At 38.9% G+C, this 144,179-nt stretch overlaps 2 protein-coding genes across 2 annotated transcripts in view; one reads left to right on the top strand and one right to left on the bottom strand.

Annotated features, from left to right (window-relative positions):
* The window catches only part of LOC136872484 (protein O-linked-mannose beta-1,4-N-acetylglucosaminyltransferase 2), a 1,948-nt gene extending 1,466 nt beyond the window's left edge, over positions 1–482 (top strand). Inside the window, exon 1 of the mRNA XM_067146290.2 lies at positions 1–482. This exon is cut by the window's left edge and continues 1,466 nt beyond it. Within this exon, the coding sequence (XP_067002391.2) occupies positions 1–319 (319 nt within the window). The 3' untranslated portion in view covers positions 320–482.
* Positions 483–28,568: 28,086 nt separating this feature from the next.
* Positions 28,569–142,799, bottom strand: LOC136871679 (retinoblastoma-like protein 1). Its single transcript, XM_067145177.2, has 13 exons — positions 142,718–142,799; positions 125,095–125,183; positions 120,764–120,939; positions 117,740–117,956; positions 111,283–111,495; positions 92,791–92,992; positions 92,489–92,680; positions 88,086–88,228; positions 72,017–72,196; positions 69,980–70,094; positions 48,599–48,774; positions 35,325–35,486; positions 28,569–31,375 (listed from the first exon to the last, which is right to left on the bottom strand). The coding sequence occupies exons 2-13, from the start codon at positions 125,143–125,145 to the stop codon at positions 31,211–31,213; spliced, it is 1,992 nt and encodes a 663-aa protein (XP_067001278.2). The 5' UTR covers positions 125,146–125,183; positions 142,718–142,799; the 3' UTR covers positions 28,569–31,210.
* Between the last annotated feature and the right edge of the window lie 1,380 nt (positions 142,800–144,179).

The raw sequence follows: 144,179 nt of genomic DNA, 5'->3' as shown, positions 1-144,179 counted from the left end.
AAATTATTCAAATAGAGAAATAATGCTGCATTATTTTCCAGCTCCAGTAAGTAATATTATTTGCAGTTTTGAAAATAGGAAATTGGTTATCTCATGGCAACCACCAATTAATATAAATATTAACAGCACTTTGTATAAAGTGGCTGTGGTATCAAATAAGGATCTCCAGTTCACGACGGAATCATCTGTGCCTAACATAACAGTTCCTTTGCAAACAACTTTGCTTGGGAATGTTGATTTTGACATATGGATCAAAAGTGTTGCTCAGAAGGAGGAGAGCACTGATGTTTATGCTAAATGTCATATACATATGCCTTGATCTGTTATGATTACACTCTTGTAGAAATAAAAAAAGTGTTACACCATGAACCTCATGATTGAACATTACCAGAGTAGTATGGCATGATTCTCATGCCAGTTGGATATTATTGTTTAAAGCTTGATTTTCTTCACCCATATTTTTGGTACAAATTACAGCTGTTAAAAGGACAGATGAATACAGATAAATGATGGTAGGATAAAGTCTGGCTTATGTTTGGGATGCATGTTACTAGTATATTTCAAGTAGGTAGTGGCGGTGATTATTTTAAGAGGCCCACCATTCCCATCCTTCCATCACCGAAAACCTTTGATGTGTTAGTGAGCGGTTTAAAAAAAAAAAAAAAAAAAAATTATGAGAGGAAGTACAGCTAGGCAACCATCCTCTATAACACTGATCAGAACGAAAATGGAAGAGGTTCGACACTTAGGAAAATTAAGATGGTGGCAAAAGAAACACTAGGGCCACGAAGTGCATGGAAATGAAAGACTCCAAAGGCCTCATAAACCTAATATCCACGAACCTGCTACACCGGCGTAGCAGGGGGAGAGGTGATACTCCCACGTGGCGCGTCCCAGGTGGCGGATAGGGGGGTCCTAACCAGCTTGCCAGCGGACTTGAGGGAAATAAAATACCTCTCGCGGACCGAACACACTACCCCCTGCGGGTGGGGGACGCACATGTAGAATACACCCGCGGTTTCCCCTGCCTGTCGTAAGAGGCGACTACAAGGGGCGACCAAGGGATGACTGAATTAGAACCATGAAACTACTCTTGATTCGTACCATCATGCGGGGAACACCATGGGTTGCATGTCCTTGCGAGTAGTATCACTAAATTGGTACGAAATAGGTTTGTGATTAGTTGCAGTAAAAAGCCTGGCCTGGTGGATTCCAGTACCCGTGCATTGTACCCATGTGAGCAACACCGCGGGTCTGGGCATAGCCTGTGAGTTGTACTGCTATATGAGCGGCACCGTGGGTCAGCGTTGCCTGTGATTGGTACCCACTATGTGAGGAACACCACGGGAATACCGGCGCCCGTGACTAGTACACCTAGGTGAGGAACCTTACCGGTTTGCGTTGGCTATGAGTGGCGCCATTGTGTGAGAAACACCATAGGTCTGCGTTCCCTGTACGAATTGCAATACCTGTGAGTAGTACCATCTTATGTGGACCACCGTGAGTCTTCACTACTTTTGATCAGTACCCCCAAATGACAAATACCATGGTTCTACTTTACTCGCGACATGTACTATTCTGTGGGGCCTTAGACGTGAATTTAACACCCCTTCAGATATCAAGCATAATTGTGCTTTATAAATGGTCCCTTGGTCAGTAATACTCTAAGTACCTTCTTTTTGAGTCTGATCCACTGTGTTTGTTTGTTTGTTTGTCTTTGTTTCTTTTGTAGGGTTCATGTCCATCCATTCATTCTTCATGACATATTTTATTTTAGTCAGTGGATGAATTTGAATTTTTGGTTATTTCATTTCGTACCATTAGGGGCCGATGACCTCGAAATTAGGCTCCTTTAAACAACAAGCATCATCATCAAAACCTAATATCTTCGGGGTCAGTAGAGAACAAGAATTGACCAAGAAAGGTCGGTTAGGATAGATGAAAGAGTGAAGAATACAACATGCTCAGAGGGTGTGTATAAGCAAATTATCACCTTTTTGACAATTAGAAAGGAAGCTGTGTGGACTGATAGACCAAAGCATTCACTTTAATGCAGTCACTTACGAACAAGTTAACAAGGACAACAGTGTTGCAAGAAGACCAGGCACAGGTCCTTTTAGGTAGACAGCAACAGGAGAAAATAGTAGGATTGTCCGAGTGACTACAGCAAATAGGTTCATGACCATGATCACAATCTGGACAGAAGTTACAGGCAGAGTATGGATTCTCAAATTTACCCCCCTGGGACTCGGAAGTTCAAAGTGCGGGATGGCAACCAAGGGTCCCCTAGCTGAGTTTTGTATTGGTTCCCCTTTCTTGTGTGAGGCTTCTATCTTTTCTTTAAAACCTCTCTTGGTCAACTCTTGTTCTCTCCCAACTCCAATAGTATTAAGTTTGCAGGGTGTCTTTCATTTTCATACCTTCCTTTTGCTGATACTCTCATTCTTCAAAGGGTTGGAGTTCTTCCATTTTTCCCTCTGATTAGTGTTAAGAGTGGATATTTGCCTAGTTGTACTTCCTCTTAAAACAATCACTACCACAATCTCAAGTTCCCATATGGTGTGTACCGTTGAAAACAGAGAATTGCATTATGTACAGCCAGGACAAGTGGAATATTTGAATGGCATTCTGTGCATTCAGTAATGAGTCTCCCATATTTTTGAGGCCATCACATCAACACAAACATTTCCTGGTGAAAAGGCACAATAGGCACGATTCTCGAGAGACATACGTCCCCAACCCCTGGAATCATGGTGTGTGGAGCGATTAGATATGATAAGACTTGAGTTGGTTATTGTTCAAGGAACCTTGAATGCTTGCAAATATGTAATGACCAGGTGAGTTGGCCGTGCGGTTAGGGGCTCACATCTGTGAGCTTGCATCCGGGAGATAGTGGGTTAGAACCCCACTGTTGGCAGCCCTGAAGATGGTTTTCCATGGTTTCCCATTTTCACACCAGGAAAAAGGCGACAAAAAGGTACCCCAGGGGCACTTGACGTGGAAGAATGGACCACGGGGCCTTAGCCGACTCCTGGCATTGCTTCCAATTACTTGTGCCAGGCCCCTCACTTTCATTTATTCTATCTGATCTCTTTTGGTCAACTCTTGTTCTTTTTCGAACCCAACAGTATTAGGTTCGCAAGGCCTAGGGAGTCTTTCATTTTCATATCCTTTATGGCCATTGTCTTTCTTTGACCAACCTTAATTAAGGCCATGGCTGCTTCCTTCTCACTCCTATGCCTTTCCTATTCCACAGTCGCCATAAGACCTATCTTTGTCGGTGCAATGTTAAGCAAATTGTAAAAAAAAAAAAAATAATGATAAACCCTATTTTCATACCCTGCATGACCGGGATATTGATAAATGTTCCAGCAAGATAATGCAAATTACATCAGGTGCTCCATGAGGAATGTACAAATCCTAGACTGGGTTCATTAGTCTTCCCTAGAGCATGTTTCCCCCTGTGGGTGGGGGCAGTAGAATAACGTCCACAATATTCCCTATCTGTCGTAGGAGGCGACAAAAAGGTACCCCAGGGGCACTTGACGTGGAAGCATGGACCACAGGGCCTTAGCCGACTCCTGGCATTGCTTCCAATTACTTGTGCCAGGCCCCTCACTTTCATTTATTCTATCTGATCTCTTTTGGTCAACTCTTGTTCTTTTTCGGACCCAACAGTATTAAGTTCGCAAGGCCTAGGGAGTCTTTCATTTTCATATCCTTTATGGCCATTGTCTTTCTTTGACCAACACCTTCATTTTTTGAGGTGTCAGATCTGTTCCATTTTTTTCTTCTGCTGATTATTGTTAATAGAGGTTGGTTGTACTTCCTCTTAAAACAATAATCACCACCTCCACCACAAGGACAAGGTTGTTGATTCATCATACAACCAATATCTGTATTTCTTTGTTGTTAATCATACCACTAGTGCTAGAGAATTGCATCAATACATAAAAAAGACAATGGGAGTCACGACATCTGACTTAGCACATCTACAAAATTTTAGACTCCTACAATAATTACAGCCCATGCTGTGCCGTGCTGAACACCTTTAGTTTAATTGTGAACAGCCGGTACTTTCATGAATGAGATCAATTTTTTTTTGTGTTGTAATGAACTATATACCATCAAGTGAGGGTGACTACAGTAAAAAACTCGCTATCCAAAAGAATTAGTGGAACACGTTTCTGAATGTCTGGTATGTTACAGTAAGTTACTTTATGACAGTTATTGCCAGTGGTCTTATAGCATAGACTGAGACCTTGTACATTCATAGGAGGAAACATCTGAGTCATACTATCTCTATAGTAGGGCTGGCCACAACGAGGCTCGCGAGCCGCATGCGGCTCTTGAGTCAGTCTTGTGCGGCTCTTGACACCAACCTTAGAGTTAAATTAAATGATATAATTAATGGAATCTAACGACATCTCGCGGCTGGCGTCAGTCAGTAGCAGTGATGTGCGGCTTAACGTTATTAGCGCTGTAGGTCAGTGGTAAGACATGGGAGGTGAAGATAGTTCCGGCGCCTTCCATTTGATAGTGCTTTGAGCGGGAGAGTGTGTCAGTGCGCCAGTGTCGTGAGGTGAAGCCAGTCGCGTTCACGTATAGGCAGTCGTGTGCTGTGCTGAAGAAATCAATGGCAGATTTAATGATTTGAGATCATTCCTAGAAAATCCTTTTTCTGTTGATGTTGTGAGCAATGGTAGTCCTGTTTCATCACCAATAATGATGGATACAGTGGCTGTAGAGTTGGAGCTACAACAACTGCAAGAGGACGAAGGATTAAAAGGACTCAAACGAAGTGGCATTTCTACCATAGAATTTTGGAAGAATGTTCCAGAAGAAAAATACACACTAACAAAACAGTGTGCCAAAAGACTAATCCCAATCTTTGGGACTACTTATGTGTGTGAATCACTGTACTCAACGATTAAATTCATTAAATCTACATATCGATCTGAACGAACTGATGAACATTTAAGTGAAATTGTGCGAACTGCGCTTACCAATTATCAGCCAGATTTCAAAAAACTAACAGCAAAAATGAACACTCAGAAAAAGCAATTCTCAAAAGTAAAATCTCATTCCTTGTTGTGTACCTGAAAAATAATGTTCTGTGTAGTGTAGAAAATAAATGTTCCTTCATTTGTTATAAAATGAAAAAAGTGTCTTCATGTTATAAACCATTTTCTGAACATGCTCCCAATTTGTTGTCTCCTAAATTTGCGGCTCCTAGAAGTAACGTTAGTGGCCACCCCTGCTCTACAGTCTTAACCCTGCAGTGTAGTGCCAGGAGATCCCTCAAAACGATGTGAATACCCATATGTCGATGTGTCGTAGTGAGGTAAACAGACTGAAGTTGTCATTTGCAGAGTTTATATACCTTCGAGCACATACAATTATGCATCTTAACGACGTACAAGTTATAAGAGCAGTCACTTTGGTCTGGGAAGTATGGACTTTTCGTTATGTTGTTGAGGTTTTTGATGTCTCCCTGTCTGTCATTTATCGGTTGTAGGCTCGATACAATGAGACAGATCAGGTCAATAGGCAGGTTGGACAAGGTTGTTGACACATCGTATGATCAATATCCAGTATTTCTGTGGGTTTTCGTATCGCTAGTGCTAGAGAACTGCATCAAGATATCAGAAGGGTATCGGGAGGCACGGCATCTGATCTAGAGTGTAAGGAACAAGGTTATGCGAAAGGAACTTACAACCCAAATGACATGTTTGAGTGCCTTGTTTAGGGAAAAACTCTGGGGAACAAAAAGTATTACTTATTTGGTTAAATATCACATCAGTGGGAGCTTGTGATTAGTACACCTAGGCGAGAAGCAGCATGGATCTGTGTTGCTTGTGAGTGGTGCCCTTATGGGTGAAATGCCATGGGTTTGTGCTACCTGCGAGGGGTGCCATTGTGTGCAACATACCATGGGTTTCCATTACCTGTGATTAGTACTATCATGCGAGAAACACCATAACTTAAGTCTATGTTACCTGTGATTAGTACCACTGTAGGAAGAACACCGTAGCTCTGTTTTACTAGTGATTAGTACCATTGTGAGGGGCCGGTGATGTGGATTTTGGACCCCTTTAGATAATAAGAATCATCCCAGTGATTAAGACATTGTGAATTGGATCCAGTAATTGTTTTCGTTTCACGATCATTTTCTCATCACCATTCGTTTTAGATTCTACTCTTTGGATACATTTCAAAGTTTTAATTTTCTTTTTCTTACACCTCGTACCATTAGGGGCCAATGACCTAGCTGTTAGGCCCCTTTAGACAACAAACATCATGATGTCAATGGGAGCTATTGTTTTGGTTTTCACCAAAATCTGAGTCATCGTCGCCATAAGACCTATCTGTGTTGGTGCGATGTAAAGCCAATAGCAAAATAAAACAAAAAAGTAATAAAATAAATAAAAAATGAGTCGGTGCATTGTTTGTTTATGAAATATAGGATGGGAAGTGTTTTTAGCACAGATTATTTAGAATTTTTTTTTTCACCTGGAGTGTGCACTGATAAATATATTTATCACTTTGCTTATATTATAACTTTCTATTGTGTGTAACATGGGTAAAGAAGTGGTGCTCTCTGGTAAACCTATATACCACATTCGGAAATGCAACGATTCAAATGGCCTTCAAGCGCGATTTTAAAAACAGGTGTATATTTTCTTACCAGAAAGCATTACTAGACTAGGAAGCAGGCTGTTAAAGCCACTTAGGGTTGGCCATTACCTTCTGAATATTTTTATCCAATACATCAGCAGCCTGTAGAGGGTTAACGCGACAACATCAAGCAGCTTGCTTTCTATTCACCCATAACCACGTCAATGGGACCTTCACCATCTGAGAGCTGTGTTGTTCACAAATGAGTCTCGATTTCCCCTTATTCAAAGTGATGGCCATGAGCATGTATGGAGAGATCCTGCTGAGCATTACTTGCCAAATGTTGCTTAGCAAGCGGACAGATTTGGACAAGGTTCTGTGATAGTGTAGGATGACATTAGTGTCGACAGCCGAACACGTCTTGTCGTCGTCCATGTTCGCCTTACTGCCAGGGAGTACATCCACCAGATCTAGTTAGTCCATGTGGTGATTGGTGATTACGGTGTGGTCCTGAATTCCTTCTTATGCGCGACAATGCAAGGGCGCATGTACTGGCCGACACCAGAGATATCTTGAGAAAACTTCACATTCAAGCAATGGAATGACCAGCGGTGAGTCCAGACCTGTGGGATATGTTTGACAGATATGTTAGTGATCGTTCTCTCGCACCGTAGGACTCTTCAGGAATTCTCGCAGACTCTCACAGAAGAATAGGAATGGATACCGCAGAATGACCTCTGTACGGAGTATGCCATGCAGGTATCAGGCTGTAATAAATACACAATACTAAAGCTCTCAGACTCAGTAGAAAACCCAGTTGGAGGACTGGCTTTTCCCAGTTTGTTTTTGACACTGTTTGGACATTCAATTTTTTTTTTTTTTTTTAATGAATGAGATGTATTTTTGTGTAATTTATCTGTAAATAATACAGGTATATCTGGTAGCATTGCTAGTTGTCAATTATTGTTCTATGCAGTATGGCATGTGTTCAAAAATGTCCGCTAATTCTTTTGGACAGTTTATTATACAGATTATACTTCCATGAATCAGATCTATTTTTTGTGTGTTGTAATACAGTGGACGCCGCTTATTATGATCACTCTGGGACACAGATAATTTGATAACATTAACCAACTGATAACAGTAGCCAAAAATTAAAAATTGATAGGTAGCCTACTGTATTTATTCATAACTTACATGCACTACAATGAAACAGATACCGGTACACAGCACTGCAATACCGTTAATTGTTTTCAGCTATGTAAAATAGTCTCTAATCATTGTTTGCTTCTAGTTCTCTCTCAAAAGTCTATTAATATCTAGCGCCTGTCGCATTTCAGCATTCGTTGGTGTTTGGGAAGTTTTGGTAACATCATCAGCATCAATATCTTCTACTCCGTTTTCTTCACCTCTCATATCTCAGTGTGCGGAAGTAACTGCCTCACATATATCATCTTTGTTTCGCATCAGTAATGATGCCCTCATCAATGTTCATCCATTCCTGAAATTCATCTTCCGTTAAGCCTGTTGGACAAAGTTCAACATCCTCGTTTACTTCTGGTAACTCTCGCAAAAATCCCCCATACTGAAACGGTTCTTTATTGTATGTGCTGAGACATTATCCCATGACATGGCTAGAAGATGCAGGGCATTGAGAAGGCTCGATATTTTGGCAAGGGCATTGGCACTAGTTTCATGCGAGTCCTGTATGTTTTCTAAGATTCTTGTGCGCATTTTATGGCGAAAATACGCTTTCATGGTGCGAATGATTCCTTGATCGCATGGTTGAATTAATGAAGTTGTATTCGCCGGTAAGAAAACCGCATTGATGCTCTTGAGCTCACATTTCACAATGTGTACTGCACAGTTGTGAACCAGCAAAACTATTTTATGGACCAGCCTATTATCCCACTTCAGTAGCCATTCTTTGAAAATCAGTGCAATCAACCATGCATTAGAGTTGGAATGATAGTCCACTGGAAACTTATTGATGCCTTTAAAGCAACGTGGGTTCTTACTTTTCCCAATCTTTTCACCAGACAAACTTGCACAACATAAAACTCTTACTCGTTCCTTAGAGGTTTTACAGCCTTTCGCACTTTCATATTTGAAGAATTAAGTTTGTTTAGGCAAGGCACGATAATACTCGCATACTTGAGAATGAAATCCTTGAAAACAAATATGATAACATAAACTGAATTCATGATCACAATAAACGGAAGATTTTCAATGTTTTAGTATTTGTCCGTATGGGATCTCATAAAAGTGATTATATAATATGGCTGATAACATTATCCATGATTGCAATAAATGGTGTCCACTGTATATCATCAACTGAGGTAACAACAGTCATAGGGCCTATTTATACAGTACATTTTTAAAACTTGTATTTTGGTAAATCTCAGTTACAGATGTATTTCTCTCTTTTTTATATGACAAACATATCAATCTACTCCTAAATACCTTTTTAATACCTAGTTTTTGACTATAGTTAACCCAGTTGATGGTAATATTAGATGAATGACCACGGGTTTGTTGAAGTGTTACAAGGAGTGGGGATTTTTTAAAATTAGCAAAATTGAAGTTTTGTAAATAAAATGACTGTGTTGAAGTCATAAGCAATTAAACTATTAAATGGAGATGCTGCTTCTCATGCAAAAGGGGAATGTTTGGATCTTGTAAACCTTATTATTACTACAATATTACACTTTTTTTGATTTTCACTTGTATTTAAAAAATGTATGCATCACTTTATTGTAAATATTATCATTTTGCAGTGTAAAAAAAAGAAAAGAAAAATGCATGTAAAAACAAAACAAGATATAAAAACAGAAAAAATTTAAAAAATAAATTTAAAAAATCCTTTGCATACCTCCCTCTCCCTTGCTTCAAATTCCCCTCCTCCTAACACTATTGATCCTTCCCCAACCTGCTGAAACTTCTGGCCAGGGTGAAAGTGAAACCTTTAAGGTTTCCCCTCAGGGAGGGGAATGAAAACTTAGGAAAAAAAGAGAAATGCAAAAGGGTGCATAGATGCAGTACATTGGATCAGTAATTATGATATCAAAATACGTTGAGGCTGGGTGATGAATTTTTACTTCAAGGAAGAATGTCATAGTGGCGGGGAATGTCAAATGATTTAAACATTGGTCATCAGACTGGATGGGAAATCTAGTATAATTGTAAATGTGCCGGGCTGAGTGGCTCAGACGGTTAAGGCGCTGGCCCTCTAACCCCAACTTGGCAGGTTCGATCCTGGCTCAGTCCGGTGGTATTTGAAGGTGCTCAAATACGACAGCCCCGTGTCGGTAGATTTACTGGCACGTAAAATAACTCCTGCGGGACTAAATTCCGGCACCTCGGCGTCCCCGAAGACCTTAAAAAGTAGTTAGTGGGACGTAAAGCAAATAACATTATTATTATTAATTGTAAATGTAACTGTAAGTGTAAAACAGTGTATTGCAATAATAGCTTATGACAGAGAACTTCCACTGTAGTTTTTGTGAAATGTAATACAATACCAAAGGTACATTTTCAGCGAGTGATCCACATTCATAAAGATTGGATGAACATATAGTGTGAACAAGTTTCTGTTTTAATGATGGAAGTATTTTGTGTCTACTTACCTGACAGGAGACACAAAAGAAGTTGCTAGAAACTCTAAAAAACAAAAAAAGTCCAATGGAATTAGATCTGCACTTCAATCCTCTCGAGGACAATGTGTGAAAGCTTTTGTTAGATGATGAGTACACAACTATAGTTCAACAAGTAAGCTTTAGAAACCATTTGTGGAACTTCTTTGCAAACAAGTTTGAAGGTGATTGATAAAAAATTCAAAGAAATAGGAAGACATGAGGCAATGCATTGTAGAGAGGTGTGACTGACAACTGTAGCAGAGATGGCAAAATAGCTTATGAAAGGTAAACCTTTCCATTCTTGCTGATATGCCTACAAAAGGTACAGAGGAACCTCCTTTTTGTGGTTCTCATCGGTCGTGGAGGCGGATGAGTCTGCGGCAGTCCGTTGCAGTTGTGGTTCTAGAACCTGCATGTCGTGTTTCATTTGTGCCGCAGGGTATGGTTCCGAGATCATAGTGTGTGGGTCACTTCCTTGCAAGCTGCGATCCACCTTCAACAAAATGCCACTTGTGGCACTTTTTCCTGCCGTCGCGCCCTTCAACTAAAGTCCAATGCTGATGGGATAAGAATGGTAGAAGCAGGTTTTCGGGTGAAACTGGAAGCTTCAAGTTCGAACCTGCATGTTGGCAGCAGATGTGTGATGCTCATCTTTCTGAAACCCCTTGACTACTCAAGAATTTGGTCCTGCATCTGTGTTTGGGCAGGCCTATTTAGGATCACCGCTGCACACCCTGAATGGTAAAGGCCCTAGAAAATGTGGGCTAAACATTGGTAGTCACACACTCAGCCGGCTGGGTCAAAAAACAAAGATTACCAAAAGTTGGATTATAGGAACCTGGAATGTTCAAAACCTACTTGAGATTAGAGGAACCTGGAATGCTCGAACCCTACTTGATTTGAAAGACAATAACAGACCTGAGAGAAGAACAGCGCTTGTCACCCATGAGCTTGGACGAATGAACATTGATAATGCTGCCTTAACACGTTCCCTGAGGCAGTGAATTTCGATGACTTAATGTTACGTCGTATCGGCCCACCGGTGACCCGATGCTGCCTTTAGTTATTATCGGTTCGGGTCACCGGTGACCTGACGAATTTGACTTTGTTTACTCCCTAGTATTAAATCCTAAACAATGCAAGTGCACTTGTTGTGTGCGTTATTGTTGAGGAGACATTCCAGTGTATTTATCTGTGCGACAGTGTTCCGATTCAACAATTGCGTGAAACAGAAATGACCCTGGAAATAATTGGGTCACCGGTGGGCCGATCAAAACTAGCAGTATGCCACGATCCTTCACTTCAATTGGAACACTATGTTGCCATTAGTTAACAGACATTCGTAACTAGGACGTAGTTACTTACTTCGCAATTATGGGAAATTCGCACCGACGGATAAGAGTAACATGTTTCGGGGCACATGGTGACCCGAACCGCACGGAACATGATATAGGCCCACCCCAATGCTGTCCTAAGCCTCTTTCTTTTCCGTGCCACCGGTGTGTCAGAATGTGAAAGCTCCATACCTGAAAAAGGACTTGAAATTGCTTGTAAATATTATATACGGAAGATAGTAAATATGTCAATAACTATTCCAATAACTCCAATAACCTCTATTGGCTTTCCTAAGAGCAATGTAGAAAGCAGATATCAGAAGGGCGGTACTCCTTAAACAACAATCTACTATCTGCGGGCAGCAACACTCTATTCTTCATTCACCGTAACCGCGCTAAGCGATTCCCACGTAAAAATATAGGTCAGACAACAATCGGGACTCAGGGTGACCCGAAGCGATATGAATGGAAGATGAAAAAAACTTCCTTCGGGTCACCGGTGGGCCGATCAAAACTAGCAGTATGCCTCGATCCTTTGCTTCAATTGGAACACTATGTTGCCATTAGTTAACGGAAATTCGTAACTAGGACGTAGTTACTTACTTTGCAATTCTGGGAAGTTCGCACCGACGGATAAGAGTAACATGTTTCGGGGCACATGGTGACCCGAACCGCACGGAACGTGTTAAGTGAAACCAGACTATACAGTGAAGGTAAACTTACAGTGTTCAGCTCAGGCTACACAATCTTCTGGAAGGTAAAAGAAGAGGGAGAACACAGCATTCATGGTATTGGATTCGCTGTGAAGACCACATTGGTGAATGATTATCAGCTAACTCCAACCGCTGTCACTAAAAGAATTATGACTCTCTGGAGCCAAATCTATGACGCTCATCTCTGCATATGCTTCCACCTTTGATTCTGATGTAGAAGCTAAAGACCAATTCTACAACCTGTTGAGCACTACCATCACCAAAGTACCACTGAGAGACAAACTCTTACTACTTGGCGATTTCAACGCTAGAGTTGGTAAAGATCACCAATTATCGGGCAATGTGTTGGGAAAACATGGACTTGGCAACTGTAATGCCAATGGTCTACTGCTCCTTAGTTTATGTGCTGAACATGAACTCTTTGTTATTAATACTCAGTTCTGCCTGCCTAATTGCTACAAGACCAATTGGATGCATCCTCGCTCAAAGCACTGGCATAACCTGGACTATATCATCACCAGGCAATGTGATTAAAAAAGATGTCCTTGTTACAAGGACCACAAGAAACGTCGATGACTGCTGGACAGATAATAAGCTTCCTTTTTTGCCGGTTGAGAATCTCAATCTGTCACAAACCAAAATGATCCAGCCACATCCTGCCCAGAAAGAAATTCGATACTTCTAAACTTCAAATTGAATCCATTAATACAGATTACAGGAATGCAAACAAACTGGCTGGTCATCCAGTCAGCAGTGATAATACAAATCAGGAATGGGCCATGCTTCAGAAGGTCATCACTGAGTCAGCTGAGGAAACAGTTGGTTTTGTGAGGAAAAAAAAGACAAGACTGGTTTGATGAAAATAATGAAGTAATTAAATGTCTGATCCATGCTAAACAGGAAGCCCGTCTATCCTTAGAGCCCTGCATGGATGCAGATATCCGCTAAGTTAGTGTCTTGGCAGATGCAAACTGTATGGCACTGCGGATAATTTTGCTGATAATTTATAAATAATGACGTTTAGTGATTTTCACTCAGGTATACTCTTATTTTTGCTTGTGGTTAGGCAACCCTTGACGTTGGTATGGGAGAATGGTCATATATAAAGAGCCTTGAGACCTTAAAGCCGTAAATCTGACCTAAGTCTACCTGGCTCCTGCCTGCAATGAATGGAAGGAAGGAACAAAGGTCAATACGTCGGTAGTTATCGCAAAAGAAAATCCCTGATAAACCTGTTACTGTAGAGGTTCTGGTTGTAGGTATTAGGCCTGTAGTATCATGTTAACAGATCTATGCGTTTCAATACCTTGGGTATAATATACTGTAGTTAAATATTTACAATGTTCGTGGATGAAGGAAATGTGGAGCGGATAATATCCGCGCTGGGCTCTATCTACCCTATTTTCAAGATCCATCTTCCAATGTGAAGAAATCACATTTCTTGGAAATTCTTTTAAGGAAAATGTATGGCACAAATGAGGGAATCGAGAATAACTGGTGGCAACAAAAAGCTGAAGAACTGCAAAGACTATCTGATGCCTGTGACCTGCAAAACTTCTATGCTGGCATAAAGGAGATTTATGATCCAATTTGATCTTCATAGGTTCACTATGGGCACTTACTCTCGGAGACATATAACTACACTAATTTGCTTACGATTCAATCATGCGCTTACACCTGAATATAAATATAGATTTCATATCAGTGACACAGATATTTGCGCCTGTCAGCAAGCAATTGGTACGATTCATCACATAGTATTCCAATGTTGTAACTATTCTAACCAACGAAAAATGTTTTTTCAAGCACTAGTAAATCATAATGTTCCTCTACCAACTAGTGTCGCTTGTCTTATTCATACTCCTACGGAACCATTAGTTAATATGCTCACTAATTTCCTTGATGAATGTAAAATCGCCTTATAAGTCACTTTTATTTGCCTACACATGTCACTAATATTCTCACACTTACATTACATAATCTGACTATTCCTTTAATCTGCACATGTTAACAACAGTACAAATCAGCTCACCGATAATAGAACAACTTCCATATCTATCATGGATATCACATATCGGCGAAGCTCAACTTTTTATTACCACCTAATATAGGGTTAAATTAATACTTTAATCATTCTTTACCAGCACAAGCCTACTCCTCTGATTCTTCCTTAACCACGAAAAGCAACTTCCAAAACTTGCATTACCCAAGATTACCAACCTAGAACCTACGGATATTATTTCAACACAAACAAGTGCATTACCAAACGGTGTGGTTATTGGGTACGGAGTTAAAACTAAGCCCAACAACATACAAGAAGAAGAAGAAGAAGAAGAAGAAGAAGAAAATCTTCATCAGTCATACCGGGTGATTTGGCCGTGCGGTTAGAGGCGCGCGACTGTGAGCTTGCATCCAGGAGATAGTGGGTTCGAACCCCACTGTCGGCAGCCCTGAAGATGGTTTTCCATGGTTTCCCATTTTCACACCAGGCAAATGCTGGGGCTGTACCTTAATTAAGGCCACGGCCGCTTCCTAGGCCTTTCCTATCCCGTCGTTGCCATAAGACCTATCTGTGTTGGTGCAACATAAAGCAAATTGCATCAGAGTCATTAAACACTGCTCCATCATTTTAACTGATAATGGAGAAATTTTAGAGCGATGGAAGGAACATTTCTCTGAGCTTCTAAATTGTGTCTCCATTGTCGCTGAGGACTTTCTTCATAATGTCCCTCAGCAGCCCCAACAACCATGGATGGCAGTTCCACCCACATTCAGAGACTTCACCAAAGCACTCAATCAACTAAAACAAAAAAAGGCTCCTGGTCCTGATAACATCCCTCTGGAACTGATACAAAATTGAGTATACCCTTGAAGTCTACACTTTTCACTTTCATCTTCTTTATTTCGGAAACTCGAGAAGTACCTGACGACTTGAAGAATGCTACCATCATCACTTTCTTCAAGAAAGGGAATTGTAGTGTATGTGGGATCTACTGGGTATATCGCTTTTGTCAATTGCAGGTAAAATTCTTGCAAGAATTCTATTAAACTGGCTCCAAGTTATCTCAGAGAGGATTTTGCCTGAGTGTCAATGTGGTTTCCGAACCTCCAGAGGCACAACAGATATGATCTGTGCTAGATAACTCCAGGAAAAATGCAGAGAGCAACAGCAGCCTCTATTTAGTTTTCTATGATTTGGAAAAAGCATTTGAATCAGTACAAAGATCTGCTATGTGGAAAGTATTGAGACATTTTGTATGTCCTGAATGTTCTGTGGAATTGGTTCAAGCTCTTCATGATGGCATGTCTGGACAGGTTCTTCATGGTAACTCAGTATCATATTTGTTCCCAATCACTCATGGATTGACACAAGGTTGTGTGCTTGCTCCTACATTCTTTGCACTGTACATGGCTGCCATGCTGCATGAATCATCTGCAAACATCTTAGGTATGGAGATTAAATTTCGTTTTGATTGAGGCCTTTTCAATCTGGCAATACTTTGCTCACAAAAACGTACTCTGGTTACCCGGGTGACAGAATTGCAGTATGCTGATGACACCGCATCTCCTGTTCTAACACCTGCAGAACTACAAGAGTCAGTCAACGGCTTTAAAACTGCATGTGATCGCTTTGGTCTTGCCATTAATGAGAAAAAAACGAAGGTACTTGCACAGCCTGCCGCAGGATTAACTCTCTCTGAGTTCAGTATCTCCATCTCAGACACAACACTGGAATAGGTTGATCACTTTTCATATCTTGGAAGCATCTTGTCTAAACGGTGTACCTGCAAACAAGACATTGATAAAAGACTTGGGCTGCTCATGCAGCATTCGGATGGTTAATGCACAGAGTTTTCATAAATAACAACCTAAAACTGCATACCAAACTCATGGTATACAAAGCTGTTGTCATTTCCACACTGCTGTATTGCTGTGAAACTTGGACACTATCGCCGTGATATAAAAAAACTTGAGCACTTCCACCAACAGAAAATGAGATACATCTTGAATATTAAGTGGGAGGACTATGTGACCAAACACGGCAGTTCTCAACAAAGCGGAGCTAAATAGCATTGAGGCAACAATCATCGCTCATCAACTGAGATGTTTAGGCCATGTTCACTGCATGGGTGATACCAGGCTTCCCCGCCAAATTCTTTATGGTGAACTTTGCTCCGGCAGTAGACCTCATGGAGCCCCTCTTAAGCGTTTTAAGGACCAGCTGAAACACATCATGAAGACAACTGGTATAAACATACAGACATGGGAAGAATGTGCTCTGGACCGTTCAGTGTGGCGGAACACTACATCCATTGCTGTCAACTTGTTTGAAAGAGAATGCCGCAGACATCAAGAGGCCAAGCGACAAGCAAGAAAACTCCGTCAATTACAACCCCGCCTTCCTGCATCCATTCAGTGCGATTTATGTGGGTGTACATTTTATGCCAGGATGGGTCTCTTTAGTCATCGCAAACACATCCGTAAACTGCATTGAACTGGTCAATGTATACAGGAAGAAGTTATATATACCGGTTTGAGTTATAGCCGACGATGATGATACTTATGTTATTGGTATCTTAGTTAATTTGTAGTTTAAACCCCACTGTTGGCAGCCCTAAAGATGGTTTTCTTTGGTTTCCCATTTTCACACCAGGCAAATGTTGGGGCTGAATCTTAATCAAGGCTACGGTCACTTCCTTCCCAATCCTAGACTTTTCCTGTCCCTTTGTTGGCATAAGACTTATCTGTGTCAATGCGACATAAAGCAAACAGTAGAAATAAATCTGTATTTATTTTTCTTCAGGGGTCATTATCAGCTCCTAATGGGAAGATGCCTTTCTAGAATCTGTACTTGGAACCTCTGTGATAAGGTTACCTGACTGATGAACTGTTCAGGAGAAAACTGATGCAGTAATATTATGCCAGATAACTTCATATGAGTTCCTCAATTTTGTTTTTAAGATATTATAGTATCTTCAATCTTTTTGTAAATACAATTTTTGTGTGTCAGAATTTCGTAGATAAGTTATGTACCCAAATATTTGGCCAAGGTAATATGAAAGAAGCAGAGAGATAGAGATGATGATGTCAGTGAAAATGAAAATCCACAGCCTGTTTCCAGTCGTTTGACCGGGTCAGGGATGGAATGAAAGAAACCCCCATCTAGCGGCGAGGATAGGAACTGTGCCGGCTGCCGAAGCCTGCCGCACTCCTCTGGGGCAATGGCAATGACTGACAGATGAAATTAAATGATATTGGAGAGTGTTGCTGGAATGAAAGATGACAGGGAAAACCGGAGTACCCGGAGAAAAACCTGTCTTACCTCTGCTTTGTCCAGCACAAATCTCACAAAGCTAGTGAAAAAGTATGATGATGTTTGTTGTTTAAAGGGGCCTAACAGCTAGGTTATCGGCCCCTAACAGTAAGAGGTGAACGAAATGAAAATTGAAACTTCAAAATTTATCCACTGACTAGAATCTAAAATGAATGATGATGAAAAAATTATAATGAAACAAAAACAATCAGTGGATCCAATTCACAAAGCCTGAATTACTGGGATGATGCATTATTATCTAAAAAGAGTCCAAAATCTAGGTCGCCGGCCCCTCATAATGGTACTAATCAGTGGGGGGTAGAACCACGGTGTTCCTCCTATAGTGGTACTAATCACAGGAAATGTAGATCTATCGTATGTTGCACACAATGGCATCACTCACAGGTAACATAAACCCATGGTGTTTCGCACATAAGCGTACTACTCACAAGCAATGCAGACCCATGGTGCTCCGCACACAGTGGGACTAATCATGGGTGCCGGTATTCCCGTGGTGTCCCTCACTAAGTGGAACTAATCATAGGCAACGTATACTCTTGGTGTAAGCTCACATAGTGCTACTAATCATAGGCAGTGTAGACACACGGTGCATGACACATTATGGTAACAACCACAGGTAATACAAACCCATGGTATTCGTCACATAATGGAACTACTCTCAGGTAACGCACACCCATGGTTTTCGCACATAGTGGTACTTACCACGGGTGCCAGCCAAACCCATGGCAACGTACACCCATGGTGTTTCTGAACCCAGGGGAACCAACACATTCCAGCACATGGACATTAGTTTGCGCAGCCGAATGCCTGCTCCCCACTTCAGTGGAATGCACACAATCGTAGACCCTACTAACCACAGAACCGTGGTGTTCCTCACATAAAGGCACTAGTCAGTGGTAACGTAGATCCATGGTGTTCCTAACTGCAAGTAACGTCGACCTATGGTGTTCCTCACGTAATGGTACTAAGCACAAGTAGTTTCATGGTTCTAATGTCATCATCCCTTGGTCGCCCCTTACGACAGGCAGGGGATACCGCAGGTATATCCTTCGTCTGCATCCACCACCAACAGAAGGTTGTGTGTTTGGTCTGCGAGAGCTATTTTATTTCGCTCAAGTCCGCCAGCAAGCCGGTTAGGATCCGCCTATCCGCCACCTGTTATGCACCACGTGGGAGTATCACCTACCCCCCTGCTACGCCAATGTAGTAGGTTTGTGGAGTGAAAAAGGAAGATGGAAACTGTTAACACACCCAGAAGAGATAAAGAGAAGGTGGAAGGAGTAATTTGATAAGCTATTGAATGTGAACAACTGTGCAGGCGAGATAGAAGCAATACAGTGTGAGGACTCAACAACAGAGGATGATATAACAATACGGGAGGTGGAGTTAGCAGTACAAAGGATGAAGGAGGGAAAAGCAACAGGGATGGATGAAATCCGTGTGGAAATGATAAAGGTTTCTGGACCTGTTGGTATGCAGTGGTTGTACCGACTACTAAAGTGTATGTGGAAACACAAATGTGTAACAGGAGACTGGAAAAAAGGGATAATAATACCAGTGTTTAAGAAAGGGGACAAGAAAGTTTGTGGTAACTATAGAGGAATCACACTTATATCACAGGTAGTTAAAATACTGGGAAGGATATTAGAAAGTAGAATGAGAAGAAAGATTGAAAGAGAGTTACAAGAGGAACAATATGGCTTCAGGATATAACATAATGGCGTATGGCTTTTAGTGCCGGAAGTGTCAGAGGACAAGTTCGGCTCACCAGATGCAGGTCTTTTGATTTGAAGCCCGTAGGCAACCTGCGCATCGTGACAAGGATGAAATGATGACGAAGAAGACCCACACATCCAGCCCCCGTGCCAGGGGAATTAACCAATTATGGTTGAATTTCCTGACCCTGCCGGGAATTGAACCAGGGACTCCTGTGACCAAATGCCAGCACGCTAACCATTTAGCCATGGCTTCAGGAGTGGAAGACTTACAGTGGACCCAGCATGAGACAGCTGAATGGAAAAGAACTGGGAATATGAAAAGAATCTGGTCATGACTCTCACAGATATAGAAAAAGCATATGATAGTGTCCGAAGAGAGAAGGTTTGGGAAACCATGGTTAAAAAGAGACTTGGAAGAGAAATGTTAGAAATGGTGCAAGCAATGTATTTCAACTGTGTTAGCAGAGTGCTGACCCCAGTTGGAAAGACAGAATGGTTTAGGAATAAGACAGGGGAGTGTGCTGTCACCTCTTTTGTTTATTATGATCATGGACAAATTGTAAAGGAAACAAAGGAAGCTTGTGGGGATATACTGCTATTTGCAGATAATGTTGTGATCTGGGGAAAGCAAGACTATGGTAATGTCAAGAGGGGTAAGGCAAATAAAGGGCACTTTGAAAATTGGAAGTCAGAGTCTGGAAATTGTGGACAGCTTTAAATACCTAGGAAGTGAATTAATGCAGAATTCTAGGGTGGACGTGGAGATTAGCAGGAGGGTTCAGCAGAGTAATGCATTCTACCAGAGTGTAAGAAAACTTGTTTGGAGCAAAGAACTACCAAGGAAAAGTAAAGAGATAATGTACAAAATATACTATGTATCCATACTGACTTATGCAGCTGAGACTTGGACTTTGACTAGCAGGCAAGAGAGTAGAATTCAAGCCAGTGAAATTGAAATTCCTAAGAAGTATAATAGGAAAGAGAAGGAAAGACAGAGTGAGAAATGAAGATGTTGGGATAGGAAAGCTAAATGAGAGAGTTGAAAAGAATAAACTAAGGTAGTTTGGACATGTAAAGAGGATGGAGGAGAATAGAATTCCAAGACAGATGCTGGAGGCAAAGTGTGAGGGCAAGAGAGCAAGAGGAAGACCTAGAACAAGGTAGATTGAATCAGTGAAGAGCGGCATAAGAAGACAAAATTTAGACTGGGACATGGTGGAAGGAAAGAGGAAGATAGAGAAGTGCAGGCAGGAGCTGGTTAAGGGGAAATGATGATGATAATTAAAAGAGTTTACTAAAAACAGCTTTGGCAAATCCGTCTGTCCATTCTACTGGGCCAATTTGCTTCATTTCTGTTTTATTCTCTCCGGAATTACCTGTTGGTGAATCATGAGACATTGATAGGTCTCCAAGTTCAGCCAACTTTGAGCAATCATAAAATCAAATCACTAAATGATCACTCCAATACTTGCAGGTGAAGGCTTACCCTAGCCTGCAATACATTCTGTACTTAGCGGGTTGCTAAGCGACTAACACTTTCATTAATATTTTGATGTATGTGATTTTCATCCTTAGTGATGTCATTGCATGCAGTTATGTTTGATTACTACCTGTCAAGCCATAGAGTATATGCTTCTTCTGATGATAGAAGAATACTATTCTCTGCTAGATACTCTTTGATTCTCTGACCTTCCCAAGCTTCTAAATATAATCAACAGGTGGCAGAACGTTCCTGATTTCTTATATGCTGCTAAGAGAGAAGTCTATGTATGTACAGACGGGAAGGTCTCAAGTCAACTAGCCTTCTGCATGACCATTAATAAAGCGCAGGGACAAACTCTTGAAAAAAAAGTCAGTAGTCTACTTAACCGAACCAGTATTCAGCCACGGCCAATATTGTATGTTGCATTTATCTCAGGCAGGATTGTTTGAAAATGCTAAGAATGGTTGAATGGTCAAAGCACAGAGGATATTGTATGGAAAGAAGCGTTAACTACGTTACTGGGTGAGTTGGCCATGCAGTTAGGGGCGCGCAGCTGTGAGCTTGCATCCGGGAGATAGTGGGTTCGAACCCCACTGTCGGCAGCCCTGAAGATGGTTTTCTGTGGTTTCCCATTTTCACACCAGGGAAATGCTGGGGCTGTAATTTAATTAAGGCCCCGGTCAATTGCTTCCCATTCCTAGGCCTTTCCTATCCCATGGTCGCCATAAGACCTATCTGTGTCGGTGTGACGTTAAGCAAATTGTAAAAAAGGGAACTACATTACGAATGAATCAGTTTTATGTACTGGTATTAAATGTTCATAAAACTATTGAAAAGGGCATCCAAACAATATGACTGCGACACGAGTATCAAGACGAGTTATGTGACCTAATTATAAGGAATGCTGCGGAGCAGCACTGGTCCACTAGTAATTATATAATTGATAAAATAATGTTCGAAGATAAATATGCTGATTGTGGCCGATTTAAAAAAAATAGTCTGTAGTAAAATGTCCAGTGTTTAGTATTGAAGATAATTCTTATGAGCTATGGTTGTAAAATTGGATCAATTTCAAATGAATACAGCAGAAAGTTCCTAGGAATGTTGCTGTAATATTAGTAAACTGTAAAATACAACTTCATTGTCCTACAAGGGCTCTCTTGACCATTTTATCGAGACTTTGCTTCTAAATATTTTAATGGAAAATACTCTCAACATTACAAAATAATTGTGTTTGGACTGAACATTGAATTATGTTATGTGATTTTAACTTGATGCATGTCTTTTGCATTTGGAATTATAATCATATCTTCGAGCAGTGCAACGGCTCTTGCAACTTCTTTTTTTTCTTTTTCTTTGTTATTCCCTTTACGTCGCACCAGCACAGATAGGTCTTATGGCGACGATGGGATAGGAAAGGCCTAGGAATGAAAAGGAAGCGGCTGTGGCCTTCACTAAGGTACAGCCCCAGCATTTGCCTGGTGTGAAAATGGGAAAACATGGAAAACCATCTTCAGGGCTGCCGACAGTGGGGTTCGGACCCACTATCTCCTGGATGCAAGCTCACAGCTGCGCGCCCCTAACCGCATGGCCAACTCGCCCGGTCTAATTGAGGACCATTTTTTCAAAACTCGCTCATTGCAAAAATGGGGTGAATTGAGTTATATACGGGACGCGAATGTTAGGTCACTTGGCTTTCATGTCCTTAAACTGGTTTTAGCAAAAGTTGTTTATTGTCATCACAACAAGCCGTTAAATATGGGTCGTTTTCCCAAAACTCGCTCATTACTACGATATGTGGTATACCAAAACTCGCTCATTACAGCAAACGTCGCTAGACTGCTGGATATTTTGCTGACATGTAAGGAAACTACGGACGCAATTATTCATCACATATTGAAATATAAGTGTAGGCAAAGCCACTATAGTCGCAATAAGTGTACACAAGCGTATTTGCCTCCGGACCTTAATATCAATAAAATGTTCATTCAGTTCTGCAAAGAAAGAGATTTAGAAGGGAAATCAAAATGTTAAATCTCAAAGTACAAGCAAATTTTCTATACGAAATTCAATTTAGGTTTTGGGAATCCACACTCAGATACATGTTCGACGTGTAAAGAACTTTTATTGATAATTAAAGATACGAAAAATGACGTTGTAAGGAACTAGGCTCGAATTGATTATAAATTACACAAAGCATAAGCTAATACATTTTTGCCATACTTAAAGAAAAGGATGATAGTCATGTTGATGTTATATTTGACATGCAACAAAAGCAACCCATTCCTGAAGTATCTATAGGGGAAGCATTTTACTGAGACAAGCATGGTTATATAATCTTTGTGTCATGGCAAATGAAAAACGACTGGACAAAAGTAAAGTTTTCTTTTATACGTGGTTGGAGACAGAAGGGGGTCATGGAGCGAATGAAATAGCTTCGGGTGTAAAAGACTATCTTGAGCACTTAGAAAATAATCTTCTCAAGGAATGGGCTAGATATTAAAAAAACTCGGGCTATATTCAGACTCTTGTGTATCCCAAAATAAGAATAGTATTTTATTAGCATCTGTGGCACGTTTCCTCGAAAAGTCTAAAGTTTTCACATCAGTTGAACATTATTTTCCCATTCGAGGTCATACCTTTTTGCCGCCAGATCTAGTGTTCGGGAACGTAGAGAAAAAATACAGAGAGAAAGAAGAGATTGTATCGCCTATGAAGTATCATAGCCTACTCAGTGGTCACGGACAAGTGAGAATACTACAAAAAGATTGGAACATTTATGATCTGAAGGCAAAATCAAGAAAGATTTTGAAAGGTAAACTACCTTTCAACATCACGAAAACCCGCATCATTCAATACAGGAAACATGAAAACTTCAAGGTACAAGTCGCAGTTCGATACACATACAGTTGTGAATTAACCATTGTAGAAATACTCAATAAAGGAAAGATTTCCTTCAAAGAAATGTACTTGGCTCCAAAAATGGAAATAGTAAGTCACGTTAGTAAGGAAAAGAGCCAAGATATGGCTAAACCAATGAAATTCATACAAATACCTGGGGAAGCTAAGGAGTTCTATGGAGCGGTTCTTAAGGGAAAACCTACCAAGAACAAGCTGAATGTAAGTGATATGCTGGAGGATACAGAAGTTGGGGAAACTGGTTGAGAAATAAAGAGGTCTAGTCAATAAAGACAGAGATTCATTAATTTTATGTCTGTTAAATTTTGAAACACTGGTATCGTATATACTATTACCACTACCATTCGTCATTTATAGTATTGTGATAATGTCCGTGTGTAAATTCTGATATTTTATGTTTTTAAATTTGTTTTATATATGCTGTAGAGGAAATTTTTACTCAATAGGATTATGCAATGAGCGAGTTTTGAAAAAAACGAACATTTTCCCCTACCTTTTTGTAAAAACTTCAAATTTGTGCTTTTGGCTATACTTATACCAGATTGTGACTAACAAATAAACTGTTTAAGATGTACTTTGTCAAATTATCCTTTTTACTCTCTTGTCTAACCAGTTTTTTGTCTCTCCTGAAAAATTATGATTTTGCAAGGAGCGAGTTTTGAAAAAACGGTCCTCAATTCTTCTTAGAGAATCTTCTGATATAGTGTGTAACGTTATCAACAAACCTCAAGCAGCTATGTCAGAAAACTTAAAGGCTTATGAGGGAAGAGTCATAATACTTGGCTGGAGACAAACAACAAACAATAAACAATAAACAATGAAGGCATGATTGTTTTAAGTAGATCTTCCGAAGAGACCAAGGGCCTGTATGACAATCACTGGAGATGTAAATACCGTCAAGACAGAGGGGGGAAATCAAAACCTTGGCCTTTGAGTTGATGAATGGACATTCATGAGTCATAAGGTGACTGAAAATGGACTTTGACTCATTTAATTTGCTGAAATCTAAGCAAAGTAGAGTTAAAACCACCGAAGGATACGGATAAATCTAAATCCATCAGATGAGAGTGCTGCAGGTAAATCTTCAGTATAGGAGGTGTAAGGCTGCCTTAACAGCACTGTGTTTGTTTGATGAGAGGCTGTGATGCGACATCCAGAAACCTTGGGTAGTTAAGGTACAGTTAAGAGGACTAAATGAGGTGGGAGAAGAGCTGATGTACAAGAAAGAGCTGACATACAAAAAGATTTGACCAGACTCCTACAACCTGTATATTAATAAAACAAGGTGAGCAACAATTATGCTCTAGAAACCCCAAGTAGTAAAACTAAAATCATCAAGTTTGGAAGAGCCGAGGGAGATAGTACAGTACGTGGATTAAGTTACCTTCTATACGATTATTCAGCACCCCCACAAACAAAAGAAGTGGAATGACTGGTGGTAGCCAGCTGCAAGGACTGCTTTCATCTCATCACTGGATGTGATGACAACTTCTAGCATCTGGCACAGCATCAATCCAAGAGGTGAGTCACTTTTGGATTTCATTTTGGAGAGTGATATGAACATAATGAATATTGGCAACAAACCTACTTTTGTAACTAACGAGGGAACGGTACAAAGCCGGACGGTGAATTTCGATTTGATTTTTACATATCACGCTTTCTGTGATGAAGAACTCAGAACTGTCCATTCAGAGAGTCAAGAGGAACTGATATTTGATGCAGATGAACCATCCCTTTAAAATAATATTAAAGGAGGTTATATTTTCACTAGCACTGAGAATGATGATCATAGTTGATATAAGCAGACTTATTCTATGTTTGCTCAGCAGGGCATTGAGTAAAAGTGTAGAACAGCTAGTGATGTCTAATGAATTGATATTAACGAGGTGGGAAACAATGAAATAAGGCTTTCATACAGTAGCAAAGGTGAGCAACAATTAGTATTGATATGTAAGAATACAGAAGGATTATTTTGCATGTTGGAATGTATTGTAGCATGCATTATGCCTATTATATTGCATCTCTCTGCACTTCCTGTTATTGAATGTGAAATGACTTGAGTGGTTCTTGGACATAAATGCATTCTTCAAGTGCCATTTAGGCCCTAACCCTAAATCAGACATCCCTATAACTTTTTCCTATTCTTGTGTATCCCAGTACCTACTGCATAAAGTTAAAATACAGCACAATTAAAATATAACAAAAGCAGAATACGTTTTCTGTTCCTCCTGTAAAACTGTTAAAAATGACTTAGGTGGAGTTTGCAAGAAAGCTCCTCAGTTACTCAATATATACTTTCCTGGCTCAGAAATCACAAAAGAACCACTTAGGGGTTGGGACAGTCTTGAACTAGAGTTTACTAAGTGGAGACAACCCAGGGAAAACTGGTTAACTGCCAAGAGGATTGTATCCTAGGGAAAATTGAAATGGGCTACATTCTCATTTAAACATAATCCCCATTATGTTCCAGAAAGGGCTTGATCTGCTTGTAGGGATATTAGTTAAGATGGAGAAAGTCTAGCTTTAGGAAATATACCAATGAAATATTTTGAGTCCTGTCACACTCATTTATTCTTAAAACTTCAGAAAAGTCTTGAATGGCATGTTAGGGACGATGTTCTGGCTAATAGACCATTACATCAGAACCAGCAATGCCTATAGGGTAGAAATGTCAACAAAGACTGTACTTTTCTAGGTAGTACAGAGAATGGAGAAAACTCTAGAATTCAAGGTGACAACATTGGGAGTATTCCTGGATATAGTGTGTGCTTTCGGTAACATATCCTTTCATTTTATGATCACCACTATATGAAACCCCATGTAGATGGATTGAGTCAATGCTCCCAAGCCAAGTGGTACATAGAGAACAGTCTAGTGGCTAGTTTTTCTGGTGGCTGTCTGCAGGAAGGGGTGTTATCGCCTCTGCTGTGGAATCTCATGGTAGACAGTTGTCTGTAGTCTAACTATAATTTCTTTGGCTATGCTGACAATACTTTCATCCTTGCGCAAGGAAAATTCAAAACAAATGCAAAAAGCACTTAACGTTGTTTCCAGACGGACACTAAACTTTAATAAAACTACAATTGTTCCCTTCATCAGGAAAAGGAACTTAGGGAAATCACATTTACTTCTTAATGGCAAAGAAGGCTCTCGTCTGCAAGATGTAAAACATATTTGAGGAATACAAACATCGAATCAAAGGAATTAAATACAGACTCAGTATTGGGACTGTATATTTTAACTACAAAATTGGGTAGTACAATAAACCTATAGGCTGCAGTGCATCCGGAGCAGTGCTGATAAGCCCTTGTTACAAAAAAACCTTTAAATTATTTTAAAATGCATATACCTATCAAGAGACAACTCCTCTAAAAGACCATTCTTTTTGTGGAACCATTGTTGGTTGCGTGAAACAGGTTTCAAGTAATGGAAAAGAACAAACGAGTGCAAATCAAGTGTATATACAGGGTGTATCCATGATGATGTTAACAAAGTTTCAGTGATGATGGAGGATGGCAAATGGATCAATGTGAGATATGGAACCATAGTCTGGAAATGTTCCGAGTAAAATGTTACTAATAAGCCAAGTTGTTTAACGCCCGTCTGTTCTTAACAGACACCGGGGTCTGGCCCGTTCATTCACCTGATCTCACCCCACTTGATTTCTTCTTGTGGGGCCATGTGAAAAGCTTTGTGTACGAGAACACCTTTAGAGACTGAAGAGGATCTCTTGGCAAGAAATGAGTAGAATGTTGCTTAACTTTTGACTCGATCGTTTCCGGAATATGGTTCCTTATCTCAAATTGATACATCTGCCATCCTCCATCATCCCTGAAAGTTAGTAACATCATCACGAATTTACCCTGTAGAACGACAGGAGCACAAAATTAGATCATTACACTGGCAGGTCAGTGTGGGTAGAGGGAGAAATAAAAATAAAATGCAAAAGGACAAAGAGATAGTCTCTCTTCTCATCAATCCCAGAATTCTTCTGCATCTATTTCTTCTCAGTCCCCTGATGAGTTCTTTTTTACTTCCCACCTTCATCAGGAGGGGGGCGGGCTTCAACCTCATTGAGAGGCCATCTTGACAGATCTTCAGTCTCGACTATCTTTAAAATTAGACTAGCTGTTTACCACCTATGTTCGTCTCTCTTCCCATTTTCTGTATTCATCTGGCTTTCTTCTTAACCTAAACTTCCCACATCAAGACTGAAGATCTGCCAAGGTGGTCCCTCAGCAAATGTTGAAACTCACCATCTTGATAAAGCTAGGATGCAGGAAAGAGCTTGTCGAGGGCTGTGAAGAAATGGATGTGGAACAACTGGGATTGATGAGGAGAGTGCCAAACAGTTTGAAGACAGCAATGTACAAACATTTGTATGGAGATTATCTTTGTCCTTCTGTGTTTTCTATTTCTCCCTTTTCCCACACTGACTTGTCACTGTGTTTTTCCTATTATGGGATCCTGTCATTCTATATAAAACTTAATATACGTTTCACTGCATTTGCTTTCATTTTATGTACTAAAATTATGATACCAATTCAGTGGTTAAATGCTTGGCAGGATGCCACTCTTATCACCTGACTCATACCCACCTCCCCTACTGCACATGCACCACTTGAATGTCAAGCCCATCCAGGCGATTAACTCCAGCCAACATATCAGTTCAACGAGTTAATGGCTAACATAAAACTAAGCATCAAAGAGCTAATTATTGGTAAATGTGGGACGTGGTGTTGGATGGCATGGCCCGATTCAACGGTATGCTACTGATGAGAATGTAACTAGGTCTAAATTAAAATGGCCAGTGTGTATTTATATGTCTGTTTATTACATCAAAGTAATATTATATGCACAGTCTGTAAACATGATCCTGAATCATTAATTAACAATTTATCCACATAAATAATATTATTAACATCTAGAATCCATTATTTTGATCCTGAAATTACTCAATTTGGTATAATACAGCAGTCACTGATTCATCATCCAGCTTATACAGCAATCATAAGAACCAGCATAAACATTTAATGCCAAGGAGGCACTTCATTAAAAAATATATGCAAACATTAATACACTATGCATAAACTCAACAAAAAATATACAATAACTGTGAGGCACCATGACCCATTCATTACATTCAGAATTTGCAAGGCATTTCTATAGATTGTTTCTTTTATTGAAATATTCAACATTTTGGTAGAGATGTGATATTATATCACAAAATATACATATTGTATTGCATACTGTTAACAATTCATTAACTGAGATTCAGTAGCTTATTTTTTTTTTTTAATATTCTCTCTTATGCAATGTTAGTGTTCATATACTGAATGAGATGAATGCCAGCTTTTGTGATACAATATTGTTCAGAAGTAATTTATTCCACATCATTGTCAAAAATATAAAATACAATTGAAACCCATTATTATTACCATAATTCTATCAGTTAATATATCTCAACAAAAACTGTGTAAACAGTTCCTAGCAAAAGTGTCATACAAAATTTTAATTTGTTTATCATGATCAAGCCTGTTGTATATTATAGATTTCAGTTATAAGATAATCACTGGTCACTGTATCAACCTTGCTACACAATATTAAATGGCAGTACACACACATATCACAGCATCTTGTCAGCCAATCAGCTGGCTACTCCCCACACAGAGATACCGTGCAAAAACTCTTAAACAAATTGAATCAAACCAGTTCTTCAGCTCATTAAAAAGCAAAAGGCAAAGAAAAGCATGCAGAATGAGGAGGAAGTAAATGTAATCGCAGAAAAATTAGAACATACACCTACAGAATCCCTGCAACGTCTAGGATAAGAAACCGGTGTTTTAAAAAGCTCAGCATGGTGAGCTAAGAAACATATGGAGAGAAATAGCCTCAATTATGGAAGAGAAATTAATGCATGTGGATTTGAGTTTTCTAACACAATCTCAAAAATGAGTGGATGTATGATAACATTTCTTCTAACATTGTTTGTCCCACCAGTCACTCATCACATTGCTTTGTTCTGACTTACTGGCAATTGGTGTTGGTGACAAATCAATCAATCAATCAATCAATCAATCAATCAATCAATCAATCAATCAATCAATCACCCTTGATCTGCATTTAGGGCTGTTGCCCAGGCAGAAATGGTTATGGAAGTAAGGAGAAATTGAAGGAACTTACTAGGAAATTGCATCTAGCAAAGCAGTCAGCTAAGTATAACATGATGGCAAGAATAATTGGTGGTCATACAAATTTTAGTGAAAAATGGAAGGGTATGTATAGGTACTTTAAGGCTATAACAGGTTCAAAGGAGGACATTCCAGGAATCATTAATGAACAAGGAGAGTGTGTATGCGAGGATCTTCAAAAGGCAGAAGTATTCAGTCAGCAGTATGTAAAGATTGTTGGTTACAAGGATAATGTCCAGATAGGGGAGGTGAGTAATACTAAACAACTATTCAAATTTACCTATGATAACAATGACATTTACAGTAAGATACAAAAGTTGAAAACTAGAAAAGCTGCTGAAATTGATAAGATTTCTGGGGATATACTAAAGGCAATGGGTTGGGATATAGTACCATATCTGAAATACTTATTTGATTATTGTTTGGTTGAAGGAACTATACCAAATGAATGGAGAGTTGCTATAGTAGCCACTGTGTATAAAGGAAAGGGTGATAGGTGATGATGATGAAGAATATCATTGTTTATTCAAAATGTGGGGTGAAAAATATAGGATGTGTAATACATGTAATTTACAGTGTGTTGATAACTGTTAATTCTAATTTTGTCTAAATCTTAGCAATCAGTGCTTACTCAGCCCTCTACATCCAGAGTTACAACTGTTAAGCTCTTACCTGAAAAGCTGCTACTTTTGTATGTCTGTCCTCATAATGCATTACAGTCACTCTCTCATAGTTTAATTATTTGTAAGTCATATGTATGAAAATATTCCCCACTCTCTCAGTGACCTTGCTGTAAGCCTAGATCCTATCAATTAATTCACAAAAATAAAATTTAAAAATGACAAATGGAAATTTGTGCAAAATTTATGCACTAATAAATAGTTTTTAGTTTGCTTTCCAGAAATCAAAAACACTTCAGGTTTTAAACCTGTCACAAGTTACAATCAGATTCAATAAATAACAGTCAATAAAATTTAAATTTCTGGAAACAAAACAAGTACAGAGGAGAAACATGAATTATCATGAATTAAAAATTAGCATGGGAAAATAACTCTAAAAGAATGTGACTAATCACAGCACAAAAATAATTTTCTTTCATTGATCAGCTTCTAAAAAGAAGAATTCCTTGCTGAAGAAAGGCACAGTCTCCATAAGTTCACCCAACTCTTGTGTCAGTGTGATCAAAATCAGTTAAAAATTATCATAGCCCATATTAAAAAGCAGCAGGATTTCCAAGGGATTAAGAAAACCTGATGCACAACCACTATTTCTTTCCCTTGCGATCAGCAAATATACCCTCTATTTTCTTGGTTACAACTGATCTTGTTGGTTGCTTGATAGGTGGACTCTCACTATCTGGAATGTCATCCATTGAAAGTCGCTTTCTAATCTTCTCTGTTTGGATCATACTATTGATGTCTTGTAGATTCTGCAAAACACAGAACATCCAAGTTATTAAAACAGAAAAAACAAAAAACTGCAGTATATTACTATTTATTTTTTAAAATACTTCATACAATTGTAGTTATAAGCCTGCCTGGCGGCCATGATTGTTAAAACGTTGAAGTCTAAATGGTCTGACACCGTGGTTAGCCGGTTCGAGTCCCGTTGGTCGAAAACATTTTCACCATCAGAATGTTGGCCACCAGGGTAGGAGAGGTGGTGGTATACAATTTCTAATCACTAAATTGCCTGCCAAAAGCCTGGATTAAATTCCAAACCTCTCCGCAGTGCTCATATGGAGTGAGGGCATATGACGCTGTTGATGGTGATTCGTCCGTCAGATGGAAACGTTAAGCCTTGAGCCGACCCCTTGGTGCTATTCGACAGGAAAAGGCAATGTGCTGGCACCGGGTTTCACCCTCTCCCTTCTTACTATCACATAGGCCTATCACATCATTCACTTCATCTCATTAACTCCTCTAATGAGGTGGATGTGAGAAATTGCATCCGGTTATAAAAACCCGCCCCGACAGATTTATCTGACCTCATGCCTGACCCCCTACGGTTGGACAAACAACAATACAAGTGTGGTTATACATAATGTTTGAAACACGCACCAACATCATTTTTTGATGGAGGAAATGTAATTTGTGGCCTCAACAACAATAACATTACAATTCTGATAGCAGAGGTGGTGGTTCAACTCTTAAGCAGAAATGATTGTTAAAATCAGCTACCAAATAATAGAGTGACCAGACGTCCTGTTCTGAACAGGATTCTCTCTTTCTTCAGCTTCTTTTGTCCTGTCTATATTAAAAAGCAGCAATTTCAACAGGGACACTGGCTATCAATTAAGTAATACCTGGTTGCCAGCCATTAAGGATATACGTAGGTAGTTCCCTTCCCAGTCCATTCACTATTGTTATTTCATCTCGGTGTTTTCCAAATTCGTACGTTCCTCATCGTCAGATGTTTCATTCCAAGCTTGTCTCAATGTCATATACCTGTGTATGTCATATGTCTAATGGTTTTGTAAGAAAATATTTTCCACGTAATCGATACCTTTTTATTTTGCCTTTGGCAATTTATAACATCATTAAAAATAACAGTACATGTTTCGATCGCTTTGCGATCATCATCAGCTGTATACACAAAAGCTTACATAAAAAAGCATTAAAGTAAGCATATAATAATAAAATCCTTGTTGACTTTGATGATGATGATGATGATGATGATGCTTGTTGTTTTAAGGGGCCTAACATCGAAGGTCATCGGCCCCTAATGGTACGAAATGAAAGAACAAAATCACAAAGGCATCCATTGGCCAAAATAAAAATAAAAAATGTCATGAAGAATGAATGGATGGACAGGAACCCAACAAAACACAAAACAAAAAATAAAAAACCAGTGGATCGGATTCAATAGAGAACGAAAAGAACATTATTACCGACCAAGGAACCACTTATAAAGCACAATAATGCTTGGTGTCTAAAGGGGGTACAAAATCCACGTCTAAGGCCCCACAGAATGGTACATGTCGCGAGTAAAATAGAACCATGGTATGTGTCATGTTGGGGTATTAATCAGAAGTAGCGAAGACTCACGGTGTTCCACAAAAGATGGTACTACTCACAAGTATTGTACTTCGTACAGGTAACGTAGACCTATGGTGTTTCGCACACAATGGCGCCACTTACAGCCAACGCAAACCGATGAGTTTCCTCACCTAGGGTACTAGTCACGGGTGCCGGTCCCAAGGGCCCCGTGGTGTTCCGCGCATAGTGAGTACTAATCACAGGCAACGCAGACCCACGGTGTCGCTCATATAGTGGTACAACTCACAGGCTACGCCCAGACCCGCGGTGTTGCCCACATGGGTACAACGCACGGGTACTGGAATCCACCCGGCCAGGCTTTTTACTGCAACGAATCACAAACATATTTCGTACCATGTTAGTGATACTACTCGCAAGTACATGCAACCCATGGTGTTCCCCGCATGATGGTCCGAATCAAGAGTAGTTTCATGGTTCTAATTCATTCATCCCTTGGTCGCCCCTTTTAGTCGCCTCGCACGACAGGCAGGGGATACCGTGGGTGTATTATTCGTCAGCCTCCCCCACCCACAGGGGGTGTGTGTTTGGTCCGCGAGAGGTATTTTATTTCCCTCAAGTCCGTCGGCAAGCCGGTTAGGACCCCCCTATCCGCCACCTGGGACGCGCCACGTGGGAGTATCACCTCTCCCCCTGCTACGCCTGCGTAGCAGGTTCGTGGCCTTGTTGACTTTAAAACTATTGTTAGTAAAGGACGTATGGGTTGGAGGAAGGCGGGGGTGGGTGTTTGCGGGGGGAAGTGTACAGGTGTTACAAGGAAGTTAATTTAAAATGTTAAAAACTTCTGTCTTTTTGAGCTAAAATGTCTCTTAAGTATCTATTTAAGTCCCGAAGGCGTAATTAAAATAACTTTTTGTTTTAATACTAGAAGTGGGTGTTGTAAGCTTGAAGAAATGTTTTTAACTAGAATGTGTTTCTTCTTTCATTGAATTCTAGTCTTCTTCCTAGTTGCATTATACTGTGCTGGAAAATGTATAGAAAAGGTTGATCCACTTGCTTGTTCTTTTCCAAGTTCAAAAGGTGGATTCACTGTTGGTTTAAGTTAGGAGTTGTGTTTACAGACATTTCAGGTTGGATAGCTTGTTACACGATCCCTGTCCGATTCACTTTCTTTACTCCGCGTGTTTACAGGAAGTGGATCAACCTTTTCTATACATTTTCCAGCACAGTACAATGCGACTAGGAAGAAGACTAGAATTCAATGAAAGAAGAAGCACATTCTAGTTAAAAACATTTCTTCAAGATTACAACACCTACTTCTAGTATTAAAAAGTGATTTTAATTACGCCTTCGGGACTTAAATAGATACTAAAGACATTTTAGCTCAATAAGATAGAAGTTTTTAACTTATTTTAAATTAACTTCCTTGTAATACTGATACACTTCCCGCCGCAAACACACACCCCTCCCCCTCCTCCAACCCATACGTCCTTTACGAACAATAGTTTTAAAGTCAACAAGGATTTTATTATGTGCCTACTTTAATGCCTTTTCATCTAAACTTTTGTGTGTACAGCTTGAAACATGTACTGTTATTTTTAATGATATTATAAATTGCCAAAGGCAAAATAAAAAGATATCGATTAGGTGGAAAATATTTTCTTACGAAACCATTAGATTATATCATCTATCAACTATGAAGTGGATAGTTTGTAATGTGTCATATGTTACGTACACATGTTAGGTGACCCTCTTAGACTGATTCTGATGGATCTGTCAGCTTCCGCTTTGAACGCTAGTGCTGTACCGCGTCTGGGGAGCCATCTGGTGACTTCCACTTCTGTTATAACGTCTAAATTCAAAAGCTCATTGTTCAAGAAGCCTTTCTTGTGGACAGTCATTTTCTTCTGATGACACAGAGCACACTTCTCAGTGAAACGTAAAGAACTTCACCTTATTTTCTTGACACGGCATAAGTCCAAAAGCCTATTTCATGTCTATAAGTACGGGCCGTGAAAGCATCAATGGCAACATCATATCTACAGCTCCATGGGTAAATACACATAGTTGTCTCTTACTATTTTTTTTTTTTCAAAGGATCATATACTTCCCAGTCAATTTGAGCTTCCACAAGGGCAAATTTTTTACTTGAAAATTAAATAATCTAAAACTTGAAATCAAACACATCTAAATAACTCTAAAACTACCTAATAGGTCTAAAATGTCAATCAAATCTCAAAATGGAATTCTATAATAATTCACTTCACACATAACTGGTAATACATATCTTAAAGGTAAACATTCAAAAACTATCCATGCAATGTTGGGTACTACAGCTAGTATTTTATAATACTGTAATGAGCTGTATATTGCTGTACTTACCTTTGATGGACTTCTACTAAAACAAAAACTGTGCAGTCGTGTAGAAGTAGGTATTTCTTCCCTCTTCAGAGCTTCAATGCTAACTTTCTTAGAAATTTTTCTGCATGGTGATAAAGGACTATTTATTCTACGAGGCAAGGGTGATAGAGTCAAATTTTCAGACTAGAAAAAGAAAAAGGAGAAACATATTTAGATCTACACTGCAGGTAAAATAAATACAAATTTAACTGTTGTAGAGGGTACTATTTATACGTGCTTATGAATAAGCCACAGATCATCAGTTGAAATGATTAGTGCAGAGAGCCATAATGGTTAAACCCCTCCACTACTTTACAAAGGAAATGTGATACATCCTCCTTTTCAATACATACACATATCCTCTTTAGATGAAGTAATATTAGTCATACATGTTTCAGCTCATCTGAGCCATCTTCAGTGACAAAAGGTTAAAATTTACTTAATTGATGCTAAAAGAATATGTTAAAACACAATGAAGAATAGAATGAAAAACAAATGAGACACAATGGAATTAAAACAATAAGTAATTATAGCGAGGTTGTGGACCTCTTAGTCTAAATGTGCAGTATGTTACAATTAAAAACGATGACAAATACACTGTGTTGAAATTGAAAATGACAGTCTGTTTTCATTGAGTTACAATCTCAGACAAGAGGGCAGCGATAAAACTGAGGTAACTATGTTTGTGAAGAAAACGAATGCCAGGTAAAATGTGTGTGACTCACAGTGGAAACCGCCAATGAAGTTCAAATCTGTAATGGAAAAATTGAGTGTGTATAAGAAACTTGGGCTAATAAGCAAAAAATAAGTGTGAAGAAAACTTACTTATTAAATAGTTGCACCCTCGAACGGCCTGACCTTCTCTATTTGGCGGTCACGTTTTCACTGAATGTGTCTGTTGCTGGCTCAGCTATGTTTGCGAGGATGAGAGGAGCGAAGGGAGAAGGGGAGGGAGGTGCTGAGCTGGTGGAGAGAGGGGGAGTGAGGAGTGGTGTTGAGTTGGAGATGGAGGAGGGGTATGTTTTTGTTATCGAAGTGCTGACAAATACATGGAATTAATGTTTCAAGTAGAACGTTCTTTTTTTCACTGACTTCATTTAAATTATGAGAGAGGTTTCTAACTTGATCTATATCGATGTACAGTAGGTGCTCTCAAGAATGTTGAGCAAGGTGCCTTTTTGTTCATAATGTAAAATCTTAAGATCTTTATCTATTGTCGTATATTCGTGACTGGATTCTTTATGATGCTCACTCATAGCTGAAAAAAATTATTATATTTGAGAGCGTTGTGAAGTTCGGCGTATCTTATGACAAAATTGCGGCTTGTTTGACCAACATAGCTAGAATTACAGGATTGGCATTCTAATTTGTAAACTCCTGAGTTCAAGTATCTATTATTATTATTGTTGTTGTTGACAGTGTGCAGATTGAAGATACGTCTGGAGTTGGTGTGGGAGGTTCTAAATGCTTTTTTAATGTTGTGTTTTTTAAAGACATTAGAAATTTGGTAAATGCTACTACTATTTATTGTGAAAGTAGAAAACTTCTCTTTGTCGGTGCGACGTAAAGAAAAAAAAAACTCTTTGTGAGCGGAATCTTTTTCTAGGGTAGTCTTAGGTCTGCTTTTATATCCATTGATGATTCTGTTGATGAAGGTTCTATTGAGGTAGTTTGCAATATTGTAAATAGTATTAATTTCCTTTTTGTAATTCTTGCAAGGTAAAGGAACAGTTAATCCCCTGAGTACCATACTATTGTAAGCTGCTTTCTTGTGTATGTCTGGGTGCAGAGAAGTTTGTTGGATGGTATTGATGGTATGGGTGGGCTTTCTGTATATATTAAAGAATATAATGTTATTGTAGTTGCACGTAATGGTTAAATCCAGGTAATTAAGGGCATTATTGTTTTCTGACTCTATGGTGAATTTTATATGCTGAGCTGGAGTTGAGAAGTTCAAATACCATATTACTGCTAGTAATACGAGAGTCTAAAATAACAAACGTGTCATCCACATAGTGTGCCCAGTGTTGAATGCCGTTAATCTTACCAATGACGTGAGAATGTTCTAAATGATCGATGTAAATATCCACAAGGATCCCTGAAGCCAGAGACCCCATAGGAAGACCCATCTGTTGGTAAATGACATTATTGAAAGGGAAGAAATTGTTATTCAATGTGAATTTCAGAATCTGAATAAATTCTTCTATTTTGCCAATACTTAATTTACTGAATTGGGAAAGATTTGTTCTTAATCAATTGTATGGTGTTGTTAACAGGCATATTAGCATACATGTTAGTAATATCAAATTAATGAAATGTGTGGTGTTTTTACAAATTAAAGTACTTAATTTTATTGCAAAATTCCATAGAATTTTTCACCCGACGTATTGGCTTGAAAATGATAGTGTGATTTAAGGAATTTGTGAATGAACTGAGATACTTTATAAGTCGGACTATCTCTGAAATTGAATAATGGGTCTTATGGGGACGTCTGCTTTATGGATCTTGGGTAGCGCTTTCGCTGTGGGAAGCTTCGGATTCATGATAATCATTTTGGATTTTTCAAGGTCATTAAACAAAAATGAAACGTTCTTAATAATGGTTTTCAGATCTCTTTGTATTTTATTTGTTGAATCCTTCTTAGATGTTATGAAGTTGTTTTCTGTAAAAAACATTTTTGCTTTATTGATATAGTCACTTTTGTCCATGAATACGGTAGCGTTTCCTTTGTCGGCTTTTGTTATTATTAAGTCATTGTTTTTGACCTTTTTCTTTAATTTATGGACGTTAGCTATGTGATTCCCTGATTACAGTAATAACCAGACATGTTACAGTATTAAAAATTAAACAGTATTTACTTGCGTATATATCACCCTTCCTACCTGGAAATTGAGCTTAAAAACAAGGGGTGCAAGATATATGTGGGAAGCTAGTATATCAAACTTTATTAGAATTAAAATACTTTAAAAAAATAATAAGGCCTCATATTTTGCATACAAGATTGCATCTTGTTACATTGCATAACATTTTATTGAATACTGAAAAAGGTTTTGTCGTCGCCATAAGACCTATCTGTGTCGGTGCGACGTAAAGCCCCTAGCAAAAAAAAAAAGTTTTGTTTGTAAGATTTCATTTGTAGCCGAATATGCTCCTCAGCTGTTTCCACTTCCAATTCACTGCTCAGAAAAAGAAAAGTAATAGGCCATCCACCAGCACTCATCATGTAATATGCATATTTCTTATTAACGAGTATACCTGAAACTGTTTACTGAATATTTTAAACAAACCAGTAAACTTTATCTCAGTATTCATCATCACTGCTATCAAGTTCTCAACTGCTCTCCTGTGGAAATCTATGGAAAGATTTTCTTCATAATCTTTGGCATCTTCTGAGATAGGGACATTCACTTCCAAAGGGAGAGTTTCATTCTGTTTTTGCCAGTTGTGTATATTAAACTCCATTACATTAAATTCTTGGGTCGCATCGCAATTACTGCATTTCTGCGCAGATTAAATCTGCTCAAATTATAAAATTTGCCATTAAACTTGAACGCTTTAACGTTTTAAAAGGAAGTATGACTAGGTAACCAATCTCTATATAACAGTAATCACAGAAAAAATATGGAAGGGATCCAACACTTCGAAAAATGAAGGTATCGGCCAAAAAAACACAAGGGCCACGAAGGGCGTGAAAGTTAAAAACCCCCTAGGCCTCGAATACTCTAATACTTATTACAAGTGATGAAAATCATTTTTCATCCGTATTGAAAGTTTCATAAACTGTATATAGGATAATATCTTTTGTTTATTTCCACCTATTCAATACATTACAAGAAGTTGGCATTTACTTTAAAACATTATTCAGATGAGACATGTTTTGCCTCTCGCTGTGAGGCATCTTCAGTCATTATCAAAAACCTTATTATTTTACCAGGCATCTGGTTAAAGATATTCAAAAATGTGTTTGATGATTATAAGAGAGGTAAGATTTACGTTAGTTATAAACATGTTCATGAAGTAACTAAAAATCTAATATATTGATAAAAACATATGTAGTTCTTTGTTGAATAGGACTTGTTTGATTGTACTATAGTAAAAGAAGGTGGCTTGAAGCCGTAGTCATTAATAGATGTCTAATATATAGTGGAAGGCATAAAATATCAGTTCTATGAGAATATACATTACATTCAAATGATACTAAAAACTAGTGGATTCAAAGGTAGTACATATAAAATGTTCAATGAAATAACTATAGATCTAATAAAATGATAAACACATATGTAGTTCTTTGTTAATTAGGACGCCGTAAGATTGTACGGCTTAAAGCCGTAGTCATTAATAGATGTCTAATACAAAGTGGAAGGCATATGAAATCAGTTCAATGAGAATATATAATACAAACAATTGATACATAAAAACTGGTAGATTCATAAGAGGTACATTTAAAAATGAAGGCGTCATGTGACTATAAAAGACAGTTGATGGCTTAAAGCCGTAGTCAAAGTTTGAAATGTAGGTCAAATAACTGCTAAATATATGGTAAAAAGATATAAGTCAAAATATACAGCTTAGTATAAAAAATATGAAGGAAAAACATTCCAATTGCTTGACAAAAGTTACTTGACGTTGGCATGCGTTTGTCCGTGATATTTATTGGTCAACATTTCGTAGGTTATTTTAGATTTATTCGGCAAGATTGCGTTGACAAAAAGTTCACCATATGTTTATAGTTGGCCTAATTTGTAAAAAGAAAGTTGCAGAGATGATGATGGGTGGAAATTCTCAACGTTGGTATGGTTTTCTGACGTGAAGGTTGGAGAGCTGTTGTGTTCTTCTTCGATGACAATATATTTTATAAAACGTTGATTGTAAATAATTTATACTATTGAAGAGTATTATGGAAGTTTGATGAAGCTGTTGAATTATTGTTGTTATAGAATGAGGACAACAACTTAATAAGTAAGTTTAAAGTTTCTTCACACTTATTTTTCATTTTTACTTATCAGCCCAAGTTTCTCATACAATCTCATTTTTTTCATTACAGATTTGAACTTCGTTGACGATTTCCACTATGGTCACATACAGTTTACCATGCATCTGTTATCTTCTCTAACACAGCTTCTCAATTTTTTCGCTGCTCTCCTGACTATTTAAACAATAATGCAAACACACCTAGCCAACATTGGAAACAATCACTGAGAACGGGAACGCTAAAATTGAGAAGATCAGGCCTTTCAAGAGTGCTAATATTCTAAAATTTGAACTTCATAGGTGGTTTTCCATCACGTGTCACATACATTTCACCCGGCATGTGTAGATTCTCAAGTTTTTCGGTCCCCTTTTAACTATTCGTGATGATGACTACAGAGACAGACTGTCAATTTTGAATTTTTAACACAGTGATTTCTTCCTGTTTTTTTAATTATATCACACTGCAAAATTTTTAGACTAAGAGTTCCACAACCTCACTATAAACACTTATTGTTCCTTTCCATCTTATCTCATTTGTTTTCATTCTTTTCTTCACAGGTTTTAACACACTTTTAGCTTGAATTGTATAAAAATGTTAACGTTTTTTCACTGAAGATGTCTCAAACGAGTTGATTATTACTCCATCTGATGATAGAAATGTGTATATATTAAATTGCTTTTATTTCTGTCATGTCTCTTTGGTTTTTCATTTCTTTCCTTCATTATGTTTTTAACACATTTTTAGACTCTATTATGTAAATAACTTCAAGCCCCTTTTTTCACTGAAGATAGCTCAAATGAGTCAAAACATGTTTGACAATTAATACTCCATCTAATGATGGAGTTGTGTTATGTATTGAATAAGAGGACATATTCAGTTTTCCTTCGTAAAGTGAAAACCATCAATACAGAATGATTCTAATAGGTATCTTGTAATAGGTGCTTTTCAGTCTGTCAAACACACAAGTTCAATATAAATATTACACTAAAATAAACCTGTAAAATGCACACCATTAAGCAAGGAATAAAAATACACACTATTAAACAAAGAATGACACATTTCATTTCTAAAAGAACACCATCAGATTCTATTGAGTCACACTCAATATTTGGAAATATTTATGTTTATTTCTGTCTAAACACCTGAGAATTTAAAATTCGGAACTTAAACAAGTCCTGCCTTGCCTCCACTCCAGCATACAATGAGAGGCTTTTATAAAATAGTTACTCTTTCATTGGCTCGTATACAAACAGGCTACCAGTCCCTCCAATTATATCACGCCCCCCAACCTGGTCAGATCAGTGACACGTTGCACTTCCCCTTCAGCTGGTTTACTCCTAGTGTTCAGTTAGTATTATCACTGTTATTACCAACATTATTATTATTTCTTGTATTGCAATTCTTTCAAAAACTATGTAAGGGTTCTTAACCAGCATTAAATGGTCTGCCTACCATACCAATCATTTTATTATTATTATTACTTTTTTGACCACGAACATACTAGTGTCGAAGCAGGCGGAGAGGTGATACTCCGACGTGGCGCGTCCCAGGTGGTGGATGGGGGTCCTCACCGATTTGTCGGCAGACTTGAGCGAAATAAAATAGCTCTCGCAGACCAAACACTCTCCACAATCTTGTTTTTCTTCATATCATATTTCATTCATTACCTTTCCAGATCACATCTGGAATTGTAAACGCTGACCATGGTCAGACTCTTGATCATTGATCAGACAATCAACCTAGTATGGGGAGTCTTCTATTGAAGGAATCCACTTGTTTGGACAGTTTTTATATAATCACCCAAGCGAAGACACCATTCGGATACGGTGGGGTGTCAGAAGATTAAGGCGAGTCGGAGCGCCTGGAGACACAATGAACAATCATGCAGACTAATCAAACTAAGAATGTACTTAAGTTCTACAAGCCAGGAAAGTTCTCATATATGGCAACATTAAATATCAATTCATTGATGAAGGTTGGTAAGTTAAAGCATCTAATTGATATTTTGGATCAACACAAAATTGTGATCACAGCTCTTCAAGAATTATGCAATACTGATCAGAACCCAATTGAATCAGGTGGGTATCATCTCTATAAAGGACCTCCAGGTGAGAGAGTTATGAGGAATGTTCCTCAATTCAGAGTTGGTTTCCTGGTACACAATAGAATTCTAGATTCCATTATTGATTTTTCCTCAAATTCCCCACGAGTAGCATTGTTAACTATTAGAGTGGAAAGCAAGATATACACAGTGATAAATGTTCATGCACCAACAAATGAAAAAAAAAAAAAAAAAACCAACAGAACTGACAAGGAGGGAATGGATCAATTTTGGGATGAACTTGACCAATTGGTAACGAATATACCTGATACTAATATTAAAATTTTACTTGGAGATTTCAATGCAAAGATTGGACGTGAGAAGAGATTTCGTGTAGTGGTGGGGCGATGGCCAGCACATAAATTGACAAACAAGAATGGTGAACGGTTAATTGAATTTCGTATTAACTATGGACTAATTTTGGAGATGACAAGGTTTAAAAGAAAACCACACAAATTAATGACTTGGAAATATGTTAAGTTAGGTGAGGCTCAGATAGATCATGTGGCCATGGATTGTAAATTTCATAAAGAAATTTATAATGTAAAGGTTCTTCGTGGTGTTGATGTTGATTCATATCATTACATCTCAAAGATTAAAATAAAATTAAACTCCTAAAAGGAAAAATAAACTGCAAAAATTCATTAGGAAAAGAATGTATGATCCTAGTTCAGTCATTAATAATCCAGTATACTTTCAGAAATCCATAACGTTTTTAAGTGACAACTTGGGGACCACTGTTCACAAATTGAAAGCCTTAGCAGAAGAAGTTGCTCCCATTAAAAATGAAAAAAATAGGCATGGTGGAATGAAGAGTGTGATATAGCAATACTACACCAGCATAAAGCTTGGTTGAATGACCAGCAACAAAAAACTGAAAGTTCTAGGGAAGAATTAATCAATGCTAGACAATTAACAGCCAGAGAAATCAGAAGGGTTAAAAGGAACCATCCGAAGAAAATATTAAAATCTATTGATGAAGCTTTCAATCACCATAACAAGAAACTATTATAGGACATTTAAACAATACCAAACAAATTATACACCTCTACTCTTCTGATGAAGGATACGAATGGAAAGGTGGCTCATAATGATTTATGACAATGCAATAATTTTGGCTGAATACTTCATAACACTGCTTAATAGTGATGAACCTGAAGATTATTTTGCATGTGATCTGTATCCCAGAAGTAAAACACCTCTGGAAAAGATCATATCACCAGTTTACGATAAAGTGCATGCAGCTATTGATTCACTTAAAATTTTTAAAGCTGCGGGAGAGAATCAACTAATAGCAGAACTTTGGAAGAATGCAAATGTATAGACTATTTGGAATTTACATGAACATCTCATTGACATATGCAATACTGAAAAATGACTGAAGAATGGAATGCTGCAATTATACACCCTCTACACAAAGAAGGTGACAGATCAGATCCTAGTAATTATCGAGGAATTTCTTTGCTGGATATCACTTACAAGATTTTTTTAAAGATTTCTGTATGCCAGAATTCATGAACAACTTGATAGTGAATTTGGTGAATATCAGGGTGGTTTAGTGATCACTTTTGTTGATTTTCAAAAAGCTTATGATAGTATCCATCATGAATTATTATTGCATATCCTTACTGAATTCAGTTTACATCGGAAACTTGTTAACCGTATTGCGGTCACTCTTAGAAATACAAAATCTAAGTTAGGTTCAGAAATGAAATCTCTGAGCCATTTGAAATTCATACGGGTCTTCGATAGGGAGATGGATTATCCCCGTTGTTGTTTAATTGTGGGCTGGAAAAAATTATGTATGAATGGAATAAGGTATGTCCACCGACTGTTAAAATTGTCTCGCATTTGCTGATGATCTAGCATTATTAGCAAATTGTATTGAAGAAGCTCAATTTCAAGTACAGGAATTGGAACGATTAGAAGCGAAGGTTGGGTTAAAAATTTCTTTTGAGAAAACGGAAATGATGCCATCTTTTCAAGTTGACACTTCACATATTATGTTAAATAATACTCATAAAATAAAGGTTGTAGACAATTTTAAATATCTTGGTGAGATTATAACTTGGAATGCTAACGAAAAGGCACCAATAGATAGTAGAACTCAAAAATTGAGACGAGCACAACAAATTACCTGGCCGAGTTACAAGACACTAATGACTAATGCTAAATTTTGACATTATTACTTCATCATTAAGCGAGAAGCAACATATGCAACTGAAACATTATTTAAACTGAATACACAATCAACAACAGACAAACTGCAGAAAGTTGATAGAAGAATTCTTTGGACAATTACACATGATGCAAAAATGGTGAATTTCATTCTTTGGACACATACCACTTACCAAATACTAGACTCCTGTAACAACTTTTTGATTTCTTTGGAATAATAAAACAAAAAACAGATGGTTTAAGGAAATACAAATGGATTTAGATGAATTGAAAATTACTAAAGATCAAATTGAAAATAGAGAAGAGAAACGGATTCTAAATAACAACAACACTATCACTAAAAATATTGCAGCGTAAGCAGTATGTTATATCTTCAGACGAACAGGCCGCAAGATCATCCAGAATGAAGAGTTTTGGGAAAGGAAAGTTGTCAAGTTTTCAAAGCTAAACTTATTCTTTGAAGACTTTGTTGTATAAGGTTTGATTTTGGTGCTCCAATGTGGGTGTAAACAGTGTAAATAAATTACTTTTTGAATTAGTGAGTTTTGTAAGATCTTATTTTTAGTGATAAATGATCATCTAAAAGACTGCTCGAGTGGCAAGGACAATGCTTACAGATAAGAATATCCTAACCCACATTCCAGACCTTGGAGATTACCTCTTATGAGATTCACTAAGCACAAATGAAAAAAGTGTGAATGTTGTCCAGATGTTAAGTAGAGCAAATAGGGGGAATTTTAAAAATAATTACGGGTGCCAGCCAAACCCATGGTGTTTCTCATATAGGAGTACTAATCATAGGCAACGTAGACCCATGGTATTCCTCATATATTGGTACTACTCTTAGGTAATGCAGACCCATTCTGAACACAGGGGAATCAATACATTCGAGCGCAGTGCTTGCCACTTACTCTCCCTAGATATTTCTCTATGCAACCGAGCACGCCGCCTCGGTGGAATACACACAATGACACTTATCACAAGCAACGCCCAGATCTGTAGTGTTTCTCGCATAATGGTACTGCTGCTAGGTAACGTAGATCCAAGGTTTTCTTCACAAGGTGGTACTAGTCGCAACTAACGTTGACCCATGGAGTTCCACACATAATGGTACTAATCACAAGTAGTCTCATGGTTCTAGTGTTGTCATTCCTTGGTCACCCTTTTAGTTGTCTCACACGAGAGGCAGGGGATACGGTGGGTGTATTCTTCGTCTGCGTCCCCCACCCACAGGGGATACAGGGCATTTTAAAAGGAGCATTACGAAGGTAAGTGTTATTGTCTTTTCAATTTAATTTATAATATTATTACAATTCAAGTTTTCGTTTAATGAGAACAAAGCAATTACAAATGAATGGTGAAAAGTTATCAATGAACATTTCATTTTACTATCAAAGACATGGAATTATGTTATAATTAAGAGTGAACTGTAAGCTACACCACACTCAAACTAATGCAATGCCTATGTACTGCCATCTTTGAACGATTAGCACAAGTATGTCTATTTTTTTCATTCACTCTCCTTCTTTACCATGCATGCTCACTCAATCTGTCTCTGTCTCAAAGTACTACTCATTGCATAAGACGTGTTGCGTCTACATACCGTATTTCAGCACACAATCATCCCAAAATTTTTGAAAAAGTAGTAGAGTGTGACTATTATGCAAATATTTTTTTAGTACCAGTATTGTATTACTCAAATATGTATATGATATAAGTTTAAGGTGCATGTAATACATATATACATCAAAATAAATAAAATAGTCCAAATCAATATTCATAATTTATTCGCAACAGTTCAGCAAATGTTTCTCCAATCTCAAAATAAAAATGAAAATGTTCTTGAGTCAATTGTCACTGATTTGAGCATTAAAGTAAAAATATTACACTTGCAAAAAATTTTCATTGTTGTGAAATACAAATTTACAAAATAAAAAAATTCTCATGCACACATGTCTACAGAAATCACGTTACTCACAAACACATGCATCTGTACATTCCAGAGCAGCCGACACTTCTGTGAGAGTAGCCTACCTAATAAATAGGAAAATGGAAAAACCTACATACCCCCAGGACATGGAAAGGCTCACTTCAGGTGAAGTACAAGGGTTACAAGCATGGGTGTACCAGTCATAAATTTCCCAATACCGGAACGCTCGATTATGTATTATAATAGCAGACCACAAGAATGTGGCCACAGGTGGCTGGTTACATGACAATGTTAAGAAAAAACATTGATAAAAACAAATATTAACTTTTTTTTTGTGAATTAGATTCTCAGTGACACATTTTGTTGCAATTTGCCTACACATTCTGATACCAGGACATCCCTGGTTGAAAGGCTTTGAAAGCTGTAGTAGAAAACAAGTTGTGTGATGCCGGTATCTCCTGGCGCCTTTGCCGCCAAGCGATAACTTACAGTCTTACGTATTTCAAATAAGAACTCTTAATATTGCACTGGTGAATAATTTGTACATTGTGTCGCGAACACATTATGAAACTACCAATAAGCCATGCTTCGTACGTATACCGGTGTTATTTATTTATTTATTCATACATTGTGCAACATCTTGCAAACGTGACTGTATTGTTAAACTGCCCATAGGCAATATATGCATTTAAAATGTGCATTCATATGCAATTTACACTGCAGTTCCATTTACCTTTTAAGCAGCTTGATGAATAAAATCTGAACATGCAACAATTATGGGATGAAATTTTAAAATCTGATTTTTGTATTGAAAATAAAGGATGTGAAGGAGACCCAAATTTGGCAATGGAAATTTTACAGCAGAGCTGAACAAAAGTGTCTGGGGGGTATAAAAATTGCACATCTATGTTTCGACTTTCTTTTTTAACACAACTGGCTTTACGTTGCACTGACACAGATAGGTCTTATGGTCAGATTTTGACTTCTTGCGCTACCTATAGGTCTTCTTAACAAACTAAGTTATGCAACAGTTCAAGTCTTCACTGCTTGATGTCATGAATATACAATTAGTTAAAAGAAATTAATGAAAGCTGGAATTGCCTTTTTCTCAAAATACAAGTGTTCTCAATAGGAACAGTCAATAATTAATATCTTTAGAAGTATTGCACGTACAAGCATAAACACTTTTTAAAAATGCTCAGTATCTTATGCCAACTTTAGAACCAAAAAAATCTCCAAAATGAAAATTCTGGCTAGGTCCCTTTCTGCACAATGGGTCACATATCAGTCTCGCATGATCATTCCATTCAGGTCCAGTCTTAGATCGAAAGCTTAATTTTGGTGTGACAAGTAATTTCGCTGTTTTTTCCACATTCATCCAGGAAATGCTAACAGACTGCTCAGCAATTACACTCCCTTCTTCTTTATACCTCTAATAAGGGTTGGTTTGGAATAGATGATTAAGAATCTAAATGTGTTTCAGATAGTGATAATCAAAAACTTGAATAAATGTAACACATTTCTTTAATAAATGAATGATAATTTTTGTATTAAACTAATATGATCTTATTTTAGTCTTGTGAAAGTACCGTATTTACGCAAATAATACCCGCACATTTTTTAAACATTTGGGGCACGAAATTGGGATGCGGGTTTTATTTGTGTCAATGTTGGCATTTTTTTTTTCAAAATCAGCCTTCCTAAATTTCGGGTGCGGGATTATTCGGTGGCGGGTATTATTTGCGTAAATACGGTGGCGGGGATTATTCGCGTAAATACCCGCACATTTAAAAAAAAATAATTGAGGCACGAGATTGGGATGCGGTTTCTGCGTCAAAGTTGGCATTTCTTTTTTTCAAAATAAGCCTACCTAAAGTTAGGGTGTGGGGATTATTCGGTGGCGGGGATTATTCGCGTAAATACGGTACTTTTTCCCTTAGTGATTATCTTCTTAGGTCAGCAATATTTTGCTTCTCATGTCAGGTCACACAATAATTGAAAAAATTTCCCAAGCATTGATTGGTAATGTCAAGCGAAGCAGTTGTCAAGAGAAATATATAAGATAGTTGCATTACCTGGTTACTGGGTGATAATTTCTTAGCAAATTCTAGTATTTTCATCCGATAAACATTGTTGAAAAATTCTTTCAGGTCTTCAAAATTAGCCGATGTTCCAGCTAGATGAGTGGGTGCAGATGGTAGCTGTGTGATGGGTAATGTACTAGATGAACAGATATGATCCTTGGGCTCATCTGTAAAAATAACAATTACCCATGCACACACTTTTAGACCAATGATTTACCAGTATAATTTTAGACTGAGAAGTATAACACTTAACATACCGTAAGATAACTTATTTGCTCTCCAAAATTATAAATAAATTGGGTGCAATATTGTAGAAACATGAAATACAGATACAATCACACTCCATTTATTTACAATCCAGCTACTAAATATTCCCAAAAACTATCCTGGCATCTGGTTGGAAATGAAAAAGGAAAAACACTCTCAGGACAGCTGACGATGGGGTTCGAATCCACTTGCCTCCCGAATGCAGAGCTTGGCTGCATAACCATAGCATGTTAACATGAACGGCTACTCTGCTCAGTGATACTTTTACCAAAATGTAATACAGGACTGGTGATTCCGGTATGGGTATAATCAAAATCATGAACATTTGCAAAAGAAAAAAACAACATATGGTTGCCTAGTTGTACTTCCTCTTAAAACAATAATCATCACCACCACTCCCAGCTCCAGTAGACTTTTCTGTCTACAATGGCTACTAAGTTTGCGGTATAAATTGGTGAGAATGGCTCTGTTCTGATGCACCAACAAAGAAATGGCTGATATACACCTAGCCTATGGCACAGTAAATGGCAACAGGAAAGAATTGCAATTTATTAGTAGACAAGCAGAATATCATATATCATAGTGAAAAGTGCTGGAAACAAAAACATTTTTTACAACATCTGTTCCAATGAATAGATATAGTTTTAAAATAGGCTAAAATAAGTAAATCCATTTCCCTCCCATTTCACCACCCCATTCAACCATCCACATTGATTTTAATTTATTTCAATTTTTTTAATTCACATAGATTTTAAGTAAAACAAGGTACTTATTAAGATGTTCTTAAGAAGATAAATACTTTGTAATTTCAACTAAGTGTTGTAATACAGCTGAAGATGTTCCAAATGGAATGGAACATGTACTGTATATGATTGACTGATTTTCTTAAAGCAAATATAAGTATCAAAAAGGTGGAAATTTACTGTTATTGATTCATTGTAAACAGGAAAGGAGCCACAGTGATTTATGGCAGCCGAAAACCTAATCACCGCCAACGTCATCATGCAACCTTCGTGTCCATTGGTGGACGACTGCATGAAGGAGGGAGGAAGAAAACCCTCATGTGACAGCAGTGCGCACATTTCAGCATCTGTTTAGTGTCAATATTTGGTCCAGCATTGTTGGTGACTATTTGCTTGGGCAGCATGTCCTTCCCACTTGTCTGAACGGTGAGGAACGCTGCCGTTTTTCTGGTAGAATCACTGCCTAGATTATCAGAAGATGTCCCTCTGGGTATTTGGTTGTGCCATAATGGCACTCCATTGCATTTCACTTGCCGTGTCACAGAGAACTTAAATGATTATTCCAGCGAGATGGGTAAGCCATGGTGGGACAGTTAAATGGCCTCTGCATTTGGGCTTCTCTTTTTATGTGAAGATCAAAGTAGAAAGGTGGAATATTGAACATTTACTGTAATAAAACTATTCGGTGCATTGTTTCTTTATTCAGTATTTCATTCCTCTCTCAATGTTGTGAGTAAATGTATGCACGATCAAGTGGCAGCAGCGATGCATCTTCACGCTTGTTAAATACACTGACTGACAGTGACAATGCAACACCAAGGAGGAGTGGTTCGAAAGGGATGAAAGTTGGGGAAAAAACAGAGACGGCACGGATGAATAATTGATATTTATTTCAAACCGATATGCAGGTTACACAATGCGCACGGCATCGACTCAGTAGGATGTAGGACCACCGCGAGCGGCGATGCACGCAGAAACACGTCGAGGTACAGAGTCAATAAGAGTGCGGATGGTGTCCTGAGGGATGGTTCTCCATTCTCTGTCAACCATTTGCCACAGTTGGTCGTCCGTACGAGGCTGGGGCAGAGTTTGCAAACGGCGTCCAATGAGATCCCACACGTGTTCGATTGGTGAGAGATCCGGAGAGTACGCTGGCCACGGAAGCATCTGTACACCTCGTAGAGCCTGTTGGGAGATGCAAGCAGTGTGGGGGCGGGCATTATCCTGCTGAAACAGAGCATTGGGCAGCCCCTGAAGGTACGGGAGTGCCACCGGCCGCAGCACATGCTGCACGTAGCGGTGGGCATTTAACGTGCCTTGAATACGCACTAGAGGTGACGTGGAATCATACGCAATAGCGCCCCAAACCATGATGCCGCGTTTTCTAGCGGTAGGGCGCTCCACAGTTACTGCTGGATTTGACCTTTCTCCACGCCGACGCCATACTCGTCTGCGGTGACTATCACTGACAGAACAGAAGCGTGACTCATCGGAGAACACGACGTTCCGCCATTCCCTCATCCAAGTCGCTCTAGCCCGGCACCATGCCAGGCGTGCACGTCTATGCTGTGGAGTCAATGGTAGTCTTCTGAGCGGACGCCGGGAGTGCAGGCCTCCTTCAACCAATCGACGGGAAATTGTTCTGGTCGATATTGGAACAGCCAGGGTGTCTTGCACATGCTGAAGAATGGCGGTTGACGTGGCGTGCGGGGCTGCCACCGCTTGGCGGCGGATGCGCCGATCCTCACATGCTGACGTCACTCGGGCTGCGCCTGGACCCCTCGCACGTGCCACATGTCCCTGCGCCAACCATCTTCGCCACAGGCGCTGCACCGTGGACACATCCCTATGGGTATTGGCTGCGATTTGACGAAGCGACCAACCTGCCCTTCTCAGCCCGATCACCATACCCCTCGTAAAGTCGTCTGTCTGCTGGAAATGCCTCCGTTGACGGCGGCCTGGAATTCTTAGCTATACACGTGTCCTGTGGCACACGACAACACGTTCTACAATGACTGTCGGCTGAGAAATCACAGTACGAAGAGGGCCATTCGCCAACACCGTGTCCCATTTATCGTTCGCTACGTGCGCAGCACAGCGGCGCATTTCACATCATGAGCATACCTCAGTGACGTCAGTCTACCCTGCAATTGGCATAAAGTTCTGACCACTCCTTCTTGGTGTTGCATTTGCTCTGTCAGTGTGTAATAAAGAGCGTTACTGAGACCAACAGACAAGACGAGAAATGATTGGGTGCATTATGTGTCATAATTACCGTGTATTCTTATGTTGTGATCACAATTTTGGCTGCTTAATAGACAAATTGCCCGTAAGAGACAAGGACAATTCTGCGTGAATCATATGAAGAAACTTGTTCATTCGTGCAGAGCATTATCACCCCACTTCTCCTCCCTTCCCAGAAGCACAGCAGCAGGCAGCAGTATGCGCTCTGGCACAGCTAATACAGTGAGTTCATCAATTTGAATCGCGCACCCGGAAATAAAAAAGTAATCTCATTTTCTCTGCCAATTCAATTGGGCCACTGTTTTTTATAAAACACGAAGAGCATCCTTGATTTTTTGTTGGTATAATTTAGATACAGCTTGTATGTACAGGTTTGGTGGATGAGGAAAGGCATACAGAAACACATACATGTGGGTTCGGCATTAAGTTAAAGCATCTTCTGTTCTTTTCCATATGGTGGAGAAGACATTTAAGAGAACATGATCCTCCAGACCAGACCAAATTTCTGGATTCAATATTCGAGAACAAACAGCAAGATATCTCCTCGACATCTAACCAGGTGGAAGTTTTTCCAAGTACTACATGCTCTTTGATCAGTCTTAGATACAGATACAGAATTGCATTGCTTATACTGTGTCCACATGTTTTTACTTGTAGTGGGAGTGATTTTTTGAGTATACTAACTATATTTTGAAATATAATATGTGATATAGATGTTGATTCCCATAGGGCAGGGATGGCGAACCTATGCCACGCGTGTCACTAGGTGACACTAGGTGACGCGTACATGATTTCGGTGGCACACCACATGCACATAATAATGTTTTTATATACTCTTGTACTACAGACAATACATATCTTATAGTGTTTCCCGTGTAAGAAATAAATATCGAAAATATAAATACTTGTTCCATTTGGACGTGCAATATGGCAACACTGCTACACTGATAGGTCTAAAAGTCAAGTGAGATAAGGGTCGTTTTCTGGTGGCTTTGTATACGGACCTTTCAAACATGTTTTCACTGCCGAAAAGAACAGAAACTTAACAAAGGTAGTTATTATTTATTTAGCGTATGATGAATACAATATTATTTACAATATATACAACTACCATCTCAAGCTCGTAACTAAAGTTCCATGTCAAAATTTAATAGCCAGAGAAGAGCTTCGTTTGAGACACAGTTTAAGTCCTCAATAGAGCCTCTGTAACTACGCAAAGGACACTCAAATGCAAGGTGTTCCACTGTCTGTTCCCCTTGTCCGCAGTCACATTGCGGTGATGTCTTCCATCCCCATTTGAAGAGAGTGGCTCCACATCTACCTTGGCCGGTCCTAATTCGATTTAGCATCCTCCACTGCCGTCTGGGAAGAGAAAAACCATCTGGGCACTTGCATGGGTTCTCAATGATGTGGTGATGTGGTAATGCGGATTGCTGTTGCCATTGTTCTTTCCAGGTGTCCGATACATTAAAGGAGGTGTCCTGTAAATTCATTGCAGTACGCCAAGAAGGGTGTCTGGATTTCAGTCGTTTAGCTGGGGAAGCTGCTATGTCAGAATGAATAGGAAGGTGAGGATTGTTTTCAATTTTCTTCCACAAGTTAAGCAGTGACTGTGATCTTCTTAGGGATGGAGGTGGTATGTGGCTTAGGGTGGGAAGCCAGTGTGTGTTAGTTGGTCGGATGCATCCTGTAATGATACGCATTGCTTGGTTCAGCTGGGTGTCTACTAATCCAGTGTGAGCACTGTTAAGCCAGGTAGAGCAGCAATATTCAGCGACGGAATAAGAGAGTGCAAGAGCAGTGGATCTCAGGACTTGGGCATTAGCACCCCAGGATGTACCTGCCAGCTTTTGGAGGATGTTATTTCTGGTCTTGATCTTGGCTGACACATTATAGAGGTGATTCTTGTAGGTCAAGGACCTGTCCAGGGTGACTCCCAGGTATTTTGGGTTACTACAATACTGCAGATTCTCTCCTTTGAATGGTATGGTTGGTTTGTACCCAGCACTTCTATTCCGCAAATGGAAGGTAGACACAACAGTTTTCTTGGGGTTTGGTCTAAGGTTGTTGTGATAAAAGTAACTGTCTAGAATCTTTAAGTCTGATGTAAGCGTCGACTCAGACTCATCGAAGCGTTGATGTTGGGCAACCAATGCGATGTCATCTGCGTAGATGAATTTTCTGGATTTAGTTACAGGAAGGTCATGTGTGTACAGGTTGAATAGAAGAGGGGCCAATACAGAGCCCTGAGGGAGTCCGCCATTTATCTTATGTACTTTACTTCTGGAGTCTTCGGAAAAAATCTGGAAGTACCTATTACTCAGCATGTTACTGAGTAATGTGGAGAGTTTCAGACAAGGGATGATGCTGATAAATTTGAGAAGGAGCTTATCTTGCCACACGGTGTCATATGCAGCTGTCAGATCTAAGAAGACGGCCGTGCTTACCATTTTGTTCTCAAATCCATTTTCAATATGGGTAACTAGTGCTAAAACCTATTCTTCACATCCTCGTCCAAGTCTAAATCCAGCTTGCTCGACTGGAATATGCTGGTTTATTGTCGCAAAAATCCTGTTATATATCAGCCTTTCCATAAGCTTCATTGTAACACTGAGTAGTGCTATTGGCCGGTAACTCTCAACTTTTGTTGGGTCCTTAGATGTTTTCAATACAGCTATTATTTTTGTTTTCTTGAAGACTGAAGGTAGGTTACCTGTCTCTAGTATGTTTGTGAAGAAGTTAGTAAGCCATTTAGCAGCAGCTGGTCCAAGATGAAGAAGGAACTCTGGATATATACCATCAGCGCCTGCCACTTTGCCAGGTTTTAGACTTTCTAAGGCCTGCTTAGTTTCTTGTAGTTGAAATGGGGCAGAGAATTCAGAGGATCGTTGAGCCGAATGTTTCTTTTCCTTCAGGAGGTGCTTTACGTGCCTTCTATGATGCTTTTCAACTGAGACCTTTGAGGTACAGATCATATGCTTGGCCATGTCGTCTAGACTGATGCTTGTTTTCGGTCTAATTTTGCTATTTGGTGTGTCCAATTTCCTGATCAGGCTCCAAGCTTCTCTGCTGGAGTGAGTGAAGTCTAGGGACTCTACTGTTTCTTGCCAAATTCTCTTCCTATTTTCATCTAGGGATTGTAACAGTTCCGAAGCTGTATCTGGGTCACCATTGGCCTCAAATTCTTTGAAGAGCCTTTCACTCTCCTCGTTCCAGCCGGGGATGTATTGTTTACGATATCCTCTTGGGATACATCGTTTTGCTGCACTTTTAACCACACCGATGAATCTGCTGTAGTTACTATGAATAGGTCTTATCCATCGCAGGTTGGAGTCAATCTGTTTAGAAAATTCTTCCCAATTGGCTTTTTTTAAATTCCATCTCTTTTTCGGGCAGGAGTGAACGATGGGCACAAGCAATCCAGACTGGATAATTATTGGTCTGTGCTGACTGTGAGGAAATTTGTTGAGCACTGTGCGTCGTATGTTGCTGAGTGGGTGTTGTGACTGCGTTACAAAACAGAGATCCGGGGTGTATTCTTTGTTCCATCGTGCAGAAGAGAAGGAAGCCTTATCCTTGGCATCATAGATAAGCTTAAGGTTTTCAGTTTCCATCCAGTCAGTGAGCTTTTCCCCATTACTGTCATTCTCTTTGTATCCCCATAGTGTGTGATGGCTGTTGAAGTCGCCTGCAATTATACTTGGATTTTGCAGAGATGGAATTGGTGGAGACGGCCAGGGAGTTCCAGGAGGTTTATATACGTTAACTACTGTCAAATCACAAACTTTGATTGAGGTAGTAAATATTTCATTATCTGAGAAGGATGGCAAGACTTGATAGTGGGTAATATCACTCCTCACATAGGTGGCAATCCCATACTTTGCGTGATTAACTGCGGACACTAATTTAAATCCTGGAATTCTCCCTCTGGATTGCAGCTGGAGATCATTTTCCGTGTGGGTTTCTTGAAGCAGGATGATATGAGTCTGGTGTTCTTTGAGAATCTTTGCTAGGTGTTCACACTTTGCTCTGCTTATGCCCTCGATGTTAAGCTGGCATATTTTCATTGAAGGGCCAATGTTACGAACTTGAGGGCCCTGAGAAGGGCCTCTAGGTATGATTCTTCTCCATTTTCCTTGACCGGGAGGTCGTATACGACAGTTCGGTCTCATCTTATTCTGATGTTGCTCACTTAGCACCACCCGGGGGACATGTGTAGGGTAATTTAAGGTTAAACCTACGGACATGAGCAACAGTGGTCCCCCAACAAAGGTAGTGACCGGATCTTTGAAGAACAGTGGACAAGGGAATTTTGACTGATAGAAAGATGTAGTGAAGGTAGTGACCGGATCTTTGAAGAACAGTGGACAAGGGAATTTTGACTGATAGAAAGATGTATTACCTGCGTTCGAATACAATTGTATTCCCCATATTTAATGTAAAGCGCCGTTTCGAGACTAATCATTCAAATGTTTGTTCCATGCCAAATGAAGAAGGAAGAGAGTTCGTATCACAAAATATCGAACTTTACACAAAACAGACTAGTTCTTTTGTATCATATTTCCACTCTAGGAATAATATCAGCATGGCTGTTATATCTGTCTCACTGCATAGTACAACATGCATGGGAAACCGCTTTCTGACGGTGAGTTCTCATTGACGTCTGACACATTATTTGAGAACTTCCCTAACAAACAATAAATAATTATCAGAATTAAAGGAATGCCAGCCAGCTCAACTGCAGTCAAGGATAGAATAATAAGGATGTGTGAAGAAGTTTCGGAGCAATTGAAAGCTAATTTGGATAACTCCCAGATGTATGCAGTATGTTTTGATGAAAGCATGGATGTGACCTTAAAAGCGAGGATAGCTGTTTTTTCCGATTTTCTTGTGGAGATGTTATGAGCGAGAAATAAGTAAAATTGTTGGGCATACGTACTACGACAACATGAAAAGATAATTAAGCTAAAGGAGGAAGTGAAGTCCATTGGCAATATTAGTATTTTTGAATTTTATATCTAATATTTATTTTCTTACAATTTGTTTCACGTCGCACCGACACAGATAGGTTTTATGGTGACGATAGGAGAGGAAAGGCTTACGAGCAGGAAGGAAGCGGCCGTGGCCTTAATTGAGGTACAGCCCCAACATTTGCCTGGTGTGGAATTGGGAAACCACGGAAACCAGCTTCAGGGCTGCCGACAGTGGGGCTCGAACCCACTATTTCCCGAATGCAAGCTGACAGCTGCGCACCCCAACCGTGCGACCAACTCGCCCAGTAATAATATTTAATGACGAAGTATATTACAACGGGAGCTTATTTTTTATATTTTTACAAACAATATTAAGTATTCTAAACACTTACATTAAAAAAAAAGTATTTTAGCAGTATTTGCAAAGTACGACCATGGAACATGCAATCAAATATATTTACAAGATATATATCTAAAAAGTAAATAAATCAGTAAATACATAAATGAATAAATAAATATTATGAAACATAATTGGAATTTGGAAAGGAAGTCGCGGATCAGGGGGGGCGGGGTGGGGGAGGTTGTAGGTTGTAGCCGTTTCTTAAAGGAAAATAACAAGTGGCTCAGTCAACAGTTGAGAACAATAAACCAGACTTAAAATGGCACACTAGTTGGATAAGGTTCGCCATCCCTGCCATAGGGAAACTGAAATATTTGTCCCAATGAGTAAATTTATAATATCAACATAAATGGGGCCTAATATTTCAGGTTCCCTATGGGAATCAACATCTGTATCATCTGATGGTCAAGCAGGCATCAATGTTTGATAGTGAGACAAAGTCTCTCATAGTGCATTGGCACTGCCGGTGGTTTCACATAGCCTACACAGTGGCCTCCACAGTATGCACTAGCCATGCTTCTTGGTAGGTGTGCTAGGTACCAACTGACGAGCCCAACCTAGCACACGGGGGCGAAACTCTGGCAACCAGGAATGAGTTAGCTGGAAAATTTATAATGTCCAATAACGGACCATTTATATTGGTATTATAAATTTACTCATTCCGGACAAATATTTCAGATTCCCTATGGGAATCAACATCTGTATCATCTGATGGCCAAGCAGGCATCAATTTTTGATAGTGAGACAAGTCACTCATAGTGCATTGGCACTGCCGGTGGCTTCAAGTAGCCTACGCAGTGGCCTCCACGGTATGCACTAGCCATGCGTCTTGGTAGGAGTGCTAGGTACCAACTGACGAGCCCAACCTAGCACACGGGAGCGAAACGCTGGCAACCAGGAATGAGTTAGCTGGAAAATCTATAATGTCCAATAACGGACCATTTATATTGGTATTATAATTTTACTCAATCGGGACAAATATTTCAGATTCCCTATGGGAATCAACATCTGTATCATCTGATGGCCAAGTAGGCATCAATTTTTGATAGTGAGACAAAGTCTCTCACAGCGCATTATCACTGCCGGTGGCTTCACGTAGCCTACGCAGTGGCCTCCACAGTATGCACTAGCCATGCGTCTTGGTAGGTGTGCTAGGTACCAACCGACGAGCCCAACCTAGCACACGGGGGCAAAACGCTGGCAACCAGGAATGAGTTAGCTGGAAAATTTATAATGTCCAATAACGGACCATTTATATTTGTATTAAGACCTGCACCTGGCGAGCCAAACATGACCTCGGACACTCTTGGCACTAAAAGCAATACGCAATTTCATTTTTCAAATAAATATCACTACTCCCAATTTCTACCGCACGCACGCACGCGCGCACACGCACACACACGCACACAAAATTTAAATAATTTCAATGGGTTTTAACTAGTTTATCACTACAATAATGCAAGAGCTTTCTCAACAGTCAACCATTCACAAGCGCATCCAACAATGCACTTTCAGCACATTCAAATAACCGATAGCATCCGTCTTATTGCCCGCCTGCATACAAGTTCACTGGCCAGGTAGGATTAAATATTGACATAAAAAAAGCAATGAAATTATGTCTTTCGTCAATTTATTTGTAAATGACGATTTCCTTGAATGTGTATGCCACAAGACACTCCTTTACACGGAACAAGTTATTTGTGCAGCACCGTGTCCATTCACTAAATATTCTATTTTTCAGATGTGGAAACCAATCGACGTAAATGAAATGAAAAAGTTTTTAGGACTAATGTTTGTAACTGGAATAATTCAAAAACCAGATCTGAAAATGTTCTGGAGAGAGGACACTATTTTAGGCTCGCCAATATTTTCGAAAACCATGGCACGAACCCGGTTCGAAAACATATTGTCATTCTTGCACTTTTTTCTTTTTTTTTGTTTTGTTTTCCTAGTTGCTTTATGTTGCACCGACACAGATAGGTCTTATGGTGACGATGGGACAGGGAACGCCTAGGAATGGGAAGGAAGTGGCCGTTGCCTTAATTAAGCTTAATTAACACGCTGAGTGCCATGCGACCCCATATGGGTACGTGAGAGTAGTAAAATTGTTGAGCTACACGTCCCCATACGGGGTCGTACGTTTGTTCGAAATCAAGAACTGTGCGTACCCATTTGGGTGCGCAGTATACCTGTGTTTCATAGCTTTATAAAGCCCCTTCCTGCCATCTTTTGGCCGTCTATTTAAGTATGTGCATAGTCCACCTTTCATTCTTCAATTTCTGTTTTGGCGCGACCACATATGGGTACATCAGGCGTGCATTGTAGAGTGACAAAGTCATTGTCTATCTCGCGCACGGATTGTTTATGTTTGTGTGCAGTGCTGTGAGTTTAGTGTTGTGTGAGTTAATTTGCTACTTTTTTTCATTACCACTATGAGTAAATCGAGCAGTAAGAGACTTAATGAAGATAGCCTGAACGATTTGTTGAATAATTCGGACAATGACGATGTAGACGAGGAATATAGTTACAGTGACTTTGATCTCAGTACAGACGATGACATTGCAGAAAGTAGTGGCAGTGCTGAAAGTGATTATCGAAGTGAAAACGAGGATGGGATTTCAGTGCAGGGAACAGCTGGGAATAATGTTAATAACGGCAGCAACTGGGGGCCTTGCATTGGCGCTCAGCGTGTCTTTCTTTTTCAAGGGACGGAGGCTCTTCACACCGGGTTGGCGAATAATTCTGAAGCCTCACCTTATGATATTTATTGTTTATTCATAACAGATGATGTAATCAATTTAATGGTACAAGAAACCAACCGAAATGCTCAGCAAGTTTTGATGTCTAAGCATTTAAGCAGATCAAGCCGCCTTAATGAATGGGTCGATACAACACCTGACGAAATGAGGAAATTCCTCGGTTTGCGCTTGTGGATGGGTCTTGTATAACTGCCATCCTTTGCCTGTTATTGGAGCGATAAGACAATGTTCTACACGAAAGTTGCTCGTAGTGTTATGAGCAGAAACAGGTTCCAGTTACTTTTGAGATTCTGGCACTTTGCCAACAATGAGCAGCAGGTAGGCAAGCTGCACAAAATACAGCCGCTAGCGAATTTGTTAGTTAACCGATTTCAGGAAGTGAAGACCCCTGGAAGCAATATGGTCATAGATGAATCTATGGTTCCCTGGCGAGGAAGATTATCGTTCAAGCAGTATCTCCCAGGAAAGGCCCACAAATATGGTATTAAGATGTTCAAGTTATGTGATGATTCTGGTTACACGTATAGAATTATTATTTATGCCGGAAAAGGAACAGTCCCTGCTGATAAAAATCTTTCTATGGCGTCAGAAATTGTACACTACTTGATGGAGCCGTACTTAGACCAGGGGCGATTTTTATGCACCGATAATTACTACACTTCGCTAGAGCTAGCGAATGAACTTCTTGAACGCAAGACACATCTAGTCTGGACATTGCGAAAGAATAGGAAGGGCTTCCCGAGAGAAGTGACTGCGGCAAAACTGAAGAAAAACGAGTCTAAGGCAATGGAAAATGATAAAGGTATCACAGTAATGAAGTGGATGGACAAAAGAGATGTGTTGATGATCTCAACTAAACTCAGCAATACCATCGAAGCTACAGGAAAAACAAGTAGAAATGGTGAAGTTATAATGAAGCCTAGTATGACCATAGATTATAATCGTATGAAAGGTGGCATAGATTTATCTGACACCTTGTCGTCTTATCACTCTGCTCTACGCAAGACAATACGGTGGTACCACAAAGTCGCAGATGATCTGGTGTACGGTACGTGTATTGTCAATGCTTTTCTCACATATAACCAGACGCACACAAAGAAGATCCAGCTTTGTGACTTTCGCCAGCAAGTGGTGATGATGATGCTCTCTCTCCCAGAAGACCCAGTCAATAGGACACCAAAGAGGGACAATCATTACCTCGAACAGCGAGATCAACTCACAGACCTAAAATGTCGCAGGTAAGTTATATTTCGCACAAGTAACACTGAACATAATCAATATTTTACCATAATAAAATACTTTTATATGTCCTGAAATTCCCTTACAGAAGAGTTCGCGGACGCTGCAAGCGATGCTACGAGGAGTGCAGGTGGACTATGAGCAGCACAGAAGCATGCAAGAAAGCAACAAAAGTGTCCACCATCTGCAAATCTTGCCCTGACAAGCCCTACTTGTGCGTCAACTGCTTTGAACTGTACCACAAGAAGAACTGGTAAGTACTTTCAGCACGATTACATTCATGATACTACAGACAACACATTTACACAGGTTCACACATAAGTACAAGGGACTGATAATCATGATGTTCCTAGTCCGTAATGAATCAGTAACTACATTCACATAAGTTATAATGTTTCCGGACAATATTTGCCTACTTCTCTTTTTCCTTAGATCACTTCTGATGTGGATGATGCGGATGACGCGGATGACGAAGAAGTAGCGCAATTATCTCCAGTTATTGCAGCAAATACTAAACAATTCACTTTCTCTGCTATTATGCTAAGTTATGTATATACATTCAAAATATTATGTATAATGTATTCTTTAATTTCCATTTATATAAAATCTTGTGTTCATGAATAAAATTTGATATCATGTTTGTCATTTAGTTGAAATTTGCTTTCTCGGTCATCCTACAAATCTGAAAAACCCTTCAGCAATAGCAAGCTCATAGTATGAACAAGCTAACGCGTCTCTCATAATCAACGACATATAAAGCGTCGCATCCCTGCAAAGGAAGAGGTAAGTATGGCTGAACGCTGGGACATAAGCAATTGTTTAAGTGCGACCCCATATGGGGGCGCGTGTACGTTTACAATTCGTAATGACCAATACGACCCCATATGGGGTCGCAATATTTTACCTAATCTACATAATAAGTTAACCTAATACATCATAAATATATCCTCATTTCAGCGATCACTTGCTTGGTTAAGCCTGTGAACATTTTGGCACCAGGGAGTAACTCAGTGTTATTAGCTCACGGCACCAGACGACAATCCCAAGAATTTCGGTCTGGCACTCAACGTGTTAAGGTAAAGTCCCAGCATTTGCCTGGTGTGAAAAACATGGAAAACCATCTTCAGGCCTGCCGACAGTGGGGTTTGAATCCACTATCTGCCTGATGTGAGCTCTTAGCTGCATGCTCCTAACCACACGGCCAACTCGCCTGGTATTCTTGCACTTTAGCGACAGCAGTCATTATGAGGGGAATACTGATAGGCTATACAAAATTAGGCCGATTCTTGAAAGGCTCAGCGACCAGTTTTCGTACAGTAACATTTAATGTAAAATAGTGCACTGCAGAGATGAGGGGATTTAAAAAGGCTGGGGTTGAGGTTTAAATCACCTGCTGAGGAGCTGGTAGCCAATGTGTTAATTTCTCTAAACAGCTTAATTGTGTCGGCTAAACTATTACTGAAAAAAACTGAAAAGCTAACCTGGCGTTAAACCTCTGAAATGAGGTTGAGTCTATGTCAGAGGATGTTATTTTAGGACAACTATGAAGACCAGCGAACTCAGGAGAAGTGCCAATTTGATATAACTGTCTATAAAAGATATAATTCACTTCTTTGCCTTTATACAGCAAAAGAACGTTATCATGGAAATAATTACGTATGCACTTCAAAATATGCACAGAATTAGAAAATGCCCACACTGACCTTTGATTATCTGCCAGGTTTTCAATGGAGCATTTTATCATTCTTCCCTGAAATTCCCAAATTCATCCACGCCCTTTTATTATACTGACTTCCATCACACATAAAACCAATTACTTTCACCCCAGCTTGTTACAACTGAATTATGACCTGAATTATTATTTTTGACAATAGCCCTCCAGGAGTTTCATTCTTAGTAGCATTCACTGTTACAGGCTGGATCCAGCTGTGCAACAAAGGGACAAACATAAATACAAGCGCGCGATTGGCAAGGACATTATTTTTGTCGTAGGGAGTTTCATCTCCTAAATCAACAAATCTGTCAACTGTCAGTGAAGTTGTATTAAATCTAATGTCTTCTCTCAATTTCACTTCACCAAAAATCACGAATCCTAGTCGCTTGTTTTTATCTCGCACGTTTAAATAAAAATCTTTAATTGCATTCACGGCATTTCCATTAACACAATAATTACATTTGAACACTTTGCATAGTCATCTCAAATGAGTATACCTTTCAGTTGGTGTTACATTTTTTGAGCATTGTGTCCACAATTATTTTTCGTTTTTTGCTAAGGAACTTAAGACTATCTTCAGCTTCACTTGACACATTGACTTTATTTGCAATCTGCTTTAATTTAGCTCTGCATGCAACTAATTTCTTTTTGGTTCTAATTCAATTCCTAACAAGGTTTTTAACTTGTCTCCTCAAATTTAGAGTTCTAGAAGCATTAACATCACTATCAGCTACTTTACAGGGCAATCTGAGACCAGGTTCTTTTATTTTTACATTATCATCACTATTAAGTAATTTAGATGTAAAGGAAATTTAGTCCATTACATTCTAAGCTACTACTGTTAATACTGTCGTTACCAACATGTTCTTTGAGTAACTCTCGTTTCAATGGGAGGTTTTGAATTTCCATGGACTTGCTTAAATAGGACGGTAAGGGACAGCTCCTGGCTTTAAGCTCCACCTTATTCTCGGAATTTCAACTTTTTCCCCATTAATAATAAACGAATCTACCTTTATAATAAGAGCTTCCGAGAAAATGACACTCACAAATCCTAGACTTACGCGTAAGCTGCATGTCTTTTCTTAGGATCACTCTAGCCAACAGAGAAATGCTCCTCATTTTCAGGTGGTGAGAAGAAATGTTTACCTTCACCTGACCTGTAACCAGATTGACACCCCGGCACAAAGCACGATGGCATTTTCACACTCATTGTATTACCAATATAAATGGTCCGTTATTGGACATGATGCATTTTCCAACTAACTCATTCCTGGTTGCCAGCGTTTTACTCCTGTGTACTAAGTTGAGTTCATCAGCTGGTACATAGCACACCCACCAAGACGCATGGCTAATGCATATCGTGGAGGCCACTGCATAAGCTACTTGCGAGCCACCGGCAGTGCCAATGCACTATGAGGGACTTTGTCTCATTACCAAAATTGATGCCTGCTTGACCATCAGATGGTAGAGATGTTGATTTCCATAGGGAACCTGAAATATTTGTCCCAATGAGTAAATTTATAATACCAATATAAATGGTGCCAAATATTTCAGGTTCCCTATGGGAATCAACATCTATATCACATATTATTTTCCAAAATATAGTTATTATACTAAAAAAATCACTCCCACTACAAGTAAAAACATGCGGACACAGTATAAGCAATGCCATCTGTTCATCCAAAGCGATCGTTGCACTGCAGTGGCAAATCTCTGCACTGTAGCCATTAGTTTCTCCATTGCTGTAATGGGAAGCGAGTCGAAGTGCTCACACTTCCTCTTTCTATTCGCTATGCTAAAACGATAAATAAGGGTAATTTCTCCTTCCCATGACCTCTACCGAAGCACTCGATGTGCCGGGTGCTGAGCGTGCCAAATCTGTCGCATCAGCTGTGTTATTGTACAAACATGTCCTCACGCCGGCTCGATGATAGTGATATCTCGATTATTTTATCCAGAGATGCGGGTTCAGAAATAGATGCCAGTGATGAATACGCTGCTTCTTAACCACATAACATATCAAGTGATAGTTCGGGCAAGATTTTTATTTGTTCCGTCACTTTTGACTGCAAGTTTTTTAGATGCATTATTATACTCAGAATACAAACGATGAAGATGAAAAGATGCAGAATGATGATTCACCTGTACCGCTAAAACAAAGTAGATGGTGCGACAGGGTTGGACTGTGCATAGCCCAATATTTTCAGGGCTACTATAACAAAACAAACTATTCCTAAATAGGTAAATTTTGTATTTCAAATATAACTGTGTTTATTTGTGGTTTTAAGTAGCCACATTAAATGGTTCATTTTTATTGTTTGAGCAGTCTTATTGTAAAACATGAATGTAAAAGTATTTTCCCATACATTTTTTAATGTTATTTGTAAGACTAGTATAATTAACTACTTTATACTTCCTGATTAACATCTTCATTTTGGTTCGGTGACACCTTTATATGATTTAAAAAGTCAGGTATACGCTATGTTTCGCTGTCGTGTAATAATACATTAAAATTCAGGAAAAAGACCCCGTTCAAATTTGGTAGTGTTGAAAGTGTTAAAGCCGGCCCCGTGGTGTAGGGGTAGCATGCTTGCCTCTTACCCGGAGGCCCCGGGTTCAATTCCCAGCCAGGTCAGGGATTTTTACCTGGACCTGAGGGCTGGCTCGAGGTCCACTCAGCCTACGTGATTAGAATTGAGGAGCTATCTGACGGTGAGATAGCGACCCCGGTCTAGAAAGCCACGAATAACGGCTGTGGGGATTCGTCGTGCTGACCACACAACACATCGTAATCTGCAGGCCTTCGGGCTGAGCAGCGGTCGCTTGGTAGGCCAAGGCCGTTCAAGGGCTGTAGTGCCATGGGGTTTGGTTTAGTTTGGTTTAAATGTGTTAAGTTTTGTTGTTGCAAATGTACAAGAGTGTCTTGGTTTTTCATTTCTAAAATCTGGTCACCCTGGCCATATATCACCTGTGGTTTGTTACATCATTAGCTACACAGCAAATGCAAGTTGTCAATCGATAGAACAGTCATAGGCTCATTTGTAGCAAGACCATCTATACATCATTTGTAGTCACTACTAATTTGCTATATTGTTATGTCACTATTCAAGTTATAGATTATTTCTGCTTGTTTCTGTTTGTTACTCCTTGTGGGTGGGGTTAACTTCCAATAAGTAACCAGGGGAACCTGACCCCTACAGAGCGCGTCCCCAGGTGGCGGATAGGGGGCCCCTACAGTATGTAGGGCTGGTTGAAATAACCAATACAACCCGCGGACCAACAGGTAGCCCAATTCCTGGGGGTTTTAAAATACTGGGACACCCTCTCTCCAGGGGTCATAAATATGGAGGGCCCTTGCCCTGGGTTAAGGGTGAAGACCTCAACGGCATCTACGGCGGAGAAGATGGACTTCGGTACGGCGGAGATGGCGGAAGAGGCAACCCATCCTTCTGGGGTGTACAGATGGAACCTACTGCCTTGTAGGACGAGGAAGGCATCCTCAAAGGCTAAGGGAGTAAACCCTGAAAGAAAATCCTCTTATGCGTTAGGCCTAGCAAGTCAGCAGGAGAGTACTGAGTATAGTTGCTTTCAATAAGAAAAAGAGCCTCGGAAAGAATATTATAGACCGGACTGACACGTCCTCTCAGACAATTGTAAAGTATGATGACCGTAAGGCTGATGATATACAATGTTCTGAAAGGAAACCCCAAATAAAAAAGAGACCCAAATACCGAATTGGAACTATGAACATTCTATCATTAACTGGAAAGTTAGAAGAACTCCTAGACATGATGGATAGAAGAAAAATATCAATATTGGGATTAAGTGAGACCAAATGGAAAGGGATTGGAAGTAAGACACTTCGTGGAAGTTATAAATTATACTGGAGTGGACAGGAGAAGGTAGCGAAAAATGGTGTTGGATTCTTAATTAACGAAAGGACTGATGCTACAGCTGAAGTTATCTGCAAAAGTGATAGAATCATTAAAATGTCCATGAAACTGGAGAACACTAAGTACACCATCATACAAGTGTATGCCCCACAGACAGGCTGCAGTGAGGAAGACAAAGAGAAATTTCGGCAAGACCTGGAAGATACAGTTAATGAGGAAAATGTTATTATTATTGGAGATCTAAATGCGCAAGTTGGGGTAGACAGACTTGGGTACGAGAACATCATTGGTCCACATGGATTTGGACAAAGGAACCCAGAAGGAGAACAACTATTAGATCTGTGCAGAAGAAATGATCTTATAATCAAAAATACATTCTTCAAAAAAAGAGACAGTCACAGAATAACAAGGTACAGTTGGGATGGCCAGTATAGAACATTGATTGACTACGTAATCACAAATAAAGATGGTGGCAGGTACATCACAGATGTAAAGGTCATCCCTAGTGAAAGCATGGACAGTGACCACAGATTGTTGGTAGTAGACTTCAAACATAAGACAAATGAAACGCAGAAACTTATTACGAAAAAACCAAGGATTAAAACTTGGAAGTTGCAAGAAGACCAAATAAAGGAAGAATACAAACTAAGGATTCAACAGAGTTTGCCGAAGTGTGAAGTAACCAGCGTTAATGAAGAATGGAAGGCCTTCAAAGACACCTTTGTGGGAGAAGCCAAAAACCTATGTGGAGTTACAAGTTCTATCAAAAGAAAAAAGGAGACACCATGGTGGAATGATAGAGTGAAAACAGCGGTGAAAGAAACCAAATAATGAAGGCATTGGACAAGGAGAAACAAAAACAGGGACAAGAACGAAATGAACAAGAAATACAAAGACTTCAAGGAGTATACAGGAACAAGAAACTTACTGTAAAGAACATTGTAAGGGAAGAAAAAGAGAAGAAATGGAATGAGTTTGCAGACAAACTGGAAGAGGACAGTAGAGGAAATATGAAATTGCTATACAGAGTAGTGAAAAACAAGCGAAGGGATCAAGAGACCATAAAAGCAATAGAACGTGATGATGGAACTCTGGCACAAGAAGAGGGAGAAATTAAACAAGAACTCAAGTACTATTTCGAAAAGCTGCTGAATGGAGATACAGAAAACATAACAACGGATAGAGGAGAGCCAAGTCGAGGAACCACAACTGAACCACCAATTACATGGCTTGAGGTTGAAAATGCGCTCAAGAGCATGAAGAAAGGAAAGGCAGTGGGCGTAGATGAACTAAGTGCAGATATGCTGAAAGCAGCGGGAGTTCCAGGAATCCAATGGCTCTATAGACTGCTCAACAAGATATGGGAGGAAAATACTATTCCTGAGGACTGGAAGATGGGCATCATTGTACCTCTGTTCAAGAAAGGAAGCCGACGAAAATGTACTAATTACCGTGGTATCACACTACTGTCTCATGTCCTAAAAATATTGGAAAAAATAATAGAGACCAGAATCAGAGATATTGTTGAACCAATTTTGGAAGAAGAGCAGTATGGTTTCAGACCAGGAAGGTCAACTACAGACCTTATATTTGCAATTAGGATGCTAATGGAAAAATACTGGGAGAAGAACAAGCCTTTATTCCTAATATTTTTGGACATTGAGAAAGCATACGATAGTGTACCGAGGGAAAGAATTTGGCAATGCATGAAAGAACTTCAAGTGCGAGATAGCCTCATAGACAAAGTGAAAATGTTGTATAGTGGGAACAGAAGCTGTATTCAAGTAGGATGTGATTTGTCGGACTGGTTTGAAACAAAGAGAGGAGTGCAGCAGGGCAGCTCATTGTCACCACTTCTATTTATTATTGTAACGGATGTAGTAATGAAATCTATTAAAAGGAAAGAACACGGAGATATCAAAGCCTTCACATTTGCAGATGGTGTTGCGATCTGGAGTGACTCAGAAGATGAATTGGGAGAGAGAATACAAAGCTGGAATGAGGAGTTTAAGAAATATGGTTTAAACATCAGCAAGACCAAGAGACGGTGGTGATGAAAGTGTATGGGGAAGGAGCAGAACCAATAGTCATGTTAAATGAAGCTCAACTGGACAGCGTTCCAGTTTTCAAATACTTGGGTAGCGTTATATCAAATGACAACCTAGCAAAACATGAGGTGAACAATCGAATCAATAAGGCAACACAATTCTACCACCAGGTAAGACACCTGCTGTGGGATGAGCAAATACCCATGAAAACAAAAATGACATTGTACAAGTCCTGTTATACACCAATTCTTACATACAGTCTCAAAACCACAACACTGACCAATAGAGATAATTCCAAACTTCAGGCAGCTGAAATGAAATTCCTACACACTATGATCCAGAAAACCAGGAAAGACAAGATTAGGAATGAGAAAATTAGAGAAGAAGTAGGAATACATAATTCTCTCCTAAATAAGATTCAGATATCAAGACTGAAGTGGTTTGGTCACATGAAGAGGATGCCAGTAAACAGAACTGCAAGGAAGGAATTTGACAGAAAGGTAGAAGGAAGACGACCCGTGGGAAGGCCACGAAGGAAATGGATAGATTTAGTTAAGAGCGATGTAATGCTGAGAGGTCATGATTGGGACAAGTTGGTGGAGGAAGAATGGTACAAGGACAGGATGAGATGGAGGAGGCTCATATACCACACCCGGGAAACTGCAGATGGTTTAGGATGATGATGATGATTAATATGTCTTAACTTTTTTGTAATAAATTCTTCCTTGTGTATAAGAAGCTTCCTAGAATTTTGTTATAATAATCAGAAAAGAAAATGTGTCTATTTTTGCTGATGCTTCCAATGCTTTTTGTTGAATCATATCATGAGTTATGGCAAAACCATCATTTCTCAACTTAGTTAAATACTCGAGCACTTTGGTACTGATACAGATCACAGAAAATAAGTTACTTTTACCAGTTCTATAAGTCGTGGAAAAGAATAAACAAGTGATTGCATATTTTCTGTGATCTTTGATACCAATATGGAAGGTATTCAAGGCCTTTTCATCACATTTACTGCTACAAGACCCTTTTTAAGGACTGAATATCTGAAATATGTCTTGTGATTTATATTAGCTTGATGTTTATTACCTTTATTTTCTGTGTCACTAGGCATCAGCACTCTATGGTAAACATGGGAAGCAGCCTGTGGCTGCAATTTATAGCAGCGCAGTATATCGTTCAAAGTCGTTTCAGGCTTCAGTCGCTAAAAGGGAAGCATTAGTAATTAATTAGACAAAGTCATTGACACTTGTTTGTTCCTTTCCAATACTAGTACATTAGTTGAGATATCATAATTCCTTGATTACCTGTCCCTAGATTAACCAATTTGTATTTTACCCACCCAAAATAATGAACACTGTTATTATGACATATGTTCAGGAATAGCTCTTTTCTACTTCTAAATCAAGATTAAATGTTTACTTCCTTTTAAAATTTTAAAAGGAAGTAAACTTATAGTTTTATATAACTTGATATCATGATCACAGCCACCCGAACCAAATGGACTTGATATTTTATTTCAAAAATCTTTCCTTCCTTTCAGAAATGCCATAATGCTTTAAACCACTCTTCTGCCATTGACAGAAACCAGAAAATAGATCATATGTCTCAGAAGAGAGCCAAAAACAACATCCATAGAGAACAATTTTGAAGCTATAATTTCAGTGTTATATCCCTATAGTACTAAATGAAGGTGGCAATTAAGAAATCTCTATTCCTTTCAGGAGTTTAACAAATGTGATACGGGCCCGCCTGCCAAAATAAAAATTTGGACCCCCTCAAATAAATTGTAAATTATGGTGTAATTTGACATATTTGCAATTTTGTAGTTAATGAAATTCACTGAGAAAGGAATCAGGGGCGTAACATTAGGGCCTGCGATGGAGGCGGGCCTGGACCTTTAATGGACCCCGCAGACTCTTCGAAAAAAAAAAGTTAAAAATATTTCTAGCCTTATTACAGCAGGTAGATAATTTGCATTATATTGTCAAGTTATCCATATACACAAAGGGATTATTCACTATTGTAAGATTATTAAAAAATAAGTTTAATACATTTTACTTAGCTGCCTCCGTAGTTTAATGGCTAAGCTACTGAACCATTTACCACTTAGTTTTTCATACTTAAAATTGGTTTTATTTTCCAATAACTATGGAACTACACTCTTTATAGATGTTGATTCCCATAGGGAACCTGAAATATTTGTCCCGAATGAGCAAATTTATAATAGGCCTACCAATATAAATGGTCTGTTATTGGACATTATAAATTTTCCAGCTAACTCATTCCTGGTTGTCAGCGTTTCGCCCCCATGTGCTAAGTTGGGCTCATCAGTTGGTACATACCGCACCCACCAAGATGCATGGCTAGGTGTGCGTATGCACTAGGCATGTGTCTTGGTGGGTACAGTTCTTTTGTGAGGAGAGTGTTGCAGTGTTGCGAGAGTTGGCAAGAGCAAGCATTGTTTACAGCAATGCTATAATAACTGCTGCTATATGACATATCCAAATTGCAAAACAAACTATTTACATTGATTTCTACAAAACTGCTTGGACCATTTCAATGCAGAGTGGCATAAGACTAGAAATATTTAATTTTTTAAAAATTTATTTATTTATTTATTTATTTATTTATTTATTTTTGCGAAGAGTCTGTGGGGTCCATTAAAGGCCCGGGCCTGCCTAACATTACACCCCTGATTCCTTTCTCAGTGAATTTTATTAACTACAAAATTGCAAATATGTTAAATTATACCATAATTAATTATTGTGAGATCTGAGAATGGAAATGGAAATTCAAATTTAAAAAGAAAGTGGCTCCTAGATCAGCATGACTTTATGTAACATATTATAATTTCTTTCATCAGCTTATCCCAGTTATTTCTGGGGTCACTGGAGCCACATATGATCATTTTGGTTTTTTTGGCTGGGGTTTAAGGCCAGATGCAATTCCCAATGCCACTTGATTTTTGGGTTGAAATTCTAAATAAGTCACAGAACTAATCATGCCCCAGCCCCCCCCCCCAGACTTTCTATAACATGGTATCACAGTTGTAAATCAGGCAAAAGGATACTATGAAAATGTTTTAATGAGATGGTGAGCTGACCAATTCAAGGATGGACTTACCTTGCAGACACAGTACACTGCACACATGAGTATTTGGTCTAGACATCTATCCTTCATGAGATTAGTCTGATCAGTGATGGAATATTCAAAACACGTCCAACATTTCTTTCTCAGCTCCATGTCTGTAAGGTCAAGCTGTGTGCACAACTCCTGCATTCTTACTGAAGCTAGAAGGTAAAACTAAAATGAAATAGAAAAGTTGCAGTCAAGATTCACTGTATACAAAGAAGAGAAAATAGAAAAGAACAAGCCTGAGACCCTCCAAGGAGTCAACACTGCAAGATGACAACATAATTTCATAATATTATGAAGTTACACATTGTACTGTGATAACTACTTCTACACATTTTTGGTTGAGCCACTCCAGTAGTGTGATATCTATAGTAGCGACAGTTACCGTATCCCCAACTGGCATCAAAGTGCACAGAATGTCTTTGAAGCAAGGTTTTACCCTTTGTCCAATCTTGCAAAGCCACCCTCTAAGTGTTGCAAGTGGGGTTCCTCGAAACAAATGTTGTTAGGTGCACCAATATAGTTGGTCCGTTATTGGACATTATAAATTTTTTCATTTAACTCATTCTTGGTTGACATCGTTTCACCCCAGTGTGATAAGTTGGGCTCATCGGTTGGTAAACAGCACACCTACCAAGACTCATGGCTAGTGCATACCGTCGAGGCCACTGCACAGGCTACTTGGAGCCACTGGCAGTGCCAATGCACTATGAGAGACTGTCTCATTTTAAAAAAACTGATGCCTGCTTGGCCATCAGATGATGTAGATGTTGATCCCCATGGGAATAGTGATTCAGAGGATGGTGTAAATGAAGATCTTCAGGAATCAGAATACATTAATTTGTATGAGGGAGTGTTGAGTGTAAATAGTATGAATGAGTAAGAAAATATAAATATCACTAGTGACCCAGGGAATTATGATGAGAATAGCTTTTGCACCAGGCCTCCGCAACCAAAACATGCCAAACAGGATGACTGGGGGAGGGTAAGTGGAGATAATAATCCTGTCATTCACCCCTTTGAAGCAAACAGTGGTGTTTCTGAATTTTTATTCCAGAAATATGCAGCCAAAACTCCATCAGAACTCTCCATTTTTTTTAGACTATATGAACATTTCATTTTCTGCAATTGCTACAGAGACAAATAATTAAGATCAGAAGCAACTAGCAGATGATGTTAAGAAAAAGCAAATAAATGATAAGAAGTGGTTTGACACAATGGAGAATGAAATAAAAGTGTAATTTGATTTGTGGATCTTGATGTTCCAGGTTCCAAAACTGCATATTCAGTTGTACTGGCTGGAGTAAGGATAGGTGCATTGAAACTCCTATTTTTTTTTTACAAAGACTGAGCAGGGAAGATTTCCCCTCATATTTTGTTTCCTCCATTTCACTGATGACATTTATTTATTTATTCATTTAATTAATTGCCAGTTTACAACAGAATAGTAAATTCCAATTACAGTAAAGTACTTATTAAATTACATTGACACAAGTCTTTGATCTTAATAACTAAAAATACAATTCTTAATAAATTTAACCCGTAATAAACTTCTTAATTACTAAATTATTCAGTACCGGTACCTACAATAACTTTCTGACAGCTTTCAGTGGGAAGTTAAGTCTAGTGTTGTGGCAGTGTAGCTGGTGCAAAATCTTTCATGAATTTGGATACTGACATGTCGAAGTCCAAGTTATTGTCTATGCTAACAGCTTCATTACAGTAGTTGTTACATAACCTATTGTACCAGGAACCATTAATGGCCTGGAACATTATTTTGTAATGTTAATTAGATGCAACGACATGGCTCAGGCAGGCAAACAGCGAGCTATCTACGTCAAAACTTCCACGTTGGAAACTGACCATGTGAACAACATATGATTGCTTTAGAACATACGAGAAGTACTTTTACAAACTTTTTATCCCATGGAGATATCAAATAATGACCTACACCATCTTATAGCCCACAACTTAAATGTCAACACGTGTAAATTTCATTAAAATCGGACCACGGAGTTAAAAAAGTTATTCCACAGTAAAGAAATGCAATTTTATCAGGAGGGGAGGAAAGCTAACACAGATGCACTATATAAAAGAGCAGGCATTTGTCCTGGTCAGACAGTTCTCAACTCACAGCAATTGCATAAGCATACTGTTGAACGTGAATATACATGTTGAAAGTCGAACTTAGTTATCGCGTAGCGGTACTCTGCTTCAATTATCTTCGGACTTGTAGTCCAGTGAACAGTGTCGGGCTTGGAAACTTTTCAATTATTACTATGAAGACTTGGTAATCTCACCATTTTTAAAGTGTGTAACAGTACTGGTGATAGTAACTTTAACTCAAGTGAACTTGACTATTCGAAACTTGTAATTTTCTTTGAGATGGAATAACTTAAAACATTTACAACTGATAAAACATGTGCAAGTTAAGGACATTTTCTTGTGAGATATTTTGTTTACTGAAGCAGACTATCTCATAATAGTGCTATAAAATACACGTCTAATGACAATTTTGAACTATCAATGTATTTAATCTTTCTTCTCGACTGCGTGATATTGTACCGCATTCTACTCTACCGGGGTCAGGACTTTTAAACATTCGCAAGATATAGCATTTCGTCATTTTGAATAGACTGTGATCTCCGTATGACAATACTTGTACCATATTCACGAAATAATAACATTTTGTCATTTTGAATAGACTGTGATCTACGTGCGAAAACACTAGTAAATATTCTCAAACTATGCTTTTATAAACGGCAATTTCCAGAACCATAATCATTAACAATTTACTGCCAGACTTTGTACGTGTGCATTTAATACGATATGATTCATAAATCTGAAATAGGTTAGATAGGACACTCAATAATAATTACTAGTCAGTTGAACTTTTTTGTGTTTTTAAATCCAACAAAAACGCGTTAAAACCTGACGAGTGCCTATTATAGTCATGTCTACCTGTTAACGAGGGATTGAAGACGTGGTTTCAACACGGGATTGGAGACGTGGTTTCAACGCGGTACATCGGATGTAGTCTCAACGAGGGACATGGGATGGGGTCTCAACAAGAAAGTTGAACGTGTAACCATGGGCGATGACATCACGACACTGGCTGCCAAGGACGTTAACATGTTGTTCGCTGAACTGCATATCTTCACAATCCAGTCCTGAGTTCCAGATTACAGGTGATATGAGTGTTTTTCAGAATCCTTTTAAAATTCCACAAAACTAACTTTTCATTAGTGGAATATTGGAATCAGTGTTTCTGGATGGCAGTTCAACTAACAATTTATTGACTCTTACTGGGAATCGTAATATCCTAACTGTATTATTGTTGTATGTTTGGTCATCAGCCCGAAGGCTGGTTGGATCCTCAACAGCTCCACCATCAGCTGTCATAGATGGCCTAGGCATCACTGAAGAGGCGTACTAGGGAAATGAGGAGTGAGGTAGTTTCCTGTTCCTTTCCTCACTGAGCCAGAAGTTGCTATTACATATCAGTCTGCCAATCCCCCTGAAATGCATACACCAACCGACCCTATGAGCAACAGTTTCACACCATTCATAGCAGGGACTGGCTGCAAAAGAAATGGCATTACTAGCATTGCTCATACCTCAGTTACTTTCATTTTGTCAAAGTCAAGTATAAGACAGAGAGAGATCAATGAAAGTAACAAAATTGCTTTAGCCTATACCAGAAGACATAGTGCACTGTAAACATTAGGTCCCACCAGCAAAGGCACAGCAATATTATTACAGTGTTTGAAATTCAATTCGTAAAGAAACAATAAGACCAAACTTTGTAAGACGAATTATTTTGCGAACTTTTAAGTGTTAAACATTTAAAGAGACTCTAGAGGACACTTTCACAATTTTAAGTGTTACATATTTAGAAAAGACTAGTGAAAATTTCCATATTTTCAAGTGAAGGAAATTTAATTTAAATTAAATAATTTTCTCTTATCCCATAATTCAAACGAGTTCAAGAAAGAACTTTAAGACATTTTAAAGGAAGAGATTGTACTTTGAAATGAAATTGATTTTGGAATGACAGACATTCGTCACAATTAATTTGATATTAAAACTTCAAGACGAAAGTGAGCCCGTTTATTACATTTTTTTTGATCAAGCAAATAATAGGAATAATGCAAGTCCTACTCAATGAAATGAATAAAAATGTTGTCTTAAAAAAATATCAACTATTATTTTGATCAACATAGACCTCTCTCTGCACCTGCTCCATAAGGACTGTTCACCCCTTTATTGTATCTCATGCCCTTATTCTTTATTCCATATCTTTCCTTGGTACACTATAGAGTGATGAACGGTTGTGGGCAGTCATCAGAACTCTTTCAGTCCTAAACATGCTGCGTTCACTTGAGTGAAAGCGAGGTATGCGTCTATTTTATTGTTTAATAATTTATGCAGGTACTTGGCATCGATTATTTTTCTCTGGTTTTCAAGGCTGGTCATTCCAATACTGGTTAGTAAATTTTTGTATGGCACCATAAATTTGAAGCCATGTGTTTGGTTATGCAGGAATCTTACAAAGCGTTTTTGCAGGTGATGCTAGTGACAAATTGAGAAAAATCAGGCCAATGATTATGCATTTCTCAGACAAATTTTCTTTATTATTTGAAATGTCAGAAAGCATTGCCTTAAGACAAATCCCTTATGAAATTTCATGGTAGGTTGCCATACGTGCAATATAATTGCAGCAAGATAGCTAGATTTGGCATAGAGATATAAAAAATTTGCACTGCAAATAAAGGCTACTGCAACACGTTTTGAATATATACAGAAAATGACAACTGACCCTTCCTTGCCTGTGAGCACTAATGTTGGTATGAGTATGTGAACCTTTCTTCTATATGGGTCACACACCCTGTACCTTGACAACTGGTACATGTCTCCAGAACTTTGTAAAAGGATTACTGAAAAACAAACTAATATTGTAGGAATTGTCAGGCCCGACAGAAAAACATGCTATCTGCCATTTTATTTAAAGGACTGCAAAGAGGTGAATATCAAACATAGTCATCCAACAATAGCATATTCAAAAACAAACAGCAAAGTAAATTGCAAAGGTCCACCTTTTCAGTTTTTAGTTTAAATTACATTATTTATTTGGTACCGGTTTTGACGTCATGTGACGCCATCATCAGCCGAACTTGGAATAGGGCAAGTATAAAGCAAAGCAAAGTCACCTCCGTACAGGCCATGAAGGCCCTTGGAGGAGTGGAAGGTAAAGGCTTCCACCATTGTTAACCTCGGCACATGATGGGGTATTGGTAAGCTCTACGCCTGGCCGCCTTTGCCCCAAGGAATTAACCTGGTACTCATTTTCGGTGTAGGCTGAGTGAACCTCAGGGCCATATGATCCTCCGGAAGTGGAAATCTTGTTTCTTAAATTTTACGACTTCCTGACAGGGATTCGAACCCACGTCCTTCCGGGCGAACCGAGCATGCCTTTACTGCCTCAGCTAGGCAGCCCTTATAGGGCAAGTACATGAAATATATTCACAATATTAAAACACAATATATGGACCTTTAACATTTAAAAATCAATGATTAGATAAAATTCAAGTCAATTATAAAACCAATGAAGATGAAAGCACATAAAAGGTAATGTTTTGAATAAGTCACTTTGTGAGACTTAGTCTTATGTGTGACATGGTCACAAGGTCAATTTATAATATAATAGCAATTAAATGCATATTTCATTAATGTTCCTCTGTAGAACAAAGAATTAATGGTGAAAGAACACAGCGATAGCCAATAAGTTTAAATCTTCAGAGAGTAAAGTATTGTATCGTATTATGATTGAGCAGGTGGATCATGTTTACAAGCAATGTTATTAGAGATGTTAAATGACCAGAGGTTCCCAATCCAATGCGGGACCTGAAGAATGAAGAAAGGAAACAATTAGAAAAGAGAAGATGGAAAAAGGGGCAAGTTGTAATTTAGTAAGAGACTCACCTCTCTCAGCTTGCTATGTGGTATGAAGTGTACAGAGGAACTGAGGGCCAAGACATGCTTGGACTGTATTGCTTGTACTGACAAGTGGAGGTTTCGATAACGAAATTGCTATGTTTCGTAATCGAACCCTCTAGAACTTGTCCATATATGGAAATGTATTTTTATTGGTTCAAATAACGATCTTTTTCATTGGTGAATATGGAGATCTGGAGTGTTGTTATTGGCTACTTGTGAGTGCTCAATTTCCAGTTCTGGGCTCCTCGTGTGAGCAAGGTTTTTGCCCGGGTCTTTGAATTCTGATCACCTCAGCGGGCGGACGCGCTTCCGCTTTGGGACTCCAGACTCTTATGGTAAGCCCTATGTTATTGCTTTTCACTTAATTTAAATTCATTCTTGTGTTTCGGCCTTTTCTTATTCAATGTAACTTTCGGTGGTAATGTAATTCGTTTTGCATATCGGAGTTTCCTCTAGACTTCCGCATTCACATTCACCAATTTTTGTTTTTGAATGATTGTGCTTCGATGGACATTTGTGTTTTCGTAGGCAACTCTTATCTGTTCTAAATTTGTAACCTACGTAAATTTAACTTTCTTTTAGTTCTCCTCCAGTAGGCCCTAATTCTGAGACGATTTCTGTGTTAAAGTTTGTATTATCCACTATCTGAAGAGCTGTAGTATTCTATTGTATGTCAATATGTATTTTAGTTCAGGGTACTTAAGTTTTTTTTCTTTCACTGTTTGCTGGCCGCATTTTCTATTTCATGTACTTTAGATTTTAAATACATTTGAGCTTAAGGGTAGTTGCCGTGTGCTTCCCTTTCCCCACAGCAAGATACGATCTCATGGCCTAGTAGGGTCCTTCCACATTTTCCACATCCTTCCGTAGTTGTCCTTGTTAGGCCTGTAAGTTAAATTTGTCGCAACGTGAACTTGGCGTTAATTTAATTTTAATTTATATTTCTATTTTTTCTAATATTTTATTTTTATTATTATATGTATTTTCGGCACACTTTATCTGAATGCATTTGTGTACGGTGGTGAGGAGTAAGGAGGGAGCTGTCCCGGTTCCGGTGGTACTGCCAACTGAATGAAAATGAAATCTGAACTGAATTGAGAATATGATCGATCGATATGAAGTTTCTAAACCGTTATTATCCTAATACAACAACTGTGTCACATACACATTATATAACATTATATAACATTTCTCAACGCGAATCTTGTTCCTAGCATGAATTCTATAGTTTGGCTTTGCTGTGTAAACAACAACAGTACTAGTACGTAAAGTGTACGACAGATGTCGCACAAGGATGCTTAAGCGATTCATAGTTTGTGTTTCAAAGGTTGCCAGTACGAATCTCGAAGATTGCCGAGGTCGACCGATTCAGCACTACGGTGTAAATGCATCCAGATAAAGTGTGCCCGATAATACATGCTAAGGTGACACTGTAATTTTTCCTCTTTCTCTGTCACCTTCTGTGACAGAGTTTCCGGTTTGTTCTGTAGTTCACTGACCTGCCCAAGCTTTTATTCAAACGTTTCTACTCTACCGACACATTCCCTCGTATCTTGCACCACTGCATTATGGATCTTGTCTAGTCTTTAGTCTACGATCTCGTGAATTTCTTCCCGAGTACTAGAAATCTTATTGCTTAGCTGTACGATATTGTTACTATTCTCAGTACATGTTCCCTTGACTTCCTCAATCTGAGTATGAAGATCCCTCCGACTCAACTCCATTTCATCTCTAATTTCAACACACCCTTTATCTAACTTAGATATTTGATCATTTACTTCTCATATCTTAGTATCTGTGCGACAGGTTTCAGCAGCTGGCGCAATTCCTATCCTTGCCGCTAGATGGGGGCTTCATTCATTCCATTCCTGACCCAGTCGAATGACTGGAAACAGGCTGTGGATTTTCATTTTCATCTCAGTATGTACTTTAGCATTTAATGATTCACATAACCTATCTATTTTATTACTGATCGTACTGTTACTACTACCAATCAATTCTTCCATTTTGCTACAGCTACCAGTCACTTCTTCCATTTTGCTGTTAACCTGTTTACTTATAGCGTTAATTTGTTTATTACAATTTTCATTACTAGTATCAATCTTTTCCTCCATTCATTTATTACTATTTTCGTTACTACTAATTATTTGTTCCATTTTGCTACTTATAGAGTTAATCTGTTTCTTACTATTTTCACTATTCTTTTCACTTAGCTCGGTCATTCTGGCCATCAGCAAATTAAGAAATTGTAGATCCCTCCCCACTAAGACTTCCTTTTGAGTTTCAGTGTGCTTCTCGACTTCTGCACTTTCCTGAATTACCTCAGAACCTTCCATCGTGTTCACACGCTCCCTATTCTCAACCTTACCTTGGATGTACGTAGAAGCAACAGCCTCCTTGTCACGTAACTTGCTGTTGTCTTCCTTGTCCATCTTTGGCTCACTAGTAATAGTATGCGATCTTAAACTGATTTCCCTTATCAAATCCTTTGACATGCCCCCAAAATACAAATATGTAACACAAAATTACACTCCTCACATTTACCGGTTATAATTCCATTGGCTTAGATGTGCATACTTAAAAATGCAAAATTGAATTTAAATGAAATAATATTAAAATATTCATGAAATAAAATACTCAATCATCGGACAATGTACTCACACTTAGTACTTACCTGATTACTTACACATACAATAGTTTATGGGCGCCAGCTACAAACCAATGTAATGATAATAGAATGAGAGTCTTGAATCTCTCTAGGGTGTGAGGTAATAAGCTTACTTTGACAGCATAACATATAGGTTCTGGGAAAAGGAGATTGGCATTCGGTTTCCTCATTAAAATCTGAGGTTATTTGATCTACTATTGAAATTAAACAATTTATTTATTTGATACTAAACAAAATATATTCTTTAAAGGCTGATTTTAACAAGTGAGATTTACTGTGATAATTCAAAAGATAATATAAAACTCTACTCTAGGCATTAAATTTGAAATCCTCTTGACTGGACATTTAAAAGCTGTACAAGAAATTTATCCCTCACTGGTTCACGTAACAGTACCTTCAACACTTTTGAGTGTTATTATGACGTACTCCTTTGAGTTGGTATCAGCTGTAGGTATCTCAAGCCTAATTTGGTGATGTATCCTTTTAGTTTCACAAACAATATATAGGATGGCTTGAAATTATATTCACACTTCACAATCAAATTTACAAGTACTTCACTGATAACTGTTGGTTTGCATTATGACGACTCAACCGAACAGATACATTGAAACACACTCTGAACATATAATCCATTTGGTCACTGACTATTACATATCCATGCGACTGCTTCTTCTTCATCTCCCTCTCCTTCCAACTGATTGCTTCCATAGGATACAGCCCTATATATATATATATATATATACACACACACACACACACACACACACACACACAAGTCGTCACATGGTATAACACCCACGTCAGAGCTAAAAACAGATATGATGTCACTCCCACCCAGCTACAAATGTTACATATAGTGTTGAAATAGCCTCAAGCAAACTAGGAACTCCCTAAATATGATCTCATTGCTAAATGCATAGAATGACAGAGCAATGACTCGACAGTCACTGTAGCAGTGTTGCACCATATGTTGCAATGTCAAAAGGTTTCACAAAACATATCCATATCTGATATTAGGCAGCAACTCTCACTCTACATAATTTTGATGCTAATATATACACACACACATAATTATATACACAATAAATTAACTACAATGAAGCAAGTGATAATTAATAATTCATGATACATAGCAAAATCAGATTATAGAATTGAATCAAATAATTTATTTATTTATTATCGTTCCGGCCATCTATGGACCACGTTTTACAGTCTTTACGTTATTTTTCACCAGTCCTGACTTCACATTCTGCCAGTACTTCTTCATCCTTGCACTGACTTCTTTCTTCTGTGTAGGTTCTCTTCTTCTTCTTCTTCTTCTTCTTCTTCTTCACAAGTTCTTCCCCAGTCTCCTGGAAACCCTTGAACTCCTTCACTTTTTGTCTAAATTTGTTTCTGTCCAGTACGTCCTCTTTTTCTACTCCTATCCTGGCCAGGTCGGTCCTTACTTCCCGAAACCATTTTGGTTCCGTCTTCCTTAGGCTGAAGAAGCTGAAAATCCTTTTTGTCAGTCGGTTGGTGTCCATTCTCTGTAGATGTCCATAAAATTGAAGCTTTCGCTTTTTCATCAATACGACGACTTCCTCTGTCTTCTGGTATAGTTCTTTGTTGGGTCTAAGTCTCCTCTCCCCACCTTTCATTTTCGGGCCCAAGATCTTCCGGAGCATTTTCCTCTCTTTCTTTCTGATGTTCTCTAGATCTCCCTTTCAAATCATGTCCAATATTTCTGCTGCGTATAAGCATTCAGGTCTGATGACTGTGTCCAGATGTCTTAATTTGGCTCCATATGACAAAGCTTTCTTGTTGTAGGTGTCTCTAGTGAGCTGATACGCTGTTTCCATTTTTCTCGCTCGTTCTATCAGAGCTAGCTTCTCTGATCCATTCTCTTGAACTATTTCTCCAAGATACTTGAAGCACTTTACTCTTTTGACTTTCCCCTCTTTCAACTTTAACATTTGAGGAGCCTCTTTGATGTTGGTCATAAATTCAGTCTTACTGTATGATATTTGCAGTCCAGTCATTTCTGCTATGCTATGGAGTTGTTCCACTCTTTTCTTTGCTATTTCTATGTCACTGGCAAAGACTGCGATATCATCAGCATATGCCAGGCAGTCTATCCGTATAGCACCTGCCCCTCTTCCAATACGGAATGCTTCTTTGTCTGGGATTCCTTCTTTCCACTTCCTTATCACCTTTTCCAAGACACAGTTAAAGAGAATTGGTGAGAGTCCATCCCCTTGTCTCACACCAGTCTTGACTTCAAAGGACTCCGATATTTCACCCATGAACTTGACCTTTGACTTGGTGTTGGTAAGTGTCTGTTTGATGATATTCCTTGTTTTACTGTCCACACCAAATTCTTCCAGTATTCCGAATAACGTCTCTCTATCTACCGAATCGTAGGCCTTCTTAAAATCCACGAAGACTACAACATATTTGCTTCGTCCCAGCATCTTGTACTTTATGATGTTCTTGAGATTAAAAATCTGCTCAGCGCATGATCTGCCTTTCCAGAATCCAGCTTGGTACTCGCCCAGTTCTTCATCGAGTCTTTCTTCAATGATGATGATGATGATGATGATGATGATGATGATGATGATGATGATGATGATGATAATAATACAGATGAATGCTTGTAACAGGATTTGAACCGTTACACCTTGTCTATCTTCTACTTACTTTGCTGTCTCACGGGTTTTCTTTTTCTTGGGGGTCACATTACCCTTAATTTCACTCTGTTTCACCCACAACAAATCAAGGCTTTCTACAGTGGCAAAACACCAAGCACCTGGTTGCAATTACAAGGACTCCAAGATTTTATTTGCTTATACATATCCATCATGGAAGGCTGCAACTCTATCCAGGATAGCTGTATTCAGAGTTTCATTTCCCACAAAAAAAAATTTTGGGGCATCTTTTCCAGATTACAGCATTCAGCGTCTCATTTAAATTCTGTGTCTAACCATGCAGATATGTAACGGTACCAAAGAATCAAAACACAAACTGCATTGCTCTGCCATTGGAAGGAATGACCAACATGAACTACATTCTCACACAGAGACTACAGATGTGCGTTAACGGCTGAAGAGGAATTGAAGTGCCATGTTGAACAGTCAAACAAGATGGATGCCATGCCCTTCTTATAACCTTAACTTTAAATGGCCATATATCAAATAAATACGGAAATTTTTTCACCAAACTAACTTTGAGTGATATTTAATGTATTTAGTATCAAAAATATAAAAAAGTGAAAATCAATGTTTTTCACCCAAACGTAAGTCAGTACCACCTAAGTGTCAGGCCCAGTTCCTCGCCATGATATTAGTGAACAAATGAAGTTTGAGTGGTGTTTCTAAAAGTGGGAAAGATCACATACAATATGCAGATAAAGTTGGAATTCACAAGGATGAATTGTGTACAGGAAGGGGAGTTAGGGATTGGAATAATTTACCAAGGAAGATGTTCATGATGATGATTATGCTTGTTGTTTAGAGGGGCCTAACATCTAGGTGACCGGCCCCTATGGTACGAAATTATATGAAATGCGATTACAATTTAAAAGTACAAAATTCATCCACTGACCAGAATTCAAAACGTGATGATGAGGAATGAATTGATGAATATGAATTTAAAACAATCAGTGGATAAGACGCGCAATGCCTCATATTCCCAGAAACAATATTACTGACCAAGGGACTGCTTTCAAAGCCCAATCCTGAATCAATGATGCTTGTCTAAATGGGTCAATATCTATGTCAACGATCCCGCATAATGGCACTTGTCGCTAGTAAAGGAGAACCATGGTATTTCTCAAGTTGCGGTACTAATCAAAGGTAGCGTAAACTCACGGTGTTCCAACGTCGTACAGGTAATGCTGACCTTTGGTGTTTCTCACACAATGGCGCCACTCATATCCAACGCAAACCGATGAGGTTCCTCACCTAGGTGTACTAATCATGGGCGCTGGTATTCCCGTGGTGTTCCTCACATAGTGGGTACTAATCACAGGCAATGCAGACCCATGGTGTCGCTCATATAGTGGTACAACTCACAGGCAACGCCCAGACCCACGGTGTTGCTCACATGGGTACGACTCACGGGTACTGGAAACCCACAGTGATCCACCCTCTGCTGCTACTAAGCACAAACCTATTCCGTACCTCCTATGGGAACGACATCTGTATCATATGGTGGTACTACTCGCAAGTAAAGGCGGCCCATGGTGTTTCCCACATGATGTTACTAAGCAAAAGTAGTTTCATGGTTCTAAGACAAACATCCCTTGGTCACCCCTTTTAGTCGCCTCTCACGACAGGCAGGGGATACCGTGGGTGTATTTTCCGTCTGCGTCCCCTACCCACAGGGGATAGAGAGAGAGAGAAAAAGAAAAAGAAGGGATCCGTTACTTTGACAAATGAAGTAACGGACGAAGAAAGGCAAGGGCCACGAAGGACGTGAAAATGAAAGACTCCCTAGGCCTCAAATGCTCTAATACCGTCGAGGTCGGAAAAGAACAAGAGTTGACCAAGGGAGGTCGAACAGGATAGACGAAAGTGAGGAGCCTGGCACAAGTAAGTGGAAGCAATGCCAGGACTTAGCTAAAGGCCCTGTGATCGCCAATCCACACTCCCAAGTTGAGAGTCCCTTGGGCCCCTTTTAGTCGCCTCTTACAACAGGCAGGGGATACCATGGGTGTATTCTACATGTGCGTTCCCCACACGCAGGGGATAGTGTGTTTGGTCCGCGAGAGGTATTTTATTTCCCTCAAGTCCGCCGGCAAGCCGGTTAGGACCCCCCTATTCACCACCTGGGACGTGCCACGTGGGAGTATCACCTCTCCCCCTGCTACGCCAGCGTTGTAGGTTCGTGGAGGAAGATGTTAAGTCAATTTCGAAATTCTTTGCAATTATTTAAGAAAAGACTAGGTAAGCAACAGATAGGGAATCTACCACATGGGCAACTGCCCTAAATGCAGATCAGTGGTGATTGATTGAGTGTTCAATTGGACATTTCTTGCTAGTTACTAGAGAACCACATGGCAAAACAACTATTTTCCTGACTCGTCAGCTTTCATGGCTGCTAGAACAGATAGCACACACGGTGGAAATTACCCTCTGGCCTACAAGTATTAGTCTACCCAAGTTCATTGAAGTACTACTTCACAACCAAGGAAAAAACAAAATTGCTAGCGTAAGCAAAGGGAAAAACAAGTGGCAAATCACACCATATATAGAGAAATAGGGACATGCAAACAAACACAATGGCAGGTCAGACTGGGAAGACGGAAAAATAAAAAGGGGAGACAGGGAAAAACAAACATGAAAACAATCTCCACAACTTTGTATACTGCCATCCTCAATACACTGATGGAAAGAAGTATCCAAAACACCATGAAATAAGGAATGTAGAATACAGAAAGTTTGGCAATATATTTGTTGAGGTAACATATTTAATTGATTAAAGGTATAAGACTACAGTTTAACCTTCACGCAAGAAAAGCCACCGCAAATGTACCATGCCAGTCTATTAATAACTGGTGTAATCACCTGACTGTTGAATGCAGGCATGCAAAAGTGCATGCATTGTGTCGTACAGGTGCTGGATGTCAGCTTTTGGGATGGAGATCCATGCCTGTTGCACTTGGTCGGTCAATACAGGGACTGTTAATGCCAGTTGTGGATGACGCTGGAGTTGTTGTCCAATATATCCCATATGTGCTCGATTGGGAGCAGATTGGAGAATCGAACAGGCCAAGGGAACATGCTGACACGTCGGGTTTCTAACGCGGCATGGGGACGTGCATTACCCTGTTGGAAAACACCACCAGGAATGCTGTTCATGAATGGCAACACAACAGGTCAAATCACCAGATAGACGTACACATCTGCAACCAGGGTGCTCCTGCTGTCGTAGGGAATTGCTCCCCATACCACAACTCCTGGTGTAGGTCCAGTGTGTCAACACCGCAGACAGGTGAAATGCAGGTGATCAGCTGGACTCCTTCTAACCAACACATGGCCATCACTGGCACCAAGGCAGAACCAGCTATCATTGGAAAACACAATGGACCTCCACTCCATCCTCCAATGAGCTCTTGCTTGACACCACTGAAGTCGCAGTCAGCAGTGGTTTGGGATAAGTGGAATGCACATCGCAGGCCATCTGGCTCGGAGCTGTCCTTCAAGTAACCGATTTCAAACGGTTTGCTGCGCCAACTGCTGCTCGAATTGCTGTTGTAGACGCAGTCTACTGCGCCACAGCCATACGCCGAATACGGCGGTCCTCCCTCTCGATGGTGCCATGGGGACATCCGGAGGCCCGTCTTCTTTTCAGTGTACTTTCTCGTGACTACTGCTGCCAGCACGCATGCACAGTGGAGACATTCCTGCCAACTCGTTCTGCAATAGCACGGAAGGAAAATCCACCTTCACGTAGCCCTATTATATGGCCTCGTTCAACCAAAGTGAGCTGTTGATACTGGCCTCTTCATCATCATAAAGGCATTCTTGACCCACTCACAGTCACTCCGTCCAATCTCACAGGTAACTAAAGCTCTCGCACAGTACAGCCTGTATTTAAAGCAAACCTGATTTACAACATCATGGGGCCACTACTAGCTCTACGCTAATGTGATTTGCGGGAAATTTGAATCAACATCATCTTTCAGATGTATAAACACGCCTACCAATGTCTGTTAATCTAGCACAACCCCTTCTTGGTGGTTGGATATTATTTTCCGCCAGTGTAGATAGCCTCTCTCCTCAATAATCTCAGTTCTACATCAAATTTCTTTTCAGCCAACGAGGAGTTTGTTTCTGCTTCCCATCTTTGTCAGGAGTGTGGGCATCTACACTCACCAAATGCCATCTGACAGATCATCAGTCTTGATGTGGGAAGTGTAGGATAGGAATTTTCTCTTTTTTTTTTTGTCTAAGACCGCTAAATAAGTCATTTAAACACACAGATGATATTACAGTCAGGTTTCTCAGCTACTGTGTTCTGTTTTGTTATTTATTCTGTAGAATTTATTCTACCACTCCAACTCTGTCATTTCCAGCTAATGCAGTCATGGCAATATTGAGTAAATTATGTGAACTTGTTTTGGGAGATAATCCAACTATTGGTGAAATAAGAGATGTTTTTGAAATTGAGTGAATAAATGGAACCTTCAGATAGTGAAGCAAGTTAAAACACTTGACCTAGCCACTCACTAGTTAAGAATGGCAAGAAGTTTATCCATTGCCATAAACTTATCCAGTTACGAATAATGCTACTCCATTATTATATTCTGAATTGGTTTAGATCAGAATCTAATTGCATGCACTTTGGCTAAAGGGGCAACATACATTTCATGGATCATTAAAATTACAATATCAACTGAAGTGAACTCACCTTCCTAAAAAACAGACCCAGGGAACATGCTCTCCTTGGTTTAGCCCTGTTAACTACTTGAGGCTGAGATGGCCGCTGTCCCTGTGGCTGTTGTTGGTTCGCATTGTTGTTATTGGCTGAGGGTTGGGCCTCGATCCCTGCACCTGGAACATATGAGATTGGGATGTACCATTAACCATTCTCACCTTTTATGACTGAACATATATTTCAGGTAACCTTTTCAAAACCAGAATTGAAGGCTCAGTGAAACAAGGACCCCCATCTGATTCAAAGAAAACAATGTGTAGCAGAAACAGGACAAAAATGACAGGCGAATACAATGGGGTTGATAACATTTATATTGAAACATCAAACCGCCAACCTGATAATTTAAAATTTTACAATGGAGAATTTCAAGGATGGTTTAACAGCACGATCCAAATCTATCTGTCTTGTGGTCAATAGCAGGTAGCATCTGGAATAACCCAAAAGAAAGTTCCCAACTGGAAAGTAGGAATCTTAATAATTAAACCAAAAGAAAATCACAGAAGTTATATTTAGAGCACAAACAATCTTTTCTTTTTGATTTTCAAGGTCGAAGAAAAATGAATATGTTTGGACAAAAGAAGTCCAGATTTAAGCCAAACTTCCAACAAATGAATTGCGATGGAAATAAAAGAATATTAGCATCATCTATTATATAAATAACATGAATCTTAGGTGACTGATTGATTGGATGATAAATAGCCCAACTAAGCTTTTGCCTCCTGATGGTAGTAAAAACCATGTTTTGCTACACATGTTTAATAACATCAGAATGCTATACAGGAAAAAATCACATAGAGAGAACTATGATTTCTTCCCACTTACAATTCCAAGTTCTATTCTGTCAAATTTACCCAGAAATTAGTGAAGGATTGCTACTCTACATTTCTTGTAATAGCTCATCACACACTACTAAAAACAAAAGAAGAAATTTGGTCACATCTTTAGAGGTTCCTAACTACATTGTATGAATGCATAGTGGGATGAGGATTGGACTACTATGGCAGTAGCGTGTCCTATTTACATAACGGAGGGCTTGCTGTCATCCACATGTTTGGGAAATGTCAGTGTCATTTGAAATGTATGGGTGCCTAAATTCTAAGTGTGTGCGAAGGTTGGTCTGAGTAGTGTAATGTTGACAAGTCATAGCTGATGGTGCAAACCGAGGTTGGCAACAGGTGAATCAGCTGTCATCGAATGAAGATGCTTGTGCACTTACACTGCTTCAAGAAGGCTACTCACAGAGGTACAGTATGTTGCCAGAATGCTAGGGGTTGCTCAGAATATAATTTGGTTTCAGAGGAAATGTTTCCAGGATACTGAAAGTTTTGCCAGGCACCCTGGCATGAAACACCCCAGGATAAGAACGTTTTGAACATCTACCAAGTTCTCCAAAACTGCCAAGTTACAGCACAAGCACTACAGGTGGACCTTCAGCAGGTTTCTGGAGTGCAAGTTACTGACCAAACAGTCAAACAGGCTTAGAAAGGCCAATTTAAGATCCTGATGACACGCTTAAGTATCTACATAGGGCAAGTGACATCATGGCAGGAGACTGAAGTTTACTAGAGATCATCTGCACTGGCAGCTAAGACACTGGCATCCTGTGCTGTTCTCAGATGAATCCAGCTTTGAGTTATATCATTCAGAAGGTCTTCTGCGAGTCTGGAGAAAACTAGGGGAGCAACTACATTTGAAAGCTGTACAATCTACTGTTGTTCATCGAGGTGGATTTTTCATGGTGTAGCCAGGAATGTCTTGACACGAAAACAGATTTCCTGATCATTTGCAATGGATCCTTGACTGTTCAACGATACATTGATGAGATCTTTGTGTCACAAGTGATGCTTCACGTGAGGCAACTTGAAGATAACTCAATATTCACATATGATAATTGCTAGTGTTTTAGTGGTGGAAGATTTAGCTGATACAGTTATTTCAACATTGCCCAGGGTATGCCTGACAGCTTGTCACATTCCTTAGGGAAGCGTCTTGCATACGTGAAGTGTGCTACAGTAAGTCCTTAAGTTGTACATCTACATCAATGTCCAACTATTGAACACTTGAACCAAGGCCTTCATCTATGCGGATGATACAGCCCTTGCTGCTCAGTGAAGAACATTTGAGGAAAATGAAACTCAGCTAACATCTGCCCTTGAAAAACTAACCATCCATTTTGATGCAAACAACCTGAAACACAATCCAGTAAAAATGCAAATATATGCACATTCCATGTATGGAATTGGGAAGCAAGCAGAAAGCTGAATATTATGAGGAGAGGTCAATAACTAATGCACTCAATCAATATTGATCACTACTGGTCTGCATAAAGGGCATTCGCCCAGCTGGCAGATTTCCTATGTGTTATTTTCCTAGCCTGTTCTTAAATGATTACAAAGAATTTGGAAATTTATTGAACATCTCCCTTGGTAATTTATTCCAATCCCTAACTCCCCTTCCTATAAAGGAATATTTGCCCCAATTTGCCCTCTTGAATTCTGACTATCTTCATATTGTGATCTTTCCTACTTTTAAAGACATCACTCAAACTTATTCATCTACTAATGTCATTCCATGCCATCTCTCCACTGACAGCTCGGAACATACCACTTACAATACCAATATACTTGGTCTGTTATTGGACATTATTCCCTATGGGAATCAACATCTCATCACATACCACTTAGTTGAGCAGCTCGTCTCCTTTCTCCTAAGTCTTCCTTCCCAGCTCAAACTTTGCAACATTTTTGTAACGCTACTCTTTTGTCAGAAATCACCCAGAACAAATCACGTAACCAGTAGAGACGAAGATGGAGATACGGTCAAGAAGACCCTTCCTTCAATTCCTGCTTATTCAGTGCAAACCCAAACAACTAATTACCTCACTGCAAGTCAAGCAAGAACAGAACAGAACAGAAATTACATGTTGAGTCAAAATTTCTAGGAAGTGCTTCTTTTTGATTTCCTGGTCAGGTCAGGGAATTTATACCTGGATCTGAGGGCTGGTTCAAGGTCCACCCAGCCTACATGATTACATTGAGGAGCTATCTGACAGTGAGTAGTGGCTCCGGTCTAGAAAGCTAAGAATAACGGCCGAGAGGATTCGTCGTGCTGACTACATGACACCTCATAATTTTCAGGCTTTTGAGCTGACCAGTGGTCCCTTGATAGGCCATGGCATTTTTGGGGGCTTTTGCGTCATGAGGTTTGGTTTGGTTTTTTAAGTAACTGAAATCCTGTTAAACAGAATTTCACTTACCACATATTTTATTATAAGCTGACCTCCAGGAAATCAGTACATTTTATTTTGTTTTATTGTTAATGTTTACCCACACTGAATTCTTTACGAATTTCAATCAATAGTAGCTCGTACCTGCTTTTCATTGAACCGGGCGAGTTGGCCATGCGGTTAGGGGCGCACAGCTGTGAGCTCGCATCCGGGAGATAGTGGGTTTGAATCCCACTGTCGGCAGCCCTGAAGATGGTTTTCCGTGGTTTCCCATTTTCATACCACGCTGTACCTTAATTAAGGTCATGGCTGCTTCCTTCCCATTCCTAGGCCTTTCCTGTCCCATCATCGCCATAAGACCTATCTGTGTCGGTGCGACGTTAAGCAAAAAAAAAAAAAAAAGCTTTTCCTTGAGACAACAGCAGTATTTCAGCACTCCATGCGAATAGTGCGTAATAGTGCATAAAACTTGTAGGTATTGGCAAAGCTGGGGGAAGTGATTGCATTTGCTAGGCCCTCAACCAGACTTAAAAGAGATTTGAGGAAGTCTGAACCTTGCAGTTGCAGATTACCTCTCCTCACTCTTTACCTACATCACCATGGAGGTCATTTCACCTCTGTATCCAATGCAAGTGACCTGAATTTCCTGTTGAAGAAGCATGTGTGACTTTTCAAAGCACTTCTTAAAGCGATATTTTGAATTGCTTTACATTTTCTTCCGCTGCATGGCCACCTTAAGAGATTGCTTTGATAGTAAGGAGTAAACTAGAAAAATTGCTCTTCCTCTGCAATTTTTTTAAATTTTGGTATTTCATTCTGTAAAATATTATTTTGTACACAACAGCTATTCAATAAATTAAAACACACTGAAAGCAATTAAAAGCACCAAGAAGGCAATGTTCAGTATGTGTTAAATCTTGTAATTTGGCAAAATGTAACATTTAGATTAAATTGTCCTAAATCTCAGCAGTGGTGATGTCACTCTATTTCCAATTCACACAGTTTAGTCATCCAGTTAGTCTTTCCAAAGGGAAGTGCTGAGCAATACCTGAATACTGAATGAATTCTCACAAAAAGCTTACAAGGTGGATTATTACAAAAGAAATTTAAACAACAGAACTAAGAAGCAAGAGTCTGTAAAGCTACTTACTCTGAATATTGACAGCCATAGGTTTGCTCGAGGACTGGAACTTGGACTGTCCAGGCTTCACTGGCTGTGCTGGTGGTTCTGAATTTGGCAGAGAACTTTCCCCTTGAAACAAACGTTTCTTAGCCAAACTATTCACTGGGACTGGTGATCGAAACCGATCCAACAAAGATGTTGCAGGAGACTGAGGAATATCTTGATTTATAAACAAATAATGAATACATCAATAGTATTTGTATGGAATATATACAAACTAAAAGCAAAAGAATTACACATAAAGAAAAAGAAACAGCGTTAACACTAACTTGGAACAGGCAATGATCGATCTCCAGAAGTAATCCTGTGGATGACAGGGTTTTGGTGTGGCACAGAGGACATGCTTTCATTCAACTGGACAGGAAGAAAAACATCGTCACACGAAGGTACTGGCAAACCCGAACTCTTGATGCTCTCCCACAGAGGACTCCCACTGCGCCATGCCATCGAATCCAAAATCTGTTCTTCAATCTAAGCCGTATGAAAATATACACAAATGTAAATGTTCCAGCAATTTCCTTCCATAGCAATTATTTTTCTCTCAATATCCTCAACTGGAAGATAGTTAAAATTATGAAGACAGCTCATCAGTATGCTACTGCTGTCAATGGTAATGCTAAAAAATTTTTATACAAAATTTAATAATCTGTTTTTGGGAATGGAAAACAGCTGAAAATATTTCAATGAGTAATCCCTCATTATAAAACTTACAATCTGAAGGGTCTCAAAAATAGAGATTTGTAGAGCATTATAAATTTTCCTCCATAATTTATTACATGAAGTCCACCGCAAGATACCATGAGACAGCCGCATTTACAAAGACTCATTTGAGAGAAATAGAGCTCAAAGAGTTTTAATGGCAACAACTAGATCACAAAGATCAACTCCAGTATCCAGCTGGTACCTTGGAGCCATTATATTTTTTTACATTAAGCCACTAGTATTTATTGAATTTTCTTTCTAGGTGCCAGAATTTTGATGAAGTCACGTTCAATTAATTCAACTGACATGGTTATTTAATACCTTTTGAAAATCCAAACCACCATGCTAAGATTTATCTCACAACCTTGAACACATCATATGAATGACTAACCGACTTCCTCTAAAGGCATTTCCTCAATACAAGACAAAAGTACAAAATGTGATGCAGAAAATGAAAGAAAGCATTTGTCAGAAAACAAAAAAATGGTACCAAACTGTTAGAAGTTTTGTGCTTTTTAAGAAAATTACAAGGTCAATTTCAAAAATACATGACAAAGGATCCTTTTCATTTTTCACATCACAAAGATAATAACAAAATGACATAAAAATGTAAAGGTTTAATTCCCATCAATACCTAGGTGTTAATATAAGGAATGATCTTCATTGGGGTAATGATATTAACGAGGTTGTGGTGACAGATCTCTGCACATGGTTAAGAAAGTATTTAGGGGTAAGTCTCTAGTACGACCACAGTTAGAATATGATTCCCATATATGGGACCCTCACCACGACTACATGATACGAGAACTGGAAAAAAATTCAAAGGAAAGCTGCAAAGTTTGTTCAGGGTGAGAACACATTCAATGTTAAAATATGTTATACATTATTTGGTACATGTTTCATCTAATGTAAGACTTCTTCAGTCCTAGCATCTCGTATCTAATTAAAATACATAATTGTTATCATCTAATAACTTTAAAATGGATGAACCCATGTCCTTTCTGAAATGTTTGAAAGTACACTAAAAACAATATACACTGTTTTTTCATACAATTTGCAATTTACAAATTCATCATATAGGTCCATATTGATACAGCTTAATTAAGAACTAGTATTAGGTTTAATGGTCCACCTAATCAATACACTTCACTTTTGAGGACCTCGTCTTTTGAAATATATTTTCATTAGATTTAAAGCTCCAGTATTCTTCAGTTGATGATAAGGTCCCATTCTCCCATTTTCGAGACCAAAGTTCAAATTCTACCTCAGTCAGTACACTGAAGTTACCGGTACCATAAGTCAAATCTCAAGAAATATTATTTAGAATCAAATTTCAAAATGTGAAGAATTTTTGTAAGAAAGTAATGGACAGTTAACATTGAATGTGTTCTCACTTATCAAGTGAAGTGTATTGATTGGGTGGACCATTAAAACTAATACTAATTCTTAATTAAAGTAGTGTTATGAAAATGTTGCAAACTTTGGGCTGGGAAGACTTGGGAGTAAGGAGACGAGATGTTCGACTATGTGATATGTTTATAAACTTAACCATAACAGGTGTTTATATTTGTTCCTGTACTGACTTGTGGTTGTCTAAAGCTATTAAAAACTATTTAAAATAGTATATGTTTGGTTTACATTTATTTTGTCCCCAAAACATGTTTGAATGAATGATTTTCAATGATAAAAGCGTATTGACAAGGTGTACTATACTATTTTAAATAGTTTTTAATAGCTTTATGTGATATGTTTTGAGCTGTCAGTGGAAAGCTGGCGTGGAATGACATAAGTAGATGAATAAGCTTGAGCAGAGCTTTTAAAAGTACAAAAGTTCATAATATGAAGCTAAAGTTGGAATTCAAGAGGACAAATTGTGGCAAATACTTGTTTATAGGACGAGGAGTAATGAACTGGAATAAATTATCCAGGTAAACAATTGATATGGAATCTGCCACCTGTGCGACAGCCCTAAATGCAGATCATTGATGACTGATCCTAAAAATACACCGGGGTCTGGATGTAGAAATCAAAACCAGAATCAATATTGCAAGAAGTGTATTTCTAAAAGTAAAATGTCTTGTGTGCAACTGTGACTTCCGTTTTGAAATTCATAGGCATGTCATGAACTGTTGTTACCTGAACTTAAGTATGGTGTCAAAAGGATGGTCACAAACTGCAGCAAGGAACCAACTGCAGGCACTGGAAATGTGGATGTACCGTAAAATGCTGGGAAATTATGTGAAGTCCTAACCCTTGCAAAATGCAGAGAACAGCCTATTTCAGTCACATTTTCCAACACGACAAATACAGCCTGATACAACTGATGAAATAAGGCAAAATAGAAGTGAAACATGGATATGGGCAGAGAAGATTATCCTCGTGCAGAACCTCTGATGGTTCGACATCCATGGCAAGGCAACTCCAATATGGAAAACACAAATTAGGAATAATAAATACATGGTGGTCACTGTCCTTCTGTGAGATGGCACCAGAAGAAGATAAAGAATATTCCTGAAAATAACTGAAACTTTATTGAGAACAAAACACCCAGTTCTTGAAATCATAGGGCTGTGCAGCACCACAAAAACTGGGGTGTATTTCATAAAGTCTTATGTTTGTTTGTTTGTTTAGTGTATGGCTTTTATTACCAGGAGTGTCCAACATGTTCAACCATGGACGACCTACATGTCTAGGTGTGAGATGATGAGGTAGGGAGATGGTGAACCATGGCATCGGCACATAGCCTACTCCTGTTGATTACCACCAATGGATCTGCTCAAGGCTTAATGCCACCATCCAATGGACGAATCACCATCAATAGCTTCATATGCCCTCACTCCACAGGTTATTCCTGGGCCTTGTGATAGGTATTTCTATCTGGCATATTAGCAAACTTTAATAATAATAATAATAATAATAATAATAATAATAATAATAATAATAATAATAATAATAATAATAATAATCGTATGGCCTCAGCTACCGTGTGCAGACATTTCAATTTGACGCCATCTGGCTGTCTGCTCATCAATTTCGACATTCAGTTTTACTCTAGGCCCCCACTAGATGGCAGACCGAGTAAACCGAAACTCTCTTGGGCGTCTATGGCTGAGATTTAATGAATTTTGTCGGGTAAACACCAAATGTGTCACCAGAGATCTTTTACATGCTGACATCGTACGACATGGAGTGTCAAATGGACTTTTTTCCGCCCTTCAAAAATCCGACTACCTCTGCCGGGTTTGAACCCGCTATCTTGGGATACGGAGGCCGACACTCTACCGCTGATCCACAGAGGCAGCTTTGGAAGATAAAATACTGTGTAGTTGGTATACTTTGTCCTTGTGGCAGCCTCCTCATGGGAGAAGTTGTATTAATAAAAAAATAAATTGAATTTGCTGGGCTGTCACAGTTGAAGCGCTGACCTTCTGACCTCAACTTCGCAGGTTTGATCCTGGCTCAGTCCGGTGGTATTTGAAGGTGCTCAAATACGTCAACCTCATGTTGGTAGATTTACTGACATGTAAAAGAACTCCTGTGGGACTAAATTCCAGCACCTTAGCATCTCTGAAAAACTATATAAAAGTAGTTAGTGAAATGTAAAGCAAATAACATCCATCATCACTAGAATTGAATCTAGGCTTCTGGCACACAATGTAGTGATTATAAAATGTATATCACCACATCTCCTACTGTGCCAGCCAACATTCTGACAATAGTTGTCTAAAGCTATTAAAAACAATTTAAAATAGTATATGTTTGGTATTATGTATTATGCCCCCAAAACATGTTTGAATGAATGATTTTCAATGATAATGGCCGTCGACCAGGTAACCATGGAGTCGGACCTTATAGACTTGATACCTTAATGATCATGGCCATCAGGGAGACTACAGATTCTTGTAACTGTTTTTAACTAAATGGTAGGTGTAGTGTAGCAGTATTGTATTCATCGTCGTCGGCTGCAACTCGTATCTGAATAATCATATTCTTGAGCAGTTTACATTTTTACACTCACAAGGCTTTGTGAATAAGTTTCATATGACTTAGTTGCCCAATTTTGGCATGAAACATATGTCTACACAGATCACATGAAATGGTTGGGAGAGGACAGAACTGAGCTTGTCATTCATCCTCTTCACGTCGCTGACGTTCCTCTTCAAACACCACAACTGATGTAAAAACAGTGCGACACCAAAGCGTACGATTCTCAGCAAGCGTATCTTAGGATTGAGTGTTAATTTTAGCCCTTTTCATAGTATGCTTTAGCTGGTCCTTGAAATGCCTCAAAGGGGCTCCATGAGGTCTTGTGGCGGAACAGAGTTCACCATACAGAAGTTGACGAGGAAGCCTGGTTTTACTCATGCGATGGACGTGCCCTATCCGTCTGAGACGTTGGTCAATGATGGTAGCCTCAATGCTTACAGCATGTGCTTTCTCAAGAACTGCAAGGTTGGTGACCCAGTCCTCCCATTTGATGTACTGTATTAATCTCCACAGAAAGTACAAATGTAAGATCATAACTAATAAAAGAGGGTGTAAAGATACTGAAGTACCATACTAGCCTGAATATAAGACCATGTTTCTTAAGTTAAAACATACTAATAAAAATCGTAGTTTTATATGCACAATCTAAGATTTAAAGACTCCTTTTTGTGGAGCTCTATTTGTATCTTCAAGAATGTAAAATATGTAGATATAAGTAATTTGGGAACTTCAAGATTGTAAAATATGTAGATATAAGTAATTTGGGAAGAAGATTTTATACCTGGCATGGTCTGCACCTAAATAGGTTGGGAAAAAGGTATGTTGTAAATAGTATAATAGAGTTCGCTAATTCAATTCAAGATCTGGAATGTGTACCTGATCCCATTCCTCTAAAAAACTAGATAAAGTGACCGATATAGGTCGGTCTGTCATGCTAGAATCGAAGAATGGTATTAATACTCATGGTAGTCTATATAGGTTAGGTTCTTTTAAAACTGTATTGGGGAATAGTGTTAATGTGCAAGGTACACAGACTAGGTTAGATTCTTATCAGATCACTAAAATCAATGAACCTGTAGAAACAAAAATATCTACTAGTAGGCATATTGTGGAAAATGACATCCAAGATACTAAGAAAGCACCAAGGTTAGTTGAACACTTTAGAGGATACTATCAAAATGTAAATGGACTAACTGAACTTAAAATTTCTTCATGTTTAGCTGACTATGACTTCATGGTATTAACCGAAACAAACTTAAATGATGAAATTAGTGATGTGGAACTCGGACTCGAAACGTATTCAATTTTCAGATGTGATAGGTCTTCTTTAATGAGTACGAAGGCATCCCATGGGGGGGTAATGATCTGTATTAACAAGAGGTTTAAACCTACTCTGATACCGTGCATTAACACAGTTGAACAGTTGTTTGTGTCCCTGACTTTTAACACCACAAAATTAATCATTGGTGCTGTATACATTCCACCCAAGTCTCCTGTCCAAAAATATTTCGAACATTGCAATGCTGTTGAAAAAATTATGTCAAATCTTGACAACCATTTATTGCTCATTGTTGGTGACTACAATCTACCACATCTTAATTGGATAGTAAATGAAGAAACATCTTCTGGCCTTATGTCACTAAGTATCCACACTATGCAGTCCAGTTTAGTTATAGACACTTTTTTTATCTCTGTTTAAATCGGTTTAATTCTATCCCAAATTTTTAAATCACTTTCTTGATTTGGTTTTCAGTAACTCCAGTTCCACTGAAGTAAAATCTAGTAATGAAAGCAATGTCCCCCTCGATAGACACCACCCAGCATTAGAGATTTCTTTATCTATAAATGAGCTATACAATTCCTTGCCTGCTGATAGTTCTTATTTTGACTTTTTAAATGGTGACTATAATGGATTAAATTATTATCCGTCACAGTTCAGCTGGGAGGAGATGTTTCAAAATGTATCAATTGATAAAGCAGTAGAAATCTTCTATTCAGTACTACATTATGGCATGGAACCTTACATCCCTATATGGAATTTTAAGACTCCCAAATTCCCAAAGTGGTTTAATCATAAATTGAAGTCCCTAATTATTGAAAAAAAAGAAAGCACACAAGCGATACAAAATATCAGGTCTCAATAGTGATTATCAGCATTTCTCGAAATTAAGAAATGAATGCAAGTCTGAATCTAAATCTTGCTATACAATGTATGTCTCCAACTGTGAACGAAGTATTACTTCCAATCCACAGAAATTCTGGCAATATCTAAGTTCTAAAAGGTCATGTAATAATATTCCTTCAACAATGCATCTTAATGAAGTTACAGCCGATACTGGAGAAAATATTGTCAGTCTTTTTGCTAACCACTTTTCATCCGTTTATTCTTCTTATCAGAATAGTAGTAGTATGTCATATGACTATCCTTTCTCTGTCAATCTACCAGTTATAAACATTAGTCAGGCAGAAATTTACAACAAACTGATATCTCTGGAATTAAAGAAAACTGTCGGACCTGGTAGTATTTCAACGTACCTACTCAAGTACTGCTCATTTATTTTATGTGAAGCACTCTTTATCTGTTCAACTTATCATTAAACCAAGGCGTTTTTCCAGTGGAATGGAAGAAAGGATTTGTTAGTCCAGTTTTCAAAAATGGTGATAAAACTGACATAAAACAATATAGACCAGTTATAATTTCTTCTCATATTTCCAAAATTTTTGACTCAATAATTCTTGACAAAATCACACCTCTCTTTAGAAACATCATCATTGATGAGCAACATGGATTCTTTTCAGGATGGTCAACCTGTAGCAATCTTCTTTTATTCTATCAGTTCCTCTTGGATGCAATAGAGAACCACTCTCAAGTGGACTGCATTTATACAGACTTCTCAAAAGCTTTTGACACTGTCGACCACAATATCTTGCTGCAAAAACTAACAGGCTACAGAATTAATGGGCCTCTCCTCTCATGGTTTGAATCGTATCTTAAAAATCGCCTGCAGATTGTTAAAATAAGGAATCATTTTTCTGCACCTATTACTGTTACCAGTGGAGTTCCTCAAGGGTCTCACCTTGTGCCCTTACTTTTTACTCTCTACATAAATGACATTAAAAATATACGTAAGTATTCTGAATTGCTTTTGTTTGCTGACGATACAAAAAAATGTTTGCAAATTAATTGTCCACTTGATTGTTTAAAACTTCAAGAAGATTTACATCATCTGGAAAACTATTGCATTCAAAATGGGTTGAAACTTAATCATGAGAAATGTAAAATAATATCGTTTTTTAAAAACAAGAAGAAAATATCATTTCAGTACAAATTTAGTAATAACAACATTCTAACTCCTGTTTCACAAGTTAATGACCTTGGTGTTTTATTCAGTTATAACCTATCGTTTAATGAACATATTAGTCCGACTCGTTGGCTGAATGGTCAGCGTACTGGCCTTCGGTTCAGAGGGTCCCGGGTTCGATTCCCAGCCGGGTTGGGGATTTTAACCTTAATTGGTTAATTCCAATGGCATGGGGGCTGGGTGTATGTGTTGTCTTCATCATCATTTCATCCTCATCATGACGCACAGGTCGCCTACGGGAGTCAAATAGAAAGACCTGCACCTGGCGAGCCGAACCCGTCCTGGGATATCCCGGCACTAAAAACCATACGACCTTTCAATGAACATATTGAAAATATTTGTAAGAAAGCATTTCAAAGATTGGGTTGCATTACTAGATATTCTAGAGAATTTTCAAACTTAGCTACCTATCGACTGCTGTATGTGTCTATGGTACGCCCTATACTAGAATACTGTTTACCTGTTTGGAACCCTTCTCATCAGACCTCTATCCATAGATTAGATTCAGTACAACATAAATTTCTTCGTTTATATTCATTTAGAGCAGGATTCTCATATGATAATGTTGATTATAGATCCTTACAACAGTCCTTAAATATGCATAGCCTGTCACAACGCCGTGAATTATTGGATACACTCTTCATTTTTAAATTGCTTTATTCCTTGCAAAAATTAACGTACATGTACCAGACAGACGCACAAGGTTCAAGAATACATTGTCTACAAATTGGCATAGAACTAACTACGCATTCAATGGGCCAATTGAACGAATGTCAAGATCTCTAAACAAACTGGATATTGATATATTTAACTGCTCATTGTCAAAATTGAGAAATCACTTACATAATCTCCAAATTTGACTATTACTTTCCTGTGATTACTTGTAATATAACCTATGTATATATCTGTATATATTTTTCTACTTATACTCCATTGAACTTTCTTTTTAGTTTGTTTTGTTTATTCTTCTCTACTGTTATGTAAAATGGTATTACCGTTAATAAAGTAAAGTATTTTAAAAAGTATCCTACATCAACTGTACTGACATGTGCAGCAGGAAACACAACATGCATTGCAGCTGAGCTCAGGTCAAAAATGAACCAAAATTTCTTGAGCCTCGACATTATTTTTTTTTTCAGTTTGAGGTTTGTGATTTATAATTGCTTGGGTTGGCATCAGTGTGTTATTGCATTCAGTTTTGGTCACTATTCTAGTCGTGCCAAATCGTATGGAAGGAAAATGTATTTGTCACTTCAGTTAACACTCAGAACACGGTCCTCATTTACTCCCATCATCACTCCTGGAAATACGTCCATGTCTCTTCTGGTAAACATGAATGGCAGCATTACAGTTCTACATACTGCTGCTGGATGGGAGCACTGACTCTTTCTGGATAGAATATGAATGCTTGTTTTAAGATTAGCAAGGATGTGTTCTGTGCACTTTATTGTCTCGCTTGTTCCTACAATGGGGTCATGGAGTCTTGAATCTCTCAGCGATAGTGCAATAGAAACCCTAATAACCGAATCATATCTTTTTTCTCACCTGTAAGCATAGTAGTACTAACGTAACAATGTTAGGTGTAAATATGAAGAAAAAAAAATTAATTACAAACATTATTTGAAATAAATTTGTAAAAAGCTCTAAAACATGACCAATATATTGGCCTTTCATATTTCAGTGTCAAAGATCAAATAACTAATTGAGTTTGGTGCTGAGACATATAATTATACTTTTGGATACAAGAAGAATAATTCATTTATCTCAAAAAGTGTTGAAATTATAAAGCCTCAAAATATGGCTAAAATGCTCAGTACACAGCAGTAACCATGTTACAAATATGCCAGTGTTCAATGTGTTAAAGCAGGGGTTTCCAATTAGTAAGGGCTCGAGGGCCACATTGGAAACCTTAGGTATGATCGCGGGCCGCACTTTAACAATTGGCCAATTTTCATCAAATTCTACAAATAGAACAGAGGTACCAGTATGAAATAATATTCATAGTTCAATTGAAATGAAGGTTTGATTATTTTTATTGCTTAAAACACTATTGTACATCAGCATAAAGGAGTGAAATTAAAAATTGTTGATGATGATGATGCTTGTTGTTTAGAGGGGCCTAACATCGAGGTCATCGGCCCCGAATGGGACGAAATGAGATAACAACAAAAAATGAAAAGCATCCACTGACCAAAAGAAAAAAAGAAAAAAAAAGAAAATAAAAAATGTCATGAAGAATGAATGGATGGACATGAACACAAAAAAAAAAACAGTGGATCAGACTCAAAAAAGATTGTAAATAATAGTATTAGTGACCAAGGGACCACTTATAAAGCACAATGATGCTAATGGCACTTATCGGTAGTAAAGGAGAACTATGATATTTCTCAAGTTGCGGTACTAATCAAAGGTAGCGTAAACTCAAGGTGTTCCAAACATTAAGGTACTACTCACAAGTATTGTACGTCGTAAAGGTAACGCAGACCTATGGTGTTTCTCACACAATGGCGCCACTCATAGCCAACGCAAACCGATGAGGTTCCTCACCTAGGTGTATTAATCACGGGCGCCGGTATTCCCGTGGTGTTCCTACAGAGTGGGTACTAATCACTTGCAACGCAGACCTACGGTGTAGCTCGTATAGTGGTACAACTCACAGGTTATGCCCAGACGCGTGCATTATTCGTCAGCCTCCCCCACCCACAGGGGGTGTGTGTTTGGTCCACGAGAGGTATTTTATTTCCCTCAAGTCCGCCGGCAAGCCGGTTAGGACCCCCCTATCCGCCACCTGGGACGCGCCACGTGGGAGTATCACCTCTCCCCCTGCTACGCCTGCGTAACAGGTTCGTGGAAATTAAAAATTAACACTATTATACCCAGGAGAATTGAATTCTGAAGAAGAGCACCCAATAATGAGAGTTCATTTGAATTAATATTTGACGAGTAACAAAACTGAAAAAAGTGCCCTAAGAATAACTGAAATTAATAATGTAGTCAAAACAAAAATTAGAGAAGGACAATTTAGTGGGAGTAGTGTGATCGATCAGCTGCATCTACCTCCAGCTCTGTTGTTGCTCATTTTAAAAGATGCAGCAAGGAAGAATCTGAAAGTCAACTTCTATATTGATTTATAATGAACTAGCAAGATACCCGTGCTTCGCTACGGTATTATACTGAAATTTATAATTGAATGCTTATTGTTTTAGATATATAATCCGCCAAAATTCGCGATCTGACTCGTTTTCTGCGAGAATCCTCCAAAATTCCCGATCTGACTCGTTTTCTATTATTTTACAGCACGTTTACTCCCATTTTTTCAATATTCCTTTCCAACAATCGATTTCGTACTTCCCGGGCTAGGCTCAGGTATTCCTCCTGGTCAGTTGGGTCCGTAAATCTTTGCCATCTTTTCCGTTAATCATTTTTAATATGGATAAAATCCTTCAGGAGATCCGGCGTGGTGTCATATTGGGTGATTTGGCAGCACTGAACCCGCGGCTGGACTGCATTCTTAGTCATTACCCGTCCAGGAGCCGTTGCAAGCGCGGTCCGCACATTTGACGACGGTCCGGAATATTATTATTATTATTATTATTATTATTATTATTATTATTATTATTATTATTATTATTATGTGTTGCTGGAATGGCTGATGACAGGGAAAACCGGAGTATCCGGAGAAAAACCTATCCCGCCTCCGTTTTGTCCAGCACGAATGTCACATGGAGTGACCGGGATTTGAACCACGGAACCCAGCTTTGAGAGGCCGGAGCGGTGCCGCCTGAGCAACGGAGGATCCTTATAAGTACATTAATAACAGTAAAATCAATTGGTCTCACCTCCTTCTACACCCCACCGCCGTTAAGTTTATTTACCGCCACCCCCCCCCCCCCCAAAAAAAAATTAAAAGAAGGCTTGTTTCTTTATGTTTAAAGGAGATTCCAAACACCAATGTTCACGTCTATTACCTTCACTTTTGAGATATAAGTATCCCCATAAAAGTAATTTACTTTTTTCACTTCATTTCACACTACTCCCCCCCCCCCCCCCCTAAGTGAACTTTCCCGAAAAAAAATACTTGTTTCTTTAATAGTAAAGGATCTTCTAAATACCAATTATCACGACTCTAACTTCTTCAGTTTTTGATTTATGTGTCCTCATGAAAGGAATTCAACTCCTTTACACTCCCGCCCTCCAAGATTGTTTCCCGCCCAAAACGCGTTTTTCTTTGTTTTTAAAGGAGATCCAAATACGAATTTTCACATCTGTAATAACTTTAGTTTTTATTAGATGTATGTATTCTCACACAATTAAGTCCATTTATTTTTCAATTCTTTCACCCCCCCCCCCCCCCCGCTTCATTGGATTTTTAGAGAATACGTGTATTTTTACTTTTAAAGCAGATTGAAAATATCAAATTTCACGTTTGTAAAATCTGCATTTTTGATATATCAGTAGCCCAATTAAACGAATTCAACACCATTTTCAGTCACTTTTACCCCCCCACTCCGCCCAGGTGATATTTACGAAAATTAAAAATACACGTTTCTTTATGTTTAATAGAGATGAAAAATACCATTTTTCACTTCTGTAACATGTTAAGTTTTTTAGATATACTGTAAAAATTCTCATTTCAAAATTTCACCCCTTTTGAGTTCCCCTTAAGTGGAGTTTCCAAAAACAAATCACCTATGTTTCTTTACATTTACCGGAGATTCCAAACACCCACTTTTTACGTCTGTAACATTTTACGATTCCAAGATATTCTGTAGATATAGTCTTTCAAAAAATTCACCCCAATTTGTCACTCCTGTTTAACCGCCATTAATTGGATTTTCCAAAAAACTAAAAAATACGTGTTCCTTTATTTTTAAAGGAGATCCCATATACAAATTTTCAGTTCTGTAATATCTTTCGTTTCTGAGATATATGTATCCTCATTAAAGGCATTCAACCCACTTTTCCCCCTTTTACACCCCTCCTATTGGGATTTACAGGAAACAAAAAAAATATGTGTTCCTTTATTTTTAGAGTAGATTCTAACTACCAATTTTTACATCTGTAAATTTTAAAGTTTTAAGATGTAGACACACTCATTTTAAAAATTTCACCCCCCTTTTCACCCCCAATATTTGGATTTTCGAAAAACGAAAAAATACGTGTTTCCTTACTTTTAAAGTAGATCCCAAATACCAATTTTCAAGTCTGTAATATCTTCAGGTTCTGAAATATAAGTAGACTCATGAAAAGCATTCGAACCCTTCTTCAACCTTTTCTTCCCTTCTTATTAGGATTTTCCGAAAACAAAATATACGTGTCTCTTTATTTTTAAAGGAGATTCTAAATACCAATTTTCACATCTATAACCTTTAAAAGTTTTGAGATATAGATACACTCATTTTAAAATATTACCCCCTTTTCACCCCCTCCCTTAATTGGATTTTCGAGAAACAAAAAATACGTGTTTCTTTATTTTTAAAGGAGATCCCAAACACCGATTTTCAGGTCTGTAATATTTTCAGTTTCTGAGATATAAGTAGCCTCATTAAAGGCATTCAACCCTTTTTCCACCCCTTTTCACTCCTCCTATTGCGATTTCCCGAAAACAAAAAAATACGTGTTTCTTTATTTTTAATGAAGATTCTAAATACCAATTTTTACATCTGCAAACTTTAAAAGTTTGGAGATATAGATTCACTCATTTTAAAAATTCACCCCCTTTTCACCCTCCCATTAATTGGATTTTCCAAAAACAAAAAAATACGTGTTTCTTTTTTTTAAAAGAGATCAAAAGTACCAATTTTCAGGTCTGTAATATCTTCATTTTCTGAGATATAAGTACCGGTATCCTGATTGAAGGCATTCAACCCATTTTTCCCCATTTTCACCCTTTTTCACCCCTCCTATTGGGGTTTTCAGAAAACAAAAAAATACGTGTATCCTTATTTTAAAAGAAGATTCTAAATACCAATTTTTACATCTGTAAACTTTTAAAGTTTTGAGATATAGATACACTCTTTTTAAAATTTCACCCCCTTTTTCACCCCCTTAGCGACGGAATATCAAAAAATCCTCTCTTAGCGAGCACCTACATCTTAATATGAATATATCCCCAAAATTTCATTTCTTTATGTCCAGTAGTTTTGGCTCGGCGATGATGAATCAGTCAGTCAGTCAGTCAGTCAGTCAGGACAAGTTATTTTATATATATAGATTACATAGAGGTAAAAACACTTTCACATATGTACGTGCTCCCAGACATTGAAGTCATTTTTAGTCCAAATTGTCTTAACTTAGGGTATTTTTCACTGTTTAGCAGTTTTAAAAAATGTGATCCCTTTTCTTATCTTGTGTGTAGGAACGTATCAGCTTGTAGATCGCACAGCTCAAGTTGTAGGTGTCATTCTTGTTCCTCGATTGCAGCACCAAGAGGATTCACGTGAAATTGTATACTGCTTTTCAGAATTTCATTTTCCTTGAATCGTGTGTTGAATTCTTCAATGATCTCTTGAATGTATGAAGTGAAATCTGAAAAATGTATGGTTTCTTGGTCCTTCTCCACCGCTAATTGTAGACAGCAGGAGAAATGAGTAAACTCATTGTTTTCTAAAGAACATTTGAAAATTTTCAATTTGTTTCGAAATCCATTAACAGTTTCCACCATATCTGACACCTCGTGGTATCTTCCTTGAAGATTTAGGTTGAAGGTGTTAGGGTGATTTGTCATGTCTGTTAGGAAAGCTGACTGCTTCAAAAACTCTGGGCTTTGAATTTTCTCTTCTAGTTCTGAGGTATCTGATGAGACAAACTTATTCAGAAATTCGGGGATTTCCTTGTGAATTGAAAAAAAAAAAAAAAAAAAGGTTGAAGGAACTTCCCTGCACTCAGCCACCTTACAGCAGCAAGTCTCCACATTCTGCGTCAATTTCCAGCAGAAACTCTTTGAATTTTCTATGCAAAAGGGCTCTATTCCCAACTCTTAACATATTACTAATTGTAACCACTAGTTCAAAAACTTCCGTTTTCTTAATTGATTTCCCACAAAACGCTCCTTGGTGAATGAGACAGTGGATCATTGGACATGTTATGCCATTTTCTTTTAGCAATCCCGTCAGATATACATGCAAGTGAAAATGATATCCATACGAAAATATATACTCTCGCAAGAATGAGGGTTTTACAATTTAAAAAATAATAAACTAATCTATTCAGAACAAGTGAATACTTAAAAACAAGAAATAATATTAAATGATGAATTACTTCTGACTTGAGATAATTTTTTGAATGAGCTGTGAATTATTTTTTGGTACATTTTCTTCAAATTTCTTAAAAATATATATAATTTTTCAAAAGCTTTTGTGGGCTGCACAATATGGCTTTTGAAAACCCCTGTGTTAAAGGAAGGAGAGAGGTTAAGATATAAACTTCAAATAGCAGGTTTTACTAAAGGTAAAGTGTATTAATGAAGTACTGACTACTGACGACGTCACAATTAAAAGAGAAGGAATGACAATACCATCATGGAAAATTTGAAGCATTCACCGGCAGAAATTTACGCAGGAAACTAGATCTTGTGGTGTAACTGAAGAACCACTGACACTTTGTAAGGATTTTTGTGAAATACAACACTCCTGTGCCAATTGGTGTGAAGATTTCCTCAGGACGATACCCATGGTTGCTTGAAATATTTGCAAATTTCTCCTCCCTTAATTTCCCTTGTACACCTGCCTCGCAGCACTGGCGAAAGTGCCGGTAACTTTTCGCTCTCTCTCCTGAATTTCATTGCTGAAGTGAAACAAATCAAGTTAGTTATTAGTATACCAGTAAACCTCATGTTGTAGAAAGGGACGCAGTTTTTACATTCCAATTCAGCGAAGTGTTCATGAGTATGGCAGAATTTTGATGCATGTAATGATTCACTCATCTCAACCTAATAAATTTGTGTGAACAACATACAGAGTGATCAGATATGCTTTATTCCAGCATGTGATGTGTTCTACAGGCAATCTGCCCGCTCGTACGCTGTGTGAGGAAAGAATATGGCACGGTATGCCATCACAATTTGTTCCCTGATCCTGGCCTTTGTTTGGTTTGCACACACATCTCTGCTAGCTGACCTTGTACACGTGTCCAACAATGTTCCCAAGCCTGTGTATTTTGTTTTGTTAATTGTGTAATCAGGCAAAGAGTAATATGGCTCATACGTTTTCAACAGCACATTCAACAATTGGAATGATTCATATGTGTTAACCCCTCAGAGACTGGGAACATTTGAGTGGCACTTTACCCAGTGGTTAGAGGCGATTCAGGCATGAGCGCTGAGAAAATACAGGGATCTCTTAAAAAATTCACTGTTACAATAATTTAGCTAAAATTATTTTCAAACATTTACAGTAGAGACTCAAAATAATGTAACCTACATTCATTGACTTTATATTTACCTTATAATCTACTAATGAAGAAGAGATCTTCAACATTTTATATGGAATGAATGTGACATTCTTGTATTTGCAAGGGTTGTTTCACAAGGCCATGAAAAGTAGGCTAATCAGTGCCTCAGAAACTTTGAGCAGAAGAACTGGGAACAGTAGTTCAAAGATTCATTTAGCACAACTCCCAGGTTAATGGGATGATCAGTTCATGAGAAGGAGGCCATGTATTGTGACGTATTTTGTCATCCATTACTTGGTCGTGTGCACTATACACTCCCATTCCTTATGTTATGCGTCCACCGTCACTTCGCTCAGTTCAGTCTGGTGTGGTGCTGTTATTAAAATTTATTTATTATTTATTAAAATCTAATTACAGTGAAATCTTGTTAGTGCGTTCCTCATTAACACATTTTCCCGTTTAATAAATCATAAATTCGAAGTCCCAATTCTCATTTATTAAATCTATATTAAAATATCTCACTTATTGCATCACAAATTTTTGCTATTACTACTTACAGTACTATGATCACATTTTTCCTAGCACTGACATTTTTCCTAGCACTGAAAATGTTATTTATTATCCCTTGTGAAAGAGATGTGATTTCTATCCGTCACAACAGTTGCATGATTACAGAAAAAGTCCTTAAATTCCTGAACTACACAGGATAAGTTGCACCTTTGGGGAGCAAGCCATTAACGTGATTTCTTGGGTAAGAGCCATCACAACAGTTGTATGATTATAGAAAAAGTCCCTTAAGTTCCTGAACTACACAGCATAAGACAGATTTTAATTTTGTCTTCATTAATAAGGAATTTCATGATATTTTCCATATCCATGAATAGACTATTACAAGACAAATATGCACCACGCTAGTTAATTTCACATGATTATGTTCCTAATCCAAGCTACCTTATCACGCGACAAATATACGCTGCACTTCACTGTACCACTCAACACAAAATAAATTTCTTTTTCTGAACAGAATGTGAAATACAAGCACAAATAGGCTCACTATGTTATTCAGCAATCTTGCTGCTAACTGGTGAGCAAAACTGAACATTCCTGAGGCTAACGGCTTGCTCCCTGAAGATGCAAGTTACCCTCTCGAGTTCAGGAATTCAAGGCCTTTTCCCATAATCACGCAACTGTGGCGACGGCTCTTACCAGAGTTGGAATGTTGCATAATACAACTGAGGAAAGCCCCCAGTATTTTATATTAAAATAAAACATGCAATATTTACAACAACAAAAAATGCATGTCCACAAACACAAAGATCAGGCACTACAATACTGTGATCAAGCCTGAACTTTAACGCTAGAACTCAATAGAAAAAAAAGAGATTCACCGGGCGAGTCGAGTTGGTCATGCAGTCAAGGGCATGCGGCTGTGAGCTTGCATCCGGGAGACAGTGGGTTCGAATCCAACTGTCGGCAGCCCTGAAGATGGTTTTCCGTGGTTTCCCCATTTTCACACCAGGCAAATGCTGCAGCTGTACCTTAATTAAGGCCACGGCCGCTTCCTTCCTACTCCTTTCCTATCCCATCATCGCCATAAGACTTATCTGTGTCTGAGCGACGTAAAGCAACTAGCAAAAAGGGGATCTAGAGAACATTCTGAAGGAAGAACGAAAGATCATGAGGAAAATTCTTGGTCCAGAAAAACTGAAGATGGATACAGACTGAAATCTCATAAAGCAACAGGGAAACTGTCCAACCTGGCAGCAGATATTAGAAAATGAAGATTGAAATTTTATGGACATGTTCAAAGACTCCCACACACAAGATGATGGCATAGAGGAGAAGAGTCTACCATGGATCCAAGAAGTCAAAAAGGACCTGGAGAAAGTCCAAATAGATACATAAGAAATACTGGAGAAAAATCTGTTCCGTAAAGTAAACAAATAGGTAGTACAGCCAGAGAATGAAATTTTAAGGAAACCAGGAACCAAGCGGAACGAAGAAAGGAAGAGAGCCCATGGTGAAAAAATGAAAGCCATATGGAAGACCAGAAAGTGCTGCGTGATCCAACGGTGTCCATACACAAATAATAATAAAATAAAACTTCTGTTCTTAGATTTACTTTAAAACTTATAGAATTACCCTAGTTTTAGGAGAGTTTCAATTGTAATTAGAGTTTTTATTAATTTTTCTTGTTGCCTCATATGCAGGGCCATCTTATATTCAGGATAATGCAGTACCAGTAATTGATATTTTTGCTGGGTCTTTTAACTTATTTTCTTGTTATCACTTGAAGTATATGTAAATAAAACTACTCACCAGATTAAGGTGTTTAACCATGTCCTGTGAAAGCTGGTCTTCTGCTGCTATAATGATGATCTCTATCACTTTGTAGAAGTAGTACGGCTCTAACTTCAGAGCTTCCAATACCCATGGGAATGGGAATGATTTTTGGGAACTGTAAAAATATATAACAATTTCTAGACAGCACGCAAATAGCGTTTGGTGGACAATGTCTTGTTCCAGTAGAGCCTGAAAAGAAAGTACAGCCAGTTTAAAATCTTTGAAAGAAAATACATACTCTCCATGTTTTCTCTTATCCCGAATATTTCATCACATGGAAAAATAATAATGGCTCCTTATTTTGATCACTTAATAACAATAAAAATGTACACATAACAATAAACTAACATACATTTGTGTAATTGCAATTTTACCCATGAAATCTTTGAATGTATCTTCATAACATCCATTAGTACAGTATCGCTGTTCTCCATGACATGTGGAGATTAATGCCATTCCTGATACAAAAAAGAAAGGGACAGGCATTTGATTACAAGAGACAGATACAGACTGTAAAAGTGTTGCAGCAGCACAATGCAATTGACAAGAGTGACTCAAAATGTCAATTTCAAGGTAAAATATCACCTGCTAGAGTTTTTTTAATTTTCCTTCTAATTTGAGGTTCTGTGTTTTCATTTCCTCATTCTGTTATGCAAGGAGTCAGCATTATTCCCTAATTTCTTAAAAAAAAAGAAATATAAAATTTTAGTATGTCATGGTCCGGTCTAGAAAGCCAAGAATAACGGCCGAGAGGACTCATCGTGCTGACCATACGACACCTTGTAATCTGCAGGCCTTCGGGCTGAGCAGCAGTGGCTTGGTAGGCCAAGGCCCTTCAAGGGCTGTAGTGCCAAGGGGTTTGGTTTGGTATGTCATGGTGTTTTGTACTACTGACCGACTCCTTGACTGAATGGTCAGCATACTGGTCTTTGGGTTAGAGGGCCCCAGGTTTGATTCCTAGTTTCAGTTTTCTTATTCAGACTGCGTCACGTAACCTAACTGTATATGTATCATGAAATCATATTTCAATTGCCAGTAGAGAAATGATAACCTTCTCGGTATAAATTTACTTATATCACAAATATTATTATAATATTTATAGATCCACCTGTTCAACACAATACAATACAATCCACTATTTCATGTCGTTAAAATTTATACATAATACTTATGTATTATATTTATGTATACTTATATATTATACTTGTGTATAAATTTTAACCACATGAAATAGTGGATTGTATTGTAATGTGTTGAACAGGTGGATCTATAAATATTATAATATTTGTGATATACATCATCTTCAATACGGAGCCAAAATGAGAATAGTTACTTGTAATAAATTTACTTTCTGAAATTTAACCAGATGCAAGAAAATATAAACTAATTCTGAAATTAGTGATGCACTCTGCCTTATCTTGAGGTACCAGTTGGTATGCATAAGTATTTTCCGGTTTCACTAAGAGATGGTGTCAGCGAATAGTACAGAGCGTATGAATTTGACACATACGTCAGTTTGTTCGTCTTACATTAACCTACCAACATACACAAGTTGAGTCCGCCAAACACTAGCGTCTGTGTTGTAACGTTCAGTGATCATGTCGACGTTTGTGCCTGAAAACGAACATTTGCGGCACGCATTGCTTTTCTTATTTAATCAAAAGAAAAATGGCTGTGGAAAGTCATCGTTTGCTGGTAGAAACATATGGTGAACACGCTCCATCGATTAGTACATGTGAGACATGGTTTCGACAATTTAAATGTAGCAAGAGACCACGCTTTGTGTCTTGTAGGACCACAGCGGTATTGTGCATTACGAACTCTTGAAGTCCAGCTAAACCGTTAATGCACAATACTATCGCTAACAAATGATTAATTTAAATCATGTATTGATCGAAAGACGAAAGGAATGGGCCAGAAGGCATGGCAAAGTGATTTTGTTACACAACAATGCGCCGTCTCACACAGCAAAACCAGTGAAAGACACCTTAAAATCGCTTGGATGGGACATCCTTCCATGTCCGCCGTACTCCGCTGACCTGGCGCCATCTATCAATTCTTCGCATCAATGGGGCATGCGCTCACAGAGCAGCACTTTGGCAATTTCGAGGAAGTTGGAAAATGGCTCGATGAATGGTTTGCCGAAAAAGACCAGCAGTTTTTCCGGCATGGTATTCACAACTTACCTGAAAGATGGGCGAAGTGTGTAGAAGCCGATGGCCAATTTTTTAAAAAATAATGAATTTCCATTGAAAATTACATGTTTTATTTACCACAAAAACCGGCAAAAACTTATGCACACACCTGGTATATCACATTCTTACTTAATTTCAGTATATAGCATTAAAATTAAGCAATCGTTTACTTCAGCCTTTATTTTGTAACGAATGAACAACTGTGGCCATGATATTTATGCATTTATTATGAAAATATGTTCTCCTCTTTCATTTCAAATTTTATTTACAGAATACCAGTCCATGGGTGTTACTAATAGACTCTAACATCATCTTCAAACGTTGAGAAAAGAGTTCGCTAGTGCACATGGAAAGAAAACAATATTGAAGATGATGGATTGCATTCAATATAATCTATAATTGCTGGAGTGTATAAATATCGATAACGGAAAAAATAACGCACACTTATTCGCTCGAATAACTGATCCATCAGTAATAAGAGTTCTCGCTGTAACCAAAGGATAATACAAACGTCGATAAAATATAAATGGGATTTTTGTTCCTGAACATCAATAGTTGGTAGGACTGGCCCCACGTTTCTGCTATGCTTAGGCGGGACCGTTAGGAGTGGGGAAAGCATGCTGTTAGATATTTCCCAACATTTCGTCACTAATGCTCACGATGTCAAAAACATATTGGATGTAAGGCTTTTCAGGCGTTTGCTCTATTAACCAGCGTTTCGTCTTAGGTCTCCCTCCACTGCGCAACGCATAATTATAAAATTTCTTGCTCGTGAAGGAGTTACAGCGGTGGAAATTTGCCAGAGATGGACTGCAAAGTTTGGTGATCAAACATTGTTAAGGACACATGTGTTTGCCTGGCATAAAACGTTCAAGGAAGGATGAGAACATGTGGAAAATCAGCATCAGAATTACCGTCCTCAGACCAGCGTTACAGACGAAAACATTTGTGTGGTTAAAGGCATTACTGACGACGATCAATGGGTGAGAGTATCAGTTATTGCAGAACAAGTCAGAATCAGTTATGGGAGCTATCAAGCAACCATCACAAACGACATACAATTCCGTAGAGTGTTCCAGATGGGTCCCTTGCCTTTTGACTGAAAATCTGAAGTTGAGACGTTTGGAGGTCTGTCAGAGGCTTACAGCAAGGTTCGCGGGAGAAGGTGATGCACTTTTTAGTCAGATCGTCACCTGCAATGAAACGGGTCCACCACTACACTCCCAAATCCAAACAAGCCGGTAAGGAGTGGCGGAGGAAAGGGGAGGCAGCACCAGTGAAAGCCAAGACTCGACTGTCAGCTGGCAAGGTTCCTGCAACCGTTTTCTTAGATCAGCGAGGCATTTTCCTGATTGACTTTTTGCATGAGCAACGCACAATCAATGCTGCTTACTACTGTGAGCTGTTGAACAAGGCCACGGTTGCGTATTGCCACAAAAGACAAGACCAACCGATTCGACAGGTCATCCTCCTCCACGACAATGCGCGGCCCCATACTGCAGCTCTGTCTCCAAGCTACAGGAAATGCACTGGACTACACTTGATCATCCTCCTTACAGCCCAGACTTATTGCCCTGCTATTTCCATTTGTTCACACCGCTTAAAGAAGCTCTAGGAGGGCAAACGATTTGAAGATGATGAGAGTATGGAAACTTAGTGCGCAACTGGCTGGTGACACAACCCTGTTCTTTTTACGATGATGGCATCAAAAATAGCCCATTTGCTGGGACAAATGCGTTTCCAAAGCAGGAAACTATGTAGAAAAATAAATTGTAATTGCCTTGTGTTTTTCAATAAATGATTTTAAATTTAAAAAATTAAATCCCATTTATATTTGATCCCCCCTCGTACACAGTTTAATATAAGAATTTTCAAGGGACAGGAAAAACTAAGGTGTTCTCGCCTACATGCCATACTTGCTATTGGTATGTAACTTAAGGTGAACGATTCACAGTTGCTGCAGTGTTCAGTGATATACTAGAATTTCTTGCACTATCAGCCATTATATAACACTGTGTTCTCGAAACCTAAAGAGATGCTGCACCTTACATATGTAAAGCAACGGGAAATCTTGTGTTACTACTGTAATGGCCCAAATATAAGATGGGGATATTTACATTAAAATATCCTCATAAATACCACAATAGTTTTAAATGAGCAGCATAACATTTAAAGAGTTTGTAATCTTTTCCATCTGTAGTGGCTTGTGCAGCGAGTGTCTCAACGAGCTTCACAGCTAAGCTTAGCGTCACAAATAAACCACAGTTTCTCGAGTTTTGATGATTCTTTTTCTGATCTGTGGCTTGTGATTAGTGACAGGCGAAATCAAATAGAACGCATTCAAGAAATTTTGAGAATTGCTGAGTATATACTGGTGACAAGGGAAATAAAATGTATTATTCTAGAGAACCAAAAATCTACTTGTGATTGATTGTTGCTTGGTTTGGTAGTTTTTAGTAGCATATTTTTTGATGAGCTTGGCTGATCAAAGCAGCTGTCCTGAAAGAAGTTTTCACAGTAAAGTGACTACTGTAAGTCTCCCCAGTAAAACTGAATTTAAAGTTTTGAGATTTTTTACTAATGTAATTTATGTTGGGGAGTTTTTGTAAGGTTATAATACATATTTCAATATTGTGATGTTTAGCTAAATTGTTGATGTTCTGAATTTGTTCTCGGATTTTTCTTCCGCTTCCCCCCCGATCCTTCCAAAAACTATTGAGGTTTCACTGTATTATATTATACAGATTGATTATTGAAGTACACTGTCATACTTTGGTTTTATTTCATACCTGAACTTAAAAATTTGCTCTGACACAAACATTCATGCAGTGTGCAAGTCACAAATGTTTGGCATGCTGCCTACAAGACATGGAAATCCACAGTGGTTGGCAATTTGAGCTTTCTCAATCAGTTAGTGCAGGACTCTAGTTGCTAATGCTGTCACCATTAAGTACCCTTATATGGTAGCAAACTTCCAAGATATGGTCTGAAGGTAGATATCTAAGCAATTGTATCATACAGTTGACAACGTAATCAAATACATATTACACACTGAAAGCAAAGGATGTCCACTGCTCAGGAATACTACTCCATTTTATTTTCAAGTGAGAAATCTACTCTGGGATGATAAAATACCCCAGAAAGCAAAACTGACCATGTTTAGTACCTACTTCATTCCAATTCTCACATATGGACTCGAAACATGTGCCCTGCATAACAAGGCAAATAGTCAACAGAAATGAAATTCATCAGAACAATGAACCAAAAGACTTTTTTAAAATTTGCTTTACATCACACCGACACAGATAAGTTTTATGGCGACGATGGGACAGGAAAGGCCTAGGAGAGGGAACCGCTCGTGGCCTTAATTAAGGTACAGCCTGTTGTGAAAATGGAAAATCATCTTCAGGGCTACCGACAGCGGGGTTTCAACCCACTACCTCCAGGATGCGTGCTCACAGCCGCGCACTCCTAACTGCACAGCCAACCTGCCCGATGAACCAAAAGACCAGGAAGGACAAGATTAGGAATGAAGCAAACAGGAAGGAGGCTGGCATCAAAATACCTGTTACAGAGTTTATAAGAAGATGCAGGCAACAATGTTTTGGACATGTTATGAGGAGGGATGGAACAAGAAGAGCAAGGAATTACTTTGACGCAGAAGTGAAAGGGGAGAGGCCAGTTGGGAGACCAAGGAATAGATGTATAGACACAGTGAAATCAAAGGTCAACAAGAGAAATGCCAACTGGGAGGACATAGAGGGACAGAAACTATACTTTGACAGGAGGAAGTGGCGAGCGCTTGTACACCACACCTGGGAAACTGGAGCTGGAAAATGATGATGATGATGATGATGATGATGATGATGATGAGGTACATATGATACTAAGAGAACGTCATTTAGAGTACCGAGCTCGAGAGCTGCATTCGCTTAAGTGCGGCCAGTATCCAACATTCGGGAGTTCGAACCCCAGACGGCAGAAGATGGTTTTCTGTGGTTTCCCATTTTCACACCAGGCAAATGCTGTACCATAATTAAGGCCACAGCCGCTTCCTTCCCATTCCTAGCCCTTCCCTATCCCATCGTCGCCATAAGACCTATCTGTGTCAGTGCGACGTAAAGCAACTTGCTTGTATCATTTAGAGTAACCACTAGCAAAGACAATAGCCTTCAGCAGTCGTACAATTTGCAGGCAGTAGTTAATTAATACAGAACTATATTACTTTTACTACTTACACTAAAGTCAAAACCTGGAGGCTTCTTATTCCTCTCCTTGACTAAACTATTTTCCAATAATTTGTAGAAAAGACTTTCAGCTAACTGCAACCTCTGCTGAGGAAAGTCAGTGGGAGAACCAGTTTGATCATTTGACTGCTGAAGACGAGTGCAAAACATTTTGCCCATTCCTTTTAGTAGTTCTTCAATTTTCTCTTGTGGATTTCGGCTACAAGACCTGTGAAGGGGAATGGAATAATTATGGTAAGTGATCACATTTAGGTTAATACAATATTTTACATACAGCTCGTGGCAAAATGTGTCTTGAATCTTGGTTCACTTTTGAGTTTCATCAAAACCTACAGTGTAAAATGGAAAGAAGTGGTCAATTCAAATTTCATAAATATATGTGCAAAAATGCTCAAGTAAGAGAGCTAAAAAGAGCAATGTACGTATGGTAAGAACAGATAAATTTACCATGCAAGCATGCGTATATAGAATATACGTAAAAGAAACACAAAATTCCAAAATTTTCAGCTGCAGTCCTTGTCAGTGGAGGATAGAGTAAGAATGATGACGATCTATGCTGAAAACTATATGCTGTTGTGAGGTAAAGGGAAAGAGTAGATAGGAGACTGCAAAACCCATAATGTGGATTTTCCTGTCACCATTCACACCTACATCCATCAAACTGCATTTGATGATTGTTTCACTGATAAAATCTTTCACCACCTATTCTTTTCTTCTCACCCTCTTGCCCAAAGTTGGACACCAACCAATGCTCAGGTCTAGGAAAAACCCTCCCTTAATGAAAGACTTCTCTTCCCCCCCCCCCTTTCACCTCTTTTGCGTATCTCTACCCTCGCTTTATCACACAATAAAATCTACTTTTCAACAATGGTCACCATTCTTATTCTGTCCTCCAGTTACAAAAGCTGCAGCAAAAATTTTGGACTCAAGTGTACTCTATCCACATGTGCTTACGTGATGTCACTGGTCTCCATCTCCATCTTATATATACTGTAATGGTTATAGCGTCCGCCAAGCCAAGTAGCTACGCGCCGAGCTCGTTATCCATCGCCCCACCTCCCTTACGCTCGACCGCGCCAATCGCGAGCAACATTTAAGTGCTGGGCCGGCCCTTCTCTCTTCTATCCGTGGTCGCGCCACATGGGGCGACGGAAATTACTTGACGATTAATCTGGAGTCTTCTATCTCGCGAGGTTGCTGGGTACATCTAGCATCCAGACTGTTCTGGAAGGCCCCGAGCAGGTATATAACGAGAGGAGTAACTTGGAGTCAGTCAGTCAGTGAGAGTGAGAGATGGAGTTAGTGAGTAAGAGTGAGAGTGAGTTCGCTGGAGCGCAGTCAATGATGGCCTGGGAGAGTGCAGCCCGATGGAGCATCTGCCTGTTGCAGCCGAGGGCTCGTTCCTGTTTCCCTGATGTCGTGTGTGTGTGTCCCTTGAGGCTGGTTGTTGGAAGAGAACCTGGAGTGTTCTGGAGCAGCGTGAAGGGAACACTGGGTGCCGATGTGTGCGTACTGCGAACGGGGTTCGACGGATTGAGTGAACAGCAGATACTATCCCGACCTGCGAGACTGACATGTTGGCTGTGGATCGTGACAGCGCTAAATCGTAGTCACCTCAAACCAAGATGAAGGGGAGCTCGGAAACAGCAAAAAAGATTGAATTTATGTGGCCAGTACGTTGTAGATTACCATTACGTTGTAGATTACCTTGTAGACAATCAACTGACAAGGAAACTTGAAAAGCCACAACTTATATACCCATCAGTGAAGGTTCAAGAGAATTCTGGGCTAATCCGTACGCACCCTCTCAATTTTATTGGTCGAACCCAAAAGTTACACTCAAAATCGAACAAGAAGCCTGTGATAGGCTGAAAATTAATTACAGAAATTTTTCATTGGCCAGATTCAAAACTGGCGGAATAAGAAGGAAGTGTTACCAACCTAGTACAAATGAAAGTTAAGAAAACCTATAAACACAAAATTTCTTTCAATAACAAATTGTTCTTTCTGGCACCAAAGTGTGTGACCATAGTTTTTTGGTAGTGACATCTGTGGAAAAATGTCCAAACTTCTTGATGTATAGCGAAACAAAACAAGGAGAAATTCAATCAGTTTAGGAAACTTCACAATAACACAATTACTTAATATTTTAGTAGTGACATCTTCTGATTAAAGTTCCAACTTCATGTGGTATCATTTTCACCTTTTGATCGATAGAGGAGTTCATTAAGGCGCTAATTTTGAATGCGCGGCGATGAGGTGTACCTCCTGGTACAAACCTCATACTTAGTTTTGATGTAGGCTAAGCGAACCTTAGGGCCATGTGCTGGTCCAGAAGTAGAAATCTTGTTTTAACATTTTTTGACTTCTTGATGGGGAATCGAACCCATGTCCTTCCAGAAGAACTGAGCATGCCTTAACCACCTTGGGTAGGCAGCCCCTATTCTCTGATAATGATAATAATATTATTATTACTATTAAAACACAGTTAACATAACAGCATGCAAGTGACAGAAATATAAGTAATGGAAAAGGACGAACAATTGACAAGAATAGTTTTCATTGACCGTTGTTTTCCAGTTACATGATAAAGAACATACAACCCTAGGCTTTTAAATCAATATTGAGCTCCCCGAAGGAAACCCTTTAATTTGATTACGAATATTACATTATTCAAGCTATTGAGCGAGTGGCCATGGGGTTAGGGTTGCGTACCTGTGAGCTAGCATTTGGGGAGGATGGGTTTAAATCCCACTGTTAGCAGCTGTGAAGGTGATTTTCTGTGGTTTCCCATTTTTCACAGTAGCCAAATGCTGGGGCTGTACCTTAAATAAGGCTACGGCCACTCAGCCTGTCAAAAAAATGAGGTTTGAATTAAAATTATTCAATACTAATTCAGTTTTCCCACAATTTAAAATTCAAGTATGGTAATAAACGCTGACACAAAGCATCCTGAAAAAGTATTTAGAACAGACAGGGTCTGAAAAATGAACTATAACAGGTTGAAGTACGTACTTGAATATTTCGGAGAGTGTTTCACTTGGACTCGAAAGTCGGCCAGCGAACAAACTTTGCAGACGGCACTCACTCTGATTGGCTCTTGATACTGGAGTAATATTCTGATTATTTTCTTTGTTACTGAGGTTCCTCCACCCAGTAAAGGGAGTAGATGGGTCTAAATGTTGCTGGATCTATATAACACAAAATCATTTCAAAAGTGAAGAGCAGAAATAGCTAAAAAATTAGTAATGTTCAACAGTCTATCAAATGGCTTATTCAGAACTTTTACATACATACAGCTGAACCTGCCCTAACAGACACCTTTGTTCAACAGACTTTTCTCCACTGAACCAATTTTATTATACATAAAGCCTGTTGTACACAATCAAACTTTTGCCAAATTCAAGACTTCACAAGAATTTTCAATACTTTACAAGTTTACTTGTCAAATCGCTTGCAATACTTGAGAAGTTTTGAGAAGTCTTCAAAAGTCTTGAAAGTGAATGAGAACAAGTTTCTTATCGATTAATGAATTGCAGACAGAGCTGACCAATGGAATTTGAGTATTAACGGTGCACGCTAGGCATGCTGGGAATCAAATTAACAAAAATGGCTTTGTCTTCATGACTGAGGGATGTTGTGTGTGTGTTAATTGCCGAGTATGAGGCACATCCCTGCACATATTCAGTGGAATCCGTAGAGTACCACAATAAAATGAATAAAACGACAGAGTACAAGGAGACTGCAAGATAAATATTTCAATGAAGTCACCAGCTGTTATGTTTATTACCGTAAAGCAACCTGTAAGTAAACAAAATCAGCAATGCTTGATTCATGATGATCTTCACATATTATTATCTATATATTAAAAGTTCACTAAAAACAGCTTTGGCAAATCTGTCCATCCGTTCTACTGGGCTGATTTACTTCAATTTTGTTTTATTCTCTCCGGAATTACCCGACCTGCTGGTGATTCATAAGACATTGGTACATCTCAAAGTTCAGCCAACTCTGAGTAATCATTAAATGATTACTCCAATAATTGCAGGCAAAGGCTTACCCTGACCCGCAATACATTCTGTACTTAGCAGGTTGCTAAGCGACTAACACTTACAATTCCTGTGAGCACGGAAGAATACTATTCCCTGCTAGATACTCTTTGATTCTCTAACCTTTCCCAGCTTCCAAATATATTCAACAGATGCAGAGCATAATAACTTACATGCGGCTAAGATAAAAAAGTCTACGTACAAACAGACCCCATCATGACATACGCTGTAGACATTACCTGGGAACACCTACTGAAGGATTACCTAGCTATACTAGAAAGAGTGAAGGCCTTGTATCTTAAAAGAGTTCTCTGCCTAGCAAAAAATGCTCCTTAGAGACTAACCTATGAGCTCACAAGACAACTGTTCTATATAGAAGAACTGCGATTAAAAATACCATTGTTTTTTATGACACAATGCCAAGCTTTAAATCAATAACTGCAGGATAAGAAAGTGAATATATGAATATAATTTTACCAAAAAGATGGCATGATGATGTCGGAATGGCTGAATTCTGACTACGAATTGCAGCATACCACAACGCGCTTCTTATTAAATGTTCATAAAACCATTGAAAAGGCAGGCAAAACAATATGACTACGACAAGCATATCAGGACAAGTAATCTGACCTATTTATAATGAATGCTTTGGAGCAGTACGGGTCCACTAGTTATTATTATTATGGAATTCCTAATGTTTTAATGTAATAAGATATGAATTTCCATTGCATTGCTATAATTTATATTAGATTAATGCGGGTAAATGAAATATAAAATAACCTCTGCACATGATGTTTTTGCAGTAAATACATTGCAACACACATGTTGAAGATAACCACATTAATATTTTCCCCATGAAAATTATGGTTTATTGCACGTTTCTCTTCTTTTTAACAATTTATCCCACTGCTAGTCCAAGAACCACAACTGGTGTTTGTCTTTCCTCTTTATTAAAACAAAATGCTATCAAATCTTGCCAAATCCTCTCAAACCTTTAGCAATGTTAAACAATCTTTGATAAGATTTGACAGTTTTTCTTGTGAAGTATTTAATTGAAACAAAAATTTGATGGTGTACAACAGGCATAAGACATGTGTTAAATAAGCCTCATTTAAGCGGACACCTCAAACCCCAGACAATGGACATCACCATTAGTCTCATCCACTTGTTTTGCGGAGACACAACACTATTTCTTACACTGAACTATGTCATCCTTTCTTCTAAAACCATTTGCAGACGTACAGGACCGAGCTCGATAGCTACAGTCGCTTAAGTGCAGCCAGTATCCAGTAATCAGGAGATAGTGGATTCGAGCCCCACTGTCGGCAGCCCTGAAGGTGGTTTTCCGTGGTTTCCCATTTTCACACCAGGCAAATGCCGGGGCTGTACCTTAATTAAGACCACAGCCGCTTCCTTCCAATTCCTAGGCCTTTCCTATCCCATCGTCGCCATAAGACCTATCTGTGTCGATGCGACGTAAAGCCAATAGCAAAAAAAAAAAAAAAGACATACAGGAATTCATTTTGAATATTTGTAAGTACTATTCCTAGTCCAAGGTAAAGTAAGGAAGAAAATGTTCACAGGAATACTGCAGTAGCCATGAAGTTAATTCTTCTGTACAGGTATCTTTTCAAACCTTTCATACTGGTCATCTTGCATTCTAATTAGTGTAACTTCCAAGAATTCTACTTGCCCAGGATTGCTGCCAGTGACCATTTCCTCACAAGTTACCAAGGATTTTCCAAACCATCTTTCACAATTCTATTCATAACCCAATTGTCACCAATAAGGTCAATGTTAGGTAGCTCATCTAAACTTAACAAGCCCTAACTGCTGAGACCGAAATATGCAGTGGCAGTTCCTGGCTATTCACATACTTGCAAGTGCACACCTGAATGTGTGGCATTTATACTGAAGTAAATGCAAGTTTCTGATCACGTAAACTATGTTTTCAATTTATGTGCGCTCTCCCCCTCTGCTACTGTCACCTCTCAGAAGCAAATTTCCTAGCAGAATCACAATATCGGAATCATGTGAATGGTCCAGTTAGTTTATGGAACGAAAACTGCTAGCAGGGAGCAGGGGTAAAGCAATGTTGTAAAGGACATTAGGAGACATGACTCTGAATATTGTAATAGGTTCTGTGCATGTGCTTTTGCAAGTTGCAGTGGGTGGTGTAGAAAATCTCCACAGAGTCCGAAGAACTTTTACCAGCACTGGCTACCGTCAGGGTGCAGCAATTCCTGGAGACCCCAATAACTTGCTACCCCCAACCAGCTGCAATTCTCACACTTGCTAGACCAGGACAATTGAATGAAAGGTGTCTTATGGTGTGGAGCTCTTTGCCACCCTGCTCACTTGCTCACATGATTGTGTCTTTCATTTCCAGTAACAGATAAATTTGTCAGCAAAAACAACCATGGGAAGAACTTAATCCATCACCATGTGGTCTAAACTGTTCAGTGGAAAGATGGGGAATGTCAACAGCTGATGGAAGGGTAAGTCTGCTATTTTGTTTGCATGTGTCTTTTGTGTAAGTGAAAGAGAGGGAGAATATGAATATGAAAGAGAGCAATATTGCACACCCATTTGAATAGACCCTGAACTGCCACTGGAAATACTGCCCAGTAATAATAATAATCGTATAGCCTCAGCTACCGTGTGCAGACATTTCAATTTGACGCCATCTGGCTCTCTGCTCGTCAATTTCGACGTTCCATTTTACTCTAGGCCCCCACTAGATGGCAGACCGAGTAAACCGAAACTCTCTTGGGTGTCTATGGCTGAGATTTAATGAATTTTATCGGGTAAACACCAAATGTGTCACCAGAGGTCTTTTACATGCCGACATCGTACGACATGGAGTGTTGAATGGACTTTTTTCCGCCCTTCAAAAATCCGACTACCTCTGCCGGGTTTGAACGTGCTATCTCGGGATCCGGAGGGCGACACTCTACCGCTGATCCACAGAGGCAGCTACTGCCCAGTAAACGTAACAAAAAAATGAGCATTTTTCTATGGAACTGACCCTGTCCACAGAAGAGAGGTTCGACTGTATCTATACCTGCATACTAGGACAGTAATTTTTAAGGTAGGATGATACACTTTAAAACTGAACACAGGCTGAAGACTTGCAGCTCACATGCAGTTCCAACACAGCAGACAATGGCAAAGATAAAGGAACAAATTTCTAGAATCCCTAATGTGCAGCAGGGATAGAGAGCACAATGGAAAGGAAATGGTGAATGAAAACATTTACAAAACAGAACTATTAAAAAGTGAGAAGTAATTACTTACACCATTCTCCTTCGCTTGAAGATTCTCTGTAAATTCATCCATTCCACACATTTTTGTTGGTATTCCTGTATCAGTGTTTGCACCCCCACCTATTCAATCCAAAACATACAAACACATACTAAAATATCAATGAAGAAGGCAGTTTTGGGATTTGAGGGAAAGATATTTTACTTAATTTTGCATTGATTCTAAAGAGGGGAAAAATAAATCTAATAAAGAATATTACTGAAAATACCTTTTGAAAGGGATTAAATTACAAATGGCAGACCAAACCGAGTTAAAAAACTAAAATACAGAAGCATGGCACAAAAGTAGATCATCATTTGAGATTTACGAAATTCCAATATGAATAGAAATTAGTAAATACGTTAATTCATATAATTTCAATAGCAAAACCAATAAGATATTTATATTTATCTAATATAATTGATAATTGTGACACACAAGGCCTCACTTAACAAATATAAAGAATCATGAATGAATTACATATAATTAGAACCAGAAATAAAAAATAAGAACAAAGAATATAGAAGTTTAGTGGGCGAGGGAGTGGGAGGATTCTGTACAGTTAAATCGAGAAAGTACTCATAATTCCTCTATAACTTAATGTTACATAAAAATGAAAATACTCAAGGGGCCTAAAAAAATGAAGATAAAATGACTTTACATCACAAAATTAAATCGAAAATTGAAAAAACAATTACGTAAAAAAAAAAAGTTGTGTTACATTTCCATTACAAGAAATGTGTACCGGTACGTGCATTTACAGAGGTGTTTCACATACGAAAGTTCCATAAACTAAAATGACTTTACATCATCCAGTGCCAGAATGGCTTATCTCTAAATAAGTAAAGAGAAAGATTAGCAACGTAAAATAAACACTCAAATCATTCTATATCAGGTCGTGGCTTGGATATTTTAGATGCACCACCCCTCAAGTAAATATTTGCATGTAAGTGCGATCAGTGCACACCTTGGACCCGTACACCTGTGTTTCAAGGATACTAACTGTACACTGGGGTACTGAATACCTTACAAAAGAAATGTGTATTTTACATATTCAGGCTTAAGATTTATTTTGAAATCTTATGAAATCAATGAAATGGACTGTTTTCAATATGTAAATATTTGTTTGCAAATTACAACAGCACTGTAATTGCTGCAAACAAAATACTACAAAAAGGTCTCAATTTTTAAACATTTTTCATACCTTTTAGTTTTTGGCACTACTATAGGCTTTGTTTGGCACAATTTGGGCACAACTCCAGTATATGGTTTTTAAGTATGATTACCTTTTGTTCACTGCAAATAATTTTAGCACAGTGTCCACAGATATGTTCTCTCAAGTTTCCCTGACCTACTAACCTGATTCACACGAAAACTGAGTGACTAATTCACCACACAACATGTTATACAAGGAATAAAAAAGGAAACTCCAGCCTCCACCATCCCCATAGCTGCCATAATTCTCTCTCCACTTCCTTTTCTTTAAATTGAAGGGTCGGGGAAAAAACCAGGTAAGTCACTTTTTCATCGAAATTGAGGTATTGTTACAGTCCGCTTCAGAGTGATCGTGTGCATCTATTGAGAGGTTGGAAATGATAAAAGAAAGCAGGCGAGTCAGGATAAATTAGCACTCAAAGTTTCGCTATTAGGAGAAAGAACTAGGAAAGTCAAGCACAAAATTTGCTTTTTCTCAAGTTGTACAAATATTGACTCTCCTGGTTTTTTTCCCCTGACCCTTCAATTATTTATGGAAAAGCAATTACATTGATGGCACTTTCCACATAAACAAATATTTTAAAGGTAACATGTAACATCTTATCATTTCCAAGGAACAAAGTTACAACTAACTTATCAATAGAGTAATTCAAATATGAAAATAAAATTATTTTACTACAGCAATCTAAAATTATTTCATGTGGATTTTAAGCACTCTTGAGATCAAAAGCAATTAACTTGTGTTTGTAATGTAGGTGAATATAATGAATTCCAATTAGACTAGGTCTATATTCAAAATAGTTTTCAAATTTGAAAACAAATCAGTCAGAAAAATAGGAATCGAAAAGAAAAGTTTGCACTTATCGAAAGGATTACTGTTTGAGTTTTATGTTTTCTAGAACTACTTTCTTCCTTTTAATTTCAGCATCGTGCTTTTCTTTTTCAATTTTCAACTTTTCTATTTCAACTGTAATTCAATTTCCCTTTCCTCCAGTTTCTTCTTTTCCTCTTCTGATTGGTCTTCTTTTTTTATTTTCCAGGTATGACGATACCTTCTTCTTGAAGCTTGAATTGAGGTCAGCATACTTCTATTGATAGCAACATTCCTCGAACCACCAATGTATTTCACACTATCAAATATTATTCTTTGGAACACAAGTGATTCTTCTAGAAGATTTTTGACTAGTAAATGTTTACTGACAGAAAAGCCTGTTTCAACAAATGCATTACGGTACGATGGGATAGAATGAAACAAAGTTTCATTACAGACCAGAGATCTTCATAATAATCATGTTCTCCAGTCTTTTAGAAATGAAGTCATTAATTTGTTTGTTGATTCCTCCATTGTTCTGAGCTTCCTTGGTTAGCAGGCAGAACTGTCCTTTAGCCTTTTCAGCACTTTTATCACATATTCTTGTATGTCTGTGCAAGTTTTCAAGAATGACATAAATCCTTTTCATTGCCAAACTGGATTTGAGCAATAACATTTTAGGGTCTAAGGTAGTGAGACCCGTTGCTAAATGTGATTTTAGAGGACTTTTCCTTCTGAGTTTTTTTTTTTTTTTTTTGCTTTACGTCGCACTGACACAGATAGGTCTTAAAGTGACGATGGGATAGGAAAGGCCTAGGAAGTGGAAGGAAGCGGCCGTGGCCTTAATAAAGGTACAGCCCTGGCATTTGCCTGGTGTGAAAATGGGGAACCACGGAAAACCATCTTCAGGGCTGCCGACTGTGGGGCTCGAACCCACTATCTCCCGATTGCTGGATACTGGCCGCACTTAAGCGACTGCAGCTATCGAGCTCAGTCTGAGTTTTTCTGACATGATGGTCAAGAGGTTTTTGACCTCATTCTTGAAAGGTAACTTTTTCCTTTTTAGAACATTTAACTTATTTGAGTAAACTCTTGGCAGTCACACTTTTTCTACTGAAAGCAGATTCGCACTATCTTGTAAGTCTAAATGTATTAACTTTTGGGAAGTACTTCCTTCAGCTACCTTTTCAGACTTAACAAATCTCATCATTATGTTTTCAAAGTTCTTCAAGTGATGTAAAATGCTAAGGCACCATAGGATTCTGACTTTGAAATCTTCTGAAGAAAGGTTCAACATTTGACAAAATATTTCTAAAAGCACTTAATTTTGACTTAAGTAGTGGATTCTTCACAGCTTCTCTAAGGTATTGAAGGTTTTTGTCGTTTTGTTCAGTGTACTCGTTTGCAAATTTGTCAATGTGATCATATATTTTAAGAGCTTGATAAACAAAGCATCCATTTTCCAACCATTTTATTGCAGTGAACTTGTAAGGAAACGTGGTGCTTGTTGTTATGTCTACATATTTAGCACGTCGAGCAGGGCTATTTTTAAAAAGATTGTAAAGAGACCTGAAAATATGGAAAAAGTCCCAGTCAATTTTGGAGATCCCAGTTTTCATGGCTGTATGCAAACTGGATATGTCTAGGCCTATATCAAGAAGAGATTTTCCCTTGGGGTTTAACACTTGCAAATGATTTTCAAGTTTTTTAATAAAACTTAGGTTAACATTCAGCACATCCATTGAGACTTGACAAAATATTTTCTAAAGGTAAGGAGAGTCCATGTATAAAGCCATCTAATAAGTGATCTGCAGTTGCTCTGCCTAAAAATACTCTATTCCAATTTCTTGTTGCAACTTTTTGAAGACTGATATCCCAAACCTTACACACAAGTCCATTTGTCCTCTTTGGGAAAATTTGTTCTATGATTCATCGAAACAAACACTGTTTTAAGCCATTTTGCAAACTAATCCATGATTTATAACATAGGATGCCTTAGTCTTGTTCATAGTTAAGTTTTGAGTAATTTAACTCTCTGGGAACATTGTTTTGAATTTTGTGAAAGTTTCATCACAAGAGTTGAGAGACATCTTTCCAGTGACAACCTGGAGAGCCCATATGGCTCCTTTGATGTTCCTGGCACTGCTAATTCCTTTGTAGCTGTAGATGTAGTGCTAACTCTTGGCTGCGTATCTTCAAGTGGAGGAGTAGAGGCATTTGTTGCAAAGAAAGAAACTGATGGTTGGGAAGACCTAGCTTTCATGTATTTTATATGAGTAGGTCCTTTAGCATGAGAAGAGACTGCTTGTTTACCCACATTAGTAAGTTTGAACAATTTACAACACACTTTACAATATGCTATAGTTGCATCATTTTCCAATATGTCCAACCAACCACTCAATTCGGGAAACACTTTACTGTCTAGCCAAAGTTTATTAAATTAAATCTACACTGCTTGTTAGGCATTGTCATGAGTTTCAAGCAAACATCCTAGAACTGAAATAAAAAAGAATAACATAAAAATGGTTGAAAGAAATGACACAAGGGCACAACAAAAACTGTAGAATTGTAGTGCACATCTCTTGAACAAATACCTGAAAAGAAATGCTACAACAGACTGGGTTACAGCAGACTACAATATAAAATATCCCCTCAAATCCATCATTGGGGAAGATTTCCCTGACTTTCCAGATTTTCTGCCTACCTCCCTGACTTTCCTAAATGTGGACAGTATGTTTTAGACTCTTTGGACAGTTGCCATTGATGCTTCCAAGGCCCGTACTTATAGACATGATATAGGCTTTTGAGCTTATGCTGTGTCAAGAAAATAAGGATGTTCTAGTACGAAAGAAACCAGACGGCTCCTTAGGACATACTGTCTATCATAAGCCTACACACACAAATCGTGCAGATTCTCACCACCATCCAGCACAAAAACAAGGCATTCTCACGACACTCATCAAGGGGGCGAGACTAATTTGTGAGCCATCAAATATCCAGGTGGAGATGGACACACTCAAAGTCACGTTCAAGGGTAATGGTTACAGCGATTTGCGGATTCATAGAGCCCTGCATCCCAGAAAAACAACCAAGCAAAGCTCACAGAAGGAAGAAGCAAAGGGAACTGCCTATTTGCCTTACATTCACAACACCACTGATCGAATTGCCAAGATCCTCCGCAAGTACAATATAAAAACAGTATTTGGCACTATCACTAAAACTTCTCACAGTCTGGGTAAAACCAAGGACAAATTGTCCCCACTTTTACATCCTGGGGTATACAAAATTCCCTGTACTTGCAGTAACGTAAACATTGGCCAAACATGCCAGTCCATTGGTACCCGTATCAACGAACATGAACGTAATATTTGTCTCAACCAGCCAGACAAATCAGCAGTAGCTGAGTACGCTCTATCGTCGGGTCATGGTGCCATGTTCCAAGATGCTCAAGGTCTTACCCACACTAGACAATACAGGTCCAAGATTATAAGGGAAGCTGTGAAAATAGAGTACATAGAAATCCTAATAATTTCAACAAGGACACTGGCTATCAATTAATACCTAGTTGCCAGCCATTAAGGATTTATGTAGGTAATTCCCTTCCCTGTCCCTTCACTATTGTTAATTCATTTCTGTGTTTTCCAAATTCGTACGTTCCTCATCGCCAGATGTTTCATTCTGGGCTTGTGTCAATGTCATATGTTGTGTACACTGTTATGTTATGTGACCCTCTTAGACGGATTCTGATGATTCCGTCAGCTTCCGCTTCGAACGCTAGCACAGTACCATGTCCGGGGAGCCATCTGGTGACAAATGAAGGTACCATTTCCACTTCTATTATAACGTCTAAATTCAAAGTTTATTGTTTAAGAAGCCTTTCTCGTGGACAGTTGAGAGTTTCTTCTGATGACGCAGAGCAAATTTATCTGCAAAACGTAAAGAATTTCACCGTATTTTCTTGACAGGGCGTAAGCCCAAAAGCCTATATCATGTCTTTCGACAGTCGTTACATATTCCAGACCCGAGACAGGCTGGGTATCCTCTGCATGTTGATGGGATTTCTAGTTGCCATGATATCCAAAATCTCATTAATTCTTCTGCCTACATGAAAATTTTATCTGAAGCAAGAGAGGAAACGATTTCAACCAAAGTTTTGTCTTCAACAATGTTTATTTCACCATCGTCATCTAGAGCATCTACGTAATCATCACAGATATGCTCAGACCTACATAATTCTGGTAAAATCTGTTCATTGCTTTCAAAGCAATTAATTTCAAACACTCTTAATGCAAAGTACAAAGGTACATGTTAAAAAGCATTAGAAACCAAACTGGCTACAATGAAATAAAGTTTTATTAACCATACACTGGAGAACTGTTCCAAACAAGTTTTTTGATTTACAAGCAGTCATCACACGTTAGAATTAGTGCATGAGCTGCGAGTACGAAGGTTAAAGAAAAGTCACAGATCTAGTAGACTATAGGGGTAGCGAACACCATTTTTTTCCAAAATAAAAATTTCCAAGTACTGTATATGGTTTCAGGGTTAAATTAAACAAAATGACTTAATGAAATAAAAATTAATCTTCCAGTGCTAGCGCCAAGTCTCTCAGACCCGAAGCTTGTGCATTCCTTGACTGTGTTTGGAGGAGTAGGGGCTGAAACCTGTTTTCCAGTCTAGCTTCCTGTTTCATCATTTAATGTATTTTGTACTTGTGAGCAAGTGCATGGATGTTTGTTTACTGTGAGCTGAGATTTTAGCAGCATGGGTCAGTCAGACTTGGCACTGGTGTTGATGTAACTGCGAGTACGATTGCGGCTCATTCTCTCTTGTGCAGTTTTCATACATAGTGGGTGAATATATGTCCTTTCTTTGAAAAGGATAGTTTTCTGTATGACTTTGCTAAGTTTCTGTGAAAATGTGACTAATAACTGCTTGAACAGTTTGTAATTCTCTGTGTTAATTCATAATTCAAATTTAATTTTCAAACAATGTCTTACAAAGAACACAGGTGATCACAAGCTTTACTGGAGGACATTATAAAAACTCGTAACAAGGAGGAACCATTTGACAATAATATGGACAAAGATCAGGATGTAGTTGAAGAATGAATTGAAAACACTGACACAGAACAGGAAGGATATAAGAGTGATGATAAACACATTGCAATTCCAAGTAAAAAAGCTAGAATTCCTTGCTCCACTACGATCTGGAAAGCATTGCCCAGGAAAAGTTATACGGACACAAAACTCAAATATTACCATTCATTTACTCGGACTAAAACCATATACAAAACAGGCAAAAACACCCTCTTAAGTGTTGGTCTCTTATTTTCAATGATGAATTATTGGATATTGTTGTTAAAACACTAATCTTTATATAATTTTGTATTCAGCGAACTCTATGAGAGCGAGATCAGTCAGGCCAACAGATGTCCTAAAAATCTAACCACTTATCGAACTTCTTTATCTTGCTGGGTGCCTTAAAAGTAGCTGTTTGAACACCGATGAACTGTGGGATACACAATGATGTGGAGTGGAGATGTTCTGGATGACGTTTAAAATTCACTTCTTAATTTTATTGTGTCATGTTCTGACAATGCTGACACCAGAGAAGAAAGAACACTAATAAATTTGCTCCAGCATGACAGCTATTTCAAGTATTTTAAAAGAACTGCAAGAAATGTTACAATATAATTGAATTTGGTACAGTTGATGAAACGCTTGAGGCTTTTAGGGGCAGATGATCATTCAAACAATTCATGCCCAGTAAACCCAATAAATATGGACTTAAAATATTTGCTCTAGTTGTTAGTAAATCATGGTATACCGGGCAATTTGGCTGTGTGGTTAGGGGCGCACTGCTGTGAGCTTGCATGCAGGAAATAGTGGGTTCGAGCCCTACTGTCGGCAACCCTGAAGGTGGTTTTCCGTGGTTTCTCATTTTCACACCAGGCAAATGTTGAAGCTGTACCTTAATTAAGGCCACGGCCACTTTCTTCCCACTCCTAGGCCTTTCCTATCCCATCATCGATATAACACCTATCTGTGTTGGTGCAACGTAAAAAAAAAAACATGTAAAAAAAAATTTAAAACTGTATGTTTTAAATATGGAGCCTTACTTGGGAAAACAACTGGAAGGCCCCTTTACTGCACTTAATGATCTACAAAGTGTAGTTTTATGGCTAATTGAACCTATTTCAGGAACTGGCAGAAATGTAACCTTTGACAACCTTGGACAACTGGTTCATGTCATTCCCACTAATCAAGAAATTTCTGTATGATCCACATTAGCATATCTTGGAACAGTCCACAAGAACAAAGACAACCTACAATTGAATTTGTGAACATTAAACAGTGACCAGCAACGTCCAGTGTTTTCGGTTTCCAGGAAGACATTACTATTGTATCCTATGTCCCTAAAAAGGGGAGAAACATAATTCTAGCTCCTAGCACAATGATGCAATTGATCTTTCTAGTGTAGAAAAGAACAAACCTGAAATTATTACCTATAACTCGAAGAAAGTTTGTGAGTTGACATAGTTGAAAAACATTGTGCTACTGATGATGTAGAAAAATTACATTAAAAGGTGGCCTATAGTAATTTTCTATGCATTCTTAAATGTATTATCTTTGTATTCAACAACTAGGGGTGCAGCGAATGTGATACGGGCCTTCCTGCCAAAATAAAAATTTGCAAGTTCAATCAAAATCAATCAATACTGATCTGCATTTAGGGCAGTCGCCCAGGTGGCAGATTCCCTATTTGTTGTTTTCCTAGCCTTTTCCTAAATGATTTCAAAGAAATTGGAAATTTATTGAACATCCCTCTTGGTAAGTTATTCCAATCCCTAACTCCCCTTCCTATAAATGAATATTTGCCCCAGTTTGTCCTCTTGAATTCCAACTTTATCTTCATATTGTGATCTTTCCTACTTTTATAAACGCCATTCAAACTTATTCGTCTACTAATGTCATTCCACGCCATCTCTCCGCTGACAGCCCGGAACATACCACTTAGTCGAGCAGCTCTTCTTCTTTCTCTCAATTCTTCCCAACCCAAACATTGCAACATTTTTGTAATGCTACTCTTTTGTCGGAAATTGCCCAGAACAAATCGAGCTGCTTTTCTTTGGATTTTTTCCAGTTCTTGAATCAGGTAATCCTGGTGAGGGTCCCATACACTGGAACCATACTCTAGTTGGAGTCTTACCAGAGACTTATATGCCCTCTCCTTTACATCCTTACTACAACCCCTAAACACCCTCATAACCATGTGCAGAGATCTGTACCCTTTATTTACAATCCCATTTATGTGATTACCCCAATGAAGATCTTTCCTTATATTAACACCTAGATACTTACAATGATCCCCAAAAGGAACTTTCACCCCATCAAAGCAGTAATTAAAACTGAGAGGACTTTTCCTACTTGTAAAACTCACAACCTGACTTTTAACCCCGTTTATCAACATACCATTGCCTGCTGTCCATCTCACAACATTTTCGAGGTCACGTTGCAGTTGCTCACAATCTTGTAACTTATTTATCACTCTATAGAGAATAACATCATCCGCAAAAAGCCTTACCTTCGATTCCACTCCTTTACTCATATCATTTATATATATAAGAAAACATAAAGGTCCGATAATACTGCCTTGAGGAATTCCCCTCATGTAAAATGTAAAACCTACGAATACCTAATATAAATTTAAATACACCAGGCAGGTAATATGCAATATATTGTCACAGTATATAAACAAGGTTTTTTTTTTTTACAATTTGTTTTATGTCGCACCGACACAGATAGGTCTTATGGCAATGATGGGAAAGGAAAGGCCTAGGAGTGGGATGGAAGTGGCCATGGCTTTTATTAAAGTACAGCCCCAGCATTTGCCTGGTGTGAATATGGGAAACCATGGAAAACCATCTTCAGGGCTGCCAACAGTGGGGTTCAAACCCACTATCTCCCGCATGCAAGCTCCCAGCTGCACGCCCCTAACCGCACAGCCAACTCGCCCGGTAAAAGGGATTCTTCACTATTGTAAGAATATTGAAAAATAATGTTAGTATGTTTTATTTGGCTGCATCCGTGGTTTAACGGCTAAGCTGTTGAACCATTCACCCCTTAGTTGTTGGTACTTAAAATTTCTTTCATTTTACAGTAACTACGAATGATACTCTGTAACCAATAACGAAGTCTTGGTTATAATAATGTATTTGATTACAACACAGAAAAATATACAAACAAAATTAAATAAAAAAACTGTTCAAATAATGTTTGAACAATATCAAACAGCACACTGATAAGCCTTCGCACAAAGGGAGCTCATTCGAAACTGAACTGACTGAGTGTTACTACACTTACTCGTAAAGCCCCTAGCAAAAAAAAAAAAAAAAAACCTACACTTACTTCTTATTAGCATTATCCATTGTTGTTAAAGAAAAGGGGGGTAAAAGTTAAATGTTCAGCAAAAATTTGTGTTTAATACGATCTCAGGTGTACTACACATCAACAAAGTATCACTTTTTAATTATAATATGATAATTTGGTATCAATTTTCATTGCTGTAATAATTTGTGAGAAGCGTGCTGCGGTGTTGCATGGACAAGCATTGTTTACAGCTGTGCAATAATAACTGTTGCTAGATGCAAATAAATGGCAATTTTCTACATACAAATTGTAAAACAAAATACTGTATTTAGACTGATTCTACAAAACTGCCCTGACCATTTCTGTGCAGTGACATTAGGCTAGATATACACTGCCTGACAAAAAAAAAAAGTTAAGCACTCAGGAGTGGTTGAAAGCGAATGTAACTACATATGCTGAAAGACCATGTTCCTTTATTGAACTAATTACAATATGGGATGAAAGAGACAAGGCCGTTGGCAGTTACAGGTGGAATGTTGGCGCCAGGTCGCACCCTCCCCTGGCCGCAATGTGGTTGGGAATGGTGTCAAACAGCCTTTGGATCATCTCCTGAGGCAAGTTCATACACAGTTGTTGCAGCTGTCCCTCCAGATCCCACAGGTTGGTACTGGGACGGAATCCCATTCGAATGTCATCCCATACGTGTTCAATGATGGAGAGGTCCGGGGATCTTGCTGGCCACGGGAGGACCTCAACATGCTATAGGCAATCCAGACACACGTGCTGTGTATGGACTAGTGATGGGCAGTCTGAGACGAGGTCTCAAAATTTCTTGAGATTTCTCAAGAATAGCACAGTCACTATTTCTCACGAGAAATTTTGAGAGATATCAAGAGCGGTGTCCCTACATTGTGTGGTGAGTTGCGCGTCGTAGGCCTACAGGCAGACGGAGATGGATGTTGTTTGTACTGAGTATGCGAATAGCCAAATATGGGCCTTCTCCATTCCGTAAATAGATGTAAAAAAGCAACTAGGGCGTTCATTTCTTCCATTTCTACCGAGATCTATTTCGACACAATATAACATCATTATAAAAGATACGCATTCTGGCACTGTATCCAGCGGTAAATACACATATGAGTAAGTAAGTACAAAAACTGACAGCTATGACCACTGTTTGTGTTTACTGATATTTTGTTGACAAATTTATTACAAAGTGATAAGAGTATTTACATCATAATTAGGTACTTCAGTATATGGCGGTGCAATGTGTAATTGTGTCTAATTGTACGCGACAACTTGAAGACGATGAATGAAACGCAATGAAACTCATGGATGTCGGTTATTTGGAAGAGATGCCACATAGCACAGCCCCCTGTGTTGTTGTTCAAAATAAGTAAAATACATCAGCAGAAATATTTCTGGGATGATCCATCATGTAAAAACATGTAATATCAATGAAGGGGAATCATCAAGGAACACTTCCGGCCCGGTCTGCATCACAAGAAGCTACCCTGTTGGCAACCTTTGCGAGGTATCCAGGTAGGTGCACATCCTATCTACAGTGATTAATAAATTATAAGGGTTATTCAGCCAAGATGTCCACCTCAAATAAGTCGTGAACAGTTTAAGATACTGTCATTCTGTTTTCACTTTCGTTAACGGTATAAAGGTGCTCGTAGTTCAACATGCAGTGCTTTCCTAGGCTTTTGGCAAAATGTATCAGCACACATGTTTCCACATGAGAACTGCTGATGATGTACTATTAAGCTTACACTCGTAGTTACTGGGACATTGCACGGCTCTCAGCACAGGAGAATTGGTCTTGAGAGCGTTGTCCGTCACCTCTGTGGAAAGAATTGGAACAAACTCGGGCATTTCAGATTACACGTTCCACTCCTGTGTAACAGTGATTGCATATACAGCAAAGCATATCCTTTCCCCATCTCAAGTTTGAATAATGCATGCCTCCAGTATCCAGGTAGGTGTACACCCTATCTACATTTATTAACGAATTATACAGCGTTATTCAACTAAAAAGATGTCCACCTCAAATAAGATGTGAAAGGTTTAATATAGTGACACATGAGAGAATACTATCAAGCTTACTTTTGTAGTTACTGGGACGTCACAAAGCTTGCAGCACAGGAGAATCTGTCTTGAGATTCTCGCAAAAGTCTCGAGATCTGTGACGTCAGTCTCGACAGTCTCGAGCAAGAACGTTGCCCATCACTAGTGTGGATGTGCGTTATCTTGTTGGAACACTGGCCCAGGGTGCTGTGCCATGCGGGGTAGGATGTGAAGATGCAGAATGTTGTGACGTATCGCTGTGTCGTCAAAAGTCTGCCGAAGCACTATTGGAGGTGACCTGAACGCATATCCTATGGCTCCCCACACAATGTTGCCAGGGATTACGCCTGTGTGTCTTTCCACAATATGGGCAGGATCTGCCCTCTGCCCTTGACGCCGCCAAACCCAAAGACGATGGTCATCGGAGGTTATAGATCTTTAGCATAGCCCGTGTGCCAACACTTTCACACATGTGTAACAATTGTCCTTTGTTTACTCGCTCGCGGCCTTCCCGGAAAGGATGTTCTGCAACAGTCCTCAGTGCTGCCAACCTCTGTACTGAGGAACTATGCTTCGATTTGCCATTAATGCTTTCACGGCCCGTCTTATAGACATGTTATTGTATAGGCTTTTGGGCTTGTGCCATGTCAAGAAAATAAGGTGAAATTCTTAACGTTTCGCAGAAAACTGTGCTCTGCGTCCTCAGAAGAATTCTTGACTCTCCACGAGAAAGGCTTCTTAAATAATGACACTTTTGAATTTGGAACGTTATAATAGAAGTAGAAGTGGAAATGGTACGTTCAATCACCACCAGATGGCCCCTAGGACGTAGCACAACGCTAGCGTTCGAAGCGGAAGCTGCCCGAACCATCACAATCAGACTGAGCGGTTCACATAACGTGTTTGCATAACACATGACAGGTGTAAGATATAGACATAAACCTGGAATGAAACATCTGGCAACAAGGAACGTACGAATTTGGAAAACACCGAGACAAAATAACAATAGCGAAGGGGCAGGGGAGGGCACTACCTACGTAAATTCTTAATGGCTGGCAACCAGGTATTACTTAACTGATAGCCGGTGTCCCTGTTGAAATTGTTAGGATTACTACGTTATTTCCACAGCTTCCCGTATAATCCTGGACCTGTAGTGTCTAGTGTGGGTAAGAGCTCGAGCATCTTGGAACATGACATCATGACCCGACGATAGAGCGTGTCCAGCTATTGCCGATTTGTCAGGTTGGTTGAGACGAATATTACGTTCACGTTCTTTGATACGGATACCAATGGACTTGCATGTTTGACCAATGTATACTTTACCACACTTACAGGGAATTTCGTATACCCCAGGATGTAAATGTGGGGACAATTTGTCCTTGGTTTTACTCAGACTGTGAGCAATTTTAGTGGCAGTGCCAAACACGGTTTTTATATTGTGTTTGCGGAGGACCTTGGCAATTCGATCTGTGGTGTTGTGAATGTAAGGAAAGTAGGTAGTTCCCTTCGCTTCTTCCTTCTGCGAGATTTGCTTGGTCATTTCTCTGGGATGTAGGGTTCTATGAATCTGCAAATCGCTGTAATTATTACCCTTAAACGCGACTTTGAGCGTGTCCATCTCCGTCTGGATATGTGATGGCTCACAAATTCGTCTCGCCCTTTTGGCGAGTGTCGTGAGGATGCCTTGTTTTTGTGCTGGATGGTGGTGAGAATCTGCATGAAGATAGCGATTTGTGTGGGTAGGCTTACAATAGATGGTATGTCCTAAGGAGCTGTCCAGTTTCTTTCTTACTAGAACATCCAAGAAAGGAAGGCATCCATCCGACTCCACCTCCATAGTAAATTTTATTGACGGATGTTGCTGATTTAGGTGGTCTAGAAATAGGCGAGTTTCTCAAGACCTTCTGTCCAGATCACAAATACATCATCAACATACCTCCACCATATCATAGGCTTGACGGGCGCCGAAGCAATAGCCTCCTCCTCAAAATGGTCCATAAAGAAATTAGCCACTAGGGCGAAAGTGGACTTCCCATAGCCTGTCTGTTCATAAAAATTCCCACCCCACAAAAAATAGCTGGATGTCATGCAGTGGTAAAATAGCTTAGTAATGTCCTCAGGGAACAGGTGTTCAATGAGAGACATGACCGAGTCAATCGCCATTTTAGTGAACAAGGACTCCACATCGAAACTCACCAAAAGTGCATTCGGTTGAAGGGTTATGTTTGACAGCTTGTTGACAAAATACCTAGAGTCCCTGACGTATGATTCAGTACGTCCTATGTGTGGCTGAAGCAATTTGCTCGGGTATTTAGCCACAGCATAAATAGGAGAACCTATCGCACTAACAATAGGTCTGAGGGGAACATCTTTTTTATGGATCTTAGGCAGTCCATATAATCTAGGTGGCACAGCATCCCCCAGGGACAGATGTTTAGCCTCCTCTTTTGGAATTGAAGATTGCCTTAAGAGTTTCGCGGTGGCGTTGGACACATGAGTGGTGGGGTGACGTGATCTCAGTCTGTAGACAGGCTCTGACAATATAGCCGATATCTTATTCTTATACTCATCAGTGTCCATAACCACTGTCGCATTACCCTTATCAGCTTACGTTCCTTGTCGCCAGATGTTTCATTCCAGGCTTATGTCTATGTCTTACACCTGTCATATGTTACACAAACACGTTATGTGAACCGCTCAGTCTGATTGTGATGGTTCGGGCAGCTTCCGCTTCAAACGCTAGCGTTGTGCTATATCCTAGGGGCCATCTGGTGGTGATTGAACGTACCATTTTCACTTCTACTTCTGTTATAACGTTCCAAATTCAAAAGTGTCATTGTTTAAGAAGCCTTTCTCGTGGACAGTCGAGAATTCTTCTGAGGACGCAGAGCACAGTTTTCTGCGAAACGTTAAGAATTTCACCTTATTTTCTTGACACGGCACAAGCCCAAAAGCCTATACAATAACATGTCTATGCTTCGATTGTTCCCCGTTCTTGCTGTGCGGACGGTTAGGATAGCATCTGGACAAGACGACTGAGGAAACACGATTGGTCTGGACGATTGAGATTCTTGCTGTGGACAAGACGGTTGATCTGGACAGTTAGAAGCCGCAAAGCGGCCCTAGGCCCCTAGTTTTGTGAGGAAACACAAATGGTCTGGATGGTTAGGATTCTTGCTGTGGACAAGCCGATTGGTCTGGACGGTTAGGATTCTTGCCGTAGACAAGACCATTGGTCTGGATGGTTAGGATTCTTGCCGTGGACAAGACCATTGGTCTGGACGGTTAGAAGCCACGAAGCAGTCCTAGGCCCATAGTTTCGTGAGGGAACACGATTGGTCCAGACGGTTAGGATAGGATCGGGCGCTTTTATTGCGCTGCTTTTGGTAACGGATTATGATCAACATCCTTCACGGGAAGGAGATCACGTGCCACTTTACTTTGGCCAATAGGAATACAAGTAGCTACTTTAGAAATGAAAATGACATGTAATAATCCCAATTAGGTTATAAAAGTTAATGTGCTTCTTGGGGCGGGATGGTGGGTTCCTGGACATCGCATTGAACACATCTCTCCTCTGAGATGCTCTCCTAGTAAGATTGCATTAATTTCTACTTACTTATAATATTAGAAATATGTTGGCCCACGGGCTATACTAATTCTGGTTAGGGAGAAGCAGGACTCATCACTGAACTCGATGCGATGCCAGTCGTTCTCTGTCCATGCCTGTCTATGCCTCCTGATGTCAATGGCAACCGATGCATGGGGTGGTAGGACCCCAATCCGGCAGATGCGAGTTGTCGAGACACTGTGCGGAAACTCACAGGATGTTGTACATGTTCGTGGATGGCAGGTGCCGAAATTACGGCATCCCGCAATGCTTGGCGCACATACGACGGTCCTCCCTTGGGGTGGTGTTTCCTGGTTGACCCGAACCTGCACGACGTGATTGGGTGCCCTCATGTATCCATTGAATCCAACATCGGGCCACTGTAACATCTGAACGGCCCACAAGCCTGGCAATTGTACGATACGACCAACCAGCCTCACGTAGTCCTGCAATGTGGCTTCTGTCAAATGCGAGGCATCGCAGATGCTTTGTACTGTACATAGTCCCCTCTGCACATCTTGCTTAACTGTATGACTCACAGCAGTTGACTGGGAACAACGTATCAACAACAGGACGGTGCCATCACGAATGCACTCTACACATTACAGATCCTTGTAAATCTAATCATTCATACATCAATGGTATACATGTATACCAAAATGGAATAATATTGGACCACTCCTTCTGCGTGCTTGACTTTTTTTGTCAGGCAGTGCATACATTCAATTTTTTGCGAGAAGTCTATGGGGCCCTTTCAAGGCCCAGACCTGCCTGCATTGCAGGCCCTGACGTTACGTCCCTGTCAACAACAGGTCACAGGCAAGGTACCCACAAAATATCTGAAAGCTCTGGTGTTTAACTAAACTAAACTGCATGTACAGCATAGATTTGCTCTAGTTTTCCGCCTGAAGTACCGGTACCCAATGGTATGGAAACAGAAGCAAGAAGTGTAAGAATTTTCCTGAAGTAAGGAAATGGTGCATCTTTTTTTTTTTTTTTGCAAAAAGGACAGCAAAAAACTAAATACTATTGTGAAACATGCAAAAAATTCATATGCTTACACCATGCTCATTTTTCATATTGTGACTGTACATTAACTTGTGACTATGAACTATTTTCCTTTGAGGCATTTTTAACTGAATCATTGCAGTCTTTTAAGTACCGTACTTGGTTGTTTAAGTGAGTTTTGTAGTGAACAGGTTTCCTCCATGTCATGTTTGGCACCTACTATTTTTCTATTCACAAAATGTATAAGTGTGAAAATGGCGAGTTTTTCTGATAAAATATTTTAGGTATACCGGTATCTTAGAAAGAATAACAGCAGTAGATAAACATCTACTTTAACATCCTTATAAGCAGAAATAATTATTCTGCTATTGGGTCTGTCATACTTGGCGCCAGCACTAAGGTATGACAAGTGGGCACAAGCACTGAAAGGAACACCTTGGAAAGAAATAACAACTTAGAACTTCCTGCACGAAACTTGAAATAAATATTTTAACATGTTAGAGCCAAAATAAAAGCATTTTTAAGAATTACCTAGGACAGAAGGCGTGGCTCAGAGACGGAACGTATGCCCACACGTATTCAATCCCGCCGACCTCAGACCAAAGAGAATGCCTCAGACCACAGAACACCAATATATAACCTCAGACCCACCCAAATAATGAGGACGCCACAAGCAGCGTCGCAAGTAGCAACATGCGCGGGCTTACCAAAGAGGCGGGAAAAGCTGTTGGCGGTTTTGATCCAAGGCCATTCAACATGCAGAGTTAGAATCTAGGCGCCATTTCTCCCCCAATCAAATGCAAATACATTCTCTTGGTGACAAGTTCCCATTTGAAATGGAAGGATAAACTTTCCCGCCAGCATACGACGGGGATTTACAGGAAGGAACACGGTGTTCCAAAAGTTATCCGATTGCACCACACTCCCAAAAAACCGGTACATCATCTCCCCCCCATTCCATTTAAACTCGAGCCAAGTTTCGAATCAAAATAACAAATAAGAACAAAGAGTCCGGTTACTTGGTGAGGGCGTGAAATGCATTTGTAGGGTTAAATCATGAGACAGTACTCAAAATTCCACTACGGAATAACAAATTTTAAAACACACAAAGGGTCCAAGAAAGAGACACTGAAGAAAGGATATTAACGTGACTTTCCATCACTTAATTAAACCTAAAAAATGAAATATAATTACGTACAAGAAAAAAATAGTAAGATTAAATTTCAATTACAAGAAATATTATAGGCCTACACGGTTAATTTTACAGAAGTGTTTAACATTCATAATTCCCATAACCTACAATCACCCTACATGAGAAAGTTTAGCGATAAAAAACAATGATTAATTAAACCCTTTTATAACAGGTTGTGGATATGGTATTCCAGACACACCACCCCTAAAAAAAATGTTTACATGTAAATACGATTGGCGGTCACGTGCATACGCGTCAAATTAAACGGAGTTACTTTATCTAATGGAACAAGCCGCTGTGACATCACGTCCGAGCAGCGCCATGTTATAAGTCTGATCAAAGAGTTAAGGGTTCCATACACGTCGGAGGTAAGTCTGCGCAAACCAGTCTCTTCAGGCATAGCTCTGTGTGTATGGCCGATAAGTGTGCAGGCAAGTCTCTGACATTCTACCGCTGCTTGACTTCAGCCGGAGACTTTGTTACGAAAGCGCTATCGCAGAGTTGCGGCAGAAAATGTAAATGTGGTAACCTACAAATATGAACACTGAAATCTTTATTTGCGCGTCTTCTTCGTGCAGAGCGCCACATTGTGTCCAAATAACAACTCATCTTCTATACCGACAACCGGTATCTAATTAATTTCAATCATACATTTTTCAACCATCCGAAGCGCATAATCTTAAACAGAAAACAGCTGAGCGCGAGGTATTCACTTCCTCGGTAAATAATCATTTAGCCTGAGCGTGTGTGGGCAATTGCGTACTTGCGACTTATCTCCCGGAGGTAAGTCTGTGCAGGCAA

The sequence above is a fragment of the Anabrus simplex genome, chromosome 4, assembly GCF_040414725.1.
Source record: "Anabrus simplex isolate iqAnaSimp1 chromosome 4, ASM4041472v1, whole genome shotgun sequence".
In the NCBI taxonomy this organism is placed as follows: domain Eukaryota; kingdom Metazoa; phylum Arthropoda; class Insecta; order Orthoptera; family Tettigoniidae; genus Anabrus; species Anabrus simplex.
This window is presented reverse-complemented; position numbering and strand designations above follow the sequence as displayed.

Bases quoted from the DNA above. Each gene is read 5' to 3' on its own strand.
- LOC136871679 (XM_067145177.2), bottom strand. From the start codon at position 125,145: ATGTGTGGAATGGATGAATTTACAGAGAATCTTCAAGCGAAGGAGAAT. The intron at 72,197-88,085 runs GTGAGTTCACTT...ATTTCATTTTAG, and splicing joins TGGGTCTGTTTTTTAGGAAG to TTTTACCTTCTAGCTTCAGT. The intron at 35,487-48,598 runs GTAATGCAACTA...TTCTTTTTCTAG, and splicing joins AATTATCACCCAGTAACCAG to TCTGAAAATTTGACTCTATC.